General features: G+C 42.1%; 1 protein-coding gene across 1 annotated transcript; it reads right to left on the bottom strand.

Annotated features, from left to right (window-relative positions):
• Positions 1 to 30,400: 30,400 nt before the first annotated feature.
• On the bottom strand, positions 30,401 to 118,247 carry VCAN (versican; the record flags this gene model as incomplete). The annotated part of the gene is made up of 12 exons (XM_082302021.1): positions 30,401 to 30,531; positions 30,994 to 31,176; positions 31,674 to 31,818; positions 44,186 to 44,268; positions 45,493 to 45,651; positions 52,154 to 52,267; positions 53,714 to 53,827; positions 92,830 to 93,123; positions 102,782 to 102,909; positions 103,035 to 103,209; positions 112,834 to 113,205; positions 118,178 to 118,247. 12 exons carry the CDS (start codon positions 118,245 to 118,247, stop codon positions 30,401 to 30,403), a joined length of 1,968 nt encoding a protein of 655 aa, XP_082158147.1.
• Between the last annotated feature and the right edge of the window lie 1,433 nt (positions 118,248 to 119,680).

Genomic DNA, 119,680 nt, shown 5'->3' with positions numbered 1-119,680 from the left:
ACAGCAGCAGCTTCCCTGCAATGACACCCTGCTGTTCAAAACAGAGGTGTCTTCATGCTTGGAAGTGGCTGGATCTAAGTCTTGATGGATCTACCTCAAAACCAGAGAGGTGTAGATTTTCACCCAAACTCTCAGAAAACAAAGGAGAAGACTGCCATGGTGTTTAGCTATTCTTTCATTTACTCAGGAGTGACACCAGCAGCTTGCTGTTCAACAACTGCCAGCTGTCCTTCTTGAAGGTTTCGAGAAGACAAATTTCACGTATTTTTAGCCATTTTCTCCCTTTTTCAGAAGCAGTTACAACAGATTAACAAATACACTGTGGAGCAAAAAAATGCCAATGCCAGGTAATTTACTATATAAAGAGATAAGATTTCTCTGTCTTTCAAATTAAAAAAGAGAATTAAAATAAAAAAGTTGTTTAAAAAAACCCCAAAAACAACTCACCCACCGCTGCTGAAAATTAGTAAATGATAACCACTGAAAAATAATTTCTCCTCTTCCCATGCCATGAACAGTGATGGTCCCCTTAAAACATGCATGTCCTGAAAGGTTCTTGAAGAAGAAAAAGGAAAGACAGCAGAAAACAATAAATCAGTTCCTAATCTTTCACACAGAGTATGTTATATTTGGCCTTATAATTATTAGGCTACATGTTAAACCATGTAATTAAAAAATCCCAAACAGATCAACAGTAAATCAAGAGTTTGAGAGTTTGGACGGGATTTCTTCTTCTTCTTTGCCAAGCCTAGATCTGGAGGTTAGTAATTCTTATCAGCAGTCTTTTGACTCTAATATTTCCCCCCTGCTTTTTTGTTCTTTTTTTTTTGGGGGGGTCTAAGAATGTCTCAACCCATAAAGCCACGACAGAGTAAATTGTAAAACCCATCTATTTCTTCAATATTTTGCCAGAGGCAAGCAATTGTTTGACAAATGACAACAGCCCTAATAGGGGCCTCAGCTAATGAATTATTCACTGGTATATTTTCCAGTGTGCTCAGGGGGTATTTAATGGATTAATTTTTTTGAATGCCAGCAAACAAACCCAAAATGGTATTTCTTGGTACTGAATAAGGACAGTTTGGGGTCTGTTCTTCGCTTAAAAGACACATTGTAAGGCATTTCAGCTCCTTGCTTCCTACACGGATGATCATTGCATTTATATACATGATGGTTTTTTGCTTGCTACTTAATTTCATCCTGATTTCTTTAATGGCTGAAAGTTCCTTGTTTTATTTTGTAGAAAAATGTCAGATTTAAAAATTTTCACATTCCAGCTCCAACACAAGAGAGACAAATTGAGAAGTCTTCTTTGCAGCAGAACCAGGTCTGGAGTCAGTGCCTGCTTCTTACAACTAATTAAAAAAACCACAGCACAAAACTAATTTATATTCTGTGTTAGCAAACATGAGCCATCAGTGACTATACACTTTCTTCACTTTCAGGGATGTTTTTTATGAGGTTTTAGTTCCTTGTCAGCGCTCCTGATTTGGAATCTTTCATTTTCACCTGGAACAAGAAAACCGCACCTGGAAAAAACCACACTCAAAAAACAGAGGGAAGGGATGACAGAAAGAAGCCAAGAGCATTTCTGTAATGTTAGCTTTCACATTTATGTTATTAATGGTCTCTAGTGGAAGTACTTAAACTGATCACTTGACCCCGCTTAGCCTTTCCTTGAACTTAAACATCTGCTAGATAAGTGGTCCTAGATTTTTGATTATAGCAAAAATAACAGTGATTTCTTTAGTTAGCTGACAATTTAAATGCTGGGCATGCAAGTTAAGGTCAGCTCCATATGTACATTAAAAAAATCAGTGCAATTGATTGAGGACAGCTATATGGTTTTCTATCTCCCAATGACCTCCACTTTTTGCCCTCTGTCTATACAGTTTTTGTGCATGTGATTTAGGTTCCCTTTGGGGGAAACTAAATTTGAAGCTCAGGATGAGGTGGAACATCAAATGCATCCCATCCATAAGGGGAATACAGGGGTCTGAACCAATCCTCGAGCCCTGGGACATCTTCAAAACACACCTATAGCATGGACTTTGGTTTCCAGGCCTGAACTAAAATGCAACCTGATGAAAAAAGCCCTAAAACTCAACACTGTGCAGATGTAGACGTGGCTGGCCATGGCCAGTGCTGAAGCTCCAGTTGCTCCAATTTGGAGGGCAATTACAAGACCATTCCCCACAGCCTGCTCTCCATTTCCAGGCTCTCCCGTGGAGTGGTGTTGGGGTGCCTCGGACACTGAGTGCACCTCAACGTACTTAGCCGTGAACCAGGGCTCCCAAACACATTCCCAAACAAAATTACTCTTTAAAACCAGGGGGTATTTTGCACAGCCTGCTGAAACAATGATACAAATAAAGCAAGGTTTGAGAGCAGCTTTTGGGCTCCTCCGACTGTGTCGCAACCTGGCAGCTCTAAACTGCAATTGCACTGCTTTCATCAAGTCTCTAGATCCTAATCAGCTCCAAAAGATCCAGGTAATCTGGTTTCTGTCTGCTCTTTACGGAAAATGAACAAAACATTTCTTTGTTTAGAGATCAATGCAGCACAGCGTGATTAGCATGCACCCAGCGTGGCTTTTGTGCAAAGCCAGTTAAAATAAGATTTTATGCTGTTACTGACTGCAATCAAGTATAGCTCAGCTTTACTGCATCAGCTTGTCTCAGGGGAGTATCTTGGGATATTTAGTTCTGGAAAATAGAGTGCTCAGCACAAGACTAACATTTGGGGTATTTTTAACCCCTCTTTACTGTTTCCCTGCATCTTGGTCCTACAGGAGTGCCTTCACCTTTATTACCCCAAGAGGTGACATTGGAGTGGACAAGAATATCTTCAAAACACAGAGCTATGAAAAAAGTCTTCATTCTACAAGCTCTTCTCAAATTATCTCAAAGATAGCTATCGTAAAAGGGCTGCATTAAGGGCGGCGCCAGGAAAAACTGCCTTTCCCATTTTTAAAACATGACCTTCAAGGCTGAATACTTCCAGAAAAGTTGATAACTACACTTACAAATTTCTAAAGATAGCATATAAGTCTCAGTCTTCTCTTCAAAAAGGAAAATAAATTGCACATAAAAACCTAAAAACTAAAAAAAAAAAGAAAAAAAAAAGGAAGCCCTGCAGAATAAGTACACCCATAGCACATCTTTATGATAATTCTTAATCACAATTAACATTATTTATAGAGATGTCCAGCTTTCCAATGCATTTTTCAAGGCTAATGATTCTGCACTGAACCACAATACAGATGAATTTGATAGTTTTCAGCCAATCCTGTGACAAATTCTTTGAAAAGGCTTTTCTTGGTTAGGTCTAAGCTGCAGTAGCAATGCAGTAATCATTCAAGCAAGGTTAACCACGGAATTCAGCAGGATTTCAAGGAGGAATTTTTTATTTCTCACAGACTAGAAGATTTTTATTTTATCTATATTTTATTTCATTTAGGTTTACTATTACATATATAGCAGCACTAATTTCAGCAGCAAGGGGATCAATATAATTACTAACGTGAATTTGTATTTGGATTTTCACTTTTAGAACACAGTTAGGGCTCAAAAAAGTTAAGAGCTGAGGAACTTGTCATGGAGAGTCACATGGGAACTACGGCACTTTTGCTGCCCCAGGTGGGGCAGTAAAAAAAGAAAAAAGACAACATTTCTGATATAACCCTATGCTTTAGCTTTGTATACAGAAAGAGGGTGGTTTTGTTTAAAATACAACTTAAAGAGGAGGAGTTGCAATGAGCAGTGTGGATGAAGAATTTGCCCACCCTAATTTTTTTTCAAAGCCTGATGGCCATCGGAAATTAAATTATAAAACATTTGTGTGACACAGAGGATTCATCATGGCAGTCAGCCCAGCCAGGAGCTCTATCACCTGAATTGGTGCTAAGAAGGACCTTAACTTTCTGTCTTTTTTCCTAAAGATCCTCTGGAAAACAGGAGCAAAGAGTCAGGGACAGCCACTCCATGTTAAGGGGACGAGGCTGGAGATGGCTGGACACAGTCCTGCATGCACAGAGTGCTAGGGCTCTCTGCCCAGCCATTGGACCTGGGCAAAAACCCTTGCTTAAAACTTTTCCAAGTCTTAAGCCAGGGCTCTGTGGCTGCCCCTGGATCCCTGGAAGTGTCTAAGGCCAGGCTGGACAGGGCTTGGAGCACCTTGGGATAGTGGGAGTTGTCCCTGCCCATGTCAGGGAGTGGATTAGATAAAGGTCTCTTCCAAGCCAAACTCTTCTCTGATTTCAAGAAAAATATAAAGAAGATTTTGGGGTCACAGCTGGACTTGTCAAGCTTCATGCACTGCATGCAAGAGCTGTTCAGGACGCTCCTCATTGCAGCTGCTGGTGGGGCAGCCCCTTTCTCATGTGTGCAGCCACACACACCTCAGCCTCTGGTCTGCACATGGGCTGAAAAGACCTCTGCTCCGAGGGATATTTCAGCAAAAATTGTGAGAACTCGTAGTCCACAATCACCACAAAACTGTGATTTGTGTGCATGTAACAGTCTCTCTTGTGACAAAGTTTATGCATGCCAGTGGGAAGACGAGGCCGTGACCAATCAACAATTTATATCTACTCTTGCATAGCTTTTCAAACTTCATTTCCATTACAAATTAGGCAATCATTTCAGTCCAGCTTTGACAGAGAAGTCCATCTAGAGCCATATCCTAAAACATAAACACTTTTATCAAAGTCTTTGCCTAAACCTTATTTAGCAGACTAAAAATGATATCCAGGAAATGTGACTTAGATTTATGAAGGAGAACTCTGAGATCAAGTATCTGAGCAGCCCTGCGGAATATTTCCATAATGGCAGGGATTGAAAATCCACATTAATAAATCCACCACATTTCCCAAAAGCAAAGCAATGGTTTATTAATCAGAACTCTTTAGTAAAAACTTGCTGCAATGATTTGTCTTAAAGATGTAACATTCATTCTGCTATTTAAGGATTCCCTGTCCATTTGGTAAATACCTATTTGTAAGCATTAAAAATGCAAAGCAGTGTGTATGTTTAATTGTTGGGTTGGGTTTTTTTTCTCTGAAGCTGACCTAACTCACTGAGTGAAAGAAAACAAACTCAAGGACAAGGACTCCAAGGTATCTCTGCTCCACCAAACTATCCCTGCAAAAACAACACCTTTAGCACGGATGCAGCCGAGGCAGTGGCCACCCAGGCTGGAGAAAGCCATCAGATGAACCTAAGAGACTCTGCAAGGGTCAAATTTCACAGCCCAGTTGTTCAGCAACAGCCCCAGAGCCACACTTTTGTCCCCAACTACTCCCACTGGAGGCTTCTTCAGGTCCTGGATGGATCATTGAGTTTTTGAGCCAGAAAATGAAGTATTCAAGGTTTAAGTCCTCAAAAAGTAATTTTAATGAGCTATACTGAACCAAAGTAGCCTCTTTACACCTCTTCCAAGCTAACACTGCATTTCATTTTCTTTCCAGGAGCCCTGATGAGGGATTTTGCTTCATTTCCTGGGGTAATGGCAGTGCAGATTCACAACCTGCACAGAGCAGCTGAACACAAACCTTCAAACAAAATAAGAGGCATTTCCTCCTCTTGGGATAGCATTATGGACACCCAAGAATTGTTGCAGCTTACAGAGAGCCCAGATGGGGAGAGATGCTTTAGGGCTCGCTGACAGCCACTAATTGGCTAATTACACAGAGCAATGTAGGGCTGGCTGGTAGCAGATAGGCTGAAACTGTGGGTTCCTAATAGGAGGAGGTAACTGCAAAGTGGTGCTTCCCTACAGATTTGCACATGCAGGGAATTCAGAGAGGAACGGGCACTGCCCAGCCCTCCCCACTCATCCAAACCAGCCCACTTAGGAGAAATGTCCCAGACTGCTGGAAACAGAATCAGAGAATCACTGGGTTGGAGGAGACCATCAAGGTCACCGAGTCCAACCCGTGCCCTAACACCACCTCAGCTAAACCATGGCACTGAGTGCCACATCCAGGGATGGTGACTCCACCACCTCCCTGGGCAGACAACTCAAGAACTTTATTATTCTGCCAGTAAAAAACCTCTTCCTAACATCGAACCTAAATTTCCCTCGGTGCAGCTTGAGACTGTGTGTCTTTCTGTTCTGTCAGTTGTTGGCTGGAAAAAGAGACTAACCCCCACCTGACAGCAACCACACTTCAGGGAGTTGTAGAGAGTGATAAGGTCATCTCTGAGTCTTCTCCTCTCCTTTTTCCTTACTCCTTGACTTTCTTTCTTAACCAGGAGTGGAGGCCCACTGGCAAGTCAGTGTGCACGCATGATTGGAATACAGTGAAAAACAAGAGTTCACTTGCAGAACAAAGCCAAAATTTACTGGTTTTAAAGGATGCCTCTGTCCACTTTCAGGTAAAGATGCATTAGACTTCTGTCCTCATCTTTAAGTTAGGAGAAAATCAGTTTAAGGAGGTAGCTGAGAGATCGGTTGCCATAGCTTATAAATGAAAGTGGAAGGGTTGTACAGGACATCTCTTTTTTGCAAATTTTTTTTTTTTTCTTGACTTTCTCTATTTTTGGTAGTGGGGGCCACATCAACAAAACTGAAGGAGAGTCTCAAGGGTTACCTGCAGCAGGAGGGCAGGTCAAACCTGGGCCACCATGCCACAGCCCAGAGAGGGGAAACATTTCCAGTGCTGGTTCACAACTGTGCATGTGCAAGAAGGGTAAATCCAGGGCAGGGAGGGCAGCTGGGGTTGTCGTCCAGCCTCAGCTCTGTCCTTACAAAGCCGTGAAGCCTCCAACTGAGGCACTGGCAAAGGGGTCACTTGATAATTACGAGGTTTAACCCAAACCAGCATGGGAAAAAAACAGGGACAGGTCTAAATCTAAATCTCAGCTCATCACCATTCCCCAAGTACCCAATTTAGGCACGTTCCTGGTTTTCTGGGGTAGGGGGAAACAGCACTGCAAGAGCTGGGCAATCTGCAGCAAACCCAAACCTTCAATCCTCTAAGACCCCTTTACTTTTAAAACAAGTGCTTGTCCTATGATCCGTTATACATCCCCTTTGTGTCTGTGTTGCTGTGCAATTTTTTTCCCCCTTAGATAGGGAATCCTTTCACTATTCTTCTGCTTTTCAGTGAGGAGGTAGACAAGGACAGCAGGCTTATTTAAAGAGCTCTCCCAAGGCAGTACAGCGTTTCCTCCTCTCCTTTTCCAGTGGTTGGTGAGTAACAGAGACAGTTTGTGAAGATGTAGTCAAAAAACTCTGGGGTTTTCTGTAGGGCCGTTTGTTTGACTCAAAACCCACGGCGTATGCCAAGCCCACGACATCATGTTCAGAGCCAGAAATTTAATGGAAATTGTTTTAAGTTTTTATTTCCTGCCACAGGCTTTCTGAAGCACTCTCAGAATTTTCCTTTCAGGTTAAGCTAGAGCTGTTCTGTACAAATATTTATGTTAGGGTGTGAAGGGGGAATCACCTTCCGCGCTCCACCCAACAAAAATGTTGGAAAAAATGATGCATTTTTGGTAGTCCATTTCAAACATGTGGACAAGGGCAGCCTTTGACTGTATTTTACTTACTTTCTGGCTGGCATACTCTGCAGTCTTTGCCAAAATCAAAAAATACAGAAAATATTATATTTTTCAGAAGCTAAGGGAGAAAATATTTTCCCTGACCCCCCCACCCCCCCACCCTTTTTTTTTTTCCCCCTAAGTTTAAATGAACAGCATTCTGTAAAAGTATGCCTTCTGCTCAGGAAGTCAGATCTAGACATGAGGAAAACACTACCCCAATCAACTGAAAGAAAAATGCCTTTCAACGATATTTCCACACCAGAAAAATAAAATAGGCTGATTCTGTAATGTGCTTTAGCAGTCAGGGATTCTTTTTTGCCTGTTTCACTCTGATTTCTCAGGACACAGGGAGGGAGGACTCATCCTTAGGGCCTACAAGGCCAAGCAGATATAATTTCTGGTAGGGGAGGAGAAACCCAAGGTCAGTTTTGCACATTTTTTGAACTTGAGGTCTGGGAAGTCTGGGATCCTTACATTTCTGTCTCCATTCTTGACTCTTAACCTGTTTTACTTTCTTTAACTTTAAAGCATCCCCATTGTGTTGACTTCACCTGTCACTGATTCACCCAAGCAGCAGAAAGACTTGGGTCCCAGAAGTTCTCACTAGACAAACACAAGCCATGGAACCACAGGATGGTTTGGGTTGGGAGGAACCACAAATCTCATCTCGTTCCACCCCCTGCCATGGGCAGGGACACCTCCCACTGTCCCAGGCTGCTCCAAGCCCCAATGTCCACCCTGGCCTTGGACACTGCCAGGGATCCAGGGGCAGCCCCAGCTGCTCTGGGCAACCTTCAAAGCAAGGTCACTATGGATCTCAGCACCACGACACCCTCCAAAGTGGGCTTGAAATTGCTTTATTTTGTTTATAGAAGGGGAGTTTGGGAAGAAAACTCTGATAACTGTGATTGCCAGATGACACCACCCAGGTGACTCTGAAGCCCTGTGTTTGCTGTTACCACATTTACCCTGCACAGGATGAGTTTGAGTTACTGATGTTCAGAATCTGTCTCTGAAACATAAATTTGGTGAGACACAGGATGTGACACAGTCAGATTCTGACTGTCCAGTGAACAGAGCCATGATTTAGTCCTGTGACCTACCTGAACGACAGCAGACTCCCGACTGCTGCTCTGATTTCCCCTGCCAGACCTGTCCAACACTTTTCCCTCACAGAGAGAGGGAAAAACACATGCAATGAGGCTAATGAGCAAAAGAATGAATGAAAACTGAGTCAGGATGTGCCATTTAATTCCCACACTTCATTTATTGGCTTAATTTACTTTTGAACTTACACAGCTAAAACTCTATGCCAGTTCATGCTCATAATGAGTTTAGATCAGTATTTAAGAACTCACTTTGGACATATTTGAAACTCCTGTTAAGTTTATATTGAATTAGTGACCGACTTGCAATATAAAAAAGTAATTATAATGAAAACCTGGCAGTACAACACCACAGCTTCAAGGCAAGATTTCACAAAAAAGGCCATTCATTCTTCCTTAACTTATCCATAAAAACAAATATTATGCCAAAAACATTGTGAAGTATTGTTTCAATCAGGTTGAAAGTGATGAGTTTGATGGAGTTTGTCATTTGTGGAAATCCTCCATCAGTTTCAATTAATTTCCTAGCCTTTAAATAAAGACCAGATGACTTCTTAACAAACAGCACCTAACAAATAACTGGGACGGAACAGAAAGCCACTGGGTGAAATTTACAGTTTTGTGGAGTCCAAATTCTACATGAAAGGTAATGGAAATTGTCCATTCTAAATTGCAAAGAGCCCTGTAGCCCTAATTACACTTATGAAGGCCCCAGACATTTCTCAGTTGGCATTTCTCTGACCAGCTCTGGGGTTCTCCAGCCCTATCAGGTATTCACAAGGACTAAGTGAAAAATGCAGTGGAAATCTGTCAGGATTGGGACAAAAGAAAGGGCCTCAATGACAAGTAAGGACTGCAGGGAACACTGGCCTCACCAGAACAGAAAATGTAACTGCTTTACTGCCCTAAAAGTTCCAAAATAAAAGATGAATTCACTCAATCTGGATCCATGTTGCCACACCAATTATGGGCAATTGGAGAATAGGTATTTCTTTTCAATGACATTTTTTTTTTCCTACCTGCTTCATGTGTTCTGCAGCACAGAGAAAACCTGAGCTGGCACAGTCTGAAAGGAAAAAAAAAAAGAGACCAGGTAGGGAAGTGGGTGAAGGTTCATGAGTCGGCTTGTTTTGTTTTTAAAAAAAAAAAGAAAGAAACCCCACAAAGCTATTCTTGTTTCCAGGAATAATTGAACTTTTCAAACTCCAAATTTCTCACTCCCCTCCTTCCCATTTTGGGAGTTTGTCCTAAGGGGGAGAAAGGCTGCCCATAACTTTTTCAGTCCATATGTTTACTACAAACTCATCTGTTTGATGGTGTCTCCGGATTTGTTATGCTGACTCTCACACGGTCCCAGGACGGGTGGCTGCAGATGATTTCCCTCAGTGCCTGGCTGCAGCGTGCTCCTGCAGAGGTTTGTGCTCCAGACAGCTCCAGGGGTTGAGCAATCTCCATGCCTGTGCCAAGGAAAAGAGGGAGGCGGGAAGGGGCAGCATTTCACATCACAGCTCCTTTCACAGGGGCCATCTCTAAGAGACTGGTTCTTAAATCTGATTTAGCCATTTTAGCTGGAATCAGAAGCAAATGCAGACAAATATTTCCACGTGGCTATTGAGGGGTGAATTTTCCTGCACAATGGGCATACTTTTGTGAAGAAATAGCCTTGTGAAGCAGCACAATCTCCTGCTAAGTAGGCTGGTCCTGGGGAGAGAACGGGAGGGCTTGTTGGCTCTAATGAAGCATGCTGCTAATTAAGCAGATCCCAAAATAAGCTGTGTCTCTGGCTCTAAGGGCCCACCACTCCACTCACTCTTGCTCAGCCTCATGCTGCAGGGTACAGCCAGGCTTTGGCATCACTGCTGATCATCCTGTCTGGCCTCTGCTTTTTTCCACACAGAGTGAAGAAAACAAACACAAAACTTAAACTAAACAGTCCAGGGTAACTTATCAGCAGTTTGCAGAATGACAACATCCTTAAAGGCAAATTAACACAGTAGAGTTCTCTTGCCCTGATGCCTCCACCCCACAATCTTCATTTTCCTTTTGAATGAATTGAAGTTCTTCCTGGTTTCTGTTCCTGGTTGGTGGTATTGGGTCCTCTGTCGTGGTTTGGGGATGCACCTCCTGCCTCCCTCATCCCTTCCTGAGAGCCTGGACCCTCAAGGCCAGTTGCCCTAAGCACTCCAGGTCCAGTCCCTGATGCTGGCTGCATCATCCCCCTTCTGGTCCCCCAAGACCTCACAGGCAGCACATGCTTGTATTTTAACCTCTCTGTATTTCCAGGGTAGACTTGTGAAGGGTTCAAGGAGACACAGCAGACTCAGGCTACAAAACCAGCATGAAAACCTGTGTTAGTTTGGGTTTACCTCATACAGAGCAGCGAGAGTCCTCTAAATATTTTTATTTAGATGTCGAGTGTGACATACATCCCTGTCAGATATCTGACACAGTGTGTGAGGACCCCTGAGCACAATCAACAGCAAAACATGTCATTGTGTGGGATAGCCACAGGTGTGCCAAGGTCTCAGCTGAGCCCCAAATGATTCATTGCAGTGTGCGTGTGTCAGTTTTCATTGGCACCCCTGTCTGGCTCAATAATGTTTTGGCTCAGTAGATTATTTAATGAAAAAGAACAGTGGCAAGTCACCTCACAGACAGATTGGGACAAAGAAAAGGAGGAAGCAAGCCAAGGAGTGCAGCACTTCTGACGTCTTTTGGTTGAAAGCCGCGGAGATCTTGATTCTGAAGGAACAGCTGCTGAGATGCCACCCACAAAAATGTGGCAGCATTCAGGAATGGGGCATCTATCCAAGGAAGATAGCAAAGGCCACCCACTGGTGGAAGAACACTTGGAAAGACAACAAATTCCTGTTACTCATGCCATCAGATCTGGTGCCTGCAGGTATCTTATCTTGTATCAAATGACTGCAGAACAAAATAAAGAAATCGATGTTCTCCTTCCAATCAACTCAGCACCAAGGGTTTGGGAGATAAAGCAACCACCACCAAGGCAAGGGTGGAACCTGTTTTATAAATGTTACTGCTTTATTCTGTGTTAGCAGCACTGTTGGCAGAGCCCATGAAGACACTGGATGAATTTACTTCAGAAAAATAAATTCAAGGACTTTGGGGTAGAATGTGGCATTTGTTTCGAGCAAATCTCCTGTCAGTCACACCTTCAGGTTTCACCTGCTCTTTTTCCACAGTGGCAGTACCAAAATGGATGTGTCCAACTGGACCAGTCAGCGACGTGCAGCACAGAAGACAAGGGACACAAGGTTCCTGCCACATCCCCTAAGCTTATCCTGATGGGCAAAAACAAGATGTTTCTTGCCTAAGTCCTTTAAACTCTTTAAGAGTCACAGCTCAGAGTTTCCAGCAAGGTTGCTGTGTTAATCACAAATATCCCCAAGATCCAGTGGCATTTGGCCAAGGACTTTCTGAAAGCCACACAGTTCTGAGTTTGTTTGGTGTTTTATGGCCACGGATTTTAAAGGACTCTAGGTCCTGCCCTAGACAGCCACCTCACCTCACCCGCGGGGAAGACACAGAGACCAGAAAGGCTCATCACAAAGTCACCCAGCATCACGTAGAATTTCTGAAAGAATATTTTCCCTGCCTTGACCTGAAACACTGCATTCAAAACTCGGGGAAAAGACCTCTGTAGGAAGCTGAGGGGTGTCTCAAACACAGCACATACTCTAGTACTGCTATGGCATCCATTTCCCCCCTGCCAAAAACATCAGGCTCCATTGCTCAGCTGCCAAATATTTCCATGTTAGCTCACAGCATCCTGCTCCAATCTGCACAAAGATAGTGGAAGAAATAATAAGGACCAATGTGTAACAAAAACACATCAAACAGCCCCAAAACACATCACACTTCCTGCTGCCAAATTTCAAACACCGCCAATTTCTCTCAAACTTTGAACATTCTGAAGAAACTTGTCAGGAAGATGACAAGCAGTAAATTTCATTGGAAGCCACTGAATGAGCACTTCACTTTGGATTGATTTTCTTGTGATTGCCTCCCACTCGATCAGCAAATCTTCCTCCCTCTTGCAATGAGGGATCCCAGGAAAGGATCCCAGGAAAGGGATTAGTGCAGGCTGGATTCTGTGCAGGCTGGGTTCCGGCATTTTACTCGTCACTAAACGTTGTGTCATCTTACACAACTCATTTCTCTGACTTTCGTGTGCGCCACGTTAAATGGAGATAACTTTGCCCCGCTTCATGAGGGCTTCATGTGGGCTGTGATAATCCATAGTCCCTCTCCTCTGCTAACACCTATGGGGATAGGATGGAAGGGTGATACTCACAAGATATCCACTAGGAATCTTGGAGTCTGATTTTTTTTTTCACTTGAGTGTGAAGGAGAAACTTCAGGAGGGCCCTCTGGATCTCAGATTTCAGAGGGAGGATCAGGGGCCATTTGGAAACCAGCAGGAACTCATAAATCAGAGAGGAGAGGACTTTGGGCCCACGGAGGGGAGAAAAGAGAGATCACTAACCCCTTCATCTTAAATGTTGACTTAGCCTCATGGACTGGACACCTCAAGATAAACTGCCAGGCATCTTTTGAAGAGACAGTCCTGCTGCTTGCTGTTTCTTGCCAAGAAATAGGCAAGTTTTGTCTGCATCTCAGCTGGAGTTCACAGCTGTGGTCACAGGAGTCATGGAAATGTCTTATCCAAATTCTTGTCTCATAATTTAGCACTTTGTGCAATGCTTGATGGTCCCCTTTGCTGCTGAGCCTCTGCAGCTACAGCTGCTGTGCCACACAGCATTGCCATGCAGTGTCCAGGATTATCTTCCAACAAATTCTCTGCTTGTGCAACCCTTTGACCCACCAGTGCATTTCAAATTCTGCTTTACTGCCTGATGGGACTAGAAGCAGCTGTGGTCCACAACACTTCTGTTGTGGTCACAGCAGGACACCGAGATCTGCTCGTCGGGGTCTGGGGAAACACTGTTGACCTTCAGGGGCAGCTGGATTTTTCCAGGGAGAGCCCTAAGATGTCTTGGAAATGGTCTGACAGCCTGTGTTGTGATTAGCTTTCCCAATGGATGGTGAAAGCTGCTGTTTCCAACAGAGAGTAAATGCCAGGTCTGTGAGGCTCGGGACTCTGGTCAGGGAGAAAATCACCCCCTCATCACTACCGTCGCCCACTTTTTCATGAGAAATATCCAACATTTCTCATTACTTTGGTTTTCTTTTACATGTGCTCGAACAATAATACTCATTTTGAATAATCATAAATGCACCTCTTTACCACTTGAACTCTGCTGAAGTTTGTGTGTTTCACCCACCAGTCCCACGACTGAATAAGAAATTGGGCTCACGTTAATCAAATTACAAAAGAAAACACAAACAACCAACAACAGACACACACACACACACACACACACACAAAAAAAAAAAAGGGGAAAGAATCTAATGAAAATAGCTTCCAGGCATTTCTCAGTAAACAACATTTATCTAAACAAATTTCACTCTGGAGGAGATTTTAGCTAGCAAAAGTAATCTTTGTCTCCAGGAGACTGATGCATTTGGCACGCCCAGATGTTGGGTTTGATCCTCAACCCTATTCCAACCCTTCAGTCAATGAAAAATAGATGCAAAGCTGACTTAGGTTGCTCTAAAGACATTCCTCTTGCAGGCAATGTGCAAATAATTGTGTATTTCCCACTCTTTGTCTATTTGACAAGTTTTGGGTAAAGATTACAAGGACTCTGCACTTTGGAAATGCAGCACAGATTCACAATTTCATTCCTCTTGCAAGTTAAAAGTCTAAAAATCCAGTTATAAGAACAGCCCCATTATTAAGGGAAGAACACTGATTCACTTCCATGGTAATGCTTTGTTCTACACAACTGCTTCTTTTGGGATGTTTTTGGAGACGTTTTCAGAAGAAACAAGCACCCATGTTAAAGTTGCAGAGGTCTGTGTCACTGACAGAAGAAACTGTACAGATGCCACTGTTGATAATTTTTGCTCTAAGCTGCCTGCATGCCACTTTATTTGGGTAGAATATTGCAGTATTTCTAAAATTAGCGTTTGTGTCCAACTTGGTTGGTTTGATGCCATACTAACAAAAAAATCAATACCAAGATTTTAACAAACTCTGGGGCAAAGATGGGGGGGGAGGGGGGATGAGCGTGCAAAGAAGAAGACACAAAGGAAGCAGGAAAGTAAAAATACATCTTCTAACCAAAAAAAGGTATCTTTAAGAAATGTATAATTCAAAGTGAAGAAAAACAGCGGAAACTTAACTGTGGGGAAGAGGAAGAGAAAATAATTGCTTTTTTTCTAATGGTAGGCAATTTTTTGTTACTGCTTAATAGTGAGTTGCATTCAGGCTCAAACGGGGTTTCAATCATGTGACAATTCACCAAACCAACAAGAGCATTTGGGAATGGGGTTTTTTTGTAAACTCTAGATACAAGGAAAAAGGTTTTGCATAAATATATAAATAAGAAGATTCATTTTATTCCCTCAGATTAAGATGGAAAAAACAAAGCACAACCGAGCTGTTATTATCACTGAGAGTTAGATTTGCTGAGTGATGGAGTTTCAAACTGATCCACAAGTGATCCCACACGAACGCGGCCACTTGCGCACAAACATAAACACCCAAAACTAATTCGAGCTCTGGCCAGCTGCCAGCAGCCCATGAAAAGGCTGTTTCTCTCCTCACTCAGCAATCACCCCTCGTTCTGTGACCACGCTCAGACTCTTGTTGGGACCACAAGAAAAAACAACCCTGCCTTGGCTGGCGTTTGCCCCGGGCCACAGCATTGCGGTGCCGCTGCCAAGGGCTCTGCAGGAGGGAAGATGCTCATCCCCAGCCACCTCAGGACAAGCAACTCAGGGGACCAACTAGGCCTAAACCCTGTATTTGGGTGAGAAATAACTGGCAAATCCTGTGGAAAGTCATGAGGAGCCAAATGGACCATTTGCCCCAAGGACATTGTCCAACAGCTGTTGAGCACTGGTATAGGAGTTTTTTCATTGCTTTATGTCTACCTGAATCAAATCAATTTAAAAATGTCACTGAATTTACTAAAAGTAGTGAATTTGTCATTTAACTAAGATAAGGTTCAGGTTACTCAAAACATCTCAAGTCTTGGCTGATCACAGAAGAAGGCAATCACCAGAGTACAGCTCTAAAAAATCAGACCTTCCAAAAAAGATCACTTATTTATAAATCAAATAGAAATGTTCTTCTGCCTCCATTGATCCGTCCTGGGCTCTAACACTGCCCTTTCACGCTGACAGCTTTATTTCACTCCATACAGTGCACAATTCCCAGGCGCTGGTATCATCACATGCCGGCCATGAATTATTTATTTGATTAAAAGGCTGACATTGCTTGGCAGATGAATACATCTGCAGGGCACTCAGGCAAATGACATTACTGCCTGGCCCTTCTACAAGACATCATAACTTAGGAATGAGCTTTGTAATGCTTGGTCACTGAGTCCTGGAGAAAAGGAAGCAGAGCCCAGCACCTCTCGGTGATGTTCTGTAACAGGAGAGGAAGCAATGGGCACAAACTCAGCACAAGAAAAAACTTTTTAATTGTGAGAGTAGTCAAACACAGGAACAAGATGTCCAGTGAGATTACAAAATCTCCATAAATGGAAAAAATCAAAATTGCTGGTCAGCTTGCTGTGGCTGACCCATCTTCAAGCACAGGGTGACTCAAGAGGTGCCTTCCATCCCCAGCTGTTCTGTGATTCCAACTAAATGAAGGTATAGCAGTGTCACATTTTCAATGAGACATTGCAATAATGCCACATAAAGTTTGAATACAATCTCCTCTGTTCTGCTTTTCATCCTTGCATGTTTCTTTTTGAGTAACTTAACCCCAGGGTTAAGGCAACACCTCCTTCTCCCCCCCAGCAACCAAATTATTGTAAAAATTCACGATAATTTCAGGCTTTAACTATTCCAGTCACCATTTTCTACATAATTCATGGCCATTCACGTTCATCTGTGAGATGACTGGGAAGCCAGTCCTGGTGGAAACTGGCATTCTGCTACCACGGGACATCCAAGCTTCACCAGGTACCACACACTCCTGCCCAGGATTCAGTTCCTGTAGGGTGTCCAGCTTTATCTTGATATAACAAGCCTCAGAAAGACCAAAAGTTCCCAGAGGGAATTGCAGAGACAATGGAAAAGCTGTTTTCTTTATTCTTCATCTTACTCCAGCACTGGTTGTTGGCCATTTCTTCTCACAGTGACCAATCCAGAATACCTGGAGCTCTTTTTTCCCCTTCCTGGCTTGTTTCACCATTTCGAAAAATACTGTAAAATTGCATTTTTCATGTGCTGATCCACAGAGCTGGGCTAGGGAGAGTGGCAGGGAAAGAAGCACATGGGATGCTGCAGAGGTTTGAGAAACGAAATGAAGAAGCTTTAGCTCCCTGGAGGAAACCACAAAGATTTTAGAATCCTGAAAATGGAGAGGACTTGCTGGCTCTATGCCACAGGATATTTTCCCTTACACATTCAAGTGAGCACACTTTTACCAGAAAATGTACTTTTTTTTTTTTTGACCAGATTCTTCCACACCACCAACATATCTCTCTGCTAAAGACTGAAGTAACAAAGTATACAAAATTAAAGTTAGAGGTTCTGTGTTCCAGGCATCAATTAATCATTTAAAATGGTTACTCGGTAATAAAAAGCAACCAGACTGCAAATGAAACTGCAGTGGGCACTGGGCAACTGTGGTGATTTTAATAGAAATAAGAGGCAGTGTTGATACACACAACAAGAAAGAACTGCCCCCCTGCCCCAGAGTCTCCAAGGTGAAGTAATGAAAGCGTTGCAAGTATGATTTGTGGAATTTTGCATAATTTGGGGAAAATTTGAGGCTCACACTTTAAAACTCAGACTTTAACTAATAAAACTACTGAACTTTACAACCAGGAAAAAGAAAACTTATCAAAAGTGCCATATAAAGCCAAAATTTCACTATTCCAGTCATTACCAAAGACCGAGAACTGAGGGTATTAATGCAAATATGAAAATATGAACCGTCCAAAATTAGTCAGGAAACCCTCTGCGTGCAGAGGATAATTGTGCTTTATCTGGAGTATCTAGTGCAGGTTTGGCTTCATTCTAATTTCCCACACTGTCATTGTAATTGCAGGAAGAGCTGGAATTTCTATAGCAGCTTCCACCCACGACGTACAATATCTGAAAACACAATTTTAAGTAATATTCAGCTTCAAATGGCAGTCTACCACCTTCAGGAGACATTAAGCAAACCCCAATTAGAACAGAGTCATGCTGAAGTCTAGAGGTCTGGAGGCAGAGAGCCCAGACCTCAGCTGTTGGTCCTGTGACAGGAGTAAGGGATTATTTTCTCCTTTGGATAACTCACGGGATGCATCAGTTTTATTTTTTGTAGCCACCAACGTTCATAGATGTGCTGGTCTACCACGAGTTAACCCGTAGGTGAAGCTGAAAGAAGCGAAAAGAAAGTAAAGCAGGAAAAAAAAAAAAAAAAAAAAAAAAAAGGAAAGGAAACGAAATCTTTTCTTGCAGGCTGTTTCCCCTTGCAATAACCCTCCTGTGTGTGACATCTAGCGTTGGCTTGCTCAAAGGACAAGACTCTGTGAGCCCTGTGCCGGCTGCTGGGCAGCTCTGCAGCAAAGAGGAGGCAGAAGGGGACATCTGGGGTGAGGAGGTGATGGCATTGCTGTCCCCCATCTCTGTCACTCCTGTGCCACCCCTTGGGTGCTGAAGGGATTGATCCTGACACGGTCTCTAAAGGAAAGAAGGGAAAGGACCTGGAGTTCAGAGAGGTCATCCAGGTCATCCCAACCACTCACTCTTGCCACAGGGTGGGGGAAAAGCGCATTATTGTGATGTAATTAATTGATAAATTATTGGTTTATCCAGTCTAGAAAGACCATTACTAGTAACAAACCTGAAACGAGTTAACTGAGTTTATTTCCTTTAAAGAGTGAATAAAAGGGAGTTTTACAGGGGACAGTGCACGAGGTCGGTTCATAACCAGAAATCAGTTAAGGAATGAAACTTCACTGAGCAAGCTTTAGTGCTCTAATTTCCATACAAATTGCGAGGAATGCCCGAGTTGCATTTCACATCCTCAATTGGATACGAGTGCAGTGACCACTGCCACGAAGAGTCATTGACATTTGCAATTGCAGCCCTTGTCAGTGGACAGGTCCAATAAATAAAGCACAGAGGAGAGGTTTTTTCAGAGGATCCTAAAAGTATTATAGGGAAAAAAAAGCTGAACAGAAAGCAGAACAATTCTTGTGTCCCTCAATCCTCTTGTTACTGTTGTAAACCTACGCCCAGCTCTGCACCTTCTTTGGAATCCCACCTTTATCAGTTATTGCCAGGGGGAAAATACAAAATCCTCAGGAGCCTTTCTTGTTGACTGGGTGACAGGGAGAAGAAATACGCAAAATTTTAAGCAAGTGGTTTTTAGTTTCCATTTGAAACAGTATTTCTGGCTTAAGATTAAATTTGCTATTTTAGCCAAGGCCATCTAGGGATATAAAAAAAAGGGAAAGGTTATAGGAAGGTAGAGGATTCTTCATTCCTTTAACTAATCTAGTTTAGAAAAAGACATTTTTACAGGGCAGGGAAAATTAAACCCCTTCAATCTTCTGTTTCAACAGAAAAACTGGGAAAGAGTTGCTGGGAGTGCAGTCCTTTCTTTTTTTCCCATCAATACAGAAAATAATTAGGTCAAACTCCAGAGACTGAATCTGCATATCACCAAATTTTTGCAGCCCATCCACACAGAAAGAGTAACTTGTAGTCCACCACAGCTTCAGATCACTGTGGTAAGATCCAAGGATATTCCTCCTCTCTGCAGGAGAAAACACGTGGCACATTTTCCTTGTAAAAAGGCAGAAAACACCACAAATTCACAGGCCACATGAGGTCACTTTTTCTCATGAGCTGGAAACATCAACAGATGGAGTACTTGAGACTTTGGTTTGGCCTGTGGCTGCCAGAAGCCAAATCAGATTCTGAGAGAGACACCTCATGTTGCAGGGGACTGTAACTACTCACAGAGCTAATAAAAATAACTCTGCCCATGCTCAGCTACTAACAGGAAATAAAACTCCAGAGGAGCAGCAGGGAATCAGAGGCCTGGGAAACTAGTTTAGAAAGTCTTGGCTTATAAAATACTGGTATTTAACTCAAAACAGCTATCACAGTCCATAGCTGGTTGCATATGATTAAAAAAAAGCTAACATAACAACCTCAAAGTCTGTGGACACTAATCCTTAGGTGGAATCTGTTAAATTACAAACCCCTGTAAATCTCTCTCAGTTAACACATCACAGAAACTTGTTTCTCCTTCTTTTCCCTTAATTCACCTGCAGAAATCCTTCCCAACACCCACATTTTTATGCCTGAGGGGGAACAGTTTTGTGTATTCTTTCTGTGTGCTGGAGCTTGACCAAATGGTCCTTAAATGGGCCTTGTGTTCCTTCAGTAAAATACACAAAGAAGGAAAAATAACCTGATGTTCTGGATTGTTGTTGTGTGAGGACAGACTGACAGCTTTGCATGCAGCTGCTGAAGGGGAGGCAAACATTCCACCCTCCTGCTTCAAGGGTAAATCTGAAAATTGGTCATGATCTGGTCAGGCCAGTTTTCTCGTGAAGTTAAAAACGTATGAAGAGGATAAAAACACAAGCAGCAATTTCTATGAAAACACACTTTTTAACACTCATCAGTGTTCTCTGCTTTAATAAAGGATACACAGTGCCACCATGAAGACTCAAATGGTACAGGCAAATAATATATATGTTTTTTTCCTTTCAGTTCCAGAAACTTTAATAGAGGTCAGAATGAAAAATGTATTAAAATCACTGGAATTTCCCAAGTCAGTTCAAAATAAAATTATTAATAAAATGCACATAGTAGTTGTTGGTGCAAATGGTTATGTCTCAGCATTGATTTTGAATGAGTCTCTCTCTGCAGATCACCAGAGAAGTTCCTTTTTTCCAGTGTACCATGAAGGCATCAGATTCAACTCTTTCACCACAGGCCGAGTAACCGGGGGTTCTTGATTTTCCAAATCACTCAGCTATGCAGCCTTCATTAAAAAGCAGAAATGTTCGGCCTAGTGGTTTCCTAGCGAAACCTGAAAAAATAAAAATTAATTAAAAATCAGTTACATTCCAGCATTTCCTTGTGATGCAGATTAAAGGGGTGGTTACCACCATGGGAGGAGGACTGGGGAAAGCCTGACCTGTAACCATGAGGGGCGGGAGGGTTTGAGAAGGGGGCTGAAAGAAAAGGGTGAGCACAGTAGCCCCCAAGGCCTCTTCTACAGACTTGTAAGCAAGCCTTAAAAACTAGAAATTCATCTGTGCTCATGGTGATGCCTTAGGTTTTAATACTTTTCCAATCCTGTGCTTCCCAGTGTGTGACTCTGCAGCTCCTTGTGGCCTGTTCACTGCTGCTCTCTGTGCTGGGCAGACACAACAAAGCCTCTCTGGGCCTGCTCTCCAGGGACACCCAGACCCTCCTGGGCCCAAAGTGTGTAAACCAACACCTTAAGAGGGGGGTGAGCTTGGGGAAACTCCATCATTAACTGAAGCTTTAATTGGAGAATTCACCCTGCTATGCCAATGAACCAAACCTATAGAAGTGTGAAGAACTCGTGCCCTGCTGTCCACCTTGGGGTCCATCTGGGCAGTGGCCTCTGGCCCCCAGTGGTACCTTTGAAGGCCTTTCAAACAAATCCCTGCCTTATTCCCTTACTCCTGTCCAGTCCCTGTGCCTAGGAGGCCTCTCAAGGCATCAGCAGCAAACAGAGTTTCCTCATGGCACATTTTCTCTCTGAGTATTTGATCTTGTTGATAGTCGTGTTCAGAGCTCCAACCTTGCCATTCTGAACTTGCTCCTGAACACACAAGGAAGAAAGTCACAGGCGTCTCATCATTTGTTTTTGACTTTAAATCAGTAAACACTGCCTTTGGGCCTAATGTTAATCACACTGCAAAATCAAATACTGTGTGACAACAATACATATTGGATCAGAGCCTGAAATCTCAGGTGTGCTGAACCATTTTGTGTTGGAAATTTGTTTGCACAAGCCCAGACCTAAATGAAGAACAAGGTGTGTGGAGGTTTAAAATCTCATACGACCTAGTTCTTTATGCTTATGCATTTCCTCATGATCTTTGGATGTATGTATTTACCTGCAGGATGATGCTGTAAAAACATACAGCTTTTTGGCATTGCTCGTATACTGATTATTAATTAGTACAGTCATTCTTTAATCTATTGTATTTTTTTCTTCCTGCCCCTGATTCATGTCAGATCAGATTACATAAAACTGGTAATGATATAAAACCGGAATTGTAGCTACCCAAAGCAATTCTTTCAATAGCTGAACAGCAGTATTAATTATCAGTGAACAAAAATACATGCTGCAGATTTGCAAGACTTCTTAAAATTCAACCTCATCTTGATAAACTCACAGGAATTAAAAATCTCTGAGTCACTTGGGAATCTATCATCAACAGGAATAATTTTTAAGGTAGTGAATTTTCCCTAAAGATATCAAATATTTTCTCTGTTCAGGTACTTTATTTCCTCTTGAGATTTTGGGGAAAAAATTCCTGATTGGTTTCCTTTTTTTTTCCTTTTTTTTTTTTTGTCTCACTTTTCAACTTACTTTGTTTTTTAAATAAACAATACAAGGAAGCAAATAAAAGATTTTTCACATCCATCTCCCTCAGTGAGGGTATCTCAGATATCTGTTAGGCAGCTGCAGAAAAGGTACAAACAGAGAGATACAGTCCCTTAAAATGCAAAAATTTCCATTCTGCTACTATCACCCGTCTGGCTGTTTCATCCAGAGATGTTTTGCCCTTGGGCAGAGCTATATGAGTTTAATTTTTCCGCGCATGTGAAAACAAGATGTCGTAATTGTGAATAAAATCCATGTATTAAATTCTTCCTGGAGTTTATCTCATTCCTGAGTGTGGAGAGGCTGATCTTGGAAGGACACTTACTAACCTCTACTAAAACTTAACTCCGACAATGAGTTTTTCATAATATTTCTCTAGTCTCCAGCTCTTCCTCCTCACCTACTCATGAATCAGATACGAAATATATTCGTAGATTTGTACAGTCTATTTGTAATGTTTGTGCCCATTTTGATGCTTTTCCTCATTTTTAAGGAAAGGCTCAATAAAGCACCTCCTTGTGATTAAATTCTATGATTTCACAGAATCACCGAGGCTGGAAAATCCCTCCAGGACCATGAAGTCCCAGCTGTGCCCGATGCCCACCCTGTCCCCAGCCCAGAGCACCGAGTGCCACCTCCAGCCCTTCCTGGGACACCTCCAGGCATGGGCACTCCAAACCTCCCTGGGCAGCCCCTGCCAAGGCCTGAGCTCCCTTTCCATGGGGAAATTCCTGCTGCTGCCCACCCTGAGCCTGCCCTGGCCCAGCCTGAGGCCGTTCCCTCTCCTCCTGTCCCTGTTCCCTGGCAGCAGAGCCCGACCCCCCCGGCTGCCCCCTCCTGTCAGGGACTTGTGCAGAGCCACAAGGTCCCCCCTGAGCCTCCTTTGCTCCAGGCTCAGCCCCTTTCCAGCTCCCTCAGCCGCTCCTGGGGCTCCAGCCCCTCCCCAGCTCCGTTCCCTGCCCTGGACACTGCAGTCCCTCAAGGTCTCTCTTGACATGAGGGGCCCAGAGCTGCCCCAGGATCTGAGGTGGTCCCTCAGCAGTGCCCAGCACAGGGACGGTCACTGCCCTGCTCCTGCTGCCACGCCATGGCTGGGACAGCCCAGTGGCCATTGGCCTCTTGGCCCCTGGGCACCCCTGGGCTGTGTCCAGCTGCTGTCACCAGCACCCCCAGGGCCTTTCCCAGCTTTCCAGCCCCTCTGCCCCAGCCTGGAGCTGCAGGGGCTTGGTGTTCTGAACAACCCTTTCAGTGAAGAAATTGCCCCTAATATCCCATATAAACCTCCTCTGAGTGGTGTAGGGGAGCAGTGAGAAATGTGTTTCCCTCACCACGCAAAGTCAGCAATGTGTCTGAGGGAAAGGGGGTGCAGGGGCTTGCATCAGACCTCAGTGGTGCCATGCCCCAAGGTTAATGAACACAGGAATAGCTCCCAAGGTGACCCCAAAACACTGACTGACTGCAAGGTCACCCAACAACCTGTGCAGTTCGGTCAGACCATTAACTCTACTTGCCATAAAACAGCTCAGAGGTGTGACACTGGGCATTTCACATCCAAATTCAGGTGGGTGTCTGTCCTTTGGTTTGGGACCAATCCAGTTAGCTTCTATCCAGTATATCGCCAATCTTAAAAGACTTTTGTAGTCTAAACCCCAAGTTTTTCCTTAACTTTCACATTTGGAATATCTTCTTCAGGAAGAACCTCCCACTCCACTCCCAAGAGCAGCACTAAGTGGTGCTGGATGTCCAAAGCTCTTATCTTTAGAAGCCATTTCACTCCAGCAGTATGTTAATGTCACTTCAACTTGAAAAATCCCTGTGTCCACACAGCCTGTCATTTTAAACTCTAATGTTTGCATTTACAAGTGCAAGTTAGCTGTTCCTAACAATTTCCAAGAACCAGAGAGTGACAGGAAGTGTAGCCCAGTTGTGCAAACACAGGCTAAAAGGACTTGTCTTAAAAAAAAAAGGTCCTGAAGGACTGAAGTAGATTAAAAAAAAAACCTCTATAGAGTGTAAACAAAAAGTACCACCAAAGCACACACACATTTAGGCCAGTTTATCAAAAACTAGAATAGCATATATGTTTTATCATCTATAGCTGCTCTAGTGATGTGCATTTTCTGGGGTGTCACTGTCTGATTGGTCTAAATTCATTGGTATGAATTCAAATTCCTGCCTAATACAAAGCTAGCCTAGACTGATCTTCCATTTTCAAATCAATACCCATGAACTTTTTCTCCCATCACCCTTCCTGCATTTCCATCTCCCCCATCAGAATTCCCTTTCTCAATGGTTTGATTTCCTGATGATTTTCTCCCTTCTTACTCTGCCTCTGAAAACGTCAGCCTGGGAAGCTTTTCCACAGGGAGTCAGCCAGGCTGAGAGCACGGGAAGGACGTGGGGGAGAAGGGATCACTATTCCAAATCATATCTTTTCCCTTAAAGCCTCATCCACTGATCTGTCAGTTATGGCACAGTGCAAGGGGACAGAACTTTTCTCCAGATCCTCTTGCAGGGATGAGGGAGATGGGTTCTGCCAGCTTTAAGGAAGTGTAATGTCTTTGGGACATCAGTGCCTCTGTCCTGGGTTCGGGATTCTCCTTATAACCTGGAAGGATGAGAAAACCAGCACCACCTGTTCAGGCTGCTGAGAGGAAAATATCTTTATTTCCCCCAAAAGCAGAGGGGAAGATCTGGCATTTCAGCCTTTTACCATCAGCTGTTTTCAAGCTCCAAATACCGGCCTGGCTGCAGCATGGTTTGACATTCACCAGAATACGCAGGTTTTGTTAACAGAGCACACATTCCCATGAAAATGCACTTTTGGGAGACACAGGGGCTGTAGCCCTGCTGTGTACTAAAAAATCCATGCATTTTGGAATTTTTGATCCTTGGTAAGAATTTTTGGTCTTTGGTAACCCAAGATCCTTTTAATTCCTGGATTTTGGATCGTTGCTAAGGATTTGAGTGCATCTGGAAGCTGCCCTGGCTTAAGCAGAGGTGGAAGAAGTTGCCTTCAGGGAACCAAAGGAATCCCTCGTTCAGCAAGCAAACAGCACCATCAGCAGTATCTGGTGCTTATTCCTCCTTTCCCAAGCTTATTAAGAATATTTATTTTGATAAAGACATGGTACTTTTGTGAGCCCAACATTTGTTCTAACTCTGAAAAGAGCAAACTGGGTTCCTGCTGCCTTTCGCAATTAAATCAGCTGCTTAGAAAAGTCAATTTTCTCTTGTTCCCCTTTTTATTTTTTCAAAGCTGTGAAAGAACAGGGCCTTTAGTGAACACTCAGATCTGCTGCAGATCTTTTTGTGTGACCTGTGCCAAACCTCTGCTTTGCTCTCTTCCTCTACCAAATAGGAACACTACGTGCAATTATCACCTCAAAGACTGTAAGAAGCACAGGGCCCAAATTCCTGCCATTCTCCTGCTACTGGATACAGCCACACCATTTATTCCCCTCCCTAAAATGACTGCCCTCCTGTCTCAGTAAGGATTTTTACTGCCACAGCACTGCTCACCACTACGTGATGTAACTTCCAGAGCTTAATCCCGGCAGCCTGGTAATTGCTCCTTACACCACTGCATCCATGCAGGACCACCAACAGTGTTTGCCTTCCTTTTACTTTCTCCTCCAGCCACCACAGAATGCAGCTGCTGGGCCATTTTCAGCTTCATTTCATTTCTCCCACCTACTGGCATCTGGAAATTCTGGTACTGTCGTGAATCCATTCCTGGCTCAGCAATAAATTCCTCAGTAGCAGAACTCAAGGTTCTGCTTCTCTGTTTTATCAGCATTTACACAGTGACTGAGCCTCTGCAGCACTAACAGCTGGCAGCTTCCCCACTTTGAAGTATTTATTTGCTATGGAAAACAAAATTTGCCACCAAATTGCACTGTAAAAGCTCTTAAACTTCCCTCCACGTCTGCTGCTGAAGGGCTGAAATGAAACACCTTTCTCTGGATGATGTTTCTGTCCTTACTTCTTGTCTCTGCCATGCTAACAGGTTTTTGTGGCGTTCAAGGTTTTGTCCATGTTTCATCCAAGCATTGTTTGCATCTTTTTCACCATTCATCAGGCAAAACAATGTGTTCATAGAGTCCTGGACACATCACTGCTTAAAATCGATAACACAATTTCTGTTTTCTCTGGAAAAGGAGGGATTTGCCTTTTTGCACCAGCTGCTGCAACTCCGATGGCCCAGGGATGGTCTCTGTTGGTGATCAGGGCAAACATGTCACCTACAGAAATGAAGATTTTTCTCTTAAAATTACTATCACAGACACTGACCTTAACCATACCCACATGCTGAACCTCAGTGTTCCTCCAGCCACTGCCCTGGCAAAGTAGTGTCGATCCCAAAGCCCTCTTGGCAGCAAATCCTTTCCACTGGCAGCCCCCTGCCTGCATCCTGCTGGCCAACTGCTGCAATTCCAGGGACTTGTGTTTTCTCCTACAGGGTTTTCTCCTACAGTTTCTGATGAGTTGTGATGTCTCAGGCAGGAGATCCCATTAAACCAAAGAAGTTCTGCCATCATGGAGCTGTCTCTATCTAATTTCATGAGGTTGTGCATCTAATAGGGTGTAGCTGGAAAAGAGGAATGTGTGCACCAGCCAGCACCTTCTCTTGCTGCTCGAGCAGCTCACCCAAAAGACTTGGCCTGGCTGATCTCTGCCCTGTGTGGTGTCAGCCTCTGGGGTGCACTCCAGGAATTCAAACACCGTTTGAAACACATGAAGGGACAGGAGGATGTTCAGAGCAGAAGTGGGTACTCTACAGAGAATGTCATGGGCAAAAAAATGCAAAATCTGTATTCAGATCATAGAACCAGTGAATAGTTTAGGTTGAAAAGGGCCTTAAAGCCCATCCATTCCCACCCCTGCCATGGGCAGGGACACCTCCCACTGTCCCAGGCTGCTCCCAGCCCCAATGTCCAGCCTGGCCTTGGCCACTGCCAGGGATCCAGGGGCAGCCCCAGCTGCTCTGGGCACCCTGTGCCAGGGCCTGCCCACCCTGCCAGGGAACAATTCCTGCCCAATCTCCCATCCAGCCCTGCTCTCTTTCAGTTTGAACCCATTCCCCCTTGTCCAGTCACTCCAGGCCCTTGTGACATCTCTGGTTTTGTCTTCTATCCCTCCACTCCAACCCCAGCATTGTTCCACAGAGTTCACAGATGCTCCAGGTGAAGGAATGATGGTGTTTGTCGTGGTAGCACCCTGACTCCACAGCAGAGCCAACTCTGTGACATGAGTGTGTGCAGGGTGTTGGTACAGAAACATTTCAAGGTTTACATCAGTATTAGAGAAATTCTCCAGAGCTGAATAATTTGCCATTCCCTGTCTAAATAAACAAGCATGGGTGACAGGTTTTTTTAGGGTTTTTTTGTTGTTTTTTTTTTTTTAATAAGGAATGTTGTCAGTCCTATTTTATTATGCGTAATAGAAGGAGGTGAAAAAAAAAATCAATATAAGCACTGCATCTAACCTAATTAAAACTACAATCACAATGTTATCTGAATGTCTTACAACATTGTTTAAATCCAACAAGTAGACAAGAAAACAACAAATCTATGCAGGGTTTTTTATACATATGGTGAGAAAGTTTGCAAAGTGTTAAAATATATTTTCTGTTCTGTGTGTTTCTGGTACAAGGAAGTGATGTGTAGATTAGTGTATATTTATGAACAGAGCCTTGACTTTTACAAGCAATAATCGACTTCAAAACATACAATGTATATCTTAAAATATCCCCTAAAGCTGCTCATATAAAGTCAAATCCAGCACCTACTAAAGTTCAGCCAGCTGACTCTTTGACTCCAGCGGGCACTTGACCAAGCCCATGGTAATTGTGAAGTACCTGACAGTCTGGTTGTATTCATATGAAAAAAATCACATTGCATAGATTTAAACAGGAAGACATGCAATAACAAGACAAGTCACAGTATAGCAGAACCTTGTTTCTTTGGTGAAACAGAAGCAGATATAAAAGTTACAAAGATTTTAGACTTTCATTCACAAAAAAAAACCCAGACATTCACATTATACACTATACAAGATAATAATATAAATAGAGAAAAGTATTATGTGCATTGTTTGGGGGCGAGGGGTGGGGAATGGACCGGCCAACGCGGGGAGGCCCCGCCACGAGGGTGGGGAGCAGCCTCTGCCATTCCTCAAGGTCAGGGGATGTTGTCTGGAGCTCTGGTTTCAGCTCCCAACGAGCTGTGGCAAGGTCACTCCATGGGCAGCTCTGCTATGTTGGCTGGGTTTCAATCCTTCTCCTTTCCCTCTCAGTTGTTTTCCATCATAACCCCACACGAACACAAAGGCGTAAACCTTGCGCCTGCGTGTATTTTTCATGTTACTTTAAAAGGTACATCCTAAGGAACTTACTTTATTTTCATTTTTTTTTTTAATTACTATTTTTTTCTTTTTTTCTAATTTTTTTCCCTTTTTTTTTTTTTTTTTTTTCTTTTTGTCCTGTGCCCAAAGGTGTGCAAGGCACTTTGCAGGAATAACAGTCCTTTCCGTGAAGAGGCCGTTTCAAACGTCACCTCCTACACTCACTGTACACATTGAGGTCAGCGGTGGCACTGACCAGGGCAAGAAATCATAACAGAAAACTCCTACGTACACACTGCACCAGCTACAACCTAGAACCAATCTGTGCACACACTTCTTTAGAGAAAGCCAAGATCCTGATTCTTCTGTCGGTCACACACAGTTCTCACCCATCTAGCCGCAAACAAATGATCCTGTTTAGCAGGAATTTTGTTCTCCAGGGAAAAAGAGCAAGCTGAACTGAGAGATGGTTCCAAAAGTGGAGCTCAGGGGCTAATACTGCACTGGTGAGCTCTTTGAATCTTCTTTGTATGGGTAAAATAACATCCAATAAATTAAATCAGTATGGCTTACTTCATTTATTTATGTACGCTTCACAGCTGCAGCATTCATACACAAACATTCATTACTTTATAAAAAGATTAAAAAATGGTTATATATACAAAATTATTTACTTTTTTGATTTTTGTTTGTTTTTTACAAAAAAAAAAATCCCCCAAACACCAGGTCTACCTCCATTTTAGAATGCAGAGACCTGTAATATAGACCTTGTGGTTAATATTGTGAAAGTAATTTTTTTCCTTTTTTCCTTTTTTTTTCCTCTTCTCCAAAAAAAAAAAAAAAAAAAAGTGGCCCTGGTTGATAAAGTTAATGTATTAGCACTTGGAATTTTACAGGCTCTCCTTGTCATACACAACTCCTCCACGCAGTCCTTTCTCACGTGTGCTGAAGCTGGAATGGAGAGCAGAAAAAACTTTCCATATTGCAGTCCCTAGTTCATGCTTCGTGCCACTTTTATGTGCTCTGTCTAAACTTTTCATCTCACGGGACACAAACTGTACCTCGGGTGGGAATTGGCACAGTTGCCATTAAAAAAAAAAAAAAAAAAAAAAAAGTCATGTCACTTGTGTGTTTATCTTCACCTGATAATTGCAAATTTCAGTCAGTGAAGTCATTATTTCAACCATTTCCAGCCTAGGTAAACAACACAGAAACAATGTCATAAATGACTGAAGACCTCTGAGGCCGTTCTAACCATAAATATGCCTGAAATTAGTGTGACTTTTCATTTTATATACAGGATTTTAAAAACAACACACAGTCAAACAACATTAAAATCATCTTATTTACATTTTCATTGGTGCTAAAATTGAGCTGTTTAAATATTGCAGAAGGCTGGTACATATCATAAAATGGTCCACACCGATGGCATATAGAAAACTAATAATCTTTATAGGCTGGAAATGGTTTCCTTTTATCCCCATAAGCACTTCTCCTCTTTTTTATTTATTTCTTAAATTTTCTGATAAACACCGTAATTTTTTTTTTTATTTTTTTTGCAAAACGCGTCGTGAATACTGCAGTCCATAGTTTCAAAACGATTTAATAATACTCCTATAAGTGATAGAAAAAGGCACAGAAAGTTATGACTTTGGCTGAAATGGTGGAAATCCCCATTCACCATTTAGCTCTCAGCGCCTCGAGTCCTGCCACGTCCTGATCCAGCGGTGGTAGTGCTTGGACGAGTTTAACGACGTCCCCTTGCCCGATGAGGAGTGTTTGTAGTAGTATTTCTTAGAGTAAGTCCTTTGGTATGTGGAGGCTGCAGAGAGAAAGGGGGAGAGGAAAAAAAAAAAGAAAGGGAAAATCGTTTAAAATTAAAGTGCGAATGGGCTGGCTACGCTTCAGATCACAGTTCCATTTACTCTTGGTTAATTAGAGGGTTAACAAATGATTAACTGGAGCTGTGACAGTGTCACAGGCATGCACCCAGTTGCAGAAAGAATCATTAGCATTATTAGCAACCTGTTGATTCCAGGATTTTTCTAACAGTGTTGCTGCTTACTTTAAAATAATCTTAATGCCTTCTGCAGAAACAAAACAGGAAAATTTCAATTAGTTTTGGAAGTTTGGTGTATTTTCCTGCAGACAGAATGAGCAGTATGGCTGCCACAATCTGCCCTGCCAGCTTTGCTCATCTCTTACAATACATGTTCATTACTTATTAATGGTTAATTAGCCCACTGTTTCTGGCTTGCCACTGGTTTGCTTTCAGAGAACTCACGATTCATGCAAGTAATTTTAGGCATATCCCATCGTCCGTTCCCTTGGCACCGGATGGTCGGGATGTGGCGCTGGATGAAACCATCTTTGCAGTGGTATCTGATGAGGGAGTTGATCTCGTAACGAGGTTTCATCTTCCCGAAGGTCTTTGCGTTTTCCACCACAGGAGGCTGACCACAAGCCACTGAAAGGAACAGAGAGCATCACCCAAAACTTCAGCTTGTGAGCCCAGTTTGAACTGGGACTGACCTGTGAGCAATGGCTAAGGGAAGGTGACAAGGGACCTCAGCTGGACTCCCAAGAGGAACATCCAGACAAGGACAGGGGATCAATCTGTCCTGTAGATCTTCAGTCTCATAAACCAAAAAGTGATGAAAATTGGAAAATGGCAGACATTGTGGTTACTATTGTGTTTTTGTTTTAAATTCTAACATAAATTCAAGCCAAAAAGTTGGCATACTCACACAAAGAAGTGGTTTTTCAAAAACCTGAAAACCAGTGAAGTTACTACAAGCATTTAAGGAAAAAGTCCCATTTTCAAGACTCTTCGTGTCATCCTCAATGACAGACCATTCAAAAGGACTTAAAACTGATCCATCAAGGTCCAGAGAACATGTCAAAAAGTATTGAATGGCAATTTAGGAAATTACGGTTTTGTCACTGGAAACATGGTTTTTGTACCTGTTCCTTTCTTGCAGGTATAAGTGAGGTGATAATTGCACGGGACATCATTCCACTGCCCGTTCTCGTGCCAGATTATAACAACACAGTCTTCTCCAGCAGAAAAGAAGCTGTCTGGCTGGTTTGGTCTCCAGTTCTCATATTGCTGCAGAAAAGAGAAGCAAAACCATCATTCCCAGTGCTGGAGAATATTTACATCAGCAAAAGAGCACGTGGCATCACCTGTGGTGAAGAGCAATCTGAACTGTTTGAATCAGGCTGCTAAGCATGGGCTGAACAAAGGTAGATGTATAATATCTTCCCACCCTATTAAAGATCATCTCAAGGGGAAAAATAATCTGGTCTAACTTCTCATTTACTGTAAACTGATGTCAGGTGAACAAAACAAAGAGACACGAAGAAAACTGGATCCTAAGTGTGTCGAGAACATTCTTTCCTACATAAGAGTCATAAAGTATAATGCAAGAAAATAGAGTAAATAGCCCATACCCTTCATTAGTCCACATCTACTAAGTGGGAAATTACAGACTGACTACCTAGACTCGGATTATTTATGACACTGGATGACTTCATTCACTTAATGAAGTCATTCCATAGGATGATGTGCAGAATTAAGTGCAACGTAAGTGAAAGAGTCAGAATGTGGCCCCTGAAACCACTGGAGATTGGTGTTTCCACTAAAAATCCTAGGTGGCAGACTGAGCCCAGACAGCAGCCTCTCAGCTTTAGAAATGGTGACCCAAATTCTGCCCTCTGTGGAAAAACCAGCTCCAGACGTCTACAAAAATATATGAATAAAAGCAGAAAGCGATTCTTCAAAGTACATTACTTTCAGAAGTAGAAATCTGTTTTTTGGTATGTGAAAAACAAACAAACAAAAAAGACCTCATAAAAGAACCTTCAAATGGCTATGAAATATCAGCACAATGTCATTTCTGGATGCAAATTTCGGAGGATTCAGTCTGTTTTTTCAATCAGCAGGAAAAGTAGCAACACTTTTGTCAGACTGGTTGAAACCTGTGCAGCAGTTCTTGTCAGGAGACATACAGCCTCCTGTCCTGGCAGCCAGAAGAGGTGGGATAACCCCTCTCTTTGTTCCCAAACAAAGCACAGGAATCTGAGATTTGCATGATGGTATGTCAAGAAAAGAGAGAGAATATTTGGAAACCACTCCTAGTGATTTTTGCTGGGATTTCTGTTGTGTCACTCTGGGAAGAATTTAATGAAGGATAAAAATAGATATCTGTAAGAACTGGAATTCACATAAATGCCAGACATTAACCAGGCAGCTAGCCCCTTGTATGGGCAAAATGACACAGTTTCTACAGTGCTTATATTTTCCTCAGTGCTTACATCTTTCTGACCAGAGCTGGCCCGTGTAAATGTCATAAAAGTTTAGCTTTCTATTTTCTCAACTTTGTGAAATAACCCCTATTCACTGCTTGGGTGAACACATTTCAGAAATAAAGTTAACATACCCCACACAAGTAGTATTTACCTTACAATGAATCAAACTGTGAAAGGAAAATGAGTTAAATACTTAACCTTTTCCTACCACGTGTCATCTTACCCATCATAGGTTTTAATTATCCAGACAATTTAACCAGCACAGTCCAAATAAATTTGCTCTGCACTGAATTTATTACCTCTAATAAAACATCCCCCTTTTCATTTGGAACTAAATTAACTCCATCTCAGCTTTTCAGTGTTTAATAGTCCTAAATTACAATGCAGACCAAGTCATTTACTCAAGTCCAGACTCCATTGACTTTCAAGAACGTGTGAATACACACACACAAAAATGAAAGAAAAATGCAAGGTTAGTGGCAGAAAATTTCATCAATAATGTCCTGAGAGCAAAGGAAAGATTTCAACAAGCCTTGCAGCTGTTTCGTGTGGAAATGATCCTGGAGAGCTGCTTGCTTCCATAGGGATGAGAGTGTGGGAATGAGGGCTATTTAGTGGTTATCGGGGGCGTGTGAGCTGGAGGTGCTCAGCAGCCTGCCAGCTCCCACCCTCAGCACACAGACTCCGTATGCTCTTACTTGCCTTGCCAAAATGACTCCAAAATTTGTGTTTGCTTAGCTGGCAGGACTGCAGTGTAGTGGCAAAGGATTACATCTAGGCCCTGTGGCTTGTTCAAGAATGTCTGATATCCCCCAGCATGACTTGCTGTTACCTCATATCTGATATCGTCATTGCACAGATTTATTTTGGCTGAGGAGCTCTGATTTTGCCTGAGTCTGGTGCCAGAATTGCTTAGTAGAGGAAGTTCCAGACTGCTGAATTGCTTTCTTAGGTCTCCACCCAGCTCCTCTGTCGTTTTTCAATTCCTTATTTAGACACTGATAATGGGACAATGATACAAGGAGATTCTCACAGTTTGAGTGGAATGAGGCTGCTAGAAAAAGAAATTAATATTTTGCTTTTCTCTTATGGATTAGGTCTTTGCATGACCCTAAACATGACTCTGGTTTTCACTTAACACTAGTGTAGATCTGGGGTGATTGCACGATCTCCAGTAAACCCGTATCAGCAAAAAAGTAATGGGAAAAAATCTTTGGCAATGCTCTTAGCTGAATCATTCATAAGACAGAACCTAGATAGGATCAAATACTTAGTGAATACATGGAAGAGAAGTTGCTGTAAGATTTCTAGTCCGTATTAGAAATATTTACACTGGGTGATTGCACAGAGTGACCTAAAAACCTTCACTACTCTGGTTTTTAAGCAACATTACCACAGCAGATGTGAATTTTTTCTCTGTATTAACATGCAAAGCACTTCCAGACTGTATATTTGTGGACATATAGTCTGAGTTATGTACAGGACTCAAAAAACTATGTGCTTCAGAGGAGGTTTGGCTGACCACACTTCTCCTCCAGCATGTTTCACTGAGGTGGTTGTGGCAAGGAAGGTTCAGAGCAATCACAGAATCTCAGAATTGTTTGGGTTGAAAGGAACCTTTAAAATCATCCAGTGCCACCTCTGCCATGGGCAGGAACACCTTCCACTAGACCAGGTTGCTCCAAGCCCTGGCCAACTGATACAAAACTCAGCTGAAATTTTTTATTCTCTCTGTTATTTACCACAACCCATCCTTGGTCAAGCCCCGACCTCGGGCTCAGGCAGACACCACTGCGCCACCCACTCTGGGAAGCTCTCAACACCCACGATGGCAGGGTAATTGGGACTTTTCCTCAAAAACCTGAGGTTTCTGTGTAATCAGGTGACTGCAGGACCTACCCCCAGGGACAGGAGTTGGGTCTCTCTACCTTCATTTTGTCCTTGGGGAGCCACCACTCTGTCTGACCATCATTGCAGGACAAAAACTGGAGTTTATACTTTTTATGCCTTTAATTTTACTGTAATCATTAGTTAATCTTCCTTGTGCTTTTTTGGCTTTATTGCTGAAATCAAAGCCTTCTCTGTCACACTGGATTTATTAGTTCTGGATTTCTCTGCTAAAACGCCCTGGAAATTCTCCTGCAGAGTGTGGATGGTCCATGGTAGAGCTGGAGCTGAGTTGGGATTCAGCTCTTTAGGCTTCCTACGTGGCACTAGACAATGCACTTGGCTGGCCATTCCCAGCCCATAAAACAGGGAAAATATATTCTCTTGCCTCACAGGAGGAGTTTGGATATGATGGTTTCAAAAGCCCATGAGGACGTTCTATTAAGTTCCACATTTTTTGGGGAGGATTTCCTTATATGGCACTGCATAAACTCACAGTCATGTTGGGTGGCAGAGGGACTTGTGACATAAAATGAGCTAAAAAAGCCAGGACTGTCGCAAAATCTGTAAAGCAGAAAACTTTATTAGCCAGTCACTACCTATTCTCATTCAGATGGCTGCTAATTAAACAGAGGGAGCATAATCTTCCTCATGGTCAAGATCCCACCTCGTGGGAGATTTGTTATTTAAATTCTCAGATAAGCAGCCTTTCTTGATGGTCTCATTTCCTTACTAATGGGTAATCCACTCAGGTGGATCCAAGGTCATCTCAGCTTTGTGACACTCCTTTGGGAATTTCAGCCATTCCTTTATCTCCAAAAGGCTCATCAAGCGCCTGAGATCAATCACTCGGATTTTGCATTCCTAAATAGTCAACAAGCACTGTGTTTAATGAAGCACAATAAAATAAACCACTGATGCCAACAAAACTTTACTGCTTGACCTCTGTATCGTGTAAAGGCCAGTGATCTCCTGCACACGACTGAAGCTAGGAAATCATTTACTTGAAATACATCGACTTAGATTTACAGGTTAAGGCTTTTCCTTCTGGGGAAAGGAAGCATGTTTTCAGCATGTTTAAATAAGCTTAAAGCACAAATCTGTCTTGGCACTTTTTGGCGCTCGTAGTTGTGATTTTTATTTCCCTTCATTCCGGCTACTTCCCTATCTGATTCCTCCTTAATGCCAGACTAATGAGGCAAATTAAAGAAAAAACAACAATGGAAGATGTAGGGTCTGGCTGACTGGACACTTTCCGTGCCATTTCATCTGGAAGTGAAGCAACATTTCCTGGCTGGTATTTATCACTAAGCTGAAACCACCACTGCAAACCTCACTGGCTATCACCCTTTTCTTGTCCTGCCATAACTCTGATAAGAGCAGGAATACTTTTTTTTTCTTTGTTTTTTTTTTCAACACAATAGCAGATGAAGTCTTAGAAATCTTTATCAGGAAAGTCCCTGAAGGAGTCCCTCACTGTGGGGGTTGTTATAATTGGACAGGTTAAGTAAAACTTACATCTCACTTTCAGTGAGTCTCGGGAATTACTCGGTGGCTGAACTACAGGATCTGCACGAGGTTACAACGAGCACATGGATCAGTCCAGGAAACCTTCATTTGTGACTCATGCTGCTATACAGCACGGATGCTGTTACAGGAGACACTTGGAAAGTTTGAACGGGATTGCATTTCTTTTCCATAGGAAAAAAAAATCAACCAGATTTCTGTGAAGATTTGGCAATGTCTGAAATACTTCCATTAATTTCACCTAGTATTTAAATGCATTTATACGTGGGAAAGATGGTAAACTACCTTATAGTGCAGGCTCTGTTCCACTAAAGTTCCCTCCAGTGCTGCAAGGGAATTTTCTGTTTAATTTTATGAATGGGAGCAGTCTGACAGAACTCACCAAAAGCATTTTTGAGATTAAAAACTCCATTCAGTGAGTGCTTAGCACATACCTTGATTTAAAGGCATGGTTCATGCCTTAAGGGGGAAGATCACGGGGAAGATCACATGCGGGATTCAGACAGATGCTAAAATAATTGCCTGAAGGAGGAACCAAGTGGGTACATAAGTCTTTGCTGGGAGAAACTCAAATCAATTTGAAGCTCCTATATTTAAATCTATCTGAAAGCACACACAAAAATCACACGTCGTGATCCTGGAATTTTTATAGGTCATAGTTGAGTGCCTTCCCTTTAGCTCTTAATCTGAGTTTTATTTGCATAGGATTTGGGAAACTGGCAGGATTTGGACCAGGCAGGAACCCAACACTCCCTATGACTGAGTCACACACTGTGAACAAGAGAAACTCCCAAGAGGAGCTTTGCTAAGGACTTCTGCTTCATTTGCAGGGGTTGGGTTTTTTGGTAACAGAGAGGTGGAATGTGCTGAAAAACTTTTTGAGCCCTGGGCAGCAGCTTGCAAAAAAAAAAAAAGAAAGGGACTCTGAAAAGCATACATTAATGTGTGTCTACGGGTATGCACGAGAAGTGATTGCAGATTGAATAAGCAGGAAGAGCTCTGCAAAAAACAAATAAATAATTTGGGAAAGAAATCTAATGAATTTAAATTAAACAAGTGGGAAAAAAGGCTACCTGATGAAATTGGAACACAAAAGCACTGTCAATCCTATAGCTTTGGGAAGAGACGATTGTATGGCGGGGCAGATGAGTAGCTCTGGGATTGTTCTTAAAACAACCCCATAGAACATAGAATTTTTCCCTGAGAAGCAGAAAGCGGTGAGCGTGGCAATGAAACCCCGCTAGGTGACACTGTCTACTCACAGCAAAGCCCACAGCGGCTCCAGAGGGATAATTACTGAGAAAAGACACCTCCTTCATTAACCCTTTCAAAGCTAAATGAAGCCATGGACTTTTACCTGCTCTTTACCATGTTTTGTTTTTAGAATAACAGCTTTCATCCACTTCAGTTTTGAGGGTATGCTCTGTGTGCTGGGCTCTCAGACGTCACTTCAGCAGCTGAGAAATCACGTTAAAAATGAGTGGCAAAGACCTGGAGAAGTTCTCTTGCCACAGGGCAGGTGTTTTACTGTGGAACAAAGTGGGGTTTGGTGTAATTTGAAGTAAGTGTTGGTTTGGTGTAATTCACGTTCTTTTTGGAGTCACGCTGACACGAATATACATTGGCAGCGTGATGCAAATTGTGTGGGGTGTGACTGAACCTCTTTGTGCACAGCTACCAGAAGAGCCACTGGGAAAAAAAAAAAAAAAAAAAAAGAAAAAGAAAAAGAAAATCCTGCACTTTGTCAACAATTACTGCAGGTCTGAAACTGTCCAAGAATTTTAGCCCAGAGTAACAAGTAATTTCAGCCCAGCAGTAAAAAGTCTCTGAAGTAACTGCTGACCCCCCTGGTAAAAATAAGACAAAACCCCACTTTGTCCAAGAGGCCCTTCCTACCACATCCTGAGCCAAAAATATACCTGTCATTAATAATATTATATAGTTCTCCTCCATTTAAACGCGGGTCAAATGAGCATCTTAAAAAGAGGCCGTAATGACTGACTGCAGCACAGAACCAAAACATTTGGTAGGTTTAAAATCTCCTTCTCCAAGGACCCTATGGGACATGGGCACAATGAGCTTTTTGTTTGCAGCTGACTACAGCACTTTTTTAGTTTGTTTGCTTTACTTAACCCTCAGAGGCAGGCTCCTTCCCTACCATACTCCACGCCTTTTGAAGGTTTTGTGTGTGTGTGTGTGTTCAATGAAGTTACTCTTTATGAGAGGGGTGCAGTTACAGATTTGCTCAAGCTAAAGCCTTCTGATTCACTGACCAATAAAGGAAGGAAAAGAGAGAGCTTTGTTTTTGCCAGAATTAAGTTTCTGGTTTATTTTCCTTCTTTTTTTAATTTTTTTTTTTTTTAATGTAGCTCTTAACACTGACAACCTGAGGAACCAGCTTTGCAGAACACAAAGCATAAAGCCCCTGTGCCAAAGGGGAGGAGAACCAAGGCAGGGTCTCTGGACAGCTTTAAAAGTGGCAAAATGCCCTGTCCCTTTCCTGGCTGGCAGCACTCTCCGAGTGACAGACAATCTGGCCACAGACACTGGCCAGCTCCTTATTACAGCACTAATCTTATGTAATGGCAGTGAGCTCACCGCCCTACAAAGCACTAATTATCAACAGCGTTTTCCAGGGGATGTGAATAACCCCCCTCGTGGGGCGGGGGGCCCTGGGCACAGCCCCAAGTAGCTGTATGTGCTTAATCCATAACATGAATAGCTCCAAAGGGCTCCTTCTCTGCTGTGCCTGCTCACAAGGGTCCTTAGCTGGGAAACGCCAGCAATCCAAACACAAAGGGGGAGCTGCCTAAAGCAACACCAGATTTTTTTTTTTATTATTTTTTTTTTCTGTTTGGATGGGTGTGCTTTACAGCTGTAGAAGTTACCATTCACAGAGCTTAAGTGAATTATTTAAATTCGATTTCCCGGGCATATTTTCAAGTGTCCCGTTGTGTCCTCTTATCCCTCTGATTAATTATTAAATGCCTCTGCTGATAATGTAAGTTTTGCTGTTCTGTAGTTTGCACTGCATCACGTTTAAAGTATAAAAAGATCCAAGTAGGCAAATTCCTCTGCTCCCACAGTTGTGTGAGTGTTTGGGCCTTGCTTTCTTCTCCTGCAACACTGTGTTATTTCCCAAATGTGTTTGTTTTTACTGCTTAGAGCTTTTTATGATAATTGTGGGATGAAGATTGTCCTTGATACATACTTGAAAGAGTTGTTCACTGTTAGGGAAATGCTGGGAGAAAAGTCTGCAGTAAAGCGCAAGAGCAATTTAGATTCTGTAATTTTCTAAATGTAAATAAAGACTACATACAGCCATTTTCATTCCACTGTAGAATGTAAATCAGAGGGAAAATAATGTTCTCCCACACCAAAGCCAACAGAACAGCCCTGTAACTACCCTGAACAGAAGAAAAGCAGAGCTAGCAAAACATACTCTAAAATACACTGTATTATTCTCTCCTGCCTCTTGAATCTATCAATGTAATCATACCTGAAATGTCTGGAGCAGAAATTGGCTTGATTGTCAGGAAGTAATGAATAACAAAGCCCTAAAAGAGCTGGAGTGCTGCAAGTTCTCTGAACACACCTCAGGACCTGCTCTCACCACCTCCACCTTTGAGGCAAATTATCTGAAATCAGGGACTAGGCAGATTTGCCAAAGTTTTCAGCTTCCTGCTGCTTGTCCCCACGACCTCAGATGATGCTTCCAGTCCCAGCCCAGGCTAGTGGCTGTGGCCCCTCATCTCCATCTCTCACTGAACTTGCCCCACGTGTGAGGATCTGGGTTTCCTGAAAGGACACACACTTTTTGTGCTGCATTAACACAGCTGCCACCAACTCCTTTCTCTTCATATGAAACCAAAAACCAGTTTGTTGTGTGGCTCATCGGCTCCAGAACATGAATCCACCTCTCCCGAACAACAGAACTACCAAAGAAGTTCTTTCTTTCAAAAAGAGAAAAAATAAATAAATAAGAGGGGAAAAAAAAAAAAAAAAACAAAAAACAAAAAAAACCCCAAGAACAACAACAAAAAAAACCCCAAATATAAGCAAATTGGTCTGGCCAAAAGAAATGCCAGTAATGATATATCAGTCACCTGAAAACCATTGTCTTTATGGAAAATGCCTCCTGAGCTGACAATTAAACTTTAGGCCATGAGAGGTAGGACACAACTACTTCAGTCAAGTAATTTTGCTCTTAGGCCCAGTCTGTGTTTGGGTTGCAGTGGGTACAAGCAGCTGAAAATGTGTGTTTTACCAGCAGATGGTGAGGTTTCATCTGCACAGCTCAGCCCCTGGCAGATGATTGTACCATTTTAGCTAAAAGGCAGGAAACTGCTAACTAGTTTTGAATTAAAAACCACTTTACAGCTAAGAAACAAACCTGCCAAAACCCCCTAAAATCTCACAGATAGGGATGCATCAGACATTTCAGAGAGGTAAATCAAAAAGCCCCCTCAGGTTCTCTACTCTGGAGCAGAACTTGCAATATTGTGATTTAGGAGTGGGCCTGGTTCTCCTTTACTAGGATAATTTCTCTTGTCCTAGAAGGTTGTTTGGGTTTTTTTAATGGAAAACAGGCAGACTCAATGCAAATATGGACAAAAGTCATGTGGGCTGAGAAGATTTTAATACTATTTCTTGCTTTCTCACTGGATTTGATTGTACTTGCTTCACTGTTCCAGACACCAGCATTTTCCTCCAGGAATTCTGAGAGTTGGAGCATGTATTTACAAGATCACTCTTCATCTTTTCCAAGGTTTGCTTACTGGCATTATTTTTGCAAGTTCAACATAAATTCCAGTTGAAGCTCAAAAAATGTGCACAGGAATAGAGGGTTGTTTTTTTTTTTTTTTGGACTGCTGCTACTGCTGGTTTTGATGAATTGTTAACAGAGAATATTTTCTATGGGGGTGAAAAAGAAGGAACTCCAAAGTATCAAAGGTGGCTGATTATGCTTATTCCACTATTAGGCACCTAAACAGTCTTTTTCAGAAAGGCTGAGAGCCTGTCAAGACTATTTTAGGTTCAGTGTAGGTTTCCCAGTAAGAACCTTAATTCCAGACTCATGTACATGCTTTGCCTAAATATCATATTTAATGGTGGCTAGCTGTTGGCCTCAGTTTAAAAAAATCCAGAAAAACACAACTTGTCAGGGGCTGAAAATGTCAAAAATTACTGATTTCCTTCCATTGAATGCATTGCTTCAAAAATATTTTAGGTACAAAGAAAGAAAAAAAAAAAAAGGTATTTGATCCCTTTTCCCAAAATTGCCAATAAAATATCACATGGCAAAAGCTGTGGTGGAACCTGTGGTTCAGGGATTCCTAATTCTAGGGGCTTGTTTCGGTTCAGAAAGAAAATTCCTGTGACAGAGAAATCACTAAAACTTGTCACCCACAACATGTCTTGCTGCTATTGTTGTTGCTGTTAATTTGCTTTTTCTTTTAAGTTTACCAACCATCAGAACTGTTAGGGGTTTATTTTTAATCCATTAGACTTCATAAAGTCATGCAAGCATGATTTTTTGGATTAAACCAAGCTGTTATTGGAGAAAATTCAAAGAAGTATCAAGATAAAGATGAATGTGCACCACTTGTAGCTGCACAATTACTTTTCCGATAGCATCTCCAAGAAAACTGATATCAGGGGGATCCCCACCAGGCTTGACAAATGTTCCCCTATGCCAGAAGTGTTGAAAAGAAATGTGGATAGATAATATTTATTTGGAGAGTGCAAAGAGTTGGGAATCAAATTTAGAAACAGCTGAATACAGATGCACCCTGATGCATAAAACACGTCAAGGCTATTTAAATTTTGGCTATAGGCAAGAGCCACCTCTAACACACAGTTAGAACCTGAGCATTGGTGTAATAATGCTAATTTTTATGATCACAAATTATGCTAATGTGTTTAAAGCTATCATGAATTCTGCTCACCTGCAAATGCATAAAAGATGAAAGTTTTCTGCCAGGATAGTATTTAAATTCACTGCAATTTTAGGACATCATCAGGGAAATAGATTTGATGCATATATTTAATTATGTTATCATTCCTATTAATTACTAGAGAAGTAATAAATCTCTGTAACCACAAGAGTGGTTAGAAATTATGAGAAATGAGTAAAAAAACAGGAAAAAAAAACAGGAAAATGAGGCAGCTGCTCAGAACTATGGGATCCAGAAACCATATGGAAGAAGTTATGAGGGAAATCTATAGAAGCAATGAACATAAATGATTTCAAGAGACACCTAAATTGTTTCCGAAGGAAGAGACAGAGGGAAGTTGTTAAAAATGAAAGAAAAATAAGGTGAAAAAAAGATCAATCAGAACAGAAATCTGTTGGACAGATGGTACCACTCTGTTCCTAGAATATCTTAATTTCTTAAAATTGAAAATTACAGTCAAAATACAATGCTCCATTCAGTCAGTAGCCTGAATTTAAAAAATAGCATCTCAGCTCTAATTTTAATTTCCTCAAATCCATAGAATCACAAAGTGCTTTGGACTGGGAGGGACCATGGGCAGGGACACCTACCTTCCACCAGACCAGAGTGATTCATCATTCACTGGCACAACAAACCTGTCTCTGGAGTATTTAAGCATTTATCCTGTTTTGCACTGCAAGGTTTGGCGTCTGGAATCACCGGCGGGTGCCTTGGTCCCAGCCCAGATGCCCTGAGCCACCAGGCAGACAACAGAAACTTCCACCACCGTTTCCCACCCCTCTGTGCTGTCACCTGCCACACACTGCCATGTCCCCAAGAAAAGTCTCATTTATGTGCCATTTCAGAGAACTTCAGGGCTCCGGTTATTTACATGAAATGGCAATAAGTAAAGCCTGCCTTGCCCCAGGTGTCTTTCTACATCAGCTGCAGCAACAACACCTGGGCCCAGATGCTCTCTGATTTAAGAGTTCACAACTGGAAGGGAAAATAATAAGCAGTTTGGGCTTTTTCTTAATGTAATGTGCTTCAGTGGGTGCTCAACAGCAAATAAATCACCTGTCCCTCCTGCAGAAGGGATTATTTTGAATGGGGAAGAGCTTGATTTTTTCCTGTGTCCATCAGCCCTTTGACTTAGGTTCATTGATCGTGGCTGAAGAGGTTTTCCATCTCCTTCTGCTGATTTTCCTTTTTGTTTTAAGGCAGCAAGAGGTATCAACAGCATCTTAAAATTTTACAGGTAAATTATGGGTTACAGGCCTCCTGAACCAGCTGAGGTTGGCTGCTGCAGAGCTGCCACACAGAGCAGGCTCCAGAAATACTTATGAGGCTCCTCTGTGCACCCCAGAGACCCAGCAGAGAGCTTGGATGCCAGAGCATCACCCAAAAATGCATCCTGGTGAGTGAGGAGAATTGCCACACATGTCCTTGCACAAGACAAGAAGAGCACAAAGCATCTCCAGCAGAGACCCTTAAATTACCACAGTCTCAGATTTCTGAGTGTTTCTGTTTGAATCCTTCGAGAGTTCCCACACATACAATAACAGGAACTAAGAACAAGACTTTAGAACTAAACCACAAAATATTAGGTGTCCCGAAATGAATTTACTGGCTGCTTGCTTGGGTCCATATTTAGTGACAGGGTTTTGAGGGTGGGTTTTTTTTGGTTTTTTCTTTTTTTATTATTATTGTTATCTGGGTATTTTTTACCACACAGCTTCCCTCTTTGCTGGTGGGAATTTGATAAGCCACCACAAAAAGAAACTAGCAAGTGATTTCAGCTCAAAGGCATCTTACCAGTGGGCTACCATCAGTCCAGCGGAAGTCACGCTCAAACATCTTGTCATTGAGGCCAATCCACTGGTAGTCGTGGCCAATACCTAGGGAACCAGAAGGGTATTTTTATTAACCTTCCCATAAATGGAAGAGATTTCACCAAAGAAAATAATTTGCACAGAGTGAATCAGACATCCTGTTCTGAAGGTTCTTCTGCTCTTTGTGCTAACGACTGGTTTAGAGGCTCTTTTTCAGCTTCTTGATTTTAATTTGGGATGTGTATAAAAGTGCAGATTCTCATCTAACAGGTTTAACCGACCCTGTCTCTTCACTCCCGATGGTGTCCACCAAAGCAAACAGAATTAGTTTACTACCTGAGAACATATGAAGGGGAGAAAAACAAATTTAAAAAATGTTACAATCACATATTTTGATCTACAGTTTTCAAGCTTTGGCTAGGCGGAGACCAGTGTTGTCCAGATTGTGCAATGTGACACACAGGAACTACTTCTTTATGCCTAACTAACATGATATATGGTGGCATTGGCTTGGTGTCATATGTACAAAACCCCTTCAGTCTCCAGAAAATAAGTGTTTCAAAAACTTTCAATGCAAAACCAAAAGTTCCTGTTTTCCTCCTCCCCAAAAAAGTTTTTTCTATTTAACAAATAATAACTTAATAGTGATAGACAACTTGTATTAACTGCAGAAGTAAACATTTACAACACAAACTGTGCCTTTTAAACATTCTAAACTTGTGTTTTAAGTTGGAGATGTAAAAGTTGAGTGGTGAGGAGGAGATCTCACCAGCTCTGAGCCCTCAGTGACTCCTCTTGTTTAGAGTCACAGAATATCCTGAGCAGGAAGGGACCCACAGGGATGATCCAGTCCCACTCCTGGCCCTGCCCAGACACCCCAACAACCCCAGCCTGCGCATCCCTGGCATCGCTGTCCAAATGCTCCTGGAGCTCTGGCAGCCTCGGGGCCGTGCCCATTCCCTGGGGAGCCTGGGCAGTGCCCAGCACCCTCTGGGGGAAGAACCTTTCCCTGCTCTCCAGCCTGAGCCTGCCCTGGCCCAGCTCCAGCCCTTCCCTGGGTCCTGTTCCTGTCACAGAGAGCAGATTGGAGCTGCCGCTCAGGAGGATGTTGGAGACTGCAATGAGGTCTGACCTCAGTCTCCTCCAACTGGACAGGCCAAGTGCCCTCAGCTCCTCCCTAAACCCTTCTCCATCTCCATGACCCTCCTTTGGACACTCTCTGACACCTTCAGATCTCTCTGGTCTTGTGGCACCCGCAATGTGAGGCAGGAGGACCCTGTGGGTACGCACGGTTGACGAAGATCTGCTCCTCGTGGGACAGGATGCTGGTCAGGTGTGCTCCCTGCAAGCGGCACTCCCGCTCCGCCGTGTCCCACGTGCGCCGGTGCGCAAAGTACTTGTAGCACTGCCCCTGGAACTTGTGCCAGCCGTAGTCACACGTCTCCGTGTCTGCAGCAAACAGACAAAGCACATCCCTGTCAGTGCACCAAAACCAGGCACGTCTCTTCCACGCCAATGGGTTTTCCGTGGGGCAAAGCTTTGAGAAAAAAAGCCCGTCTGTTAAGGCGTGCAAAAGCAAACGGCCGTCCTTGAGACTTCACTGTCAGGCACTTCTGCTTACCCAGTTTCAGCACAAGCTGTGAGAATATGACTTATCTAAGATGCATAATTGCAATTGGACGCTTTGTGGGTTTCCGCTGATCAAATTAGGCTGAATTTGGGCAATTTCAGGAGGACATCTTCATCCGTAACCCTGGGTGGATGAAATGCCTGGATGTTGTACTGCAGGGAGTCTACATTTCATCAGAGTTTTCTGAACATGTACATGGGGATGGGAGTTTTTACTTGCAAGGACAAATGGTTCTTTGAGCGACTGTACTAACTTAAGTTTGGAAGAAACTGATAACTGAACATTATAGGAAGGGAAATTATTGCGATTGTTCAGCCCACAGAAGCAAGGGTGCAATATTATGTTTCTGAACTCACACCTCCCATCCCTACCCCTCCCCCAAAACCCATGTTCTTTGACAAAGTCAACTTTAGGCATCAATTTGTCAGGAAGTTTGCAAAGCTGAAACACAAAGTAATGAAATTGCGCGCTGTCTGTGCTTGCAAGAGGCATTGTGCTGATAAGAACGCATCACAGAAAGAATTCACATCAGCTACTGTATCTTTTCAACCCAAGGAGAAATAAACACAAGCCTTGGAAGAGGAACAATCTGTGGATTTGACGTTAGTTATTTTGTCAAGGTTAGGCAGCTGTAAACAGAATGCATGTCAAAAAACAACAGAGTTTCTGTTCCAAGCTTGCTTCTGCAGGGACAAATCACAGAAAAAATCAGCATTAATAAGATGGGCAGAACAAATGTGATGTCTGAATGTGTCTGAGCTGTGCTTGAGGATGAGAAGGACTTGCCAGTGATAAGAGGGAGTTTTGGGGAGGAGTGGGAGAAACAGCAGGGGAAATGCAGAGAGTTTCGAGCCATGACAGATGCAATGGCATCGTATAGGACATTTCAGCACAAGATTACAGCGTCTTCCAGCCATGGCTATCTCAGCACGGCGTGGCTCACGCTGAGGGGCCTCAGTGGCAGGATGCTGAGGAACAGAAACACAAGGCCTGGCCTCCCCTGCCCCACCCACCCAACGGGAATCTGCCACTTCCCAGCAAGTTTTATCAATCCCCCGAGCAAAACTGCGTCTGAAGCCAACTGTTCCGGCCTTTCCAGAGCTGTGGAGATGCTCTGGGATGGGAACTGGATTTCTCGTGTTCAGTAAGTCACTGTAGCCAGTGGTCAATAACAATGCTTTGGCCAAAAGGGCTCTTTTTGCATTAGTACAGAAACAGCAAAATATTGCAGAATATGCCAAGGGCTGGTGACTGCAAATACCTTAACTCAGTGATTACTTAGGTTTGAGCTGCTACCACCTAAAAAACAACTGTGAAATAGTTTTTCACAGCACAGAGCTGGTTCTTAATTCACAGCAGGAAGAGGCCATTTTCATCTTGATGCACCAAAGTGTCTATTTTTTAAAAAAAGGGTTTAAATCCCCCATGACACAAACTAGATTTTACTGTGCATAAATGGATTTCAAAGTGCAGTCATATCACATCAGAGGCTTGTCAGAATTCCTCTGACTCTAACAATGTAGTCATTGTCTTAGGAGTCTGGTATCAAAATAATTTCGCAAAAGTTATCAGCATTGACACAAATGTACCAAATGCAAAGGCATAATACAGCTTACACTGATTATCTCCTTCTATTTCCACGACGTTGAACTGTAGAAAACTGTTTCTGCCTTGAGTCATCCCAGCTATGAATAAAGGAATGTAATCTATCTAACCAAATTGTTAGTTTTCATTTCTTTCCCTCTTGTATTCTGTGTGAGATGTAGGCTGCAGACACAGCTTTAATCTCTGGCATCTAGGTGATTTTTAAAGTTTAGTCTGCCTTGGGTTTTCTAGAACATTTGTTTAACCACACAAGGCTGAATAACAGACCTATGTCCTTTGTGAAGGCACTTAAGATTTTATTATTTATCTTGTTCAGAGACTCCTTTGTCCCACAGGAAACAAGTCAGATAATATCAAGGAGCAGAGAAAAACGTGGCCAGAGAGGATTTCCAGGCTATTCTAATCAAGCCTTCCCTGGCCTTTGCTAGGGAAGAAGTGTAGGGTTTGAGAGAAGATCTGCTGAAAGGCACACTGGGGAGGCAAAGAGGCTTGAAAACACAAAACTGAGAGGACTGCATTCACAAAATGAGATATAATTGCTTTAGCATGATTCATGAATAATACAATTGCTCTTCTTAGGGTAAAAGGTGCCAAGCAATGACAAAGGTAAAAGTTAAGTAACTTCTGCGCCAGTGTGTATCCCAAACCTTAAAAAAAACAAACAAACAAACACAACCAAAAAAGGGACAGAACAGATACAGATGGCTATAAAATACATATGTTTTTAGATGGTGGAGAAGAGAATTTTTTTGTTTTGGGGAGTGGTTGGGAATTCTGGGGTTGTTTTTGGGGGAGTTTTGCTTTTGGTGTTTGTGTTGTTGGCGTTTTCGGGAGTTGCTTCTTTGGGTTTTTTTTTAATAGGAGAGGTTGATAAGAAGAGGGAAAAAACGAATAAGGAAAGGAAGATTCAAGAGGATGAAAAATGCAAACCAGGCAAGTAAAAATGTGGGGACAGTTTCACCTCTGCAGTGCTTTGTGCCCAGCGTGCATCCCTTACTCGATGAAGAAAGCTGAAAGGGTGACACAAAGGTAAAAGGGCTCCCTATGGGTATAAATTTTTTGGGCCTTTACTGAACCACTAGACCCTAATTGCAGGTGGCTGTAAGTTTTCTGACCTAACCACAGTGCGCAGAGTAGGTGCAGGCACTAACTGAGTGCAATACTTCCCATTCATTGTGTACCCAATCACAGATTTCTGTAACCTTATTCCAGCATGTGATGGAAAGACTGAAACACTGCTCACCATACTTGTGGTGTTTTAAAATGCATCTAGGATTTATGACAATTTACAGGGGTTTTCAGTGGTGTGTGCAAGGAGCTGCTCTCACAGCTTCTGTTCTCTGTAACTGCAGTTGGACATGTGTAACAACATCCCTAAATACCGCATTAAAAAAAGAGTTCTCTGTAGGTTTGATACATAAATAGGTACTGCTTTTTCAATAGCTGCTGACACTAGGTCCCTTGTCTTTAAAGAAATTCCAGAAGAGGCTTAAAGGAAATAAAGACTGGCACAGGTACCAGAACATAATGAGAGTCTTACTCAGCTGTGAATTTTATCAGTGACCCTCTGCCTTCAGCTAATGAGGAAATGCTGGAGGCACTTAGCCCACACATCTTGAGGAGAAACTTTTCTCTAGTAAATATTTCTCTAGTAAATATCCAAAATAATCCCTTTTCAGCTGATAGACATCAGAAAGAGACCATCTGTCTTCAGAAATTATCTTTTCCTTCAGCCCCTCTCAACTACTTCAACCCCAACCAACCAAGCCCTGGGAACAAAGTGAATTAAATGAGATTGGAGTAATCACAGACATTGAAACAATGAACTTGGCTTATAACAAAACACGGCTCCTGATAGGGTGGCTGAAAACCACAGTTCTTTTGTTTTCAAAATCTGGAAGGGAACAGCTGGTTGAATTACCCCGAGGAGGTGTGTCCTGTTACAAACACACATGTGCCATTTTTGCGCACATGTCCAGCTGCAAGAAAGCCAAACCTTGAGTTTAAAACACTCCTTGAGAGCAGGTAGACACCAGCTAGAGCAGCAAAAGGAGAAAAAGAAAAGGAAAGTCGAGCCAGCCAAGGAAGGAAGAGGAAAATCCACAGAGGAGCTCATCCAGTTCTCATAAAGAGAACTCGCCCTTAAAACTGAGGTTCAAATTGCAAGTCTCTACCATTTCCTGAGAGTTGTCATAGGGGCCTTTCACAGAGGGATGACAATGGAAATACTCATGGTTCTCCCAGAATAAAACTCACACCAAGATTTACTGCAGCCCGCAGTCACTCTTTGAAACAGTGTTTCGGGGATATTTACGAATTTTAAGGAGTGATGTTCAAATGTCACAAAGTGACAAGTAGAATATGCATCTTTCCTTTAAAAAGATACAGGCACTGGGCAAAAGAAGGTATTATCCCTTTTAATCTCACATGCACCAGAAGTGGTGCTGTCTTAACTGAGCTAACAATCTAGTTTAAAAGCAACTTTTCAAGGAACTTTCAGCTGCACTATTTCTAGCAACAAATGCAGCCCTCTTCAGGAAGATGCTCCCGAGCTCAGTTTGCTGAACCCTTTCCACCTGGCAAGAGGAAGGGCTGTCAGGGAGCCAGCTCCAGCTCCCTGAGACTCAGGACTGATTTGGCTCAGCCTGGATTAGATCACCCAGAAGGTTCCTTTAACTTCCCCACTGCCAGAGCTCCCTGATGTGCGGCTGTGCTGTCCCCTCCAAATGCTGACACCAGCATGATACCCCTGCCAAAGATCCCTTAGTCCAGAGCAGTCCCACAGGGGCATTTGGGTGAAATTCTGAGCTCTGCAATTTTTTTCTGCACAAGTGTAGTGGGTGCAGATGTGGTCATCTCCTACTCTGAGCTTCATTTCCAATGGCAGTGAATGCTCCCTGCTTCCATTCCCTCCCACAGCATTTTGAATGCTCTGCACTGTGCCTAAGAAATCCCTTCAGCCTGATTTTTTTTTTTTTTAAGCTTTGTGAAATGAATAGTATATTTGAAATTTAAAAAAAAAATAAAAAAAAAAAGAAGAAGTAATGAAATATAATCTCGGTGTGCTGAGCTCCACCTTTCCTGTGGCACCGAGGTGCACATTCTGTCGTCCTGGCTGGTCTTTAAATCTAGTGAGGTCAGGACTGATGCCTTGAAATAAAGCCTGCTTGCCAGACAACCATGTCTGAATCGCCAACACAGTTTTATTTTGTCTGGTGGAGTGGAAATTTGGCACTAAAACCTTTTCCCAAGTCCCAAACCACTGCAGGACTTTAAGTGGAGGAAATTTAAATTCCAAAGCTGAGAGAGCACAGCTCTGGTTCTGATTGACAAACTAGGAAATGTTCCCATTAACCACCTAAAATGCACTCTCAGGTTGGTCATAAAAAGCAGCTTAAAGCTACCATGGCACTCAGAGCCACTGACTGCTATGGATTTGCTGGAATGAAGGGGAGGAGGAAGGGAGTGAGAACATTTATTTCTTTTGGTGTGAAAACACCATCAATTTTTAATTTGGGAGAGAAGATTCAGAAAGCCTTCTCAACTTACAAGGTTAGCCAGACTGCTGAAAAGGTTAAACAGTGAAAATGCTGGAGCTGATCAGCACTGAGATTTTTCATCTCTAACAAACAAATCTCTACAGGTTGAGCTGGAAGAGTTTGCAAACCACTCTTCACTGAAGCTGAGAAACAAACATGAAAATACACAATATTAATTAGGCAAATCCAAAGGTTTAGTTCATTCACCTGTGACCAAAATCATTCAGCTGAAGAAAAAGGAAAAAAAAAATTTCATAAGCTTTAGCAAGTACACTTTAAAACACCATTCCTTTTTCCCAACGGAAATGCCTTCATTAATTTTATTGACAGAACAAATGTTGCTACCCTATTCCTCCTCCCACATATTGAGTAAGCATCTTGCACTGTGAATGTTTCCTGTGAATGCAGTGGGGTTTCTTGCAGACGATTTTCTGACAACTACAGGCACTTGGCTTTTCAATCTTTATTTCACTTCTCCATCTTAGAAAGCCTTTTACAATCTCCTTGTAATGATAATCCTACACCTACTTTTCCTAAAATAATCCCTGAACAAATAATTTCAAAAACTGTGGGATGAAGTTCTCAAAGCTGTGGTCCCTAGTGGATGAATATATAATCTGTCTTATTCATTAAACTATTCCTACATCTCACTGATGCTTTTTTGGAGGTGATGGGTTCTGATAAGTCTTTTACACTACATGTGATTCTTTAAGAGAAAGAATCAGCCAGAAAGTAACTCTACTCCCAATCATTAGGCATCACTAGAGTAATGAGAAAGCCTCATTATGTGCCTTCCCAGCAGTTTGCAAGCCAACAAAAGCAAGCAGGCTTGGAGCCACCTGCAAACTGCCGCTGAAAAGCAACACCTGAGAGCTGCTGTTTCGACACAGAACTTGCCCAATATATCAGTTTATATTGGGTACCTGGCATCATGGCTTCCACTCAGGTTAGCATGTCGATAGGGCTTGTGCAAAATGAGAGATGGGGAAAAACCCTGAGCCACAAGTCAGGGATGTCTAACAAAAATTAGGAGCTCTCCTCACCACTGGTGACTTCCCGCAGATTTTTGTCAGTTTCTTCCACCTTCTCATTTTTAGGAGGCTTTGCCCCGTTACTCCAGAGGGCTGTTGGGATGGAAATGGGTGTCCAGGAGCACAGGTTAGGGGACAGCCCTTACCTTGTTCACAGAGAGCCCCAACGTAGCTGGGCAGGCACAGGCAGGTGAAGGTGTTGAGGCCGTCTATGCACGTGGCTCCGTTCCGACACGGGTTGGACTGGCACTCATCGATATCTGCAGCACAAAATAGAAGTGGTTTTATTACCCACCCAGCTCCCAGGAGGGAAATGTTCTGCAGCCTTAGTCACGCTGGTGACTGGGACCAGTTCAGAGCAGAAGAATGAGGTATTGCAAAAGATCCCAGTGGTCACTGTGTGGGTGAGAAAGAGGAATGCCATGCAGCGTGCAGCCTTCTCCTGGGGGAAAACTTGACCTGTGCGTGTGACCCTGGCACAACAAAAATTCCCATTAACCACCAGGGACCTCGAATGTCTTCACCAAACTCAATTATTGGAACTCTTATCATGTAGCATTAAACAGACTGCTAATTTCAATCTTCAGAGCAGCAGGCCCTGGCATTGGTTTGCATTTCTCATTTCTTCCTTGTCTAATCTTATCAAGAGAAGGACAAAACATCATAGCACTCATGGTCTTGAACAGAAAACAAATAGCATATCTGTCCCTGCCTCCTCTAGCTGCTAAAATACCTTATCTTCATGTTTTAAATTGGAGCAAAACTTCATTTTATATCATTATTTTCAGCACAAGTTGCTTCTGCACCAGTTATAAGCTAGTATGTGTCTTCATAAAGATCCTGTGATGTTTCCTAATGAGTGCTGCTCCTCTGAAACAATCGCAGCTTAAACTTCAATGCAGATTTTGCAAATATCTCCATCCAAAAATGAACTGCTGGTAGCTGTTCGCTCATTAAAATACAAGAAAGAAGCTGGCCTTATCCACAAACCAACAAACAACTAGAAATAATTGCTGCATCATTGGAAGGCTTTAAAAAAAAATATTTCTATTTTAAAATATGCTTTGATCAAATGTTACACCAGGTCCAGTCATTTTATCATACTTTGGCTGGCTTTCTGGAGGGAAAAGCTGGTTATTCTGAACTGTACAGGTGAGTCTCTTGAAATCTACAGTCACAGGAGGTACAAAGATGTCACAGGAAACTGGAAGAGGTTTCTCAGCTGGAATTTTTACCAAAATACTCATTTATACCGAAGATGCATACGATTATGATAATATTTAAATTTTCGTGCAAAAGTTTTCAAGTTTGTGTTCAGTGCTCAGCTTCCCAGCCACGTTTGGGATCAGTTTCATTTTACCATCCTTTCAAATAACGATGTGAAGCTCTTAGGGAACTATCCCAAATATTAATGTCTATTTTGTTTTATTTGGTGTGTTTTGGAATTCAACGCTGTGAATTCCAGCTCCTGCAGTTCATTTACAGCTCCTTTAACTCCTGTGTTAAAGTGCACAAATCTGTGCACTTTATGGGGAGAGAGAAAATGGGAGAGAAGATGGGGAACTCTCCATTCAATTGTCCTGAAGTAGGGCCTCAGTGTAGAATTTTTCAAATATCCATCCAGGCTTCAGCTTCAAACCACACCAGATCTCATGTACAACGGCTTTAAACCTGAGTTAATCAGCACCCAGATGGCACCAGATTACCTAATTCACACTGCTCCCCGTTGAAACCTGGCAGACAGGTACAGATGTAGAAGGAACCACGTGGGTAGCAGGTACCACCATTGAGGCAGGGGTTGCTCTTGCATGGATCTTGGCCTGTTAAACAAGTAGAAAAAGGAATTTGACTCCCTAGTTTCAAGAAAATGGTGTATTTTTGATTTTTGGGAGGAAAAACAAAATCTTTCTTCACTGCTGCATTGGTGGTGCAGGCTTTACTGTAGCTACAGAAACTCTATTAACATACTCAACTACTGAAAATAAGATTTATAAAACAGTAAAGCTTGTCTTCAGGCATCACTACTTTCAACTTTAACAACAATATGGCATTTACTACAAACCAATGTAAATTACTCTCAGAATTATACTTTTTTCACAGCAATCTGTACTGCATTTGGCAGTCATGATACTCTGCTGAGGATTTAGTTTGCATGACATGACAATTAATTATAGCTGAAAACAGTTAAACATATGCAAAATGAATGGAAAATGCTTTTTTCTTGAACAGGGTTAGTTTATGCAGAATGACAGGGTACACAGAACATACTGACTGGCTGCTGCTGTTTGGCTCCCTCATATTTAATCAGTCAATGCCCACAAAGTCTTATTTCTTTTCTCACATGTGTATTTCCCACTTGCCTTTCTTAAAAATACATTTAAAGACTACAAACAAAGGCACTGAATACATTTGTAACTGGACTAAACATTAAGATGAAAACTTACCTGCTGTGAAATCCTCGGTTGTTACAGGAGTTAGCTTTTAAATACCATTTCCTTGAAGAGGTTTATGCCTTCCAGTGATGTTTATTTCCACTGAGTTTAGATACCTGGGTATTTGCATTTGATTTCATGCCTAGGAGCACTCACTCACACAAACAAGTACACACTAAACCATTTCTAAGAGTTAGTTTCTCAGAGAGAGAAGGAAATCCTGGAGACAGTCCTTGTGGGATGCAAAAATAAAGCCCTGCCTTTGAAAACTTACAAAATGGGTAAGAGAATTCTGTAAGTCAGAGGCTTAAGAAAAATCAAGATTTTTGGATCACGTTTTCCCAAAACAATCTGACAACGATTTATGGGGGAAAAAAAAAAAAAAAAGTAAGAACATCTATTTTACTTTTGCAAATTAGACATTCAAAGTCTTCTTAATAACAAGTTTCCTGTCTAGGTGTGGGAATGCAGAAGGTCCAGCTGAAAGCCCCCAGAGTGAAATCCTATGTACCTAAGTTTAGGATTGTAATGAAGTAATTAAGGATTTCACCTTGGAGGTTTTGGAAAGGATCTGATCCCATCCATTCGACAGGGTGCTTGTTTTAGGACTGCTTCACTGAAAGTCACAAATGTGGGCTCTGTTAAGAACCTTAATGGTGGTTTTTGTGTGTTTGCTGTCTGTTTGTCCTCCTACAGACTGGATAATTGCCCAGTAAACATTTTCAAATCGACAGCTACCTGGATTAGTTGAGAAAAAAATAATAGAAAACCCTACAAAATCTGGCCAGCTCAGTTCTTTCCTCGGCTGTACCTAGACAAAATATGAATTGAAGTGACACTACTGGCATCACCCATGTATTTGATGAAATGGTGCCCAATAACCATCATGGGAAAAAAAAATACTGTGGCAAATGACATCTAACAAAAAGTTTTGTAATTTTTAAGAGACAGACACTGTATCAACCAGTTAAAGCTACAGACAGGCTGAAAACAACGTCTTGGTTTCCTCTTTTGTGAAAAGTTATCTTGTAGGTCAAGATTTTTACAGAAAATTCTGATCCTAAAATGTACGCTGTTGCTTTTTAAGTCAAGATGTTAGAAACAGCCCTACCTATAAACCAATTGTGTAAGAACTATCACCACGCTCACAAGAAAAGCTGCCAGATTAAAACTGAAACGTGGAAACTGGCGAATGAAATCATTCCAGCTGAATTCCCTACCACAGCCAATGTTACCTTCCTGTCTTTTAGACCTGGCTAGTTACCTCCAGTCTGATCCAGAGCTCCACGATGCAAACACCGATGGAAAGTCACTGGGCTTGGGTTTTTTGGCACCCCCCCCAATCCTCCTCCACCTTGCAGGGTCACAACCAGGCCGATTTCTCAGCTGGAGGGTGACGAGGTCCACTGTCATTCCACACGGAGCTCTGATTGTCACACCTCTTACCAGAGCTCGGGCAACACCTTCACAAGTACCACAACACACATAACACGACAGGGATCATAGTTGGGAAGTTACCTGGAATTTGCACTGCTGTGCCTTCAACTGAACCCACACTGGTGCCAATCACGAAATCTGATCCGTTTGTGACTTCCGGAAGGGAAAATGTCGAAGTTACGGCTTCCACAGTGCTTGGCTCCTCAGAGCTCACTGTTGACGGCTCGTTTTGGTAGGGACTGTTTCCAGGGGCAAGGCTGATTGTTGCAATGTTAGAAGAGATGGTTGTGATCTCCCCCTGACCAAACAAAGCTGATTGTGTTTCTGTGCCTCCCTCTAAAAGCTGGGAAGTCGAGGTTAGCATTGTCACTGCTTCCTGGCCAGGCTTAAATCCTTCACTTTCAATGCTGTTGGGTGAGTCTGAAACAGTTGTGGATGCGAGCCAAGGGTTTTGTCTCTCAGTACTCCTGTCTTCTTCTTGGCGGGGGTTATTCACTCTCCCTGAGGAAACCTCGACTTCTGTTGTGCTGATTTTTGGAACATCTGTGCTCGCTCTTTCTCCAAAATTCAGAAAAGCAGTAGGCAAGACACGTGTTGATGGAGAATCTCCAGAAACATCAGTTTCTTCCTCACCAGCTAAATCAGTTACAGGGATTTCTGTCTCCTCTGGCCTGCCTGTTAGAAGCCTACCAAAGTGAGGGGTACTTTCCGTGCTTGTGCTGTCCAAACCAGGCTCGGGAGAAAGCTCCAGCAGAGAAGGCTCTGTTGTGTCAAGAAGGTCAGTAGTGGGTGGTTTATATGTTACTGTAATATCAGAACTAACCTCTTTGAAGATTTCTCCTGATGAATGATTGGACTGATGTGAATCCCTTGATGACAATGATGATGATGACGATGATAATGATGATGATGACAATGACGATGATGATGATGTGCTCGTAATGATTACCTCAGGATACTCAGATACTCCGTTTACTAAATGAACAGTTACTGAGGATTTAGGAGTTTGAGGAACAGAATAAAAACTCACTGGATCTGTTTCCTCGTACTCTGCTGATGCTGATTTCGTGTTCATGTACATGGTGGGACGATTCCCTGCACTCGTGGTAGGTGACACAGTTGTCAGCTGGGATGTAGGCTGTGTGGTGACAACACCTAACTCAAGCCTGCCGGTTGTCAAAGCCTCTTCTGGCTCGCCAGTTACAAGCGGTGTAAGAGAAGGAACCATGGGCTGGTTATCAGCCAGTTCTTCTTGGCCCATCCCAGAAAAGCCAGAGACTGTTTCACTCTGATCTGCTATTACTTGGTTGTTTGCTGAAGTACTTGGCTCATAGGTGTCTTCTGTGGGGCTGGTTACATCAGGTTTAGACTCGTGAGGTACCTGAGGGCTTGCCAGAGATGGCACTGTGGGAAGGAAAATGCCCAGTTCAGAGGGTTCAGTGGTAGTGGGTGTTTCTGTGGAGAAATTCACGTCATTCCCTGAACCCAAATCCATGTCATCTGAGGTTGGTCTGTGCCCAGAAGTCACCAACTCTCTGCTTGGTGGACTGGAAGTAGTCAGAGGAAGACTATAACCAGATCCAAGTGTCTTTTCTTTGGCTATGGAAAACTTGGGAGTAGAATGATATTTCTCCCCTTCAGCTGTCGTGCTATCATCATATCCATATGTTGACTGCGTAACATGATTTGGCATTGTCTGCACACTTATTATATCCTCAGGCATTGACTTTGGGTGATCCATGTCTATAATAGTTGTTTCTTCTGGTGGGGTTTGCAGTCGTTCTTCAATCAGGGTAATATCACCATAAACAGAAACGTTCAGTATAACACTTCTTTTGTCATCAATCATGGGAATAATTTTTTCATATAAGCCAGTGTCGCTTGTTAGTTCTTCTGATGAAGCTGCCTTTGGATGAACAGCAGATGGATTTGCAACCTCTGTTTCTTCTGTAAAAAGGGAGGCTAGCCGTGTGATTGCAGTTTGTGATCCACCTCTCGGTGCCTCTGTGGTCATAACATTGGAATAAACACGTTCAGGAACACTAGATGAAACATTTAGTTCTACTTTGGACACAGTGGGTATTGAGAAATGAGTAAACATATCAGGGGAAGATGAATCTGAAACACCAGCCCAGCCAGATCCTTCCCCAGAGCTCTCAGGTAATACTCTGCCTGGCACTTTTGTTGTTGATGTTACAGGAGATTCCTCTGTTTCAGGATTGGGAGTTCCATTCAGTATAACAGATACAGGAGTTGTGCCACCTTTAATCAGAAAATGTGAATTTTCCTCTTGAGAAATAGCTTTAGAAGTGGCTGTTGTCTTGTCTGTTTCGTTTTCTCCTCTCCTATAGTCAGTTTCCTTCTCCTGAGGTTCTTCATTCGCAACAAAATAATGCGTGGTGTCCTCAATCTCTTTAGAGATGAAGCTCTTGGAGCTGGCTTCTGCTAAAGCTGGGGAGCTGAAGAACGTGGAGGTGGGGAATTGGTCTCCAGTTTCTGGCAGCAGCTCAGCTACAGCGCTTGTGACTTCTTCATTAACTTCAGCATTTGCTGGAGTGCTTCCTCTTTCAAAGTCTTGTGTCTTGTCAGTGGAAAGTTCAGGTCCCGTATTTGCGGGTTGGGAAGTTTGAGGACTTGAGGTAGCCTTGATCTCCTCGACAATAAATGGCACTACAGAAGGAAGAACAGCAAGGTCATCTCCCGACCCCTGTCCTGAAAACAGTGGATCACCAATGAGCTCGTCATGTGACAGTTTTTCTTCCGTAGGTGCCGGGAATGTTCGGGGAATATCTTTTGTAGGGAAAATGTTTTGCACCAGCTCCTCCTCTTGCTCTATAACTGTGACTGGAGAGCTGATGAATTTCCTTTCAATTGTTACAGGCTCAGTTACTTTGTCATCATTAAATGGCAAAAGTATTTTTTTAACAGGTTCAGTTTCTAATTCTTTTTCTTCCAAATATGGACTGAGAGTCGGAACATGTAAATATCCCGGGTGTTCATGGCTAGCCTGTGTACTTCTAAAGAACAGGTCTGTTGTTGTTTCTTCAGAAGATTCCAAAGCTTTTGGAGAAATTTCACTTGGCCTCTCTTCCCCAGAATGTATCTCTTCCATCAAAGGAATCTTCGTGGAAAACGTTTTCACTGCCAGCTCATCAATGGTTTTCTCTTCAGTTCTCATGTCCCATGCAGTTCCCACAGAGGTTACTTCGTGTTCAGAACTTGTGACCTGCTCATCAGTGTCTGTAGTGGAGGCAAGATCCAGAGGTGATGTGCTGACAGCTTGTCTGTCATCCTTCTCCCATGTTTCTGGTCTCCTGGTAGGGGCAACTGCTGTTTTTGCAAATGATCCAGTGGATGTGTCTGGTTCTCCAGATCCCTGGTCAGTAATTGAGAAATGACCTCCAAATATTTCTTCAGTAGGTCCATTAGACATAAGTTTTGTGGTGCTGCTGTCATCTTTGACTTCTTCTCCAGAGCCATGCTCAATCAGGAAAATCTTGCCCAGTGAGACAGTTGAAGAACCAACTTTTGCATCTTTGCTTTCTGTAGGTTCAGCTACTGCTTTTATACCACCAGTACCGTGTGTCACCACATCCTCGTGAGGGCTGTTACTGACCACTGATCCTGGAGATGATGTGGCCTGACCTGTTTCTGAATCTCCAGTGTCAATTCCTGGTGCAATGTGAGATGTTATCTCTCTTATAAAACCAGATTTTATGTCAGAAGGAGCTGTGTAGGTTGGTACTGTTTCCTTGTTTGGTTCTCCTGGGGTTTTTGTGCTAAACATATCCAGGTACATCTGACTTTCTATTCCAGACCCCTCTGTGAGGTTCTCTGACCCAGTACTCAAAACTGTTACTGCAGATTCATCTATTCTTGACTGCTTGTCATATTCTGTTGTTGCATCCTTCGGTGAAGCATCATCTGTGCTGTAAACTTTTCCTTCATACCTTTCTGTTTGTGTTTCAGTGACAGGCCTTAACGGAACCGAAGTCAAAGTAGCAGACTCAATGATAAAATCTATGTCTCCAGAACCTGGATCAATAAATGGGGAGCCAATACTTACCACTTTGCTTGTGGGACCCCCTGAAAATATGTCTGCTGGCTCTTCTGCTGATCCTTCATTTACAAGAAGCTTCTTCTCTCTCAAGAGAGGAATGGTGGTGACCTTTTTGATTTCAGAACCTATGGTACCTGGTACTGCTTTTCTGAGTGGCTCTTGACTTACAGTTCCAACTTCGTTTGTAGTGCTCCCAAGTTCACTCAAATCCAAATTTTCCTCTGGAGCAGTAGCTGAATTTTGGTGACCTGCATAAACAGTGGTCTGTATTTCTTTTTCACCATCAATACCCTTTTCAGTTACAAGAGAGCTGGCAAATGTTTTTTCCCTAATAAGTTCAGATGCAGAGGTGGTGGCAACAGTTACTTCAGGACTTTGATCAAAAGCAGAATAAGGAGTACTTATAGCTCTGGGCAAAGCAGAGGTGATTCCTGAATCAGTTACAGAAAATTGTGTTGGCAGTGCTGTGCTGGAGCCCAAGGAAATGTCTTTCATTGAAAGTGTTTCTGTTACTGCTACTTCCTCTGTCACAGCTGAAGTTAAAGTGATGCTATCTTTTACATCTCCAGAGCCTTCCAGAACCATAAAAGAAGCAGCACTCATCTCAGGCTTTGCTGTATGACTTGTTTCCAGATTATTTTCAACAGGGGAATTTGCAATAAGTTTAATAGTTGTTTTATAATGGTCTCCTGGAGCAGGGGTTGCCTCTTCTGGAATAAGGTCAGTTGCACCTTCGTCTACTGTAGCAGGAATAAAAGCTGCCTCCAGAGAAGCAGTTACAGCAGAACTTTCCACAGTAAATCCATCAGGAGAAGATGTTATACCAGAATTTTTTTCATCCTCTTTCCTTTCTGACGTGATTTCTAAGGCTGAAGTGGACAGATCAGATTCAGTGGAGCCATCTCCAGAGGATTCACTAGAAATTAAAAGCAGATTTTTGCTACCTTTAGTAGAGCTCTCCTCAGTTCCCTGCCATGTCATGGTCTCTCTATTGTTTTGCAGAGACTGCTCATGTGAAGGAGTGGTGGCTACTGATTTATCTGTTGTAACAACTTCAGACTCCCCACTATAGACAGGTTCTAACATTGCAGCCCCTGACGTTGGTTGTGTAACCTCAGACGACCCTATAACTTCTCCAGCTTTGCTTGGTTGCATAGTACCAGAAGCTTCAGATTCATTTATTATAAATGTGTTTGTTTCATTGATTTGAGAAAACGTCACATTTTTGGAATGTGCAACGCTTTCAATTTGGTCACTCCTCGCTTCCTCAGCTTTTGTGCTTTTAGGTGCACTCGTAACTTGTTGCTTCCCATTGATGAACTGCAAAGCTGGAGGAGTTGTAACATCAGTAGTATTTTCACAGTCTTCATCTTCTTCAAACTCTGCATAGTTTGAAAAGAAAGGATCCAGTATTATATATTCAGACGAATCCTGCACAGAGTCTGAAGTACAGGGTTCAGTCTGAGCTGACTCTGCATCAATGTGGGTTTCATCTATTGCATGAGGAAGCATGTGGCGATTGAACAGATCCAAAAATTCATTCACCGGGTGATCTGCAAGAAAAAGAGAGCTTTTCATAATCCCTAAGTGACAGTAGACACATGAAGTACAAGAAATCCATCGGAGGAAAAAAACCCCAAAACCAAAAAAATCAGAAATTCAGTAATTTGTTGTAAATTCAGTGTGTTCCTCTATTGACACTAAGTTAAACTCTGCCATGGTGTGTGACATTCTAGTTGGAGCCTCTCTGCATATTGAACACATTGATTATTCAGTACAGTTGATTTCCACACGTCCTTGGTCCCAAACCCATGCCTGAGTTACCTTCTACACTTTTCAGCAAAGATGAAAAACCATTTTTCAGACCAACCTGCTGCAACTGTTTCCACGGATTTAGACACTAACTAACCTTTACCAATAACTGAACTGAGACAAAGATAAGCAAGGCAAAGTCTAAAATAAAATAAGACATATAAAAACTCCCTCTGCATCTCCATTTTTCTTTAGTATATAGTAATTCAAATTACTAGGAGCACCAAAACATCTACATCACTTTGCTCACTAGACTTGGATCCTAGGTCAGTGAATAATGTCGTGCTTTGCAAACTTGCTGCTACTTTGAATTTTAAAGCATTATGCAACAAATTAGAAAAAAATATCACAGATTCAAAAGTCAACTCCCACTCAGACAGTAACATCAATGAAGTGCAGTAATTTTCTTCTGTTTACCACTCACTGAATTATTTACACACTCCCACAGGTTGAAAACCTCTCACAGTTTGTTTCTAGGTGGCCAGGGAGATAAAAAGGAAGAAAGAAGATCTAAGAAGGCAAGATTTTAGCTGCAGAAAGCCTCCTGAATTCCTCCAAGATTTACGACCCCAGATTCCATAGACACTATTTAAACTTGCCCTTTCAGCAAAAACATTACTTCAAACCTTCTGTTCCAGACAATGGAAGCTATCCTAATTAAAACAAAATTAAAAAAAAAAAAAAAAAAAAGGATACAACAGACTCAGAAAATAAAGTTGTATTTCCAGCTTGGCCAACTGACTTGAAATTGGAAACCCTGCTGAAATCCTATTCCATCAGTGTTTCTTTCTTCTGGATCTATGTTTATGACCATTTTGCCCAGAGAGGATTGCTTTCTTTGCTGGTACAAACTGGTACAGCCAGTGGAGCTTTGTCCACATCCAATTTACAGCACTGTCAGCAACAATTGCTTCCCAAAAAATATCTCCAGTACGTGACAGAGCTCCATTTTCTAAGCAAATCCTCCTCACTAAAACTATCCACAAGACCTAAAACAATGAGAACCTGAGGTTAAGCACTTCATCAATTTGATGTAATTCTCCTACCTATGAAGATCATTTAACCTCTGTTACTACTGAGTCCTCAGAGACAGAATCATCAGGTGATCATTCTGGAAAAGAATGTATTCAATCAAGTTAAACTGACACAGAGCACTACAAAAGGTTTGTGATTCTTTGTCCTGGGCTGGCCTGTGTGTGCAAATTGACTTCAATTTGGTTTTGAAAAGGTCATTGCAACTCCACTGAGAATTAATGTTCTAGTGTCTCACGCTGTGTTTACAGCTAAACTCATGAACTATTACTGGATCTGAGCTTTGCTAAAGCTCCAGCTGAAGAATACAGAGAATAAATCACCTTCAGCATTGTTTATTTCAACTACAGTGTCAAGTTTGTGCAGCACTAAGCTCAGTGCTCCCTGTGAAACAAAAAAAAAGATTGTTTTTAACCTGGATTCTGCTTGGCTGTTGTACATTGCCCAGAGAAGCCTGGTGTTTACCCTGTGCTATGACAGCGCTATTAGATGACTACGGTGCTGAGATTTCTTCTCTCTCCCTCACGTGTGCTTGTTGGGAGTTACTTTATGCAATACTTGTAAAGAATGAATATTTTTCTCCAGTAAAGTAGAAATATTTGGAAAGGCTGCCCAGTGCCACAGAAGAATAAAGTTTCTGCAACCATTTATTTGAGCTTTCCCAGATCTCCCTTTCAAATTTTGCAAAAAGCAGGAATTTGGTAATCTCTCCAAGACTGGCAGTATGACTTTGAGGAGCATGTCTAATAACAACCCTTTCAAAATCCACGAATTTCAGCTAAAGGCCACCCTGGACATACCGAGAAACCACATTTTCATAAAAGCAGGAGCTTCAGTTGAGACAGAAGTTTCACACCTTCCTTTCAAATCTGTGCATGCAAAAACCCATGGGAATTCAGTCAGTGAGAGAGGAATGCCAAGACAGAGCTGGTAGGGAGCTCTGAGAATTTCTGATTCTCGGTAAATTCACTATAAAATAACTGCACCCCCCCACAGAACCAGAGAACCACGCACAGAAATGTGCATGGCCAGGAAAGGTGCCCTGTGCTGAAGGAGGGATGTGTATAAACTGATGCCATGAAGATTTTTTGCCTTTTCTTTCATACCCCTGTTATCCCTTTTTACAACTTCTGTATTCCCAGTGCTTTTTGCCTACATTCTTGGACTTGTTTGTCAAGCTGAGAGACTCAACATTTTAGAAGCTTTGTAGCCGGGGATCAGTGTGCCCCAGACCCCAAGGTCCTCTCCAGAACATATTCTGTAAACCAAGATAGAACCATCCAGGGGAAGGTTCCTTGGGGAGGGGGGCTCACTTGAGCCTCTCATTGGGGAATCTTTGATAGATCTGCTAATTAGTAACACCTATAATGTTATACCCACTCCTTTGGGGTGGGCATTTGGCGGGGTGCATTTCGGTGCGTTTGACCTGGACGTGTGCACCTAAGGATCCTTCAAATAAATCCCAAGGTAAAATCCCTTTTCCCTTTCTAACCATGTATGCCTCTTGATTTTAAGACCAGGAAAAGGCATCGAAACAACCTGGTGTATTAGACTGGTGTGCCATAAAGATTAATTATTATTTCATACACAGCAATTAAGACCGTGCGACAAAGCGTGCAGCTTTGCACAGAAACTGTCCATTAAAAAAAAATAAATTATCAAGCCTGGATGGGACTGGATGGGCTGTAATTTGTAGGAGGGCACCGTGACTAACAAGTTCTGACCAACAGTGAAGTATTTTTTCAGCAGCGCACACCTGGGAGTCCCTCAAATTAGTAGCTCACGCTAAGTCATTTATGGTAGGCAATAAATTTAGTGAACAACATCTGTTCCAAATTCACCTAGAAGACAAATACAAATTCTTACACATGCGGCGATCTCTATCAGACCCTACTTTTACTTTGTTAGCTTTTTCAAGATCCCACATGCCACAAAAATCCACAGAAAAGAACCTTAGCAAAAGGTAAGATATTCTGATAATAGACATTCAGGAGGCTCTTTCATTAAATGATAAGTGTCTTTGGGAGGTTTTTTGTATGGTTTTTGGTTTTTTTTTCCAAAGATGAGATTTTCAGAAGGTAGTAAAGAATGAAATTGAATGTTTTTTTTTTTTTTTAATTGTAAATTCTTTTCCTTCCTACAGGTTTGATTATTCAGTGTTCTCATTCAGGTTGCTCAGTGTTAAGAGCTATGAAAAATGCTCTTAAACTCCTGAGATGGCAAATAATCTACATAATGATGTGGCTCATAAATCCTTGTCAACTGGGTATAAGACACTGAGATGAAAACCTACCATAAAATATGAATATAGAGGAAAAAGTCTGTGTCTGTTGAACTGGTCTGTTAGACCCTGAGGGCAGGAACACAAACACTCGAATTAGTTTTAAACAGTCTAGATGCCACTGACTCATGCTGCTCCTACATATTTCACACCCATTCCAGCTGCAGGTAAAACAGACCAAAGACTACTAAAAAGAGATGAAACCAGGCCTTTAAAGGGAAGGAGTATGGCTATCAAATATGCTTACCAATAGCTCACAGAAAACAAGCCAAAAGGAGCCCTTTTTCAAAGAGCTGCTTTGTTATTCTGACTCCAGGAGAAGGAAAGAGAAAACAAGTAGCTAAAAAGGAGCAGAGCCAAGGGTTGTCAGCTCAGAGCGCCAACCCAAACAAGTCCTGGGAGAGATTTATCAGCAAAGCCTCTTTTGGAGGGAAGTGATGAGGTATGCACTGAAACGGAGATGGAGAGGACAGGTGGATGGTTGTATATGCAGCACAGAGTGTTTCTTAATCCATTTAATACATCTAGATGTTCTAAATGACCTGCAAGGAACAGGCATCTATCTCAGTAAGAGTTCTTACACGTAAGAAATGGAAATCCCTCTGGCTACAGGGTGATTTTAGCCTGCTACTGCACAGAACCACAGAGCCACTGACCATGGTGTCATTAATTTTTGTTACAACCCTTCCCATCCATCACAACTGGTTCCAAACCCACGTCAGTTTTTCAGTGGATCAAACAGAAAAGTTGCCTCCCTGTTACTGGCGCGCGAGATAACATCCGCACACATCCAAAAATGTGTAACGTGCAGCAATATTTCTTTTCTCAAGAAGACTTTTAATATTCTACAGAGAGCTTCTGCAACACCATCTTTGAGGGGGCAGGCGGTAAAAAGCCTTTTCTCCCTCAAAAACCATCAGATAAGCGTCTGAAGAAGAATTAATAGGGAATTAAACAGAAAACATATTACAATGTTTCCCAAACGTTCTAAACACAAAATATTTCATTCAGAAGAGTTATGGTTTTGTGAAGTCTCTTTCAAAATGGGGCTCTTAACATCTAATCCAGCATCCTGCAGATAACAGAATTTCACGCTCCTGCAATCTGTCCACTTATTGTTTCAGACCCATGTGCTGAGTTATTTGTGAGCAGTAGTACAGTCCAGTCTTTTGCAGAAGGACTGGAGGTCTGATAAAGCCATGAAATTCACATAAAATGTTCTGTGGACTTTAAATAAGGCCCTATATTTTGACAAGAATACAGCTGAATAGGAAAAAAAACGAAAGAGATTTTAAAGAGACGACTACAACCATTTTGGACTCTGTTTCAAAAGTACTTCACTGCATAATGTGACACTACCACAAAATCCAAAACGTTCACCATCAAGAACCCATATTCACGAGACAGGTTGGCATGAAAAATCAAAAGAGTTTGCATTAGTCAAATTATTTCCTGCACTTGATAATCAGAATGTTTTGGGTTTGGCTTCAATAGAGTTACATGAAGATTAAAATGTTATTAGTTATTGTTGGAGTGAGCACAGAGGAGGCCAGAGTTGATCAGAGGGATGGAGCAGCTCTGCTGGGAGGAAAGGCTGCCAGAGCTGGGCTTGTTCAGCCTGCAGAGGAGAAGCTCTGGGGTCACCTCACTGGGGCCTTGCAGGGCCTGAAGGAGCTGCAGGAAACCTGGAGAGAGACAATTGCCAAGGGCTGCAGGGCCAGGACACAGGGAATGGCTTCCCAGTGCCAGGGGGCAGGGCTGGATGGGAGATTGGGCAGGAATTGTTCCCTGGCAGGGTGGGCAGGCCCTGGCACAGGGTGCCCAGAGCAGCTGGGGCTGCCCCTGGATCCCTGGCAGTGCCCAAGGCCAGGCTGGACATTGGGGCTTGGAGCAGCCTGGGACAGTGGGAGGTGTCCCTGCCCATGGCAGGGGTGGCACTGGATGGGCTTTAAGCCTCTTCCAACCCAAACCATTCCATGATTCTATGGTTCTATGAAAATGTTAATAAAAGACATGCATACACATGTAAATGGTTTTAATGTGCTGTTTCAAAATCCTTGCACATTTTTGGGATGCTCCTTGTGGGATCGCAAAGGTTACCCACAGAGAGAGCCCATGGACCGCTAAAATCCAGACTCCACCTGGAAAACGATGAGGAATCCTCAAAGCAGAAGAGAGTCAAAACGGGTCAAACCCTCTGAAAGACCAGTGAAGCCTCAGACCCGGGCTTGGGAGAGGATCTAGGATGAGGAAAGGCTTAACCATCTTTATGTCATGCACTGACTGCCCTGAAGCTCAGCTCTGCCAGGAACCAGATCTGCAGTCTGGGTGGATTCGAGCAGCTTTAAGACCATGGCTTGCTGAAACTCTTACAGCAAGAAACAAAAACCCAAAACCTCAACCAATTCCACAGGAATGTGTCAGTTTCATTGAATATATTTTGTTTTAAAAGCATACTGAGGAAATAAAAAAGAGATTTGACAAGCTGTCCCCAACACAAAAAAAAAAAAAAAATTAAAACCTTTCTATTAAGTAGGGGTTCCATTCCCCTTAAGATATTACATTTAAATTGTAACAAAACCATTCCATTTTACAGAAATAAACCAATCAGACAACATCTTTTGCGGTGTTTTGTTTCACAGAAAAGGGATTTTTTTTTTCTTTGTTAATAGATTGTTCTTTTCATTTAATGTCAAAAGAAATAGGATTTTGAAATACAGACATTTCCTGCTGAAGCAAAATTCCAAGTGTCAGCCTTCAGTACATGCAATTCCTCTAACTTGTGCCATCTTGTAGTATCATTATCCTACCTATGCACAGTCAAAGTGCAACAGTGCTCCAGGCATACCCCTTCTCTTCTTCAGGAAAAAGTGGAAATACTGCCAAGGAGCTGGTCTAATGCATTAAAGAAACATGGCTACTATTATACACACCTATGTCAAAAAAGTTTTTAAAAAAAAAAGTCCAGAAAGAATTAAATTTTTGATGCTTTTAATCCTTCTACCTCACATTAACATGACTAGTATATATGACGAGGTCTAGTAAAATCCAGTTCTTGATTACTGTTCACTCTAAATAAACAAAAGGTTTTATTTAGTTCACTTTAAAATGTTTCCCAGCTGGATATATATTTCTAAAATTTTGTTAACTTTGGCTCCCTTTACAAATCCTTAAGGATGTAGGGCAGGTTTCAATAGTTTGGGGTTTGGATTGGTTGGGGTTTTTTTTACCTTCTAAATTTTATCAAAATTTATGTTTTGTTATTCCTCTGAGAGTCAAAAGAGATGATTGCATTACACATATATATACATAAATTTACCTTGCATAAAAATCTCAACGACTCAAGTAAACTTCTGGAAGAAAGCAATTGTAAGGAGTGACTTTTTTGCACAGCTGGCTGGGTAAGAGTTGAAAGTAATTCAAGGTGGGTGGTCAGTCTTGCCTACTGAAATTCCCTTATCCAGCCCGTCTGCTTTACCTTGTTTGGGTGTTTTCATGCTAAATCCATGAGTATCAATTTCTGGCACGTGTCTGCACTGCAGCCTTGCTACAACCATGCCAGGCCCCCAGGCTGGAGCTGTTGGCTACGGCCAGAGGCACCTGTGGAAAGTGGATGTCACTTAGGTGGACATCTGTTCTGCACAGGGCTCTGGGCTCACTCACCCCTGCCAAACTCTAAAGCAACAGACAGGATGATGCAGAGTCCATGTCACAAAGAAAGGAACTGTTTTATTATAAAAGCATATCGTGGAGCCCTCTGGCAGTACCCGGCGTTTCCTCCGTTCGTCTCCCCCACCCGACAATAAACTCGTTAAAAAGAAGCAGACTGAGTGAAATGTCAAGTTGTTAAAAATGGCAGCTTTGCCGTGTCGAGGCTGAGCCCCAGCACAGGCAGGATACAGCTCCCTGGATAACGCCTGGATATTTGTCATGCAACATTCTGAGCACAGTCATTCCCACTTCCTTTCTGCTCCAATATGTCACTACCAAAACACGACTCCAGCCCATGGTGCCTCCTCCTGAGCAGTCCTGGACGTGAGCATCCTTCCAATGACAACAGCTCCCTTGCTGCCTACAGAGAAGACAATTCTGAAGCTCTGCAGGGCCAAACAACCCAAACCCAAACAGTTGTCATGCAATAAATCATTTTTCTCCAGATGGAATCCAAAACAAAGCAAGGAGTCAGACTGTATCTGACTTAGCTGGTGTGTCTGGGTGTGTGTAGAGGGGAGTCCAACTCTGCAGGAAGAGCTGGTTGGGAAAGAGCAACTGTTCACCAAAATGACTTCATCCTTTATTTCCTGTGTGATATTCCACAACTGAGGTGGAAACACTGAGATATCAATGGATTTTGTGCTTTCCTGTCCCACTTCACCACCATCCCTTCCTTACATTTATATCCTACTAATTGAGAGAACCTCAAATGCTTCTGCCATGACAAAGATGGCACAAGAAAGAGCCAGTTCTGGCCCCACCAATATGAGGAGAGAGAGTCCTCTGCAAGAAGAATCAAAAATTGATGTACCACAACATGAACTGGGGCAAAAGTCAGAATACTACACTTAGAATCTCAAAGCATATGCCCACACTTTGAGTGCTCCTGTGGCTGCTCAGGTCTGTAAGGAATATTCCTTCCCCTCTCCCTTTTTCCACTAATACCGATACACTTGGCTTTAGGAAAAAAAATTTGCAGTATACTCCTTAATGTGGCAGCTTGGGAAAAATAATAGGTTGGCATCACATTATTTTAGGAATAATAAAGGTTGTTCTACATGCTGGGCATATACTAAATTTTACCTCCTTGAGCTGTCTCTTGAGACGAATTTTATGTGGCAAAAATAAAGCCAGAAAATATTTTGCAGTTCAAGCTCCAAAACGGGAAGGAAGGGAAGGAAGGGAAGGAAGGGAAGGAAGGGAAGGAAGGGAGGAAGGAAGGAAGGGAAGGGTCTTTTTTTCTAAGAACTGAAGCTATGATGACAATTACCCCACCTGCTCTACCCCAAAATTCTCTTTTTACAGATATCTGGAGAAGTTTATTTCACTTATCATGATGCTTTTCTGGCATTTTATGTCCTACCATTTCTAAAGCATTTTTTCAGGTACCTTGTAAGAATTTAATTCAATGCCTGCACAAGCCCCCTGGTCACATTCTTTGGCTGCAGTCCCTGCTCTTTTGGGGCATTATTTTGAGCTATTAGTCATGTGGCAACACACAATTGTTTTCTGGTGGCAATTTTTTTGTGTGTGTGTTTCATTTTTCTTCACTGAAATATGACTACAACTTTGTTTGGGGAAAACAGTCTTGTCCTGGACCCTTTTGCATGTACAAAAATTTATTTAGTTGCTACAGAAGTGGCAGTGATAACTCAAGTTACTGCGGGATCTTCATAACTTCTTAAATGCAAATGAGTTTTAGAATACATAATTAGAGTAATTCCATGCATAAATATTGACATACGTGGCACAAGGATTTTTGCACATAGATCTGAGTCCTGTGCTTTGCAAATATTACTCAGAACACATAAAGTGGATTCTGCAATTGCAATTCTAATGAATTATTCTCAGTATCATCCCTTACCTCTGAAAAAAAAAAAAAAAAAAGATAAAAATTCTTTAAATTTATCTATTGGAGTTAATAAATAAAATTGGTTTGGTTCTTAAACACCCAAAGCAGCCTAGGGATAAACCAGAGATTCTCAGTTAAATCAGCATAAGTCTGTAAAGGCTCCTCTGCTGCAGCTGGAGCAACACAAATGTGTCTCTCTATCAGACAGAATTTCAAATAGTGCATACAGAACATGAGTGGTTTTTTAACCATGTAATCACATAATTTCTTCTTTCAATAACCTTTTTCATCTCACCTTTCTTTTCTTTCTGTTTTGTTTTGTTTTTCCCTGACAAAACTGGAATATTTGTTCTGGGAAAATATTAATTTGTTTTTAGAAACACTTGGGGTTTTTTTGAAAAAGACATTTCTCTTGGACAGTAATTGAGAACAAAGGTTTTAAGCCAACTACAGCTAAAAATAGATGCCTTGCTGTGGTAGCCTTACTGAAAATCAGCAGAGGGAGACATATTTTTGACTATAAACTACTGCCACAAACTCCATCCTGTGCTAACATGGTGATATTTCTGCAGAATTAGTTCACACCTGACAGGCTCTGTATGTGGTCAGAAAAAAATTTAAAAAAAAAAAAATATATATATAGGTCAAGAAGTCAAACAATTTAATTAAGGTATGAACAAGTCCATGTCTGAAGAACATTTTGGGTTAATCCTTGGTCTTGTCAGTTGGACCAAGTGTCCACAGCATTTCCCAAGGACTCATGAATTTTGCTTCTAATGTTCAATATTTAACTGAACATGTGACTGGAAACTCACTACAAGCCAGAGTAGTGAATATATTAGTAACCCCAGAATCATTTTGCTCACTACTTTCAAGAAAAGAAACCAATGGTTTAGGAAAATATCCCATAATGAAATACAATAAAAAATCTCAGTGCTACTCTGTGTACATACAGGCACATTCTTTGCTGCTATTTTGGCAAAAACAACCCAAAAAAATACATCAAATATGTGGAAATTCTTCTTCTAATGCCAAAAAACTTCCCACTGAAACTATAGGACTCCTGCTTGAGGAGGTGCTACATGTAAAATCCAAGAGTATGGTCTAAAGTTAAAAATTAATGTTTCTTGTGCACTCTTTGAGCTAATGATGGGTATCAAAGAGGTAATCAAGTCTAGCAGAGGTAGTAGCAAGGCAGGCAGGGACTACAGGAAGACCTTCCTGACCAGTAATAAAATTCCAACTTCAGTCCTCCTCAGGAAGCAGAGCTTTCATACTGAATATTACTCATTTAAGAAAAGGAGTAATACAAGACTTGTCAGAAAAGTCCTAATGCACTGAGCAGCTTGGAAAAAAAAATAAAAATAATTACCCCATAAAGAAACATTGATAACTTCAGCAATATGTTCCCAAAGACAACACAAAATATGCAGGAGCCACTCTGCACACATCCTCATTTGTGGCAGGAAAATATTCGGAAAGACACCAGTGGGTGTTTTGTATATTATTGATCAAATTTATGGCCTAACCACTTCAAAAAGAGAGGAAGATTTTAAAAGACTGGCTGGATTAGCAAGAATTAATCCAAGCATTAAACTGAAAATGTGCAAAAAACTGCAAAAAAATGACCACCGAAAATTCTGTACTAAGAAAGTTACAATCTGGACACGTTCAGAAAACTTTGGTACAGAAAACCACTTTCCTCAAAAAAATTAAGTCATATTGCATCACCATGTAAAAGACAGCTCATCTTTTCTGCATTAGGATTTCTTAAGGCTTTCTCCTCACGTAAACAAAACCTCTAAAAGGATTCCTGTTCTTCACAGCAGAAGTATGAAAAACTACATTGTACCTATGAATAAAATTCCTTCATTTCTCTCATGAATAAACAAAGAGCTATAAGAAAGCTGGAAATGTGTAATCCCTATGTCTAGATCTGAGACGTCTCCTTGGATACAATGCAAAAACAGCAGGGAATGTGTAGGCATCCTCTGAACAGTATTTAATGTGAGGGCACTGTTCCTTGTATCTATGGAAGTCTAGAAAGGAATGTGGAAAAAGAAATTATTGTTCTATAATAAGTCTTTCTTCAGGAAGAGCCAGCAATAGTGGCCTAAAGACCACTTGTTAATTCAGTTTTAGCTTCTTGTGAAACTTTCTAAGTATCAAGTTTCAGCTCTGTTGGATATGGGGCTGGTGGGGTTGGTTGGGTTTTTTTTTTTTCTTTTCCTTTGTTTTGAGAAAAGGAGAAGTGCACAAAAAAGCTTGAATTTATTAAAATTACTTGGTTTTGTGCTTTCATACAGGGCATCACTGCTGTTCCATTTTAAATAGAATTTATATGGATGGTGTATTTTAAGAAGCTCTCCACATCACCAGCAAAGAAAAAAAAAGATTATTTTAATATAGAAAAACCCTAACAGGTTTAATTAAACAACAGATCTACCAGTTTGGATTGAATTCAAGCATGAAGAAAAATAATCACCTAATTATACAACGATCCAGAAGCTGCAAACTGTTATGAAGACATTCTGATGCCTACCATCCCCACATCCCCACAACAGCTCTGCTCTCAATCACCTCATTGGAATTAATGTGGTGTAATTACACTGGGGAAGATGATATCAGGATCTGGCCACATTGCTCAGCGTTTAACACTTCAGTTAGTCGAGGCACGAGAAGAACGTGGCCATCTCTACGCCAGGTTTTATGAATAACACAAAGAGTTTGGTCATTCAGAACAGGAAAATTACTTCAGTCAGACCTGCTTCCCTGGGAAATGAACTTCAGAATATTACAGTTAATAAGGAGACAAACCCAGCCCTCCATTTAAAAAAAAAAAAAAAAAGGGGGGGAGATTTTGCATTTATTTAGGTGGGAAATTGCTCCTGCCCATGTGGCCACTTTTGCTGCTGCTTCAAGATCCCACCAGAAATGAACTCAGTTCAGCCTAGCTGCAAGACAGCATCTTTCCTGACAGTAAACCTTGGCTTGAAATAGGTCCTATGAAGAAACCATAGCTTTCAGTAGCGTATACTCTTCATCTGAGGAAAAACAAATGGTGATTTCAGCACACAAAAGACAAAGTCTCTTCCCCTTCAGCAGAAGACTCTCTTAACACAATAATTAGCACATGTACTTTTTGAAAGGCACACCAAAAACTGCACCTAGCACATGTGCGTGTACAACAAATGATGCTGCCCAGAGAGATTATTTGCCAGAGGGCTTAAATAAAACAACTTAAAGGAGAACAATGTGGGTACAGATGAAGAGAGATGCAAGCCTAGACGCTGCAAGCTTTTAGATAGTCTCTCTTGCATGTGAGGTGCTGCCTGGAAGAGGCAGTGTGAGGCTTGCTGCTGCTGTCCCTCCTCTGCTCTGGTCATCCCAACACCCCCAGCCCCCAGAGCAGAGCCAGCATCTTCTCTCCATTCCCACTCTCCCACACACACAGCCTCCCCCCCCCCCAGAAGTTACCAAAACCAGGGCTGAAAAAGGGGACATGGTCATTCTCTGTGACTGAGTAGAGAAATAAAAGTATCAAGGGATAAGTGTCAGGAAGAAAAAAGACCTATTCAGGCTAAAGACAATGATGGCAAGAATAAACACGGGTATAAACTGGCCAAGAAGCAATTCAGGCTCGATATTAGAATCAGGCTTAAAGAGAGCCATGACCATCTTTGACAGCCCTCGAGAAGGAGCCGTGAAGACAACAGGATTAAATGAATTTCAAGGCAAGGCCTAAGATGGATCTGAAAAGACTCTATTCTGCCTCCTTTGTTAAGGTTTATGACTATCACTCATTACCATTCTGCATTTCATTCAAATTTCACATGCCCTCTCGCACTGCTGAGACAGAAATATGCATGTCAGAGAATTACATGTTGAAACACAAAGGTTTGCAACCCCTTTCCATAAAATTCCACATCTACAAAGCACAAGTTCCTACAATTTCATTCTCTTCAAAGCTGGAGGGGACAAGAAACCAGACAGAGCTGGTGTGGGTCCCAGAGTCCAACAAGCAGTTTGAAACATATTCACTAAATAAAGACTTTTAAATGTCTCCAAAAAATGCAGGTGTGCAAATTACTCCTGATTCAGACAGGAGTTATGTTTCCAGCATCCCCTCAACCACTGTTAAACAACACCCCCACAAGCATTTTTCAGCTCATAAAAGCTTTATGAGCTGAAAAGTTCCTTCAGGTTTGTTTTTTTTTTTTCTTTCCCAGCTGCTAATCCACAACCTGCCAGCACCAGCAGCAGCCCTCACCACTATGAAGCATCAGAGCTGTGAGGACACAACAGGGCACAGGGTGGCAACTTCTGCATCCTCACAGTGCAAGACAAACTCCTGTGTCCCATCTGCTGCTGTGGGAAGACGTGCATGTGGTAACACCTCAGAGTGCAGGGGTATTTGGCTTCCTCACTCTCGTGATTCCGGGGGAAAAACTCCTGGTTCCACTCCAGTGAATGGAAGTTCCAGGTCCTTTCCATTCTGAAACATGTGCGTGGTCCTTTTTGTAGCATAAAAAGGGATGTTTCCTCGTGTGCAAGGATATTTTCCTCATTAATTGAAACACCTGCCCTAGATCTGCCCATGTGCCATGGGCTGTCAGAAACAACAAGTCTTATTACCCTGATTAATTTGTGCACCTGTCTCATGTTCGCCCACATGGAAGTGTGTGGATTTTTTGTACATTTTCAAAACTGCTGTACTCTTACACAAATAAACAGCTTTATCTGTTTAGCTCTGTGTCTTTTCTTATCAGCTCTAGGATGCATCCCCCTGAATTTAAATTGTGCTTGACCTTCCACCAGGCCTCCAAATTGCTTCTGTTTCCATGATTTGGTTTGGTTTTTTTTAAATTTAACAGTAACTGAAACTTCCTTTATGAAAGTTTTCATTGACTGCAAGCATGCATTCTAAAAGTTAGGAGAAAAGCTATTTACCACTTGGATAAGAAGAGGTCCTCTAGGAGAAACATTTTTTTTTTTGGTCTAATAAATGGAAAGTCTTAGAAATTATAATATTTAATAGAAACTTTCAGTTATATAAATTGTACTACTTCGTATTAAGGTGGATGCGTGTGTGAGATAGAGTAATATCCTGGATTTTAATTCAATTCAACACCTTTGGAGCTTCAGCCTGCAGTAACAATGAAGAATAATAACCCCCCACATTCCATACATCCACAGCACATTCCATATATCAACAGCACATTCCAGCCCAGAGACTTCAAAGCTCTTCAGAGAAGTTGGTGCCAGTTTGGTGAGGGTTTGAGAAGGAGGAGCACAAGGCACAAGGAATCCCTTCCTGCCTCTCCTTCCACCTGTGCTTGGCCACAGGTGAACTCACCTGAGCCAGGGCTGCTCCCACCACCACAAGCCCCTGTTCTGAAAGGGATGCTCTCTGCCCTGCTTGATGGAAACTGATAAAATTATCTCAAGTTTTCAGAAATCCACCCATTTAGCACAGCCTTTCTCTTCCATGTGGAATGTCAAACACTGCTCCTATCTAACCGAGCCTAATGGCACCTCCGTGGAGCACTTAAATATTGTTTAGTATTTAAGTCCACACTGTGGATGGCAAATGGAGCTGCAGAGAGCAATATTCAGCTGTGTAATAGCAAGGCTTTTTATTGTAATTGAGTGATAGGAAACAAAACATGGTGCTGAATTTCTGCTGAGCCCTGCCTCACTGTTAAACTGTTGCTTCTGGCAAAAGCTGAATAACAAGGAGGTGAAGAATGAGGGGGAAAGAATAATCTCGTAAATAGTTCCAGCACTTATGCAAACACAAAAAGGAAAATATATTCATTTATAGACAATGCCATCTGTATATAACCTCTCATTATTATTCCTATTTCAAACAGCTATTTTTTGAAGGGCTTTGGTAAGCAAGCTGTCCTTTCTTAGGAGGAACTTTTGGACTTTTGACTTGAGAATCCAAGAAGGCCTTTGCTTATAACCTTCACAGATTAACTTTATCTAAAAATGCTAAGCTGTATTACCTTGACAACATGCCAAAGGGGGAAAGACCTTTGTTTTATCAGAGATGTAATGACAAACACTGTATTTATAGTTTCTGGTCAGCTGAGAATAGAAAGACAGAGGTACAGTTTATGTAGTTCTTTATGACTGTGGATAAATTCCCAAATAAAGAATGATCAAATCAGAAGTTAAACTACATCCTAGTGAAAGGTATATGTTGGTAATATTTTCCAAATTCATTCCTCTTCATTACCCCCTATACACATTTTCCCCAGCACAAAGAAAAGTTTATGGACTAAGGAACAATGAAGAGAAACTGGGCTTGACAGGATTTTTCAGAGGCTGTCTTTCATTTCCGTAGCAATAAAATAAATCAATCCAATCCCTCAGAGAGAATAAATTCTCAGAGAGAATTTGGCAGTTCTAACTGAATTTGGGGTAAGCAGGTATAGGGTGCCATGAGTCTGTGGATAGCTAAGTGGAGGAATGCCCACTGCCAGGGCCTGAAAAAAGAAAAGCAAGGAAAACTCCTTTTTAAACTTGCACTAGACACACGATGAGGGCCTCTGTGCTTAAACAGAACACAGACAGTGGCATACTGAGAATTTAATAATATTTCAAGAAAATAAACTTTTTGTCTCTCCTTACAAACTAAATAATTCTTAAAGGCAGATTTTTAAGGATGTATACTTTTAAGTCTGCTTATAAACACCCTGACATATATGCACATCTGTACCTGGGAAATGCATGCACAGCTTTGAAAGTTTTGAAGGTGAAGAAAACAAATCCTGAAGAAAGTTTGTCTTAAAGACCTGATCACCCAAGGCAGAGTAAGAGCAGCTATGAAGAGTCCTTCAGATAATCCACTTTGAACCAAATCCTAATTTAAAGATTCACAGTACCCACGCTATCCTGAAAAAAAAAGGCGTAAAATAAGACACTCCCTGATGCACATGCAGACAAATCTCCTACATCCACACCCTTCCACACCATCCTACTTCTTTCCACCACCTGGAACACACAGCTCACCCAGCACAACCCACTGTCCTGTATGCAACAAACTGTAGCATAACTCAAAAATCTAATAGGAAAAACAAGGTCACTACTACCTAGTCCAGCTACTCATTTTGAAGTCAAATTAAGTGAATTTCCACAGGTACAAAAGGACTCAATATGTGGGTTAAATCTTGTCTTCAGAAGTTATCCTTCTGCTCTGACTTACTGGACTTGCATCATTTACTAGAGACTCTCAAGACACTGGTAACACATAAAGACAAAGTAATGATAGTACACCACAGAAACAAAAGTTTCAGAACTACCATTTTCTGAAACAGAAGGCTAAGCTACTGTTGATATAACTTGTGCAGATTTGCATCCTGTAAATATAAAGCAGGATAATAAGCATAACGTGGGAAAAGATACCAAGCCAAGGTTTGAAATGTACAGCACATCTCAAGGAAAAAATCCACTACTGGCTTTTGATTTTTGAATGGAACCCTACCAAGCACAAACCTGACAAAACCATCCAAAAGACTCCAATAATTATAAATTCTGCTGGATGAGTTCTTCAGAGGCACGGAGGTTATGGCCGAGAACCAAAGAGAAAACAGTTTCTGACACAACCATTCAAAAGCCATGCATGTAGTTAAGGTATATAAGACAGAAAAAAAAAAAAAAATCCATTTCTTACTGTGTTCCTTCAAAAGAAGAAAATAGTTATTATACAACTATACGATAATTAAACACAACAAAACATTGAACCTAGCAGAAATTCTGTGCTTTGTACTGCTTGTCAGTTCCTTTACTTTTCATTTTAAAACATAAATGTTTTACCATGAAATCTTAAGTAGTAGTCAGTTGGCAGGCTTCTTTAATGTAAAACTGCACACTCCTCAGCATTTGCATTGTGGAGATACATTCATCATCAACCCCAACAGTTCATTGCTACTTTAGAAGTTTCTGTTCTGGATACCCATGGAATTGAAGCTACATACACATGTACAGAACCATCAGCTAAAAAATGTGGCAGAATTATAAGTTGCACCAATTCACACCACACATTCTCTAAGATGGATTTTAAAAATGCTATGATATGCTATAAAAATATGGAAAAAAACCCCTTCCTCCAAATCACAGGAGGCAGTAGAGTGCTTTAACCATTTTTTAGCTGACTACACTGTACATGGCATTGTTAATCGCTACAGACCAATGGAATGTTAAAATAATCTAGTGCTTCATTTAGGACTAGTAATGCATGGAATGGAAGCTGTGAAATTAAAATGCTTGTTTCACAGACAGCTGGAGTTAAATCAGTGACTTGACAACATTAAAAAAGAAAACTGGACTGTAGCCATCATGACTTTTAACAAGAAATTAAACAGTTTCATATTCATTCTCTACATAGAAATTATTCTTACCACACAGCATATATAAAATACATTCCTGAGGGCCTTTTAACAGACAGAAAAATAGACCTACCCATATTCAGCTAGTTGCTGTCTAGACAAAAGTGGTACTTTGCATCCTTCAGTGATCCAAGAAACATCTCCGGCATATTCTAAAGCACACCTGTTTGTCATGAGAAACTGTCCACTCTGATGGACTGTGAGTCTAAAAGGCAAAATCTTACCTGTGTCATTGCCTGCGATTTGAATAACATACAATCTTATGTCATTATCGGGGTGTGAAGTAGAAGGAGACACCTCCTGAGGTTGCAAGGCCTCTGTGGCCTCCTTCACTTGTGGTGGAGCAGTAGGTCGTGCCACTGCCGTAGCAGTTGATGCTGTGAAATATTCCTTATCGATTTCTGGCTCTAACATCTTTCCCGGCAGATCATCCTCAGCAGTGGCTTTACTGGGAGAAACAGATTCATCAATTATGATGATGTCATGGCTTGTTACCTCCTCTTCTTCCTCAGGAATGATGCGTGGAGACTTTTGAGTGACAAAAGGTTTGGTTGCAGATGTGGGCTGAATTTTATCTACAGCACCAGTGGAAGGTGGTGTGACACTGCTGAGAACCGTTGCCTTATCTGTTGCAGTAGCTGCAAATACAGCTGGCTTGATTTCCTCAGGTTCTGTAGTCATTCCTGAACCTTCTGCAGCGTGGCTTGGAGAAGCTCCCAGAGTCAGGTGAGTAATGCTTTCCACAGTGGAATGCCCTGCTGTCATCGTATGGGAGGGTGGCACAGAATCCCAGCTGACCACATCACCGTCCTCCTCCCTGGTGGGGGCTCCTGGGCTGTCCTGTGTCTTTGCTTCAGTTCCAGCAGTTATGGGCATCACCTCAGTGACCTCCTCATCTCGGTCAGGAGCAGTTTCAGCTTTTGGAGTCACCGTGAGGTGCAGCCAGGTGCTGGTTTCCTCAGGTCCCAGAACTCCTCCGCGGTCTGTGAACGTCACTGCAGGCACTGGTACCTCTGTTGCTGGGAATGTCTCATCATAAGCTGAGCCTGTCTCATCCTGCGTCTCCTGAACTGCTGTTTGAGGAGCTTCAGATCCTGGTGACATCCCTGGTTCATGTGCGTGGGCAGATGTCACAGAAAGCGTGGGCTCTGTGGAAGCTCCTGGTTCCAAACCTCGGTCCTGTGTGGAGAGTTCCTCTGGGAACACCTTGCTATCTTTTGCAGTTGTTTCTGTTGCTTCTGTATGAAAGATATCATCAAAAGGAGTCTGATCAGTAATTGGCATATCTCTAGTGACCTCACTCTCTACAGTAACTGGAACTAGGGAAGCATCATACTCCTTCTGTGGAACTGCAGTATCTACCTTTGTTACATCTGTACTTATAACAGTTCCCTTTGTCCCTGATGTCTCATCTCCTTCATGCTCAGTTACCCCCACGGCTGTGGGCACAGCACTTGGCAATACAGTTACACTGGAGGAGCTAAAAGACCCTATGGTTGCACTACTTTCTTCCACTGGTATTTTGGATACTGTGGTCATTTCCAAATCCAAAGAGCTGCTCATGTGGGAGACACTTTTAGTGTCTCTACTCTGACCAAAATCAGCTGATACCACTTCTTCATCCCTTGTGGTCTCCGCTGGCTCCGTGCTCGTCTCAGTTTCATCTGTGGCTGCTGAAATTGGAGCTCCTGGATGCACTGTGGATTCTGCAATGTGCCCTGGAGATGATGTAAGCTCCATTCCAGAGAAGCCATCCTCTGTACCAAACTCAATCACTCCTTCAGTGTGAGATGACTCTTCTGTCATATACCCCTCCTCTTTATCTGTTGGCAGCCACATGCCAGAGCCTGGAGGGGCCTGTGTGATCTTCTCCCTTGCAGAACATCCCGCAGATTCTGCTGTAACACAAGGAGGAATGACAGCTATGGAGTCAGGGACCCTCACATCTGTTGTCCTCATTTCTGGCTGCTTTGTTTTCTCCTGCTCCTCTAAGACAGCTGATGCTTCTGTCTGCTGGGATGAGGGCATAAGAGACGCGGTGCCTTCTCCGAAGCTTGGTGGGGAATCTGTGCTTCCTGAGATGGCCTCAGATTCTGTTTGATCAGCAGCTGACACAGAAAAGGATACAGGTGTTCCAGATGCCACGGTGGGCTGCACATCCCTCAAGTCCTCTCTGCTCCCTTGAGCCGAGGCCTCGCTGTCAAACACTGTCGCAGAGCTAAATTTAACCCGCGGCGTTGCCTCTTTCACTGCAGAAAACTGTCCTGTGGTTACTGCATGCTCCTCCAGGAGTGTCTCTGATGCAGCAGGCACTTCTGATCCTGGGGCATGACCAGGAGCCACACCAGAACCTGTGCCAGGCACAGCAGTGTGCATGCTCTCACTGCCCTCCCCCTCTGCAGCAAGGTCAGACTCATCAGTGAGCAAAGCTTTAGGGATTACAACAGTTGTAAGTTTCTTGTCAGATTTTGCCTCCATGGATTTTTTTGTGGGTGCATTTGTAAGGTGGGCACCGTGAGACACACTCTCTTTTGTCAATGAATCTGAAGTCCCTGTCCTGGCAGCCTCTCTCCGAGAAGTCTGTAAGAAGCTATCTGTAGCAGTCCTCACAGGACCCACTTCTATTTGTTCAGTCTGATTATCAGCATCATGCTTTTGTGCATCTCCTGTTTCAGTATCTTCCCAAAAACCAGTGGGACTCTTAGCTACAGCTGTGCTATCCTGAAAAATTACAGAGGTCAAGAAAGCGTCCTCAATGCTTTCAGACCTACCTTGTTCCTCGGGCAACTCTGCTTCAGAGTAAGTGTGATCCAGTTCCACAGCTGGGGACGTGGCCTCTGTTAGCCTGGCTGAGACATCGTATTCAGTCCTTCCCAGTGTGTCATAAGTGAATATTTCGCCATCGGTGACAGTCTGAGGTAGAAGGGTGGTTAACGGAATGTTCTCCATGAGCACCTCCATCTCCCTTTTCTCCTCAGCCACATCAGTAGTCATTTCCGTGTCTTCCTCAGACTCTGGGGTTGTCTCCTCCAAAGTAACTGTTTGGGTGGCAGGCACTTCAGTAATCAGAGTCTCAGAGATGGGAGGTTCGAGAGGAACTCCAGCAGGTGACGATTTCACGCTGTCAGCTCTCAGGGATGTCACAGGCTCAACAGTCGTAGGCTCTGTTGTGACTTTTTTAGCTTAGAAAAGAAAGAAAAAAAAAAAAAGCACAGTCAGTACAGTAATTATTTAAATTCATAATTTGAATGCCACACTGAAAAATAAGTGTAAAGTTCAAAGGCTTTAGGTGGTTGTTTACAGCTTTGAATGACATGCAATAACACACTATAAAGCTGCAGAATGTCTAACTTAAAATCAGATTAAGTGAAAAAAGCAGCAATATTCTTCATATTTGTCATTTATATAATTACCCCTAGAAGTTCTTGTGTTATATGAGTGGCCATCAGCCAGCCAGGTACTGATCTGGGGATGTAAAAGTTTATTTCAAGGTGTCACAAATGAGTAGAGCTGCAAACCTGTGGGTTTTCTTCAAAGCTTGATGCAGCATCCAACTCAGATGTATAAAGGGAGTGAAATGCTGCTTTAGTTTATTTTCAGTACATAATTACAAACTGCAAAAAGGAACCATCACTGCAGTGAGACCGTGCTTAAGCAGCAGGATCAAGCATGCCACCAGATAATACTGCTGCTGCCCTGCCTTCAAATTATGCTGGGAGAAATTTACTGTGGGGAAAGGTGAGAATGGTGAACCAGAAGATCATAAACTTAATAATACTAAAATGATGTTGATCTTTGGAAAACACTTCAAAGTTGCACATCTGAAACTCCTCCACACACAGAAATGCCTTCATGGGAGTGTTGAACATGCAAAGGCAAAGTGTTGAACCCTCTGGATGATGGGAAAGGTAAGGGAGCTGCTATCCTAGATAAACAGCAGGCACAAAGAAAGGTCCTTCCAGTGAACCAAACTGTGATGTTCTAAAGAACCTGGTGGCCTTGCTCCTTTTACCCCACGTTTCCGTGCCATTTGAGGCGGAAATGTGTGCCAACTGGAAGGTTTATCAGCAGATTTTAAATTCCTGAAAAAGGTGACTGCTCAAAAAACAAGTTTTCCTCAGGAAAAGCCCAGGTTGGAAACATCTTCCCTTCTTCCAGTTCTTCCAGGTCAGTAATCTTCAGAAGGGCCATGGGAGCAGATGGGTGGAAGATGTGAATGTCTTAAACCAGTACTGTTAACTGCCAAGTGACTGAGAGTCAAAAGCCTTATAAGGATGCAAATAAAGAGCAAAATATAGTTTTTAAATCACATTAAGCATATTAAGAATGCATTAAACAGTCACTGCTTACCAGACAGACACGACTACATCTAGAACTTTTAGCAAAATAAAATCTTGCTTAGCTTGTGATAGAGCAACCAAGTCTCTTCTCCTCACATCAATCAAAACACATTATTTTACAATTTATACTCAAGCATAAGCAGTATGCTTGCACAAATCAGACCTTTTCACACACCCATAACTGGTGAGGTGCCCCTTTGATAGCTGCAGATACGAATTCCGCATATGCAAGTCAGGGTAACACAAATATTTGCTCAGAGTCACACACTCAGATTTGAAAATGCCACCTTTGCAAGAGACGCGTTTGATTCGCCCTGAAGCAGGAAGGCTGTTCAGAGGATGGTAGAAGAACAGGTAGAATTACAGAGTAGGAAAATGAGGTAAAATGGTTCACATTTCAGCTTTCCTGAATGAGAAGAGAAAGTGAAAAGGAAATGCTGAGGGCAAGAAAATATGATGTCACTGTGTTTAGAAGTGGTGGTGTTCTTTGCCAGCAGAAAAAAAGGAACAGATTATTTTCTCTACCACATGTTAAAACTTCATGGTTTTACAAAGAGGACTTAGCTACATATATATATATATAAATATGTATATATAAAAAATTTATTTACTTATTTATTTATTTTAAGTTAAAACATTCAGTCAAGCAAGAAGGGGTAAAGTTCTTGAAACTCCACTAAGCAAAGCACAGCCTGAACACGAGAGATTTTTGTGTTTGGGGCTCCACAGCCCAGAGTGGGTGATTGTTTCTTGTTTTCAATCTGTGAGACAGTGCCCACACTGAATGAATGGATTCTTGCCATTTTTTTTCCTCCCCTCTCTACTTGCACGGGGCTGGTTTAAACCACACAAGTTTTGCTTCACAGCTTGGGAAATGAAGGGTGCACACAAGCGGTGTGTGCTGCCAAGTGGTGGCTGTTAAATCTCTACCAAAGAATTCACCAGTTTTCCTCAACGGCTATTTTTTTAATTTTTTTTTTTTTTTTTAAATGGCAAAATGGAAAGGAGGCAGCAAAGTATCAAACTCTCCCCTCTAATCACAGGATCAGTTTCCTTAATGTGGATCGAACTGGCTTTGCAGCCAACATGAACACTCACTCAGGCTCCAGATGCCACACTTTGGGTGACCATCAGGATCACCCTCTGAACAAATATGAAAATGTAATACCCTCTAACAGAGCTAGAAAAAAATGAGGGCAATGTGGATAAATTTTTTAAAATCTGTGGAAAAAAAAGGTAACTTTATTTCATTGCTGCTGGGAAATTGTGTACACTCACTCACAACCGCTTACTCAGCTTCCAAATTTCCAAGAAATTCTTGGAAGTCCCAAGACTTCACATATTTATGCCTGGGATGCAGATACTTATTGTTCATGACTTATTATCTGCTAATGATTTGACAGAATAGGTACACATTTATTATGTCAACCTGCAAAAACACCAAGCATATTTGGTTTGCTTATATTAATAACTGAATCAATAAATATTCCCTTTATAGAGTGTTATAAGTAAAGCCCATATTTTTTAGGAGTTTATCAATAAACAGCCAGATTTTCTCCCATGGAAACTGTGTGCAGTTCAGCTCTGGTTAAAATCAACTAGAGGGCCTCTAAAGTCACTTAGTCAAAAAAATTATAGATAAGGTTTTTCACTCAGATCATTCAGGACTGCAAACTTATTTGAGTGGATAAAAAAGAACCCGACAGTGCTTCCTCAATGAGAAATCTACCCATGCAATATTTTTTTTTCCTATGTGAAAAGAAAAAAATAAACAAAGGGAAGGTTGCTTTTTTAATAGACAACACCAGTTTGAGCTGTCCTCCACTCCACCCAGATGTTTTGCATTACTGTACTCCTTGCATCATGCATGCAGTGTGCTATCTCCTTTGTCCTCCTTCTGCTTCAAGACATGAGGCAGATTTTCCTAATAAAATTCATGAACATATTAGCAGCAAGAAAGCAAATTATCTCACCAACAGCTGTTCGTTTTTTTTTTCCTTAATCAATTCCTCCTACATTGAAAAACATGCATGAAGTTGATTTTGAAAGGACTTTGCAGAGATACTATACTTTTTCACTATTTATTTCTTTTATGCTTTTACTGTACAGCATTTTCTTCCTCTTCTTTTCCACCATGGTTTAAACAAGGATTCAAAATAATGGAGCAATATTGAAACTTACTAATTTTTCAAAGAAATCAAACTGCACAACTTGAGACATGGTTTAACTTTGCAACTACCAGATAAGGATTTTAGTATGTGCTACTTAACTAATAATAATTTTGGGGTGTATTAGTGTACTTTATGGAGGAGAAATGTTTCTTTTTAAAATTATATGTATTATAATTTATACAGATACTTTTTCAACACTACCAGATCTACCCATGTACCTGACTTGAAGCACCTGAGCAGTTTTTCTGCACCCAGAAATATTGTTTATCTGTTTACCTTTAGATATGTACCTAAGATCCTGGAAGAACATACATCCTATAGACAGAGATTGTTTTGAGTCATTGCTAACACCCAGAACAACAAAAAATTGCTTTAAGTTGGAACAAAAGCTGGAAAAAGTGAATTCTTTCTGTGAATTACAGCCAAAATAAATTATTGCCAAATATAAGTAATGTTGAGGCACTCAAAATTAATTTTTGAAATCTTCGAGCCCAATTTGAGCACAATGCCTATGCAGAGAGCTGTTTTGCTTAATTTTTACATATTTTTATACGTTAAGTTTCTTCTTGGTGTCTGTTCCTTCCCTGCTACCAACCCTGGCAGAGAGGACACTCCTGAATGTTCCCTTGAGTCCAAAAGTTTTACCAGCTGGAGTTTAAATTACCGGCAGAACCTTCCAAGCTGAACAAGTCGAAGATTAAGAACAGATTAAAAAAAAGTTAAAAAAAAATCAGTGCCCCGAGTTACAGACCGAGTGAAAAACCTGTGATTATGGCACTGATCCAGTACCTGCTCATTCACGCCTTTCCAGAAGCAGTGGTGCCCAGGGGATGTGGGATTTCGTTCACAAATAACGAGACTTTTGGTAGCAGAATTCAAAATCTGACGGTGCAGCTGTAAGAATTTCCCTGTAACTCCAGGTGTAGACTCCCACTTACCTACACTCTGTTTCGACGTCGAAATCAAAAGCCAGATATAGGGAGAAAAATATGAAAACCTAAATGTAGCATCTGCTCCTGCTTACAAAGCATGTGCCATATCAGAGAAAACCAATGGAATTCTTCAAAAAACCAGACATTTGAAAGCTATCAGTCTGTCTTATTTGCAAGAAGAACTTAAAATGTAAAGCTTTGCATCCTCTTCACACCATTGCCCAAGGTCTTTTGTTCCAGCTAACAGCAGAGGCAGCAGCTCTTTTAGCTCAGTGAACACAAACACTCTTAAGTAAAACCACTCGCTGTTTCATAACTTCTGAAGTCAGATGGTTGAAGGGGGAAAGATACGTTATGTTATCTCCTGGTTTCCCCACATGCCAGTTTAGTTTGGTGAACAAATTATAACCTGCCAATCTATCCACAAAAGAACAATAGGAAAAAAGCATTTCTCTTTCCACATTATTATGAAAGTGCCAAAGAGACAAAAAAATTTAAAAAAAAAAAAACAGCAAGCCTCTTTAGTCAGCTCTTCCTAATTAAATGTGTAACCCAGCACCAAATTAAAGCAATAATCTTTGCTTTGTGGCCGCAAAAAACAACTGAAGAACAAAAAGGGCCAAGAATGTCACTTGGGTAAGAACTGACAGCAGAATTCTTGCTGCTTTGCTCCTCCCACTTCACGTGAAAGGAGGGAAATCACCCCGGTGTGTGGCATGGGAGATACCCAGGCCCCACAGAGGTAACGGAGCAAAGGTGACAAAGAACAAAATCAATTCGTCTTTTCTGCATTTCAGCACTTGGAGGAGTGGATCTTCCACCCCTTCACACTGTTGCTCCTGATCCTATCCTTGTTACCTGACCCAGCCAGCGACCTGAGGCAATGAAAGGAAATGCTTCCAGCTGTATCATCTTCTGTTTCCTCTCTCCCTCTGGCCACAGTGTTTGCACTTAGAGGTTGTTCTTAAAGCACCCAGTTTCAAATCGCTCAGGTAAATGCAAGTTCACTTGCTCTGGCAAAAGAAGCATCTCCTCCCCACGCTTCACCTCCTGGTGCTGCAAACAGCTGCTCCACGTACATCAGTCAGGTTGATAAATCAGGTTCTTTCTGCTCCTACTTTACGCAGCACTTAAAAGTTTGAGCTGCACCCAGCCACCACGTCCTTCCCCTCCTTCTCAGGGTGGGATACTGCTGAGATGTACAGCACAGGCTGATTTGGACTGAATTGAGATCCTCTTGCAGTTTCCAGCGTGGTCTGACTGAGCTCTCAAAACCCTGCGGCAGAGTGGGGTGAGGAAGATGCAGGGAGCTGTTGGTGTGTGCAGCCTCTGTGGTGTGTGCTTGTCACCATGAGCCCAGCAGAGAGAGGCAGGGATTTATTACAGCCACACCTGGTCCAAGAAATTACTGGGGATCTCTGCAGCTGTGCAGGTCTTGATAAACTGCATACCCGAGAGAAGCACAGAAATCTACCTTCCTAGGAAAATAATAAAAGGCTGCACAGCTGTTGCCTGGGGGTAATCTCTTTGCACAGCTTCACCTCCACAGAGAGGCAGCCTGAGCAGAGCCAGCAGCCCTGCGCATCCTGTGGTCAGTGCCCTGACCTTGGGATCCTTTCCTGCCCAAAGGCATTTGCCCATTCTGGTACTGGACTGTGAAATGGTGGAGCACACTGTCTTTATTATGCCAGGACTGTACTGTGCTTCTTCTGAGATAAATTTATTTTTGGGGGTTTTTTTCCCCTTCAGATTGGCAATCTTGCTCCTCGGGCGTCACCACGCCCTATGTCTTCATTATTCTGTGTCCATTCCCAAACTGATCAGAAATCCACAGATCTCCCATAGCACAGCCCCTGACATCAGGCTGGAAATAATTCCCTCATCCAGGAAATAGCTGGGACATGCAGCTACTGACGGTTGCTGTGGAGAAGGACAGAGCTGCCCAGCTATTCAAGGTTTTCCAAGCTAAGTCACATGCAGCAGAAGGGGAAGACAACGTTTCTCCTGCCAGCTTTTGAGCTGTGCCTAAAAGTCTTTATCCTTCCTGCTGCTGGACAAGAGGAGCACTGAGGATGTTTCCTGAGGCTGAGCCTGCAATCATGGTGGCTCATGCTGTAGGATGCCTCAAAACTCTGGAAAGGTCATAATTTCCTCTATTTCTTCTGTGAAATCGTGCTCTGATTTTGAGCTTTAGATGGATGAAGCATCAAAGCAAGAGGCCCTCAGTCCCAAACAGTGGCGGACTTGGATCCGCTCTTCATGGGGCTGTATTGAAGCAATCAAAGCAGTGTGGACTCCACTCCCAAAGAGCACACATGGCAACACCATCCCAGGACTGGAATTTTCCAATTTCCAGCTAAAATTAAATCACAATGCCAAACCAAAGTGGTATAACCAAGGAGAAGCAATAAAGGTGCACGAAACAAAGTCAAAATGAGAGAGGAAAATGGGAAAGAGAACGGACAAATCCAGAGCGAAACGGTCAACACGTGTTTTGAGTCAAGTAAAAAATGTTTTGCTGAAAGATTCGCCAAAATCAATACAGGTCTACGAAAGAATTCAGCTTTAACAAATCAGTGTTTCTCAGCAAAAAGGGGATTTGTGTTTCAAAAATTGAACCACCTCTGTGTACAAAGCTCATCAAATTCAGCTTTGTCGCAGGTATGTAAGTTAAAAACATACATTCATTTTGATTAGTGCATTTCTGGAGTGCAGTTTGTTCTACAGATGCTGGGGGATGAAAAGGCCTATCCAAAGCCAGCTGAAGTCTGTGACAAGATTTCTACAAAATCCAGTGAATTAGGCCTGGAGAGACTGGGAGGCTGAAGTACGGGATTAAATAAATCCCCTCCACCTCCCCACAAGAACCAATTATTAAATATGTATCTATTAAAAAGGATATTTTAATGATAAAATCCTTTAATCTCTTGTAAATTAGCATAAGTGCCCAGCAACAGCTGTTCATTTTTTTTTTTTTTAATTTAAACATGTTAATATAAGTCCTATATGTTAACAATGCTAACACTTGAAAAACTTTCCCTCTGATGACAGCTTCCAAGGAGCTGCAGGTACTTAATCATGTGTCTAATCTGAAGCCTCTTCAGGCCCCAGCAGATACATGATTAGGTATCTCTCAGAGACAAAAAAAAAAAAAAAAAAAAAAGAAGAAAAAAAAAGAAATAAAAGGTCTGGCAAAAGCCTTGGAGGGATGAAATGAAACACGCAGATAATGTTTCAGAAACTTAGACCCATGTGGTTTCTGAAGAGTGAAAAGCACTTGTGATCAAAGGGGAGAAAGTTTCAGGGGTTTTTTACAAGACTTTTTGATTTTAAATCATGTATTATTAGTCTGGGCCTCTCTTATTTTCATAAAGTCAAAACACTTCATACAATGTAATTTTGTAACCAGAACACTGCTGAAGTTAAAATCCTGAACTTAACTGTACTTTAAAAGTTGTCCAGGTTGGCTGCTGTACTGAAACTAGTGAATATCAATTTTAAATTGAATTTACTCCCTGAGTTTTTCATGTATTTCAATAAATACGATTTCTCTTTAAAAGCAAACAAAATGCTCAAAAACATGGATTGAGGTTTCTTTAAACCACAAATTGAAATTAATATTTTGGGATTTTCCACCAGAGAGACTAATAATCACGAAATAGGAGTGAGGAGCCTGAGCAGGGATGAAGAAGGAGATATCCCCTTTCCTAAAGGTACAACTTGTCTTTGTGATGACTGAAACAGCTGCCTGGTTTGGCACAGACCTCCTGTGCATGCCCAGGTGAGGAGAGAGACACACCAGTGCAGTGTGAGACACACAGTGAGGGCTTGGGGTTACACCCAGAGCCCATGTCTTGGACAGGACACTTTTGTCGTGGGAATTGCTGTGTGAAAGCTTCATGTCAACCCCAAAGCAGTCAGAGCTGGGGGACAGTGGATTTTGTGACAGGCTGCAACTTTGAAACGGAGATAATGGGAAGTTTCAGAAGAAACTTCCAGACAAAAGGTGATTTGAAACAAAGGGCTTAAATTCAAGCCTTCTGCTCTCATGCAGTGTCATTTTTTTTTATCCTCTCCCTTTTCCTGCCCCAAAGAAGGGACTGGCTCCAAGGCCCCAGTGGGAGAGAGTGACTCACTCTAAAGCCACTGCACCAGGCAGCTGCTTGAGATGTGGAGGACCAAGATGCTGGGCCGGGAGTCTCATTAGTCACCACTTGGATAAATCTTTTAGCAAAAGCAGTGAGGAGTCACAGCTGGCTCCTGTGAGATCCCAAGCACCTTCTGAGAGGCAGAAAGAGCTTTCAGTAACTTCTGAAATGTGCAGCAGACAGGCACCCTGAAGGAGGGTACAGCATGACACCCCTGCATTTCACTACAAAAAAGCAGATGTATCTGTCAAAACCTGAGTCCTCTAGCTGGCAGTGTTTAATTAATTCTGATATTTTGTTGTTTGTAATTGAAAGTGCTAGAGAGCTGCTCAATCTCTACCATATTGTTTTGGTTCTGTTGAGTCTTATTTTCTCTTGTAAAAGGTTTGATAGCCCTGGACTGTCTATTCCTGGGTTGCAAAGTGATGAAATATTTATTCTTTATATACCAAGGGCAGGACTTTGCAGGAAAACCCTTTCTATAAAAGGCAACAACCCAATACCTATCGAAGTCACTTTTAGAACAAATGGTACGTTACCACAAATTGTGCTAACTAAAACTTCTGGAAAGAACATTGTAAAGGCACATCTTGCTTGAAAGTGGCAAAATTCACAAAAACAAACAGCAGGTTGGAATTTGTCCTAACTAAAGACTAGCTTACAGGCAAAATGTTCAGTTCTTACCCCAGTCTTTCAGAGGGACTTATGAAATACACCCTCATTAAAGCCTTTTTTATCCACAACACTTTAAACAGGTCATAAACAATTTGGAGTAGGAACAGAAGGAGTGATATGACAAAACGCTGCTCTGCAGATTAGAGCACAGGCTCCTGAACTTAAGTCCTTTTTCCTGTAAGCAGTTCCATTAGGACTATTTCCACATGCAAAGTTTTGGAACATCATACCCACAAACTATAAAGGAAAATTAAAACAACAAACCAACAGTGTCTGAGAGCAGCCAAACCATAATGTTGCAGCAGATGTCCGGATTTGTTCTCAAAGAGTAAGATTTGCTCATAAAAGGGTCTTCAGTGCCTGAGCTTGAAAGATCTGCAGCTGCAGTAGGTTCACCATCCACAAAAATAGGGACAGTACAAACTGCACATTTCAAGCAGTTCTGAGTTACAGACACTGGACTGAGTTCAAAAAAACCTAAATATTCATAGTTAATGACCAAGTTCTGAACTCTTTTAACTCAACACAACGTTAATGTCAGTTGTGCTATTTGCAACAAGGAACTTCCTTGGACAGAGAGGCCTGCAGGGAAATTGTTGAGCTGTCCAGCCCTGCTGTGCTCCCAAGAAGGCTGCAACTCTCAGGGAAGCAGGATCTTCATCTGGGCAGGATATTCATCTGGTGAACCTTTTGGGACAACAGGAACCTGTGCAAGGAGAGGTTGCACCATAATAACAGAGCCAGGCAGCTGGGACTGAAGATAGATGAGGTTACAGGGGAATGCTTGAGCCCAAAGAAAGCTGACAGGTGTGGAGGACATCTGGTTTAGATTGGTGAAGTCTACCATGTGAATGTGGCAAGTGCTTGAAGTGTCTGCAAAAATACCAGGAGGGAAACAAGCAGCAGTAAGAAAGGCAATGTAGACTACCCAGTGGCCCATGAAACACTGAGTAAGAAAGAGAAAGAATATGATGGGACAATGTGCATGGGATCCAGAGATAGCTCCCAAATTACTGGAATATAAGAGACCTGAAAGTGGCCAGCCTTGTACACAGCCTGTAAACAGCTTCTCCTTCTGCCATCACTGGAGACAGAACATCCATCATTCACCTTTAGGACATTTCTTCTGTTCTTATCACAGAATCTGTGTGCTTGGAAGGGACCTCTGAAGACCATCTAGTCCAGCCCCCTGCCAAGGCAGAGTCACCTGGAGAAGGTGACATGTCCAGGTGAGCTTTGAATGTCTGCCTTGTGTCCACTGACATGATGCAAAGATACCAAGGTGCGCTCAGGCGCCAAAATACAGAGCACCCACAGGCTCACGGTGACTGTGGGTGTGTAAAAACACTGCTGAGGCTGAAATCTTACCTTGGAACTCTGCCTGTCTTCATCTGCCAATGTTATTTTAAGACATTCGGTTTAGCTTTTAAAAACCCGCGCGCCGCAAGAACCGAAACAAGACGCGCGTCAAAGAAACCGCGTCTCGCGGCAAGCATGCTGGAAATCACAACCGAGGAAAAAAAAAAAAATAAATGCTTACGTTCGTAGCAGTAGGCATCAAACTTGCTATCGGGGTAAGGGAAGCCTGTCTGGTTCTCATAGCGATACAGGGTTCTCACCCCAAGCAGACCCCCGCCGCACTGGGGCCGCGCCACGGAGGCCGGGTACCGGACGCTGCCGTCCGCCAGCCACCCGTAGTCGCACTGGTCAAAGCCGTTCCTCCAGGCCACGTAGAGGTTCCCCACGGAAGCCAGGACACCGCCTCGCTCCTCGCACAGCTCCCTAGCTTCCTCGAAGGTGAACTTCTCGGGGGCTGTGACATGGACCACTTCATCTGGAGGAGGAAACAAAGGAAAATGACAAAGGCTGAGTCGCACGTTCCGCCATAAACCAATCCAGATCAGTTCCAACCCCCCCAGAGTCCTGCAAGGTTGGGGCTTTTTCCCAAAACATGAGTATTCCTTTTCCTTAAAAAGAAATATAATCAGATAGCTGTAAACCAAATGTTCCAGGCTTGATTTGAAAGTTAAATTGTCACAAAGCATAAGCATTTATAAGCGAACCTTATGCCATGAAGTACACTGTGGCTGGACACTGAGTCCCTTCCTTGGTCTCTAGCAGAGATAACAGCAGCCCAGAGGCTCCCCTATGACCCCTGTTAGAGTAGATTTTGCAGCTCAGTGGAACCAATTAAATCCAGTCCATCAGAATTTACTTTTTCCATAAAGCAAATCTTCTACTTCTGCAAGTCTCCTACCTGGCCCTTTTAGGCATCACTAGAATCTCACTTTGAACACCCAAACAGTAGGAAATATTCTTCACTGGCTGCTCTAGAGCAGCTTCTAATGTCAGACTTCCATCAGTCTTCATCTTGCCCCATGTGGAAACAAAGGTGAGGAAATGCACAAGACATGTTGCATGCACAAAGCCCTCTTTGTGTGGAGAAGCTGAATTAGTCTAGAAAGTTGATAGTATAGTTTAGCTTCCAAGGAATAACAGTTTGTAAGTAATAGCCATCCAGCTGGAAACTAAAACAAAGCAAATAGCACATCTAATATTTTGCTTCCAAGGTAAATCACCATTTTGCAGTTGTCTTGGTTGCCTTATTCACCCAAACACTCAAGAAAATCAAGCCTCTCATGTTCATGTCCTGGGAATGAAGCAGTAAACTGACCCTTTTCCAGTTTTTGCCTAGACTTCTGGTGAAACCAACCAGACCTAAAACAAGCACGCAGCACAAATTCAAATTATTTGTTGCAAGACAGGGACTCCCTCCCTCAGGCACAGCAGGCCAGAACACAACAGCCACTGTTGCAGGAAAGCACTGCTTTTCCACGCTGGCCATGCAATCTGTCTCACCCCTGCACAGGTCTGAAGGGAACACAGACCCCGAGCAGTTTCATTCACATCAATATTACGCTTGTTTGGGGACTGAAAGGCACGCAAGTGTGAAAGGGGGCAAGGTGCCAGCTTTCTTTTTCCTCCTAGGTAGAGGCTCTGATTTGTTATTACAGCTGTAGCACCAATCCCATAGTGTGACTTTCTTTACACACGTTCTGTGGAGCTCCCAGCTTGGAGGCAGAGGGACAGAGGGTGTCTATTGGAGAGGGACAGATAAGGGAAGCAAAGAGCTGTTCGCTCTCAGAATGCTTCATTCAGCTCTTCAGACCACACAGAAAATGAGCAATTTTTGTTACATCCTTCTGCATCTGCCTGGCAGCTCTGGTGTCATGTCCAGCACAGAGTGATGGATGAAAGTTACCCCACGGTCCTGTCCCAAAAGCGACACCATCAAACAGGTGAAGGAGCTAAGAAAGGCCTCTCCAGAGCAGCCCTCTCTGCTCTGAGGACTGTTCACTGACCCTGTCACAGCAGCTATGATGTATATGAAAATTAGTAGCTAAAATGCAATTTAATTGCAATTATATACCAGATATCAGTCCAGTTAGATGATGAAGTGAGACAAGTGAAGAAGACCAAGGCATTGTCAGGATTTCTGGGAACAAAAATGGATCAAAAACTAATCCCACAGCATTCCCTCTGAGAGAAACTTACAGAATGCACAAGAAAATGGGTAAACGGTGCAAGATTACTAGAAAAGCAATCCTTCCATCAAGTGATTTGGATCACTGGCTCCAAATGGAGCTTATACAAAACATCATTAAAGTTAGTGCTGTTTATTCCTCTGAGCAGTCATCTGCACTCAGTTAAGGCAGAGAAACTTAGTGAGGGGTTATGTCTTGGTGTAAGATTTCCAAATGCAGGGTTCTTCTTTAAGAGAGGTCACTTTGCAGAGAACTGACTTATCCAAGCTATACTTTCTAGGCAGAAGTCTGCCTCAAATTTGCCTTGGAGTATGCCTGTATCTGCAATAGTGATAATCCTGCATACTTAAAAGATGGGTGTCATAGCTTTCTCTGTATTGAATACGTTCTGCTGACCCCACATGGGCTTATTTTGTTTGTCTCTTAAATTCAGCTATGGTCATACAGACACCATCTTTGTCACGGGTTGTTTTACCAAAAAAAAGGAAAAAAAAAAAAATTAAACTCTCCACCTATTTAAGGAAAAACACATCTTAACCAAAACAATCCAATAGGTGAAATCCAAAGAATTTGCCGCCTAATTGGTATATTCAATACCTTGCCACAATAACCTCACAAGGAAGGCAAAAAGGTAGCAGAGAAATCAGCAAAATTCTGTCATATACCAAGAAAATGCATATTTATTTCAGGAATGCTAGGGATAAGATAAAGGGCAAAGATGTTAAAACATGTCATCTTGTGATTGCTCCAGTTAGAGAGCATTTTTCTATGATTCCACAATTCTTATTTTTAAAAAATCAAGTAATGGGCAAAAGTCAGATGTAAAATAGCAGTAATTTACTCTAGGAGCTACGACTCCTCAATTTGTCTCTCCAGTTTGAAAATAGATTAAAATTTTGTGTGATTAAATGTGCACTTAATGTGCATAATAATTGTTGGGATGAAATGTGAAAAACAAAGAAAGAGTTTAATAAAGGCCTTGCTTGATAAATAAATCCAGAAACACTTTAAAAAGTTAAAAAGTTTGTTCTGCAATCTTCGAATAACACCTTACCAAAAAAAAAAAAAAAAAAAAGAAAGGTTTTTTCCTGGGGTTTCTTGAGACATTCACTTCCAGCATGTGACTGAAACATCCTGACTCCTTCAAAGTATCAAAGAGAAAAGGACTTGAGCCTTGCACAGAATTTTCCTCTAAAAACCAAGAAAATTCTGCAGTTAATGAAATGTATTCAATCCATGCAGTCTCTACAATTTACTCCTGTTTTTGAAAGCACAGCGGTTTCCATATTTAACAGGAGGACTGATCCAGCCACGCTCTTACAGTGTTTTTATTATGATGACTGGAAGCACCTCAATTTACCAGCCAAAACACTGAAAACAAGGAAATTAAGAGGGAAAACTCATCTGCTCGACAAACACATGACATAGCCACCAACACCAGGCAGGGCAAATTCAATTCTGCGTGTGTTGAACAGCCACGTGCAATGTTTTTATAGCTGGAGCACACCCTGAGCAACTCAGCAATATTGTGCAGGCAAAGCCCAGGGCTTAGGCCAGCAGATGAAGAAAAACTGGTCCTGCAGTACCAGGGGGGTGGGGTGCAGAACGTGACAGTGTTTAGGCTGCAGACAATAATGTAATGTGTGTTATTGCTGGCTCCTGTTCCAAACCAAGCTTCAGGCTGATGGAGCAGCCTCAGCGGTCACAGCACTCCAAGAATCCCCAGGATATTCCTCTTACACGTGTTTGTTTAGCTTGGTCAAAAGAGACACCTGATGAAAGTCATGCTTTTTTCTATCTCTTTCCAAAATATCAGGGCAGATGAAGAAGTCAGGTTTTTCTCTTGAAGACAAAAGCTGATTCTCCTACAACCCCTGAGGAAAAGGTTTAAGATTTACAAGACTTATCAGCTGATTTTATAGGAAGTTTAATTGCTTTGGTTCTCTTCTGAGGAGATGTCTCAGTGAGCTGGGCATGTTGGTAGATGTGAATGTCATTAATCACACATCTGAAAAGCAAGGTGGGAAGAAGGGCAGGCTAGAATCAAAGCCAGGGGCCAGCACACCACCTGTGTTGTCTGGGGCAGACATAAAGGATCTGGATCCAAGCCCTCCAGCACAAACAGAACCAGCAACTTCTTTTTCTGCAGATGAAAACACGGAGGAAAGTTAAGGGGTTGGTGGACTGCTGCTTCCTAGAGGAGATCTTTGAGCCTGACTATGTGGCACTCTCATCCCAGAGCAGAGCATCATCCCCACTACTTCACACGCCACCGAGCCAGGCAGAGTAAAAGTCCCCTGCGCCTGGCAGGTGAAGGGATCATGTGCAAGTCTGTGACAGAAGTTTTACAGCGGTCTCAATGATTCTCCCAAACTCCAGAGAAGCTTAGGAGGGTATCTCCTTCTGAGTGCTTTTTGCACATCTGCTTTTAACCAACTGCTGTGGATGGTACTGGCCAAGTACCTGTGCCATGTCCTTGTTGTTACCCAGTTCATGTGAGGGAACGACAAATACTCAGGTTTGTGATATTTTCAGTCTTTTCCCCCATTTTGCTCTCCAAGACAATCCAGAGCCTTCATTAGGATATGGTTTAATGGTGAACATGGAGGTGGTGCTGGGTTGATGGTTGGACTTGATGACCTCAAAAGTCTTGCCCAGCCTTAATGATCTATGATTCTGTGATTATTACTGTCCCATCTGGAATTTGGTGAGATTTGCCTTGTGGTTGGGTGCTCAGATTGTACAACCTTCACTGTCATCTAAAGCCAGACATCAGAAAATGCAGAGGGATATTAAATACACAACAAGCTAATCATTCCCCACAGGAGGAAATGCTTAACTCTCACTAGCTTTAAATAAAAACAAGACAAAAAAGTTCCGGTGCCTTTTGGTTTCTAGCTCCTCGGTGGTGTTTTTGTTTAAGGAGAAGAAAAACTATCTCCCACTAAGGATTTGGCACTTCCTTTTTTTTTTTTTTTTTTGGAGCATAATGTGCCTGTGCTGAACTCCAGACCTGTTTGTTTGTTTGTTTCTGAGAGACGGAACCCACCACATTCATCAAGCAGAGATGTCCTTTGGGAGCGTTAGAGCTCCTGGGTTCTGTGACTACAGCTGCAGATAAGGATTCTCTGGGTCAGATATGAAAATTGGCTAAAAGTGACAAAATGCCATCTTTTCTGATGTTATACAGAGCATTCTAAGGGCATTTTCTCACCTGCACCTGTAACCTGTAGTGACTGCTCCACATAACAGGTTAGCCACAGCCACGTGGTTGGCAAGTCAAAGGCATGAGACACTGCCTCCATGACTTTCTTTTCCTCAGAAATGTGGAATCTGTTCAAAACTTCATTCCTAGGACACAGTCAAGTGTGCAAACAAGAAGGAATGCCATCATCACTTTGAGGACTAAAGCCTTGTGTCTTCAGGACCAAGTACTTCCATGTCCCCCTCCTCTCTTTCTGTGCTGTTCAGGGCTGGTTCTCTGACATACCAGCGTAATAAAGAGGTGTCTTTAACAAAGTCACTAATTACCAAAACCACTCTGCAGGGCTGGGAAACCACAAGCATCTAAGCAGCTTGGTTCAACTTTAAAGCAGGAGGCTGCACAAGAAGAAGAAGTCTTTTTCTCTTGCACGTCAGAACAAGTCAGTTGATTCCCTTTGATGCACAGCAGAAATTATTTAACTAAACTCTCCTGGATGTCTTGAGTCTGTTCTGTGCAAACCTATTGGCTGAACAGGAATCCTCTCAAGAACTTAACCCTGCGTGATGTCACCAGATCCAAGGCTGGATCAGTGTCCAATATAATGGAAAGGCTCATAATTCTACCACAGGCCCTGAACTAGACAAAAAAGCTGCTTTTCTCTGTGTCCCCATTTTGAAACCTATTCTAGTTGTTGCTCCAGAATCAGAACAGACTCCAGAGAAGATCTGTAGCTGCCCAAAACACACAAGCAACTTCTCACCTGAGGCCACATTTTAGACTCTGACTCCTTTAATTACGACCATCATTCCCACAGAAATTTCCATGACAATAGCAAAACCGCATGAGAGTAGGTGGAAAGTATTCAAAGGACATCTGGTTTTGGTTTTTATCCTTCTTGCCTGCGCTCACTGTGGGGGGGGAGATGGTGCGTGGAAGGCAGGCTGTATAATCTTCCCCACAGACCCCCCAAAAATAACTCTGTTAGCGTGAGTGCCCCATCAGCACATGGCAGAGGCTTGTCAGGCATACGTGGGTTCTGAGGGGGTCTGGCCAGGAGACAATCCTGATGGGGTGGTTTGTGCTTTGGCTCAGCACAGGCCCTCACTCCACCAGTGGGCTTTGGTGAGCGTTTTATCTCCATCTCTAGCACCACAGTGCTGTCAAACTAACCACACACTCCTTATCTGAAGAATTCAAACTCTCTCTCCCCCACCACCCACCTCCATCCAAGGGATTATTTCACAGGAGACACCCCTTCAGCTGGTGGTGTTAAGAGATCCTCACCCGAACCTTTGCAGCTCAATCTCTTTAAATTAAACTCTTTAATAGTAAATCATCTCCTGCAGTTAAAAGTATCCTAAATGTTTCTGTTAGTGCTTGGTACACTGAAATATGAGATGAAATATGAGGAATGTAAAACAGTTTGTAATAAGAGACCATGCCCAGTACCTTTCAAATGATACTTTGACTCCAGGCTCTCGTTTTTTTCTCTAGGAGCTCAGAAATTTTCAATCCTTCCCATAGTTATTCTTCTGTCTGTTGCAGCAAAACTCATACTATTTAAATTAGAATTGTGCAGTCTTTAATCTCTCTGGCTTTCCTCAGAACAAGGAAATGGTAAGAGTTAGCCTAGACAACTGGTTTCAATTTAGGCTAATAGTTTGTGATTTAAGGAGAAATCCATGCCTCTGGCTAACTTCCTGATTCCATACGGCCAAAAAGGAGTAAAATTGAGATGGAGCTGCTCCTACAAATCCTCAGTGCAAATACCCAAATTAGTACTGCAAATTCAATGCACATTTATTTTAAAATGTATTGCAAAGAATTCCCACCACCATTTATGGCCTTCTGGGGTAACACACCAATAGCAGCCAACAGACCAATAACTGTTCAATGACTTCCATGGTGACATCCTCGCTATAGCCCAAATTTTGATATCATTAGTCAGGCACCAGCTTGTGCCATGAATAGTCATTCCACTGACACAGACCCTCCAAATAAGGCCCTCTTTAGTGCAAGCAAGTCTAACAGATTTGGCACTGAATCAGAGCAGGGTACAGACATGAGCTTTAAAACTCACATGGAAAAAGTTGTATTTAAGCACACCCTAAGCACCATGGATTCATTTTGCTTGGAATTAAGTTATGAGCTAAGAGTCAAACCTTGCAGGGTCAACCTTTGGTAGACAGGACCGTCAGAAATCTGGCAGAATCTTAATTCTTGAACTATGAGTTTTCTACCAATACAGCAACCTAGTTTAGTTCAACTTTCCCATAACTCCATTGACATTCTGTCTAAATTTCTATCTTCTGTGCACGAGTTGTTCTGAAGTATAAACTCACAGATGCTGTGTATCTACTAAAAAGCTCCTCCTCATTTGAAATTAACCTCTGTCCTAACAAAAACTGCTCCTGTTACACAGACAAAGCCACCTTGGCTCCTCAGCCCCACCTGAAAAAGGAAAGTTTAGCTCAGAGGCGCAAGTTTTTGTGGAGGCACTGAGGAATAATTTATCCTGCACTACACCATGATGTGGCACTCTCTTCCTAGCATGTGCCTGTTTCTCCTCATCCAAACTGAGTAAGTTAACTTCTCTGCATGTCAGCAGAACATAGCTATACTGTTTCTATTTCTTATATCCATAAACTCCTTCTGGAGGCCACTCCTGATCATTTGAAAACTTCTGAGAGAATGAGAAAAAATAAAATCTCTCTCACACACACAAACCAACAAACAAACCAACCAACCAACCAAAAATACCCCAAAAAAAGAGCCCCAACCAAACAAAACAAAACCAAAACAACAATAAAAGGGGAAAAATACAGTTGGGGAGTGTCTTTGGCTAACTATTATAATAATAATCTGGCATTAAACTTGTTCACTATAACGAATGCAATATAATGAACCAAATCTCTACAATACTGTGCTTTGGCTTACATATCCATTAAAATCTGGGTGTTCCATGTGCAAGCAGATCACCACAGTCCAGCTGATAGGCCTCAGTGCATATGTTTAAACAGATCATCACCCACAGCAGTAGGACAGGAGTGCAGATGCATGCAGAGAGGGAAACCAGGTCATAAATCTTGGTAAATGAAATTTTATAACAAAGAAGAACCAATTAATGTCCATGACAAATTGAGGACCTGTGCATTTTCACCCATGAGGACTGCACAGTAACTGCAACCTCTTTGAACCACACAGCAGTCTGGTTCCAGGTTGTTCCAAGCACAGACCATCAACCTCAGTGAAAAATGCTGCAGTTTTGACTTGTTCTCAGATTTATTTTTGAAAGTTTAGTGAGAACTTTTGACCCTGAGAAATCACTGTCTCACACACACCCAGGATAAGCTTCTCTGTATTAGTTACACTTCTCTGTTCTTAAAGAAGGAAAGGAACAAGGGATTGTTCTTCACCCAGGAATGATGCAGATTGGCTTTTTGACCAAAACTTCTTTTTATAAGCTAGGAAAAACACAAACTGAATTTAAAAGCCTTGATTTAGAGGTGATTCAGAATCCAATCCCATCAAGGACTGATGGGAGGATCAAATGTCATGAATTGCAGATGTTCACAGCTGCTGCTCACTGACAGATATAAATGGGACATAACTAAAATTTAGACAATGAAAAGCACTAAAGAAAATTCTGTCACTTAATTTTCAAATTCAACTTTCAAGTTCTCAACCTAATGTATTTTCTGGAGGCTTTGCAATACCTGTGTTGCTTGTATTGTGTAAATCTCCAAGTTGTCTAGGACACATCTTCAGCTACTAAAAATAAAACACTTACAGATTTCAGTGACTAAAATCTCTGTAAGTCACTAGCAGGAGAAAAATTTGCATGACCCAATCTATATCTTATCTAAAACAGATTACAAAAAACACTGAGCACCTGCATTTTGCAGTAGCTTTTTAAAAATATATGTACACTTACAAAGTCAGGCTTGCTCAGAGCCAAGGCTGATTTATTGTTTTGCTGACTGCAAGAGCACTAAATTAAACGTGTAACAGCCAAGGGTCATCCCTGAAGATGTTTCATTCGGAATTATCAGGGGTTTTTTTAGAAAGGAACAGTGGAATGGAGTAAAAACCTGTCAAACAGAAGCAGTGTGACACACTGAGGGCACCGTAGTAAGTGGAAAATGTACTTTAGTCCTGGTTGCAAAGTATTTCTGTAATAATTTTACTAAACAAGATCCAAAAGCAACATATTTTTTTTCTTGTTTGTTTCTGAATCTGAGATGACCCCTTATTGAAAAGATATTATTAACCATAGATGGCAATTCAATATCTGTCTAATTTTATGTCATGGACATATAAAAAGACTTAATTACACACTTTATGAACTATAATACAGTTAGCAATACACTGTATCTATCTTTGTATATACTTATATATAGCATATATCGTTTCTCAAACATTAAATGCGTTTCTTTGAAAATACTTTTATATAACATTCAAAAAATAAGACTCTTCAACAGCAACTTTTGTGAGATCTCCTGCACTAACTATAGGCAGCTTTTAACCCTGACTGCCTCTTTGCAGACTCCACACTGTCCTTTAATTAAGACCTGCAAGACCACAAACTGTAGGTTCCCTCCATCCGGCAGTCCCCTTCAGATTCAGGGCAGTCAAAACTTATTTTAAACAGAATTTCCTATTTCTCTGCTCTTCCACATTAGGCTCCCCAGTCACTTCTTAGGTCTTGCAGTGCCCTTTCAGGCATTGCAGGCCCATCTCACCTTCCATGCGTTCCACGTAGCAATAAACATCGTAAGTCTCGTTGGGGAAGCGCCGCCCGTATGTCCTGACTCCTTTCTTTCCCATTTTATCTCCAAAGCAGCCAACTCGTGGATGTCTAATTGGATACCTGGAAAGGCAGGAAATTTATCATTACGGCAAGACAGCAGTTTAAACCTGCGCAGCCAAGGCACGCAAATTTCGGGGAAAAGCGTGAAACCTTTTGAACCTTTTCAAACCTTTTGAAACGCTCACCTGACAGTCTGGTCAGACACCCAGCCAGCATCACACTGCTCAAACCCATCCTCGTAGGCTGCCTTCAGCTGCTCCGGGCTGGCCATGACGGCGCCGTTGTCCCGACAGGTCTGGTGGGCTTGTGTGAAATTCAGGGTGTACCGGCTGGTGGCGGCTCGGTAGTGGAACACGACACCTGCGAAGGCAAAAGCCCCCCGTTAGTGGCACATTTTGCGTCATTTCTGCAGCCATCACCGCTCTGTAGCCTTACCCAGGTCACAGTGCTGAAAACAGGTGGGTAGAATGAAAAATATAAAAAGGTGAGAGATGTTACGGTACCAATGATGCTCCCCCTCTAGTGGCTGCTGCCGGTAATGACAAAATACCCCCCAAAAAGTGCTTTTTGGAGCAGATTTGTTAATCAGTGACGGGCCTGTTGTGTGTTGCTATGCATCAAAGATTGCTACAAATATAGCATTTATCAATAGATGGCTTTTGGTCAATTTTTCATAGCCATGTTTTTGTGCACGCGCTACAAACGGTACAAACAAAAAAAGCGCGCTTTTATTTGGGGTTCTTCTGGTTCTGAAAAGGACCTTGACAATTTCAGCAGTTTCTGGAGCATGTCAGACCTTTGGAGAGGGAACCCTGGAGTGAAGATGGTTTTGTTTAAAACAGGATCTGTCTAGAAGCCACCTTCTATTTTCTACACACACACAATTCCCACTGAATTTGACAACAGCTAGAACAAACCATAAAGGGCACTGAAGTGGCAGAAAACAGTCATTTCACCTTGCAAAATCATTTCCCCCTATTACCACTGTCTTTTACAGTTTAGCATCAAAGGCATGTCTCTTGCAATACCTCACTTACTGTGCTCTAAAATCCTCAGAAGCATTTCAACACCATAAAACATCCAGAGAATGGAAACAAAACAAAAAACCCCTAAACCATAAAATGTTCGTTTTTCCTGATGGTTTTACTGGAGTACTTCATGATGAGGAAACAACATACTGTAGCACAGTTTGGGAAAACAGTGATATTGTAGCAATAATTAATTTTACAACAAGTCTTTGCGGTTAGAGAAAGTCTGCTAATTTACAAGCAAATACAAATACAGGCCACTTAGAAGATTGTTGATGCAAGATGTTCCAATGTATTTAGAAAACTTTTTCTCATGAAAACGAATCCAGTAAAATTTTGCCAGTCATCAAAAATCTACATATAGCCAATAAGTAGAAAATAGACATTTTTCTTCTTGTCGTGATTCACTAAGAAATCAATAGAGAAAATATTATCTGAAAACTACTCAGCCATCAGACATCATTTTTTTATCAAATCTACTTGCAGAGACACAGGAAATAAAAGAGGAAAGGCTGGGAATCCCCATATTTCATAGGCAGTCACCAGCTGCAGCCACTAACTGGAAGCTTGCAGACCATCAGCATCCCCATAAAATACCTTTCAGATCTAACAAAACCCATCAGAAACAGCTTCTTCCGGGCAACAGTGTGATTTCAGCTTCAGATGGATCCAAGTGTTGTTTGGCAACAGTGGCAAGTGAAGAATACACCCCGGAAAATTATGGCTGTGTTTGTATCACTGCACTAAATTTTCCAGGTGCCTGAAATTCAGCCATTAAGGGTGTTAAATTGTTAGGTTATTTCACTGCATTACTTGGCCCTGGCCCCACAACACCATTCCAAACAATTTCTGGGTGGATTTCAAGAACAAGCAGAGAACAGGGACAGCTTCCAAAGGGCATCTTCATCCTGTGCTGGGAGCCAAAGGAGTGTTTCAGTGTGGATGGGGGACACCCTGCTCCACACAGCCTCACTGCTAAACCACCCCACAACACAGAGCTAGGCAGCACCAACATTTAAACCTTAAAATAGCAAAAAAATATTACCTGGAGATTTCTATTTTTTTAACATTCAGTATGCATAGAAGTATTTATTTTAATATATTCAGAATTTAGTAACAGTGGTTGACACTGTGAGCAGAACACCTGCTGGTATAAATGAGCATTGCTATATCAGTAGTACTGCAGTAAATAAAAACACGAGTTCAAGTGGCCTGCTTGGTGTTCTGGATCTAGACTTTAAAAACGGGCAACAGAGCTCACAACAGGAGCAGATAAAATATTTTTTCATATCTATAAGCCCATAATAATATCCACAAGCTCGGCATCTGGCTTTACTGTATGTTATTTTTGAGCATATACAAACACTTTAAAACTTTTCTTTGATAACATTGGTGTTTCTGTAATAAAGCATGTTTGATGCTGAGTCAGAAATGCCCAAGTATATGAAGCAATTTGTGGGTTCAGTTAATTGCTTTAATCCGAATTTAAATGTATTTTGTACGAATTTGAATTGTCTCTTTTTTAAACATTTTTTTCCAAGATTGCTTCAGTGATGCTGTATGACTTCAAACTGGGCACAAGAGTTTCTGCTTCTCAGTACAGTCACCGAAAGGTTTGCTGCCTCAGAGGGGATGGCAACATATTTCTCTAAAGTTGAATTTTTTTTTTTTAAAGCTTCGGGCTGCTTAAGCATAAGAGTGCATTTCCCACAACCAGCTATTTCACTTCTCATTCCTTCCTTTTTCTTCCATGTTGGAAGCACCCCTGCCCTTCCCACCGTGCCAGACCCGTGTGATACCTGAACAAGACAGGACTAAAGAGTTAATATCCCAGCCAATTTAAAGTGGATTTCGCGGAGGCAAAGAGGAGCCTTCGGTCATTTGTAAATCCTGGAAAGGAACTCGGGGAATGCTTTGTTCTCCTCGCCCAGATCCACAAGGTAAACTTCACCTATTCTCAGAGCTGGAGGCTCCTCCGTTTCCAGCGAGGAGCTAATGGACATGAAAGAACCTCCGAGATGAATGGGAAGGAGGACGTCACTATGCATAAGCCTGTGCAACAGCTGCAATAATTAGAAGACCCCCTGGGGCTAAGGAGATTAAAGTGCAGGACTTTCATTGTTTCACTTAGACGGAGAGAGGGGCAAAACCCATTGTCCCGGTCTTTGCACTTTTAAAACATTTGTAAAGGATTTCCCCCCTTCTTCCCCCCCCCCCCCCCCCCCTTTTGTCTATTTCCTCCCCGAAAGAAAAGGCAAGAAAGCAGTTGTCCTAGGAACAAATAAAGCGACTGGAAGACTGGAAAACAGACCAGGGCAGTATAATGCTGTCAGCGAACATCTGGCAAACAAAGTCAGTGTAATTACAGGAAGGAGTAGCAGCAAGAGAGAGCGCTCACAGGAAAGCAATTTGTAGCATCCAAAACTCACTTCTGTCAGAGCAAGGGTGAACGTCTTTTAGTCGTTCATCTCATGCCTTAGGCCGGAAAATAAGAATGTAAAGGGTTTCACTTTTGGCTAACAAGAGTTGCCACGGGTAAGGGCCGGGTTCTGTGGTTACACCCCTTTGGGTTGCAACTTTGCCATGTATCATGCATCAAAACCCTGCAGAACTGCAGGGGAAGCTAGTTTATTAGCTCCTGGTATGGCTAGTAAATTATAGCTCACTTTCACCAGTCAGCTCACGCTGCTGCCACATGCAGTGTTGGATGTGGCAACATAAAGCCTGAATCTCAGAAGTCGCCTCACACAGCAGAGAATGTCTAAAGAGAAAGAATATTGCGATGGCAGTGCTGGTTATCCTGTTAATTTTTGTCTTCAGACCTTGGACACTGTGGTGCAGACCCCCGAAATAACCCCCAGCCCCCTGCCAGAGCTACCACACAGTTCAGATCCTCCCCGTCCTTAGTGCAGAAGGCAATTTACACTACAAACACACCCAAAAAACACAGGTTACAGGACTGTGTGAAAGGAAGGAAAAGGGCAGCATTTACAGTTCTCTGGGTGAATAATTAATAAATAAATTTCTCTCTGTGCATATATATATAATTAATAAATAAATTTCTTCATCTTGCGCAGCCTTTGGTGGCCGCTACCAATTGTGCTCTTCCCTTGCCAGGAAGATTCCTTGGGATCCATTATGCAGGAGAGTAAAACAGGAGCTGAAAAATGCAGCAGTCCATGATAATTTAGTCAGCAAGGAAGCACGGAAGTTCAACATCAAGAGGTGGTAAGGTTTCAAGACAGGTAAATCCAAAAGATTAGGTAAAAGCACCTCTTCAAATGCCTACTTAAGAGATAAAGAAGGGGATTTCTGCTGCAGAGAGAACAGATCAATTAGGTTGTCAGCACACAACCTCCCAGGGCTAACCATCTCTGAGTGGCAGCGTTCCCACATCGGAAACAACTTTCATTTATTATCATTATAATGCTTGCAAGATAGACAAGTTTGCATAAAAATGAAAATGTGAATTACCATCTACGTTGCCTCCCTAATTCTTGTTTCTTTCCGCTAACAAGATCATGATCTTAAGCCTGGGATTTTCTTTACAGGCCTTAAAAAGAAATCACCAAAAAAAAAAAAAAAAAAAAAAAGGGGGGAAAAAAATAAGTCTTTCAGATTTGCAGCAGAATCAAAGAGAAACTGAGAAAATGAGGCCCATGAAAAGAGTGAACTCCCAAAGTATCAGTTAGAAAAGAATAAAGTGATCTCACTTTTGGCAAAAAAATATTCACTGAGAAGCTACGACAAAAGAGTAAGAAAAGTGTAAAGATCCCAGTTGCTACTTTGATCTCCTTAAACCAAATTATCTCTGAGGATAACAAAAAATCAGCTCAAATGAGTGGTTTGTTCAGATTTCTTAATTTTGAATACATTGGGTCATACATGTTCTTTTTAATTGCCCAATGTCATAGCACCACACAAAACAAGAACTTCATTGAATAGTCAAAAATGTTTCACAATAAAAAGTACTGTGTCATTTCATTTCTAGGTCAGATTTCTACAAGGTAGCTCAAAAGTATTTTACAAAAAGTGTACTTCATTATAACTAGGGAGAAGGAATAAATGTGAGCACAGAAAGGTACAGTAATACTTTTTATAAAATCCTTTCTGAGATTCAACTCATCCAACTTAGCTTCGCCTGAACGTTACAAGCTGAGTCTGAAAGAGTTGTCTGTAAATCTCCCTGACTGGTGACCAGAGATATTTAATGCAGAGAGCTCACCTCACCCAGGAACATCCAAAAGCTGAGAGACCATGGATTCCCAGTGTGAGACAGTTTGAACTGTGGGTTTAATAACACCAAGAAAGGTTAGAAGAAAAGCACAAAACACTGTAGAGAGATGAAATTAGAGAACTGACAAGGAAAGTGTTACTCCTGAGACAAAGGGAAAATTTCAGAGGAACATGCACAGAAGGCAGAGAAGAAAACATGTGGAATTAAAATGAGTATGAATGACTTGTTCTACATATCCAGGATTGGACTTGGATGATCCCAGTGGGTCCCTTCGAGCTCCAAACATTCTAAGATTCTCCATTCCTCTGCTTGTGAGAAGCTGAAGCATCTAACACTGCCATGCTTTTAGATCCATTTTGATCACAAAATACCCCTGAGAGGTCACCGTAATTATAGCAGCAAACCAAGGTGTCAGGAAAGCATTTCCCATGCTTAGTAACAGGAAAGGGGGTATCCAGTGTGAGGAAAGTGCCCCTCCAGTGATCCTGCAGACTTGCATGTCCCAAGAGCAGCCCTGCAGGCACAAATAATGCATAAGGCAAGCACCTGGCTGCCTCAGACTTCCTGTGTGGGCTAAAATTAAGTGTTTCCCTCCTCGCTCTTACACTCTCACCAAGGGCAAAACATAAAATAGTAATGCTGATCTCAGGGGTGAAGTGTGGAGAGCACCTGACCCCTGTGGATGGGTGTTCTCTGTGGGGTTTGGGCACATGGCTCAGCACGTAGCGTGGAGACTTGCAATGCCAAAGGAAAACTGGATAAAGTAACCCAACGTGTCGTCACTTTGCTGTGACTTTCCCAGATCCCCAGGGCTGTGCACGCAGAGCCACCCCTGCCAGAACACAACTACTCTCACCCCTAGAATAAAACAAGCCAATTCAGGGTTTTTTTGCTTAAGATGAGGAGTTTAAACAGTGCTGAGATCAAAATATTTGATCTCTGTTTGATGCGCACACAGCCAAGCACTGCTCAGCAGATAAAGGATCCCCTGTGAACTCACAGTGTCTTGATGATGTCTCTGAGATAGAATCATGAAATGGTTTGGGATGGAAGGGACCTTAAAAATCATCTATTTCCAAATATAAGCAGCTGTTGATACCCAAGCAGCTGGCATAGTTAATTCCTATAACCAAGGCAAAGGAAGGCCATGGATTTATGTCAATTTCTAAGATCCTGTCATTGTTTAGAAAACTTTTACCTGTCAAAAAATGGATGTAGCAGAAACATGCACTGCAGAGACAAAGGCAATGTGTGTGATTAAACGTGCCATCCTTGTGAATGATAATTAAGATAAGCAGCTGTGGTTAAGTGGTGGCTTAAGGAGTCCACCTGTGGATAATGAAAATTTACAGACCTTCAAAAGCAAATGGAAAAAAACCAAGCCATATTTATTAAGGATTGAATAACACAAAGCCTCTGCATGGGTAATTGCATGGGTGACAAGTCTCTGACAGCAGTAGGGTAAATTTTTAAGTTTGCCCTTTGATATCAGCTGCTTTCATTGCAACAGGACTCTGGGACAGCCAGACCTTTTGTCTGAACAGTTTGTTGTTAATAACATATGAATCTGACTTCAAAAGATAATTTGGAGCAAATTAACTGGATATTTGCACGCAAGTTACCAAATTTGTCTGTTGTGATAGCTAAACAGAAAAAAAAAATAGGTGCACAGTAGTAACTTTTGTACAGTCTTGGGCTTGGGACTCAGGAAAAAAAAATAATTAGGCATTAGAAGTTCCACTTTCAATGACTAATACCCACTGTTCAGCTTAACCTGGGAAAATCTTTGTGCTACAGAGAAAATTGTTCTTCCTCAGAAATCCCATTTTTCATTCACAATACATTCCATCACTGGTAAAATACACTCATTTGATGCACAGTGTGCTCAATAGCAGTTTTGTATTCCCTAAAGGAGAGAAATAGCAATTACAGTAATTTTATTCAAGTTATCTCTCCCAGCTATCTATTATGCTACTAGCAGAGGTTAATTTGAAAAACAAGCAGGCCACCTGTCCAATCTTATCTCCCTGGCTTCATTGATGCTGCATTATGCTTTTTCTTTGAAAGTTTAAAATTAGGGAGTGTCCATAAAACAAATGGAGACCCTGAAAATATCTAGAACAAAAGTCCTGAGTTGGTTTAAAAATACCCAAAGAAGCATAAAAAAAAACCCCAACGAATTTATCATAATGGCAAAAGAGGAATTACACCTGCTTCAGCAGAACTCTGCTGATAAGTTCTTTCAACTGAGCATAAAATGACCAGAATAATAAAAGTGGTAAAAATTTTACCAGGGTTTCAGCAGCCCCAGCTCCACCCAGGAGAGCTGACCAAAGCACAGTGCTGAACCAGGCTATCCCTCAGCTCTGGAATTACCTCAGTTAACATGGAAATACCTCCCTGCACCCCAGTCAGGACAGGCAGTGCAGAATGCACAGAGAGGGAGGACAGTGGATCATGCCTCTTCAGCTGGTGTCACTTTGGGGTGCAGGTTCACAAAGACAACACCATGGAGATAATTTCTATTCAGGACTAATGGGTTTTGGGTTTATAAATAAAAGCTGTAATCATAAGGAACCATAAAGAATAGAGCAGAAGATTAGAGCAGCAACATTCACATGAAGTTCTTATGAGCCTAATAAATGCCATTTGTTTACATAATGCAGAAAACTGAGAATGGAGGGCACAAATGACAGTCTAGCAAAGTGATTTTCCCTTTGGGTCAACACTTAGCTTTTTTCCTCTCCTGAAATTTTGACATTAAAGTAGTCATGGAAAGGAACAGTTGCAGAAAGAAAATGGAGTGTGTGAAATTTTCATTGAGGTAAAATCATAAATCTAATCAGTTCAACACTTCACAGTGTTTTTTCACAAGAGCAGCCACTACAAAAGCTAAAGTATCACATAAATCATCCCATATTTTATTGTCATAAACATCTGCTGCTCCTGGATTTAGATATGTAGTCAAGGGAACACTTGAAAAGGAGTAAGGAATGCCAGGTACACTCATTATGAAAAGCAATGTTCAAACCAGGATTTCTTTTGCTTTTGTCATTAGGACCTAAGAGTTTATGAAGTTATGCAGACATTAATGGCTACACTGATTTATTGTATTTCCAAATTAAGGCCACACCTTTGAATCCTTCATCGAATCAATGCCAACAGACTGTTCACATTAGGTTAGGCATATTGGAAGAACAATACAGTATTAAGCTCACCAAAAAGGTCTTAGCCAAAGCCATGGTTTCCAGCAGAAGATATTAATGTTTGTTTTGGGATTCATTCATCTGAGTAAATACCGAACTTCCAAAACACACTGAGCTGCAAAGGGATGTGCAAAGCAGGGCCCAAAGCAAGCCTCTTGAGAGGAGATCCATCCACACAGCTCAGTGTTGTTCTAAGCCCAGGCAGAAACCTGGGTCCAGAACTTGCCCGTGCATGGCACAGGGCCTGGGTTAATGCTCTGCCTTTCAGCACAGCCTGTCAGCTCAGGCTCAGTGCCAGCCCAACGGGGCTCTGGAGCAGCCTCTGAGCCATACTCACCGTGCTCCACAAGCAGGCTCCGAGGGCAGAAACACCTACACATCACATGCTCCTTTGGCCACTCACACTTTTGTTTTGTTTAACCTCATGGAACACTCCAGGCTGGGGCAGAGGGGCTGGGAAGCTGGGAAAGGCCCTGAGGGTGCTGTTGACAGCAGCTGGATGTGAGCCCAGGGGTATCCAGTAGGGCAAGAGGCCAATGGCCACTGGGCTGTCCCAACCACAGGGCAGTGACCATCCCTGTGCTGGCACTTCTGAGAGACCACCTCAGATCCTGGGGGCAGCTCTGGGCCACTCAAGACAAGGTATTCAGGGGATGGAGCATGTCCAGGGAAGGGAATGGAGCTGGGGAAGGCTCTGGAGTCCCAGGAGCGGCTGAGGGAGCTGGAAAGGGGCTCAGGCTGGAGCAAAGGAGGCTCAGGGGGGACCTTGTGGCTCTGCACAAGTCCCTAGGGCAGGGAGGGGGCAGCCGGGGTGGCTCAGGGTGGACAGCAGCAGGAATTTCCCCATGGAAAGGGTAGTCAGGCATTGGAAGGGGCTTCCCACGGAAGTGAGGTTGTCACTATCCCCAGGAGAGTTCCAAAAATGTTTGAACGTGGCATTTGGGGGCCTGGTTTAGTGTGAACATGGCAGTGCAAGGTTAATGCTTGGACTTGATAATCTTAGATGTCTTCTCCAACCGCAACAATTCTGAAAGTCCTGTCTCTTCTGTCTCTCAACACGTAGACTTCTCCCTCTCAAAGTTTTGGAGGCTATTTCATAATAGTGATGGCAAGAAAACTGTTATCACTGCATGTCCCACATTTAGCAAACACCTCCCCACTTGTTTTTCTGCACCTTCTCCCAGATGAGCTTCCTTCTGCCCATCCAAAATTTATTACTGGGTGAAAAGAAACACATCGTTTTTGTTTGATGTTCCTGTCCCAGAAAGAATGGCTCCCACTTTTCGTGGCAACACAGTTTGGGACATCAAGACCACTCAATCACAGCTTCAGTGGCTTCTTTTCATCATAGGCTTTCATCCTTTTTATCATAAATTGCTTCTTTCCCCCCCACTCAAAGGGCAAATTGCTAAAGACACTCCTTTAAATCCTCTCTAGTTTTGTGGTAATTACTAAGATTCGCTGTTTTAACTGGAATCACTGTTGGTTACGAATGAAATAGACAAATCCTTACCCTCAACAGCCAGGGAGACAATGCCCTGTGTGTCCTCCACTCCGTACATGACGTCGCAGCGATAGACCCCGGCATCGCTGGCGCGCAGCTTCGAGAAGGTCAGCGAGGCATCACCAGTCTCCTCCGAATGGCTCGGGACAGACACCCTGTCCTTGTAGCTCTGGCCTATTTTGATGTTGCCATTTTGGGCCACCAGGACCGTGGTTTCCTTGGCGTCCTTCCCGCTTTTGTCCAGTTCCACCTTGGACCATTTGATCCGGAGGTACTCAGCGGCGTAGCTGGAGGATATGGTGGGTGTGGTTGAAAAGAAGCATGGCAGGACTGAAGTTCCAGAGAGAGATCCCTTGACTAGGGTTTTTTTTTCTGCTTTAACTAGAAAAAGGGGAGAGAAGGAGAGAGAAAGGAGAAATCACATTAGTGTAACAGCAAAATTAGAAACAGATATATTTCATTGTTAGCTAATGATTCACTTGTGCAAAGGCTGAAATCCATGGACCTTAGCTGATTTCTAACAGGACTGGGGAGTATAAGCTAAAAAAGTCTTTGTATCAATCTTGGTACATCGTAGGCCGATGACGGAGCGCGTTTCTCTTTGGGAAAATTTCATTCTGACTTATTTTCTCCATTTGTTACAGTCACCAAATTATTAACCTCTGGAAAAAGAACTGAAATTTTAGGTGACAGATGGACTGCAAGGAGGAAGACCACTCTGAGTGAAAGATGATGAGTTACCTCGCTGGCCAAAAGCCTGAATACAGGGGAGCTGCTGGTGTTCACACCCTGCCTCACCTCACGGCAGCTTCTCCTGTCCTCAGAAGGAAACACAGCCCACGGCTTTGCATTCCTGTCACCCCTGACCCCATTGCTCTCTCAGGGGTTTATTCTTTTTATTGCACACATGCTGAAACAAAAGCCTTTCCAGTGAGTGTCTCCCAAATAGTCACTCTTTCAAAGTTGTTTCCTTGTAGCCTCGGGGTCTTTAATACATTGCAGAAATGAAATATTTCAGGATGTAAAAGCAAAGAAGGAAGCAAAGCACACAGAAAGTCCCTACTTGGCTCAGACTTGACATGATCAGGACTTTTATCATTTTTTATGTCATCTCCAGCTGCAAACATTTCACAGTGAAATGCTTCCATCTGACAATATCCTCAGGGGGAAGTTGACTACTGTTCATCCAAGCAACTGAAGAGAGGGTTTCTGATAGATTTACCTTTTTTATGTGATGTTATTTCATCACACATAATGTCTTAAAGAAGATTAAAAGCTGATGCACAATAGTGTCTATTTTACCTCTTTCACTGTCCTTCACTATAATATTTTTGAAAGGTAGAACACGGTCATCATTACTTTGAAAGGAGCTAAGACTCATACAGTTTAGAAATATAACAATATAGTACCTATTAACAGAGTGATACATGAAATAGGAGACACCAGCATATGAAAATGATCTAGCTATTTATCTATGATAAAAGATACAATCACTCCACAAAGAGTAGAAAATAAAGGGGTGGGATGGAAGGGTGGGCAGAGGGAGAGAATTAAAGAAGACGAGCAAAAAAGGAAGAGAGAAAAGGAAGAGGGGGATAATAAGAAAAAAGATTTTAAAAAAAGACGAAAGAGGAAAAAAAAAGTGGGGTGTGAAGAAAATAGAAGAAAAAATGAAAATTACTCATTAACCTGATTATTTTTAACAGAGGCAGATGATTTTCTACAGGATAAAATCTTAATGGTATCATCTAAAAAGGGTCAATACAAGAATCATCAGCTTGATACCCAAGCATTTCGATAATAAAGTACCAGAAAAAAAGAAAAATGGACTGATGGGGAAGACACAGAATTCTGAATGGGAGTTCTCAGGTCCTTTCCATCCATGCCTACCAAACTAGAATTCCTTGGGCACACAATTCAGATAGAGTCAAGATGATGGTATCAAAACTGATGAAACCAGAAACCTTTCATATCACCTTTATTTTCTTGAAACTTCACAGAGTTACAGTAGGTTAGAGATAAAGAAAGAGAATGAACCCTCAGTTCTATCCGTTGTGATGGAATTACTGCCAAGTTGCACAGGTGGGAGATTAAAATCAGTCTCAAAATATTTAGAATATATTATGATCTCTTGTCATCTATACACCTTACAGGAACTTTCTTCTTAAATGAAGAATGACTCAATTATAATCATTCTGACTGACGGAATTTTAATAAACTTTTTAAGATCATTGTTTCTGATTATGAGTGATCTGGAATATCAGCACTGAACCCTGAGGAAATTTCCTCCCTTTAAAATTTGTGTCTTCACAGCAGCCAGCTGGAAGCCTTGACAAACAACACCTATCACCTTGATATGCAAACTAGATTGAGCCTAACCTGTGCTACTTCCCACAATAGGACATTTTGTGTAGCTGCAGTTCTGTCCAACTTCAGAAAGCATTATAACACACTTTATAAGAAACTACTTGTTGTGGTGAGAGGAGGGAAGAAGGAGGAGAAGGAGAAAGGAGGAAGAAGCTTTTCCCTACTGAAAAAGAAAATATTTGGCTGACGAAATATCTGAAATACAAGATAAAGTGATGTTCCTGCACAACACCAAAAAGCTTGATTTCTTGAAGCAGTCCAGATTAGTTAGTCTAGCAGAATGTACTGACCAATGCAGAAGCTATCAGTATCTTGTATCAATCCATATAACCCTTTTTTCTCCCTTTTGCATTTTTGCTGAGCTTGTATTCCATGTCCAGCCCTATCAATGGGCTGTGACAGACTAATGACACATAGCTGGATATCTTCCTTTTGAGGTGGGAGGAAAGGAAATCTGCGATAAGTGTTAAAAAAACCTTAAAGTAGGAGTCTAGATAATTTTTAAAAAGGGGAGAATTCTCTCCTTCTATGTCAAATTAACCACCATGACCAAGCCAATAGCTTTGCAGTGGACAAGGAATCTGAAGAAAAGGGTGCCCTGCATGGTGTAACACTGCTTAGAGGAGTGAATTTGACACATAATTAAGTTTAACTGAACAGAATGTTGCTACTGACTATGCAGACAAATCCCACATGCTTAAAGAATAAAATATTCTATTTATTTTTAGCTAAATTTATGAGTGAAAAAAAAAAAGTTGCATCTCATTTTTCAGTTCATCAACAACCTGCTGGGACATATGGTATATTGCCCTGTCTAGCAGCAGAAATAGAAAGGATCAGTGAAATTGTGTGTTTTGTCAATCCAGCTACTAGCACTGAGCCTAAGAGAAGCCTTTTCATTAACCACAAGTCTTTTAGTGAAGATATTAATGAATTCAAATGAGTGAAACTTGTATGAAACACTGATAGGTAATGGACTGAGACCCAACAAAAATCCTCCCTGAGTCCTTTACCAGGTGGTTTGTGGTCTGAGCAAGCAGAATAAGAGAAGGAGGCACAGAGTGATGATGAACTACTTTTAAAGTCTGCAAAACACTCACAGGGAGGCAGGCAAATGTAAATCTCAGCTGCAGAACTCAACATAACACCACAAATAGCCACCCAAACAGGTAAGAGAAATGCCAGCGTTGATTATAAACGCAAGGCCCAGCTTGTAAACCACAATATCCTCACACCAGCCAGTGGAAAGTGAGCAAATGCCACACTAGCAGTAGGCATCAGCCTTGATTGTGAGCATTAATTGTGTCATTAATCCTTCACCTGTACCAAGCAAACAGCCAAGGTGACCCATCCTCTCACATCCCTTTTCCTTCCTCACACAAACCTGAGAATTCAGGTCTCAGAGGGGCCATGCGGGGCCTCTCTCAATCTGCCCTCAAACAAAAAAAAGCACTTTTGTGGCTACATAAAATCTAACAGGCTCGCCATGATATTTATGAGTGTGGCCACTCACAAAGATGAGCATGGAAGGGGAAACAGAGACAGGAATAGTGATAAATGGTGGGAATTTGTTTCACAAAAGATTTCCAGGCTTCAATTTTTTATCCAAACTAAGGATTTAAAAAGAAAAGGTTGAAACTTAAGATGTTTATCTCTTCAGAAAGCTGAGATATATTTTATTTTTAGAGTATTTTAAAACAAAAGCCATACGTATAAATGTTGTGTGTAGTCTTCTTACATTCATTCTCAAAAATATTATTGCACCAACTGACTTTTCTACAAAAGGTAATGGCCTGAGTTGATCCCACATATTCTTTGGGATCATTAATTGGATCAATTCATGAAAAAAGAAATTTTTTTCATCCTTGTCTACCTCACCATGGTCATACTTTGAACATGGTTAAGAGATGGTTGAACATGGGCAAAAGAATGGCCCCCAACTTAAAAAAGCAAACTCCACCAAGTTCACAGTGTGCTCTCGGAACATCAGGGTATTTCTGAATCTCTTTGAAAAAATTTGGGCAAGTAAGGATAGGTCACAGCCCGGTCTACATTCCAAAGAATGGGATGTTCATAAAGAACTTGCCTAAGTACCAAAAATTCTACCCTGAAGATAAGATGAGCCATTTAAGAGGTAATAAAAGGTGGAGTAAGTGAGCGGACATGTAAAGATGCCATCCCATGTTCTACAGCTCCAAGGATCCATGCGACTCCTCCCTGCTCACAGTGCTGCTCTCTCAACCCCTGTATCCCTGAATTCTGCGTTTGTGTAAGGCAGTGAGTCAGGTCTGTGGTCTGATCCAGACCTTTCCTCCTTATATCCAATCTAAACCTGTTATCCTTTTTTTTGACTGGTTCCACTAATGAACCAATCCTTTTCCTTATCATTCAGGACTACCTAAAGGCATTACTAGCAACAGTCTTTAAACTGGGTGGGGGAAAAAAATAGTAAATTTGATTTTCCCAAAGGCTAAAATCAGTTTGAGGAGTTCCTGGAAAGAAAGGGGAAAGAAAATAAAGAAAAATCTTGCTTTGAGACTTGGGAAAGCTGCTTTCCTAATTTTGTGAGTCTGCAGCAGCTGTTGGGATATTTTCCTTACTGAAGGCCTGACCCAAAATTTCAAGTAACCATGGCAACCACACATGGATACATACCTCAGTTTTAGCATGTAATCACCAAGAGAAGTAGTAAGGGCTCCTTCCTTTCCACCCAAACCTGCAGCTGCCCTGACACATCCTTGCTGCAGACCCCAGCAGCCAAGGGACCTGCCCCAGCTTAGCTCATGGCAGCCCAAGCACAACAGATATAAACCAGCAAGGGCCTCGAGGAGGACCCAGAAACAAAATTAGTGATGTGGTGCAGCATGGCAGAGGAAAAGAAAGTAAATTTCCTGAGTTTGGGCTGTTTTCCCAGTCCTGTGAAATGCCCTACCAATTAGACCACTAAATTAATTTTAATGAATGGTTCTGTATACAGCAGACTTACCTTTAGGTAGCATATATGTTATAACTAATGTAGAGTACATCCATAAGATACTTTTTATACTTAACAACATCTTGACCTAGGAATGAAGAACAAAGGAGTAAGTGGTTAGTATTGCAATGTGTCCTTAGCAAATGTTGTACATCAATATTTGTCACTGGTACCAGAAGCAGTCCTTTCTGTTCTCAGGACACCTTCATTTAACAATTTATGGTGGAGATTTGTTATAATGGCCATGTGCCTCTATGGAATAGAGATTTATAATGAGTTTCAGGTTGTTGAGTCCTGAGTGATTCCCAGACATGTCAGTTCCCTTTGGGTTTGCTTCTCATTTCCATTACAGGCTCCACCTTCAAACAGCTGGAAAGCTCTTGACATGTATCATATGTACACAATAATAAATTGCATATTCACAATAGTATTTATCAGTTTTTATTTCAGTTCATAGTTACACATCTTGAACCTGTAAATATCCCCAAAGTTAAAAAAAGCATTGCAAGACACGCAAACATCAATGACCACAAAGGGTTTATAAATAGTCCCTCATCCATATGTGTTATGAACATCCCAACATAAGAAATTACTTTCAGCAGCAGTTTGTCAAACCGCTGACAAATTTTTATCACGACCTTGATTTTCTGCAAGATCTGCTACTTGGCCTCTTCACCTGGGCAAGTAACCAAGCTGACAGCTTTTCCTGTTCAAGAGAGATTGCAGCTGAACTGTTTCAAGGATCAGCGAAGCAGATATTCAATAGATATGTACCTGTCTGTGTTATAACTACGGAACCTGCGCTGCACACACGCACAATTTAAAACTTCCACTTTTAAAAACTTCTCAGGCTGCACTGAATGTGACAGCAAGACACACAGAGAGGCAACCTCAGAAATCTCCTGGTGACGTGTTCAGCCTCAGGACAGTTCTCCCCACAGCCCACAGCTGCAGCCCAAACTCCACATGAGTCTGTGTGAACTGGCACACATCCTGTAACGTCTGAGCAGCACGGAAAAGACGCAAAACATCTCCAACCAAGCCTTTCCAGTGAGGCAAGTTAAAAATTCCCACCCAAAAGGGCTGAAAACCCCAGAGGCTTTCATTCCCTGTACATGGATGGCCAGAGTCAGCTGGTTGCACGGGGAAACATGTGCTACAACCTATTCCCTGGGCGTGGAGGGAGAAATGCAGCTGCTTTCCACAGAGCAGGCTGCACACTGCCAAGGACGCCCCATCTCTGCTGCATCCATTCAGGTCAGCTGAGTGTAGAGTGTGATATCACTATTTTTTAATTTTATTATTTTGCAACACGAACTTCATGGAATTTGCACTTTTCACAACTGAGTCCCAAATGAGAACCAGGACTTCATTCAGTTTAAGCCTTCCATGCCATAAAACTTCTTCTGAAGACCCTAACACATACCCCCAACACCACTCAGACTTTTATCTCCTTCTACACTTACACAAGCCAAGCTGCACGTGAAGAAAACAAAAGTGACTATTTATTAGCTA

Source organism: Coloeus monedula (assembly GCF_965178545.1).
Source record: "Coloeus monedula genome assembly, chromosome: Z".
In the NCBI taxonomy this organism is placed as follows: domain Eukaryota; kingdom Metazoa; phylum Chordata; class Aves; order Passeriformes; family Corvidae; genus Coloeus; species Coloeus monedula.
This window is presented reverse-complemented; position numbering and strand designations above follow the sequence as displayed.